Source organism: Sebastes umbrosus, chromosome 14 (assembly GCF_015220745.1).
Source record: "Sebastes umbrosus isolate fSebUmb1 chromosome 14, fSebUmb1.pri, whole genome shotgun sequence".
NCBI lineage: Eukaryota > Metazoa > Chordata > Actinopteri > Perciformes > Sebastidae > Sebastes > Sebastes umbrosus.
Genome location: NC_051282.1, coordinates 8187899 through 8332077, shown reverse-complemented (window position 1 = coordinate 8332077; position 144179 = coordinate 8187899). Strand labels below are relative to the sequence as shown.

Sequence of the window (144179 nt, the reverse complement as noted above, 5' to 3'; positions counted from 1 at the left end):
CTACGTATGTTTGAATAGTGGTCGTGGCTCCGCCCCTTCCGCTACGTAGCCAAGATGGCGACAGTTGAGTGTGCAAAGTGTCCAGCGTTCCACACTCAACGATCTGACCGTTCTGAGTACAACATCCGGGTACTTTGAGTGCACTGCATTTTGCCGTACTTCCCAGTGTGAACGCACTTATGCACTCAAAATAGTAAGTGTACGTACAGAAGTACTCGTATTGGAACACACTGGCATTGAGGCGTTCAGGGGCACTCGGAAGTCCTGGCGTCAAACGCAAAAAGCTTGGAAAATGTTCTTCTTCTTTTGTGTTTAAGGGCAGCTTGCATCTGTGATGTTGAATTACTGCCTCCCTTCAGATTTAGTTAACCCCTACATTATCCAGCTTTCATATTCTTTTCATCAGTCTTGTTTTTGGGAGGAAACTGACCAGACACTTTCTGCCTGGTCCACTTTCCCCACAGTCAATTATATCCTTTGCTTCACTTATGGTCACCCCTAAACTCTCCATTCCACCCATCGTGTTTTATTCTCTCTGATGTAGGCTATATTGAGGTTTACATCTCAAAACAAAAAGAAAATTATATAAAATATTGGAACGACACCACCAAATCACAAAGTAAATCAAAATTCTATTTGACCCTAAACAGAGAGCAAACTGTGGCAGAGTACCTGATTGATAGACAACTATTGAGTGGACACAGCCTGGCCATAGAAACAGGCCGTCACAGGCAGAACAGAACTGAACCTTTAAAAACTATAAGTCGTTACACAGAAAGTGGTATTTGGGTGTAAAGTAGCAGTAGTAGTAGTAGTAACATCAATAGTAGTAGCAGTAACAGTAGTAGCAGTAGTTGTAGCAGTAACATCACTAGTAATAGTAGCAGCAGTAGTATTAATAGCAGTAACAGTAGTAGCAGTAGTGGTAGCAGTAACATCGCAAGGAGTAGTAGTAGTAGCAGTAGTATTAGTAGCAAAAGCAGTAGTAGCAGGAGCAGTAGCAATAGTAGTAGTAATCGTACTAGTAGAAGTAGAAGGAGCAGCAGCTGTAGTAGTAGTAGTAGTAGTAGCAGAAGGAGCAGCAGCTGTAGTAGTAGTTTTAGTAGTAGTAGTAGTAGTAGTAGTAGTAGCAGAAGGAGCAGCAGCTGTAGTAGTAGTGTTAGTAGTATTAGTAGTAGTAGTAGTGTAAAAAATGTGACCTCGGCGGCAGTTTCGAAAAGTAGAAACGTTTTTCTCTGATCCCAAAAATTGTGTGAAATTTAATATGGGCCCCTATGGGAAGGTAGCCGGGAGTTGCTCTCACTTCCAGGCATGTATCGCCAAATGTGTAAGTCCGACTGATTCCAAAGCTACATGACTGCGAACCAGCACAAATATAACTACGTTTTGATGTATTAATTGTGTATGATGAATGGAAGTTGTGGGCTAGGGAGCAATTTGTTCGGATCATTTTCAAAAGATTTTTAAGCTGTGCTCCACTCTAGCGATGATGTCACGTGCTCTAGCCCTTAACGATCCACGCAATACACACCCATTATAAAATCGGAAACGGTCTGAAAATTTAATAAAACGTAAACTGCGATAAATGAAAAACTGTAAAAGTTATCAAAAAGCTGAATCATAGCTTATTAGTTCAAAGACTTGTAACCCGTTTAAAGTTTAAATGAAGTCTTTAGCTGAAAGTATGCAGAAGCAGTAGCATTTCAAAGTGGAGTAGGTTTATGAGGATTTGAAGTTACATTGTAACAAAAATGTGGAAAAAGCTTAATATTTTAAAAAGTATAAATAGTTGAAACAAGACAAGTCATAGCACTTATGTCCTTAAAGAGCTGAATATTTTGATAGTTGAACGGTTTCTGTAGCTGAAAGTATGCAGGACTAGTTAAACAGCAAAAAACGTACGGAAGAAATAGTTGAAGAAGTTGAAGAAGTTGAATAAACCTTAGAAGAACAAAACTGGGAATCCTGAATCAGCATTCCCACAATTACAGCAATAACCCTTTCAATTCACACAAACCCATATCAGTGCTGTATTGAGATACACTTGAAAAAATGGTTAACATATCTTTTAAAAGTAATTTCTAGGAGACAGGGTTGCACAGTGGTTCCAAAATCATATAAAAATCCAGTATTTCCATGCAGTCCTGCTCATTGATTTCTAATATTGTCCGCATTGGTCTAATACACCCACAGATAAAGCAATACGTAGATATCTTAGAATTAACATAATGGCAAAATCTCCTGTATATACTGTTTATCATCATGTTATCCAACACTTCCTTCAAATGGAACTTGTGAGTTTCATGTTTTCAACACTCGAAGTCAAGAACTGATTGGTGGAAAGTCCTGACATTTTTACTGTGTAAACTTTGTCTTGTAACAGACAGCTGCATTACACTACAGAACTGCATCTGCAGATTGTGCCAATCGGACCTCAATCTGAAACCAACATTTAACATGTGTTTGAAATGTCCATTAAAAGCTCAAACTGCTCTCATTTACATGCAAAATGACGATACACGTTCCATTTTAAGATTCACTTTTATCTGGAGCAAGTTATGCAAACACTGAGTATGGAACAGCAGAATAAACGGCATTTCTTAGATCCACGATATACACTGTACAGCCAACAGTAAACACAAAGAATGACGTTCAATATTTGAAATTGAAGTGCTCATTTCCAAAAAGAGATATCTCCCATTTGGAGAGGGACAAAAACACAGAGTCTTTAAGTCTGAGTGCTGGCACTGAAAGCAAGCACAGTTGCTGAGTTGTGACTCATCTTAAGACTTTTGCTTTCTAAAGGGATTTTGGAGGATCATCATCTGTGATTGTTGGATGAATTTCGTGTCACAAAGTTTTCCAAGATGCATTTAAAGGTATTAAATTATACGACTTCCTGAGTCATTTGATCTGGGAGTATGATGCTTCATAGAAAGAGCCAAGAAACCTACTTAACCATCTGCATCTCTCAGTGTAGAGGAATGAATATGGGATATGATGCAGGGGACAGGGGGGTCTGACTGTGGCAATGACTACATATCCTTCATATACATACAGCAAAAATTATAAACAAGACATAAACATTCGGATATAGTAGTAGTATTGATCTTCCACCTGTTTCAGGCCACAGAATTTCATTTCAGGACAGTGACACATAGTCCCGACTGGTCCATACTGAACACACACACACACACACACACACACACACACACACACACACACACATGGTGGCAGTCAGCTGGCAGTGAATGACCTAGATGAGATTGATTTAGCTGCACAGCGGATAACAGTGTGTGCAGTTCACCCCAAGTCTCATCAATACAAGGTTTAGGCTACTGTAGATTTAGCTCCCAGCTCATTTGCAGCAGGTATCAAGAGACACTGGTAGTGACGTAACCATATACCCTGTGAGTACCTGGCTTGGCCTGTGTGTATGTATAGACTGTGACACAGTGACCCATCATTTGGCACCATAAGCCGCTGATCTCTTTCAATTTCATCAATACACAGGGTGTGATGTAACTATTCCCCTGCTATTGAACTAGGGCGAACATCTATGCCGGCGAGCCAGCTTGAATGTCCGATAAGAAGTAGATGACAGCAGATATGTCGCTGATGTTATCATCACCAAAATCACATCAAATCACTCTAAATCACTCTTTTGACCATTGGAGAATTTTGCCTTCGGGGTATTTTTTCTGCCAGAAAGGGTTCATTTTAACTATTAGGGCTGTCAAAGTTAACGCGATAATAACGCGTTAATGCAAATTCGTTTTAACGCCACTAATTTCTTTAACGCATTAACGCAACTTGCGTCAATAACTTATAGGTTGTAGCAGGCTCAGTTTTAAAGCTAGAGTGAAGATACTGGCATCATATCAAACTACAAAACCTAAGGAATCCATTGGTACTGGCCATATCATGGCGAGGAAAAACTGGCATAGCCATTTCCAAAGGTGTCCCTTGACCTCTGACCTCCAGATATGTGAATGAAAATAGGTTCTATGGGTACCCCAGAGTCTCCCCTTTACAGACATGCCCACTTTATGATAATCTCATGCAGTTTGGGGCAAGTCAAAGTCGAGTGAGCACACTGACAGCTGTTGTTGCCTGTTGGGCTTCAGTTTGCCATGTTATGAGTTGAGCATATTTTTTATGCAAAATGCAGTACCTGTGAAGGTTTCTGGTCACTATTTGTCATTGTTTTGTGTTGTTGATTGATTTCAAATTATAAATACATACATTTGCATAAAGCAGCATATTTGTCCACTCCCATGTTGATAAGAGTATTAAATGCTTGACAAATCTCCCTTTAAGGTACATTTTGAACAGATAAAAAATGTGTGATTAATTTGCGATTTAATCACAATTAACTATGGACAATCATGTGATTAAAGCTGAAGTAGGCGAGATTGGAGCAAATATGATTAAAAAAAGTTATTTTTATTAAAACGGTTGCTATATCCTGACAGTAGTACATGACACAGGTAACCTGAAAAAAATCATGTGCCTCTGTGTCCTCCGGTGCTCCTAACAGCATCTGCAAGATTTCACATACCGGAGGAAAACAACCAGTCAGAACTGATCTGAGGTCTGCCGTTCAGCTGCCGTCTATGAGAGCCGGCTGTCAATCACTCGCAAACTCCGATCAAACGGTCAAACTAGGCCGCGCTGATCAAATATTAATCAATATTCTGTTACTGTAATGCCTATTTCTTGCCTCAAATGTTTTCAGAGTCATCTTTTAGTGCACTGTTTAGCTGTAAAATGAGAAAGTTTGTGACGCGATCTCATGTGTTGAGATCAGTTGAAGGAACGCCAAGTTCCGGTCACATGACTGGAGCACAGCCAATAGGAACGCTCTCTGTGATTGGTCAAAGTCTCCCGTCACAGGCTAGATTTTCTAAAGCCTGAATACAGAGCCATGTGGAGGAGCAGAAGTCTAGTTTCTCTCAGAACACTTGAATTACAATATGCTGAAAGGTTATTATGGAATTTTTGCACAATGATGCCAAAAATATACTGCCTACTGCCATTTTAACCATCCCATGCTAACATATTACTTTGTTACTGACTTACTCTTAACGTGCCATCACTCTCACCCTCTCTCTTTGTTTACACTATCACTCTGATATTTGAACTTCTCAGAGCTACAGAAATAACGTTACAGGTGTAAATAATGACCGAAGGCTCTGTTCCATTTTGTTATCCCTAGGTATCCCTATGCACCCTCATAACGTTATGAGTTACACCTGTGTGCAATGACTTTATGGCTCTATTCATATACGATTTTGAACACAACCTATGCCTGTTTTCTGGGGTTTGTTGAAAAGCATTCTGGGAAATGTACGAAACAGCTGACTGAAACACAAGTAGATGTAACTGCAGGAAAGCAGTTACAAAGAAGAAATTAAGAAGAGTTAATGCCAAAATAAGTGAGTTTTTTTTAATAAACTACAATCTGATAGGTGATAATTTAAGATTAATAGTACAATGCGGGTGTTTCTCTCCCTCATGTGTGTCTCTCCCCTGTGATCTACAACTGTTTTTCTTAATTTTCCATCTCTTTCCATTTCTCTCATGTGTCCAATCTTTCAAAAGATCACCCCTGTCTTCTCTGTCTCTCTCTCTGTGCAGATTTCTCATCATTTTCTGTCTCAATACTCCATCTTCCACCTTTCTATCTCTGAGCATATTTCTTCTGCAATCCCATGGTCCTTTTTTCCCTCATCTTTTTCTCCCACAAAGGGAGGGAGATGTTATATAAACCTGTTGTTTCCTTCGTCATCCAGTGACTTCAGCACAGAACGCACTCTGACGCACAAATAAAGCCACACGAGTGCATGCACATACTGTAACCTCACACACTAACTATGCTGCTAAAGGCTGTATTGAGTTTTGATCACTTGTCTTTCCTGAGTTCTTTGATTGATTTTACCTTCATATAAAACACAATACCTCCATTTCTGCATCTATTTCTGGCTAAAAACATAGAGGAAATGTACACACACTCTCCACCCTTCCACATACACTCACACATGCATCCGGCCATTAGCACAACTACACCACTTTGAAGCTGTAACCCTTACACACACACACACAAACACATTTTGTACCTCTAAGTCCATAGACTTGTACACACACACAGGTTTAACTAAAGGTATGCAGCAAACCCACACTTACAAGCACAATTACCTCACTTATGTAACTTTTGTATGTCTCTAATGACTCTATTCCTTTCTGCCTCTCTCTCTATCTCCCTCTCTAATCTCTCCTCTGTCTCATTCTGCACCCTTCTCTCTCTCTCTCTCTCTGTCATAATAAGAGTTGTTAAAATGCGGCTCAAAAATCATTGATCTTAAACCACACACAGAGCTCATTCTTCTGCTTTCATACGCCATTTGCATATCTGCACTTCTCTCTTTCTGACTGTGTGTACGAGTGCGTGAATGTGTGTGGTCGCAAAAATGTATTCATTGTGCAGAACATGTGTGAAGCTGTCTGTGTGATTGTGTCCGCATGTGTGCTGTGCTTCTGTTTGACACCTCGAGCAGCACAGGCAGCATACGGGTGGACGGTGTGTGTTCCAGTAAACAGAGATCTGTTTAAAATTGTTAAAAGGCTCAATTGTAATTGATTATTTTTGATTCTGTGTGTGTGTGTGTTGTGGGGCAACAAGAAGTTTACAACATTTACAACAAGACAATAGCTACATTGGAGACTGGCATTATGTCCTTGGATGCTGAAATGATCATATTTTTCACTGTAAATCTTGGAGACCGGTTAATAAACATGAGCATCAAATATTAGGGCTGTGACAATGTCAGATTTTCACAGCAAGATTATCGTGGCCAAAATAATTAACGATAGTAACAATATTATCACGATATCTATGGAAAATTTGGTAAATAAAATAATGCTATCAGTCAAATTCATCTTCAACTTTTTTTATTGTGCGTTTTGTCTCTTTTTTTGGCAAATTAATTACACTCAAAATAAGAGGAAGTGGAGAAAGAGAGTCTCTAACCCTAACTGTACAAAAGCGTGATTTAAGAGGACTATTTTCAGGATATTATCATATGTGTATTATTAACATTATATGAATATTTGATTTTTAAGATATCACGGTTATCATCAATATCGGTATATTGTGACACGCCTACTATGCATATTTTCACTCTGCTTATTTAAATGTATATCTAACCTCTAATTTAAATACTGAATAAGATAGCATACTGCCCAGTTGAGGCAATTCTTTGTATGTTTTGAATGAAAGATCACAACAAGGGTATAGAATTTCTATTATCATAGAATATCTCATGAATACACTGTAAATCAATATGCTAGCCCCTCCTGTCCCATCAACACATTTGGCATTACAGCTTAATTTCGAAGTAATATTTATTAAACTCATTTATGATTTCAGATTTAGCGGCTTACAGGATCTGCAGCTGTGGTTCTTTACAACAGCCCGCTTTAGATTCATTGGGAGAGGCTGACGGCTTCATTACTAACGAGGTCAAAGAAACCGCCAGAAATCTTGTTTACTCCCTCGGAGCAGCACAAACAGGTCAGCTCTGGATCCGTGCTCGAGACCAAAATCTCACTGTTTCTTCTTCAAACAAGGTTCTACATGAGGGCTGCTCTCTCACACACACACACACACACACACACACACACAAAGTGTTGATGCTGGACTGTTTGATGAAAATCTGCTGAATTCAGGCAACTTCATTGTTCATTTTGTTTTCATTGTAAAGTCAAACTAAATTAACTTCTGTAGCAAAATGGGGTTTTAAAAAATTAAATATATCTGCAGTATAGTCTATTACAAAATGACTGCTGGAAATTAAAGTTAAGAACATTTGGCTCGTTTTTTAAGTCATGAGTCATCACAAGACCTTTGCTTACATAACAGTTGTCTTTATGAGGGTAGAATCCATCTGTTTCAGATATTCACTACGTGTATTAAACCTTCAAATGTCGCTAAAGACAATCTACACGTGACAGACGCATGGGTACAGCTTTATTTTAGATTTCCCCATTTCAGGAAATTCCATGTAAGAAGACCATATTTTTAGAAGTCACCTTTTTCCATCCTTTATTCTTCCTCTTATTAAAAATATAAATAAAATTCTCCAAACATAACATATGTTCAACAAAAACATTACAAAATGGAAAAACATGACAGATCACATGCAGGCCTTGAAATCACGTTGTTTCCGTAAAGAACAACAAGGCAATAGAGGTTTGACAAACTATAGATGCCGAATAAAATAACAAAATGAAGTTCGTGAATGTGTGTGAATGTCTCAGCACACCTGCGTATAGGCAAACCCGCTAAGAATAGAAGCTCACAAGGCATTTTATTCTTGTATTTTTTCAACACATTTTCCCGTTTTCTCCCACATTGGAGCAGCCAGTTCCCCTCACGCTGTGGTTCTTGTTGCTGCTATAACTCCCACTGTTGGCCCGGGGAGGGTGTAAACAACATCTCTCCTCTGATGCGGGTGGACTTGTGCCAGCTGCTTTTGTTTCACCTGTCGGAGAGTGAGCTTCACCATGCATGGAGGTTGAGATTAACACCTTCACATCCAGCTACCACCATGTAGGAGTCACCTGCGCAGAGACGAGAACACAGTCCCTCACTGGCTTCCCACCGGGGATCACTTCATGCTGCGTCCGATGGCATGCATGCTGACCTTTTCGCAGCAGGAAAAGACAGGTATTTCATTGCACACAATCGCAATGTGACACTGTAGTTACGCATGAGCTGCTTATATGTGATAGAGAGCATATTTTCACCCAAGAACACACATGCTACACTTCCTTGATCTTTGTACATCATATGAGCAACAAGGAACCGAGAGAAACAAACAAACACTCATTACAATGTGTACAGTACGGCTATTTATATACTCTAGGGAAGACTGGATTTCATGGAAGAGAGAGAGAAGAGAGAGAGAGAGAGGGGGAGAAAATAGTGAGAGACTTTCTACCTTCAGCCTGGTGGCGATCTCCATCTCTCATCTAGCAAAACACGCCCACACAGCACCTTATTATGACCCTTCTCTCTCTCTCTCTCTTTCTCTCTGCTTTCTCTATCTTCTGAAACACAGAAATTGATCCAAAATGACAAAACGGTGCACTCTAGTGGCCACAAGTTGTAGTTTTGAGCTAATATACAGCAATCTTGCCTCATTATTTCTCATATACTGTATCTTTTAGTACTTTTCCACCTTCTGCCATGCACCAACTGTTGTCTTTTCCTATCTGGCTTGTTGTATTTCTACACAGTTTTCAGAAAAAACATGGCTCTAAAAGAAAACCTGTTTGATTTCTTGATATCGAATGTGCAAATCATTTCAGAAATTTCTCACATGTGGAGGTCTATTCATTTATTTTTATCTATTTCATCATGTATTTATTCACATAATAATGCATGAAACTAGAGCTGGCAAAGTTAATGCAACGATAACGCGTTAACGCAAATTTGCAAGTCATAGTGAAGTCAGCACAATGACACTCTGACAGCTGTTGTTGCCTGTCGGGCTGCAGTTTGTCATGTTATGATTTGAGCATATTTTTTATGCTAAATGCAGTATCTGTGAGGGTTTCTGGACAATATCTGTAATCGTTTTGTGTTGTTAATTGATTTACAATAATAAGTATACACATACATTTGCATAAAGCAAGCATATTTGTCCACTCCCATGTTGATAAGAGTATTAAACAGTGGACAAATCTCCCTTTAAGGTACATTTTGAACAGATAAAAAATGTACGATTAAATCGTGATTAATCATGGAAAATCATGCAATTAATCATGATTAAAATATTTTAATCGATTGACAGCCCTGGATAAAACATATAATATATAGATAGAGTCCTGGTACTATTGGTTTTGAGACCAGTGTCTAAACTCTCACCGACCACTAGAGGGAGACAGAGCTACATACTTGTTGCATTCATGATGCTGTACCATGAGCTGACACTGTCTGTGCTCACTGACCTCTCAGCCAAACTATGACATGTATAGAGTTGCATTTACCTACCTGTACCTGTACCTGTGAGGGTTTCTGAACAATATTTGTCGTCGTTTTGTGTTGTTAATTGATTTCCAATAATAAATATATACTTACATTTGCATGAAGCAGCATATTTGCCCACTCCCATGTTGATAAGAATATTAAATACTTAACAAATCTCCTTTAACATTTTAAACAGATAAAAAAAACGTGATTAATTTGTGTTTAATTGTGATTAATCATGGAAAATCATGCAATTAAATATTTTAACCGTCTAACGTCTGGATGTTAGTCCCAGTAGCCTTTTAGATTGGGCCTGTTCTTCAGCATGCTCGGCCCAGCAGGAGTGCTCTTTTTAAGCAGCAAAACCAGCAAAACCAGTCGGATACCAGATACTTTTCACAGTAGCTCCACCCAAACTGGTGGGAACTGGGCGCCTGGCTGTTTGACATGTACTTCCCCAGTAAATACTGTAGCTAATAGTTGCAATAATTTATTTTTCTCCACCCAGACTCCGCTGCTGTGACTGACGGGAGCAGGCGCCACTCCCACCGGACAAGTGTGCTTCGAGGAAACACCCAAACTCAAATACTTAATAAAATACTTAGATATCATTAGTCTGGGATGTTCAAAATATTCCACAACCCATTTTGTTGTGATGTACCATCTTTTCTGTTTGTCTGGGATTTCCTCTAGATTTCCTACAGTGCACAACTGAATGTACATCTCACTATATTTATTAATCTTATTTCAATGTGATTTTTATTCTCAAGCAAACAGGTAAGCTCTCGTGTTCCTTCTTGTACTGTGGAGTAAAGTTGATAGACGCACTCTCTAGGACCATAAAAAATACTGTGTAAACTGATAGCACACAAACCACACATGAATGAATTCCTATAATCAATCCTGGTGCATTCACAACAGCTCTTTAAACTTTATAGTCTTGGCCTATTTTAAATGCTGTCATACAATAAAGCATCTCATACTAGTAATCAACAGCAGCTGCTTGCCAAATTCATCAAAATGAAATTGAAACATGTACATTTGTTAGATGTCAAAAAAGATACACCTGCACATTTTAAAAATACATGTAGGCCTATCTGTTACATCATCCAATGATCCATAACTTCTTCTTGTTTCCTCTTTAGTGTCAACCATTATATTTAAAATCCCCCCCAAAAAAACCCTCTCTTCTCTGGCAAATTCATCAATTGACACACATGTACCTTTAATTACAAAGAATTACAAAAATAGCTTGAGGTCATTTCCCTGTCAGCAGATGTTTCAGTTATGGTTAGTTTCATTCTAACCAGACATACAGTGTAAGAATTAAAGGCATAGTTCAATAGTTTTTGCAAACATGCTTATTTACTTTCTTGCAGAGAGTTATGCATGATGACAACCGCTACACTTGTCTTAATCTTTGGTAAGGTGCTGGAAAAATCAATGAGTCCAAAACATGATAGAAAAGATAACCGCACACTTAGATCTATGCAGTATTCCACTTTATTCTAAGCTTTCGGAGCATACGTGATTCAAACAGAGGACAGGCTGGCAGAAATAAACAATCCCATTCCAATCATTGGCAGTATGCAATGCAGCTGTGCCCACCCTGGTGGTAGAAGCTCCACCTCTTGGGAATTGTAGTTCTAGTAGAGAACTGTGAGGCATACAAATAGATGCCATATTTGTTTTATAATACAAAATACACAAGAAAATACACAAAAAGGGTGGAACACAGTGAATATAGAAAAAACATATATAATCAGAGAGTTATGGAAATATGAAAAAACTAAATTATTAGTTATTTTACAGGGTTATCTGCAGGACTATGTCTTGGCTTTAAAGCTGCAGTGGGTAGAATTGGAGCAAATAGGATTAAAAAAAAAATAATTATAAAACGGTCAGTATATCCTGACAGTAGTGCATGAGACAGGTAATCTGAAAAAAATCCTGTGCCTCTGTGTCCTCCGGTGTCCTCTGGTGCTCCTAACGACATCTGCAAGATTTCCCAGAGCAGAGGAAAACAACCAATCAGAGCTGAGCTGGAGCCTTGCCGTCTCTGAGCAGCTGTCAATCACTCGTGAACTGCAATCAAACAGTCAAACTAGGTAGCGCTGATCACGTATGAATACATATTCTGTTACTGTAACGCCTATTTCTTGCCTCAAATGTTTTCAGAAACATCTTGTAGTGAACTGTTTGGCTGTAAAATGAGAAAGTTTGTGACCCGGCAGCCATGTATAGATCAGTTGAGGAAATACCAAGCACCGCCTACCAGCTGCCTACTGCCACTTTAAGTGTGATTTAGGTTTGCCGCATCCGCGAGGGTCGTGAGTGTCTGCATGGCCAAAGTGACGTCACACCATCAGACACTGCCCTTCGCTGTGGGTCCGTGCAGCAAGTCTTCGCCCATCTGCGTATATTCCATTTTTTTCTACCTCTATCTATCGAACCTTGAGGAACTTTGAGAATGTCGGTTAGCCGTGAGGAGAAATCCGCAGAGTAAAAAAACACGTCAGCTCATGTCCGTGCACCTGTCCTTGTGGAAAGTATAACCGAAGCTTTAACCATTAACTTCTTGGAGTCGGTGCTAGTTGCCTGGCAACTGGTCCTGGCCAAAATAGTCCGGCACATATCCCCAAAGTTGTAGGCTACACAGGCTACAGATTAAACAAACAAGATATATCGTGTTAATTGGTGAACTTTAGAGGTCTTGGCAGGTGGCTTTTGTCACCTTTAGACAGAAGGCTACCTGTTTCCCCCTGTTCCCAGTCTCTGTGCTAAGCTAAGCTGCCTGCTGGCTCCAACATCATATAACCCATACAAACCTCAGAGAAGTATCAATCTTCTCATCTAACTCTCAGTAAGAAAATTAAAGTGTTAAGTGTATTTCCCAAAATGTCGAACTATCCCTAAAAGTCGAATAATAGCACCATTATAATTACTTTATTTTTTTTTAATTCAGGACATGTTAGAAACCAATGGTATTCTCTGTGGTTTTCCACCTTTGACCTACAGTTTCAGACCTTTTTCCACAGCAGACATGTTAACTTGTAACAGCAGGCATAGCATAGATGTTACTAATAACACCAACAAGTGCACCAGTAAATCATGACAGCGAGCCAGCACAATCAATACCAGGACCCTGAAACTGGGGCAGCTAAATGGAATTCAGCCATCATTCATTTAATCACTTACACCTGTGTTTTTCCCCTCTGTGACAGAGACCAACGTGTGAATCTTCCACAGCCTAAAACAGGGCGTGAAGAGGTCTCATATCAACTTTTGAAACTGGTTTCGTTAATAAATAAAGGTCATTATTTTTAGCATTTTTGTTATTGTAGCTCTTCCACAACATCATATCTTTGTGTTGAGTAATACACCAGACTGTGCACTATTAGCCAATCCAGAATCCTGATCTCATACAGTACAAGTCGGGGCTTAATGATCCATGACTTTTCTGTCACCACACGCTCTTCACTTGTAAAGCCTCAACTGTCAAATGGGATTCCAAAACGCAAGTGAAACTCCAAAAGAGCCTTCTGAAGAGTAACATTTCAATATTAAATCAAAGTTTCTGTTTGTGCGCCTCTGTGTCTACTTACTGTAAATGCTTTACATAGATCCTCTTCTTCTGAAATGCTAAATTATCGTTAGAGAAGTGCCATTTCCCTCTTTTATTGGCTTCACGCACCCAAACAAAGTCAAACACGCACGCACACAGTATAAAGGCCAGACAAACACTGACAGCAAATATTTGACTACCATTAAAGAGTCATTGTTTAAGTACCAGTAACTATTCCCTTTTTTGTTTAATGACGCTGACATCACTTTCATTTCATCATTTCATTTCTTTGAAAGTCAAAATAGCAAAAAAATATATAGTTTACTGCAGTGGCGGCTGGTGGATTTTTTTTTGGGTAGGGCCAATCAATTTCAACAAACATCCTAGTACGATTCAATGCAAAAAAAGGTATCAAAAAGCGCTACTAGTGCTTGGCTGTTCCATTGTCATGCCGTTAAAATGGGCTGTGAGAGAAGAGAAGTGGAGAGAAGCGAGAGACGAGAAGACAAGATCACGCGAGAACTGACATGAGCCCTGACGAGAACAGAGAGAGACACACGTGAACGTGCGCGCGCACACCATGGGCCAAATCAGTTTGGCCCTCCCGGAAGTCTTTTTTACGGCGCTGATTGGATGAATTGTATGTCATTCATGCTTGTAATCATATATCTTTAATCAGTGATTGTCTGTATTGCTTATTAGACCCGCCTTCCTTGGGCCAAATCCATTTGGCCCCAGAAAGTGCACGTGCAGCAGAGCAGCTGAGAGGTGCACTAGCAGAGAGTTCAAGGAGGAAAGCAGATATTTGGCGCAGTTATCCTATTTTACAAATATTACGGGTATATTCCATAGGTCAAAAACACACATATTGACAATTTTTATAATTTTTATAATTTTTAGAATTAATAATTTTATAATTTTTTTTTTTTTTTTTGGTGGCTCAAGGTGGGTGGGGCCAGGCCCCGTGGCCCTCTATTGGCCGGCCGCCACTGGTTTACTGTGTAAAGCTGTTTTTAGCTCGACACTAAGTAGGCTAACATGTCAGGTCTGATGCAACATGATGCTTGGAAGAATGAGATGTGCAGCATCAAAAACCTCCAAACTCAAGTGTGTATTATGCAGATGTGTGTGTGTGTTTCCTTTAATAGGTCATGGCTTCAAGGTATACTGTAGATGCACACACATACTGACATGCTCTTCTGGGTTATTGGGTAAATAATACCCAGTACCAGATACTACTACGTTGACAGAAGGTCACATGACTCCATAAAACTGAGTCAGTGTGAAAATAGGGGACGACCACAGAGCTGTGGTATGTCGGTGTGTGTGTGTGTGTGTTTGAGTGTGTGTGTGCGTGTGGGGGTGTGTTTGTATGTGGGTTTGTGTGTGTGTTTATCGAAGGTTAACTTATGACTGAGAAAGTGTTTAGTGGAAAGATTAGAATTACGATTAGGATGATGTACGGTAAGCCTGCAACTGTGTGTGCTTGTGTCTTCCTGGAAGTCACTCGTTTTGATGGTCCCGAGCGGAAGCAGAGCCAAGATATCGATGCTGCAACACATACATCAGAGAGTTAACTCAAATGTATGAGATAACTCATTAAATGGCAGCACTAGTAGGATTAGTAGAAGTACTGTTATTATAGCAGTAGTAGTGCAGTAGTGTGAGAATAATGGGCATCTACTCTCGTGGTAGCAAAATATCAAGGAAGTAGTAATAGGAGTAATTATCTAATGTGTGAGAGTGTTTACATGCAATTAAGTAGCCCTGTTTCCTGGTTTTGATCTTATTCCCGGTATGGTGTTTCAAACTAATTTCATGGGAAGGCGTATCAATAACACATTACAAGGAAGTCCTGCGTGTCACGAGGGCACATTTTAAGGCCTTTTTTGAACGTCATTTGTACGCCACACAACAAAACTACTGTAACGTCCGCAGTTAGGTTTAGGCAACAAAACCACTTAATTAGGTTAAGGAGAAACATCACGGTTGGGCTTGAAATGAGTATGTAAACTAAGTAAAATCCGTACGGAAGCACCGTAACGTTAGTGCAACATCACTAACGTAAGTTACAAAACAAAACACTGGTCTCGAATACGTGTCTCCTGGTTAAAAGTCCTGTGTTTGTTGGACCCATCCATCTCCCATCCCGCCCTCCATAAGTGCTTTTTCTCACTTTTTATTCTACGTTCTTAGATCTAAGCGTAGCATATTGCATGTTACATTGGACACAGTACAGACAGACTACATGGCGTACAAATGAAATGCAAAATACTATACTATATTACTATACTATACTATACTATACATGATTCTGTGTCTTGTCTTCATCTTCAGCCACACATTTCTCCTCTACCAACAGAGAATGTTGAGAAACCTGGATAAGGTGTTAACATGGTTTCTATCGGAGTGCTCCAGGTAGCATATATCCACGTATGGGAGAGGAAGTGTTGGCTTCATTAGACATACAACCCCTCTTAGAAGTTATATAAAACAGGTACAAAACGACACAATGAAATAATAAAAATGTTCTATAGAAGTACATGAATAAAACCCTCTCTGCTGTCTTTAACTGTGCCCCACTAAAACACTGTGATGCCTGCAATCTGTCCACTTCCAGGCTAACATTTTTATTCACGTGTACTCAGAGAGTCAACAGATATCTTGGAATCACTCGACACAATTACCTGAAAACAAACCACTAGATATGAATCGTGGCAGCACAATGATAGTTTTCAAACGAAGAAGTAAGCTGCATGGAAGTTGCTTTTGCTTCCTTGAGAGAAGTCAAACGTTTAACAATGGTTTGGAATAGAGACAGCAGACTGTGGGCGTGATCACTCCCTCACACAGGAGAAGCGCATTTGCTCGGTTTAATGTACTTGCATGGCCTCATTACACTTGATAGTCCGGGAGGAATTCCAGTTAAATCCTGAGAGAGAGTGAATCACTAAGACTGAGATCAATAAGGGCTAGACTGTGTGCTTGTGTGGTTGCAGGACAGTGAACAATACTTTGTAAACAGACAGTTTATCATGTTATCATTCAACAGAAGGGATGCCTGCTCATTCAAATGAATGGAAAATGAGCCTTTTCCTACACAAGGGAGATAAGAGCAGAGCAGATAATGCCATTAAATAAACTGTTTATTGTTCAAGTTTTATAGCACTCAGCGCTCCAATAACCATCTTTACAGATCTGCCTCCTCTTGAGTGTTTCTTCTGAATAATATTTACAAGAGAACTTTTCCAAGGAACCTGAAGTGCTACCATTTCCTTTGGTCTCTCACTTTTTACGGACATAATAAATCTCCAAAGAACTACCTCAATGTCAACTCACTATTCCAGGGAAGTCCTTTCAAACAAAAAAATACTTGGTTTGTTTGTTAAGTTTGTGAAGGAAGAAGACATTGTAGAGATCAAGAAGCAATTACTGTATAGTAGCAAAATGACAGCGGCAGAAATGATTATAAGCTTACACCACACCTTTAAAAGTTGCTTTAAATAATTTATTATCAAGCCTTGTTATGCATGTTATGAAAAAATACAATTTACATGTTACGTTTGACGCCGGCAGGTTGACTCAAATACAGCAATAGGCAGGAGACAGGAACTAAATAACTATTTATTCTTCAACTAGGAATACAGAGTAAATACCAGCCCTTTCTCATTCCCACGGTGTCAAATATCGAGGCTTAGTCACGACCGTCGGCATGTGATGCCGCTGCATAAGGCACCCTTTAGTGCCACTTAAGGCAGATGGGTCCAACAAATGCAAGGCTTTCATCCAGGAGGCCGCAGTTTGTGTCCCAAGCATTAAGTTGCACTTTCATGTTACAATCAGCTGTTTGTCTGCCCCTCTTATCCACACACGTTCACACACACACACACACACACACACACACACACATAGCGCCACATGCTGCCCCTCTTATCCACACACGTTTGCACACACATAGGGCTACATACAGAGAATACACACACACACTCATTATTATTCTATTCACACACTTATATTTATATTCCATATTGTATATAGACCCCTCTCACTGTAAATAATGCCATTGTCCATACAATTTTTATTACATTTTAAAAACATTTGTATAGTTGATGTTGTTTTGCACAATCTTGTGAGCACTGCCACTTTGCATTTCACTGCACATCCTGCATGAGTATGTGACAAATAAAACTCTTGAATCTTGAAACATGACAAGAAACAAAGAAAACGACCGCCTGAAACAGCTAGACAACTTAAAGGCTACTGATTATTCACTTTTCCAATGACCCTTGAAGGCAGCATTAAGAAAAAAAGAGCCAATCAGGATTTGTAGAGGGCTCTGTTGCATCATCTGTTGCCATGTGGACAGAGATACAAGAAATAACTTTCACTTTCGGGTTCTTAGAAATTGGAGCATTTCTATCGCAGTGGAATGGACACAGACCACAATGTAATGATAAGCACATGCAAATAGATTCTTTACCATATATAGTTTCCGCATAAACACACACCACACACACTTTTTGGCATACAGTCACACAGTAACAAAAAGCATGGGTATGCACTTACACAATAAATACTTCTGAGGTAATTAGAAAAGTTCCTGTGCGTGCGTGTGCTTATAATAGTATTGTGTGTGTGAGTGAGTGTGCGTGCATCTATTTAGGTGTGTCATTGTGATAGCCATTTAGTCCTTCAATTGTCAAATTAGTATGTGTTTGTGTGTTTACGCAGTGTTTACACTGATTACAAGTCTGTGTTGTTGACAACAAGATGTTCTCTTCACTCCTCTTCTCACCATCAGTCCAGTCCTTGCTTCACTTCTTTAACTGCACACTATTCCTGTAGAAAGAGGAGGGTCAGCAGGAAACGACAGCTCATCAGGACTCAGACCCTTTTCTCAACAAACTGAAGACCTTTAATCCCTGATTCAGTCGGGCGGTTAGATTTCAGTTTCATTCTGACGGCTCCCTGGATTCCAGCCACTAGCATCTTCATTGTAATGTTTTGTGTTGATATTAGAGCAGATGGCTAGATTTCACACTGAATACACACCGGAGTCAACTTACCAACCGATCCACTTTGCAGCTACAGAGCTGTAGTTCAGCCTCACACTTGTGTTTTATGTCAAAGTGAGTTTTGGAAAGAGCATGTGGCAGCGAAAATCTCAAACCAAATGTGAGCAGACTTCATCTTAGCCGACATCTTGAACAGATTAACAGCAGTGTGCACAGTAGCATCCACATACAGCAATTCATCAAATATTTTTCTATTGAGTAGATTGCACACTATCTAATAATCGCCTCCTGCGATTGTTACGATGGCGGTAGCTTGTGTGTGCAGTTTTTAGAAGCAGCAGGGCAGGAGGCCAATGGCAACAGAGTCAACATAACCAACTCTTGGTAGGAGCTGATAGCACAGGTACAGGTTGTGACTTGGATTGTTGACAGTATAGCTCATGATTAATTGCTGCACTGCTGGCCATGGAGAGTTATTTCAAATGTGGTGGAGCTGACTACAGGCTTTTGCCTTTCACAAGAAGTGCAAACAGTGTGGCAGAAACATGATGGGGAGATCATGAACACTTTATTCACGCCTATAGAATCTAACAACGCTGCATTCTATCTTTCCTCACAAAACAAACATGACAAAATTGAGCAAAACGTTGTTGTGTAATGTCGGGGAAACTTTTGCGACATCCAGGACAAACCATCCATCCATTATCTGTAAACGCTTATCCTATTCAGAGTCGTGCAGGGGGGCTGGAGCCGATCCCAGCTGGATTGGTCGCCAGACTATCACAGGGCTTGACACATAGAGACAGACAACCATTCACGCTCACATTCACACCTACAGGACAATTTAGAGTCAACAATAAACCTGCATGTCTTTGGACTGTGGGAGGAAGCCGGAGAACCCGGAGAAAACCCACGCTAACACGGGAAACTCGACACAGAAGGGCCCCAAGCCGGGTTTGAACCTTACACCCTCTTGCTGTGAGGCGGGACAGTACCCACTGCAGGACACACCAGATCCACATAACACATAATAGCCTACTGCTTACTGACTGGGCTGAAATGAGTGACGAGATGATCAGCAGAGAAGGATGGACTGAAGAGTCCGGAGTGCACTGAGGTGACCTTTGGCTGGGTGAATACTCTGAATAGTGCAGTACAGTAGGAAACGGTGGCCAACTAACAGGGAGACTGTGCTTTAAATACACTGGGAGTCAAGTGGAATAGTGTTCAGACCAGTACCGAAAGCATAAAATGATTTCTGCTGTAATAACTTTCCAGAGTTGTAAACTGTCCTCGTAATATGATAACTCACTGTGGCATGTTCTGGCAACTGATAAGCCTTGAAATTAACAAATCTACTGTATGACTCAAACAGGCACTCCTGGGTCTCAGACAGACAGTCTGCAGTGATGGTGTCATACAATGTAAAATATGTGATTTGTCATTTTGAGTCTGAGGTGTAGTTTATGATCACAGAGCAGAGCCGACTGAACACGTATAATACACACATGAATATCTAGTTTGAGCTGATGTTCAGGTTTATCATCAATGTCACCTTGCGTGTCTTTGTGCTGTATGTTTGAAGGAGTGGTGGAAAATAACTTTGTATATTTACTCAAGTACTATACTTAAGTGCAATTTTACTCAATTGCACTTTACTTAAGTATCTCTCTGTTATTTTCACTTCTACACCACCACATTTCAAAGGGAAATATTGTTCTTTTTACTCCACTACTGTAAATGTATCAGACAGCTATAGTTAAAAGTTACTTTTACCCTACCTACAGCCTTTGGTTTGTGACCCCTTATTTAAAAAGCACTGTCTAAGGGTCTTTTTTCAGATGTCAATGAGTTGTTAGCAGTTCAACTAAGGAGAAGTTTTCCCTCTAAACTTCTCAGCTGGTTTCATTTAAAGAATAATTTGAGGCCCAAGGAGGTAAAATCGGCAAAGTTTCCTTTTAAGTAAGGGTTTGAAAGCAGGACTTTTACTTGAAGTATTTGTTTAGAGTGGCATTGGTGCTTTTACATACGCAAGTAAAGATCTGAATACTTATTCCACCACTGGTGTGAGAAGACAAAAGGCAAAAATGACCCATTGTTCCTGAAGCTTACACGATTAATGAATGAATCAGTTGTCAGTGCAGTTTTGAATATCCCCAAATTCTGCAACGAGATGCATAATTTAAGTAAGTGCCATTGACAATATTAAACATAGCTTTCCTCTAAAGGTGTTCTGTGTGATTCAAAATGCTGATGTCAGCCCATAGATTACCGTGACCTCACCCATTGGACTGCTGTTTTGAAGCCTCAAGTTCAGCATTTTGGCCGTCGCCATCTTGTTTTTTTGCAACCAGAAGTGACACGAGAGGGCGGACCTAAGTACAACCGAACGCTTTTCACGTTGTACTTAGATCCACGGTTTCAGATGACCAAAATGTTAAAATTAACTTGTAGCGACCTGTCAATCACAAGGTAGCCACGCCCTAAAGGATCCCCTGCTTTATGGTCTATTTGACTCTAAATGGGACCATAATTTACTAAATGAACATCATGCTGTATTGAAGAAGACTTGAAACTAGTGATTGAGACCACAAACTCATGTTTACAATGTTTACTGAGGTAATAAATCAAGTGAGAAGTAGGCTCATTTCCTCATAGACTTCTATACAAACAGACTCCTTTTGCAACCAGAGGAGTCGCCCCCTGCTGGCTATTAGAAAGAATGTAAGTTTAAGGCACTTCAGCATTGGCTTCACTTCACAGACCTAAAGGTTGCCGCCATATGAATAAAAACAATTACACCACATAACACACTCAACTTGGCTCCTCATCAAGCAACAAGTCCCGACTTCTTCACCGTGTTTCACTCGTCAATATTTACTTTTCTTTGCCAGTTGTAAAGGCTGATTCATGTGCCTGGCAGTACTTGAGTATAGTACTGAAAACACGGCCATATCAATCAAAAGATAATATTCGACCTTGGCAGCAAACCAGTAAATTTCTCTGACACAGTGTGGGCAGCACATTAGTGGGAAATTCACCCCTTCCTCAGAGTTCCCCAGAAGACAGAGGCTTCATGTCGTGATGCTCCTATTAGACTTTTACAGTACAGCTGACAGACTGGTTTCTCAGAGCCACTCCGGCTTTTCAAGTAAACCTGTTGATTCACTCACTGTAACTGTATTACTGTAAATTGTTTCCCTTCCTGAATGACCTTTGTATTTCAACAGAACGGCTGAGACAGACAACTCTGATTTTGTAGTTTAAAAACGCTAAGTTAAGTGAGTTGATAGTTGGAGATATGTCGTGATTTCAGCCCTGGGGATATGTCCATGACAATGAAACGATTCCAGAGTTTCTGCTGCCCATTTTTTTGGAAAGAGCAAGTGGAAAACAATGACATGCATTGTTCTGTCAGAGTACACAGGAAACAAAGACACTTCAGTTATTGTAATATCACTGGGGGACGACCAGTGGGATGAACGAATGAGGGCACGAGGACAAATTAAAGTTTTTCTGAGCGCTTTAGTTATTATTTTCCAGTTCTTTGACTAAATTTGGCCTCATGAATATCTTCTTTTTAAAAAAGCAGCTATTCTGGGTAGAGAAGAGTCACTGTCAACTCTGACATTGAAGAAAAAAATCACAGATTGAGAATATTTTAAGAGTAAATGATTTGAGCAGATGTTTTTCCCAATAACATTTCATATGCATTTCGGCAGCCGGATGACCTGAATTTGTTCAACATCAGGCAGCATTGGAAACTACTGAGGCCTAAGGGATTTTATTGGCTATAGCAGTAAAATGCAAAAATGCTGTGGTACTTCCCATAAGCAACAGAAATTCATGGAAGACATTGTATTTTCACATTTAATGGTAATACGTTTGGTGCTAAGGTCACTCATGCCTTCATTGAACCAGATTGCACAACAGATACTGTATGTGTTTATTTCTCTGTGTTTTCCACGTTGTGAATAAGAAAGTAATAAATGCCCCTGAAATTTTCTAGAACCTCCTTACTATAATCAGTAAGGATTCAGTGAAACACAGCTTCTCATTTCACTGTAGCTCTACTTCCACTTTCATCCCAACTCAATTGTGTTTTGACAGATGAAAACAGGAACAACTGGATCAAATTGACTGGTTCGGAACTTTGTCAGGCGCTGCTAATGTCTGTTGGCTCTTGTCTTCCCTCTGATCAACTCTTACATACAATAACATTCAGAAAAGGAGATAAAATAAACTGCTGTGATTACAATGCCCTCTGGCTGAGTTTTACATTAAGGTGTTTTGGCTGCAGGTCAGGTGGACGTTCTGGTCTGTTTGCCAAAGAGACTGAGAAATGCCAAAATGTATAATTATTAACTATTTTACGAGGTTTCATGGTGGTTGGCAACAACCAAAAGAAAAAGGTGGCTGCCAAATGAGATCACTCACAAGCAAAAGCAAAAACACTATCCACAGTACCTAACAATCATCTAAACCAGTGGGCAACCTCCGGGGTCTGAAAAGTAAAGCCAATGCTGAAGTGCCTTAAACTGTCATTCTTTCTAACAGCCAGCAGGGGGCGACTCCTCTGGTTGCAAAAAGAAGTCTGATTGTATAGAAGTCTATGAGAAAATGACCCTACTTCTCACTTGATTTATTACCTCAGTAAACATTGTAAACCTGAGTTTGTAGTCTCAATCGCTAGTTTCAAGTCTTCTTCAATACAACATGATGTTCATTTAGTGACAGAGTGCTACAGGGATGAGTCTTAAAACCCGGAAATGAGTTAGCATTTTAGCACTTCCGATTCCCTCATCTGGAAGTCAATGGGTTTTTTTGAATGGGGTTTTAATAAGATGCCTGAGGTCTGTGGTTAACACAAGCTCAAGAGATTTTAACGGTTTGTTCTAGGATATAAAATACATCAATAAATACCCCACTCGTGAATTTTGAAGCTTTTACGTGTCTTTAAAAAAAGGTGGTTGCTAACAAATGGCTAAATGAGACTGCTAAACGTCATCACGCCGAACACTCGTCCACCTTTACAGCCTTGTTGTGTATACTCACGCTCATGCGACCGTGGTGTATGTCGTTTATAGCCTAATGTTAGCTTTTTACTTCTGGTGATTGCATTCACACTTCAAAAATCATAAAAGTTGTGTTCATTTGTGGAGATTATCTTGCTGATCAAAACATGTAAGCATCATAAACGTTTGTTTGCCACAGAGCTTATTTTCTGCAATAATCCAAAACTCAATGGAAAAATCCCATTGGCTTTTTGTCGAGTGAACCAGGGTGATGCTAGCTTCCTGGTTGGCCTACAAAAATACATCATCCCTGGAGCACTCTATTGTGGTCCCATTTAGAGTCAAATAGACGATAAAGCAGGAGATGCTTTAGGACGTGGCTACCTTGTGATTGACAGGTCGCTACCATGGCGTTGTCTGGTCTGGGAGTTGTCTGTGTTTTTGTCTTACAACTTTAAACCTTTCACAGTGTGTTTTCAGTTCATGAAAGTAAACTTGAACAGTTTGGTTGCCTAAAAATGTGTTAAATCCAGCGTTTGGTTGTACTTAGCTCTACCACCTCTCCTGTCACTTCTGGTTGCAAAACAAAATGCCAAACTCGAGGTTTCAAAACGGCATTCCACAAACCAATGGGTGTCGTCATGGTGACTACGTCTACTTCTTATATACAGTCTTTTATATATACATGATAATTTCCCAGAATGCAAGATGTCATACTTTCTTCAACAAACTTTCCTAGTATTGTTTTTAACACATACATTTAAAAAAAATCTCATTATTGTGGTCAATTATTCAGCATTTATTTCCTTCCTCTAGCACCTTTGTTTCATGCCTTCTTGTAAAGCTCAAAATAAACTAATTACAGGTGTGCGATAAGAAGCCACTCAAAATGAAACTGTAGAACACACACACACACACACACACACACACACACACACACACACACACTCTCTAAAGGTGATAGTTGTTGGTTTAGCGCCAGCGCATATCAGGACACACTGCCATAACATATTTACTTTAACAGCCATTCATGCCTTATCATTGTGACTGGCTGTGCGGCAGAGTTACCAGCGAATCCTTATCACTGAATATGAACATAAAAATTAAAGTACAGCAAACTGAAAGTTAAGCCCAGGAGACAATAATTTATGGTACACTTCTCATCATTTTGAGATTGTCCTCATATTGAAAGTACATTCTGCTATGGAGCAAGACCTGATGACCACATGGGAGGAGGGGGCAATGACCCAGCATGGAAAACTTCCAAGATACAACAATACGCAATACGTCTGTGCAAATGTTAGCCACAGATAAACAACAAGAAGAAGAATAGACTTTAAGCTTTGAAGAAAGTTCCTGTTTTCCAGACAAGAATTTTTTTCTCTTTGTTGAAAGGTGGAGTGAGACAAAGAGGGAGTTGCTATGACCAGAACACCTCGGGTCTGCTAAGGTTTCAATTTACCCAAAACAAAGCCACGGATGAGGACACACCCACACAGGCCATGTTCATTATCTAACATTCATCTTTGGTGTTCCCAGGAAAAACTGTACAAAACACTATCTGATCCTTGTGACCTGAAGATTGCAGATCAACAAAACATTAGTGCATTGAATCTTTAATCGTTACCAGTATCTCTGCAGTGAAAAACAACAGCACCGAAGCATCAGCTCGCTCCTGCAGAAACTTCCAAAGTGCATGTCATCTGCTAATATTTAGCCAACACCAGTTATGTCTCTGGATCTTCTACCAAACATGCAACCTTTAAAAAGTTAAGACAGACTGTGACAAAGCTCATTTGGTTTAATACAAAGGGCTCCTGCAGGAATAGAAACAACAGATTTTCCCTACGCTGTATTTTTCATGCATCTGTCATCCATTGAGGAGCTCTCTTAAACCGCAGGCTCTCAAGCAAATGAAAAAAAACAAGAGTTACCATATGTCCAAATGTGGCTACAGTAACAAACTGATCCCAGATCATTTTAACTGCAATATAGTGTTATAGTGCTCTATTAATGCATGTATTTTCTGTTGAACTGCTGTATTCATTCATGCAGACACACACACACACACAGCCTGTAAAGATCTGTAATGAGACACAACAAGCTCTCTGTTAAGCTGGCTGTGTTTCAGTCTCTGGCTTCTCTCCCAGTTTCACAGAAATGAAACTCATGTAGTATGCCCACATGTGGAAATAAACACGGAGTGTGTAAGAATAAACACGCAAGACACATACACACTGTAACAAACTGCACTGTATGAAACGATAGGGATATAGAATATGTCTGCAATGCATGTAAGAAATCACACACTGTCATGCAGAGACAGCAGTGTTACTGTGTGTTAATGTGTGTGTGTTTCTGATCAAGCAGAGACCCGTATATATACCCAGTCCTCCTTCTCTCTGCCTGTCTCTCTCTCCTTACTTGAATCACATCTTGCTGCACAGATCTAAATGTATTCTGCATGCTCCAACATGGCCCTGTACACATAATGTTCAACACCCTCATTAAAAGTAAAAATAGATAAGATTCGGTATCAGCGATTATTCTCAAAGCCGCATACAAAATACACACTGATACAGTGTGTGAACCATTTTGTTCATAAAGTGGAGATACAAAATAGCAAAGTTGTTCCACAATGAGATATAAGACCTGTTCTTAAAGGTGACTGATAATAATTCATTTTTTAAAAGTTGTTTGTTTTGGTCAATGGGAACCTTTAAAGGTGCTCTATACGATATCCACAGCATTAATATAGCAGCAAACAACAATTTTCTATGTAAAGACATAAAGGAGTAATGTCAACCTGAGCAGAGAATGAAGTCACTTTCCCTCCGTGTATGTTGTAATCAGAGCTTCTCTGTGCTTTGTTGACGTAGCTGGGCCTGCTGAGTGTACTTTTAGCGCATGTGAGCATGCCCCATTGGCTAGCTCACAGCTGCCGCTCTGCGTTGCTCTCATATGGCAGTTACAGCTGATAACGTCGTCCTTGCGGAAACGTAGCACCCCAAGGTAAACACTGTTAGCTTTGTCAGCACTGTTACTGTTGTTTGCATTGTTAACACCGTTAGCTGTGAGCGGCCGTCTCTAGAAGGTCACCCGCAAATTGCGAAAACTTGCAAAAACTCTTGCGTGACTCGCTGCCTGACGACCTGTATTAATCTTAACCATTCGAGGTCAATGCCTAACCTTAACCATCTCTCGAGAATTTTCGCAATTTGTACGTTACGTTTCTAGACACGACCGCTGCGAGCCACCGCCATGTTGAGAGCCACCGCCATGTTGAGAGCCGTGCAGCGGCAACAGAAATGCTCCGAATCTCGCATTTAGCACCTTTAAAAGAGCACTCCACCAATATAGCACTATAGCACTCCTACAACACAATGCAGCAGAACCAGAAATAACATCTTTTGTATTCCACAAATTATTCTTCCTAGTCAAAACCTGCTGCCTACATTAACCATAATGCAACTCAACTACAGAGCTCTGGTAAGCTCACTACTTTCTAACGCCACACTCCCAGATTTCTTTTCATTTTCTAACTTGTAGTCTTCAGCCCCAAGTAGCATCACTTATTAGACTTTGCAGCTTCTTCTGGAGCCAAAAAAGCTTTATACAACTCCCCCAGGGCCTGCAAACAGACTGTGATGCATTTGAACAATCACCTTTAACCTTTAACAATCCAAGATGAGTGGGAAAAAGCCAAAGAGTTTGATCTCAAAGCTCCAGAGATGATTAACACCACCAGATGTACTACATCATGGAACCAGTAGGCTAATCTGAGTACTAGCTGAGTCAGACTAGTCCTGATAAAATGAAACTAACCATAACACAGGCATATAGTATGACCTCATACAGCATTTCTTAGCTATCATCTGCCTGCCGGCCTGCCTGCCTGTCTGCCTGCCTGTCTGTCTCTGCCTCCTTAAGCAATGCCAGCTGACCTTGAGTCTTTCCTTAACTTTCTGTTTGTCTACCTCGCTCTTTTGTAACCTGACCACCTGCTGGGGCAGCTTAGTTCATCTGGCTCTCACTGAAAACATGTTTATATTTACTCGAACTGCGTGCATTTGTGTGTGTGTGTGTGTGTGTGTGGTGTGCAGACATTTGACATGATTTCTAAGATGATGTTTTCATGTGCAGGTATATTTAGAATTAGCTTGTAATGACCTCACTGTACACTACACTATGTATTACTTACCAATATGCAAAATGCATGAATTATTTGGCATGAGACACTGATTAAGTAATGTATCGTCTGCCAAAACATAACACACAAACACACACACACACACACACACACACAAACTGGTACAAACTGGTACAAACTGGTTGTAGATAATTAGAAATCATCAAAATAAGCTGGAGTTCATGACTGCAGCCAGATTTGACTTCATGTGAAACAGTTGGCACTCAGAAACACACCTCATTGTCTCACTGGTCATGTATTAACCACCATATCTAACTACAGCTAAAGAGGAACATGAACTATATACTATGATGTGTCATCTGTGTCTCATTAATACCACACAGGATCATTACAGGAACACAGGATTCACAGAGGCCTGAGGTGGCTTTGTGTTGGAATGTCAAAACAGTGAAATGACCGTCAGGATGTCACAATATGAGCATTTCTGAGATGACACATCCAAGGTGAAGGCCTAAAGAGAGAGATATTTCTGCAGAAGAGCCTGCTATTAACAACTAATGAAGAAGTGCAGGGGAGGATTTGGTTTCCCTCGTGGCTCGAGTCAACTGATTTGTTCACTACTGCTTTTTTTTTTTTTTTTTTTTTTAAATAGAAAGGTCAAAATATTCCTTGTTATGTGACTTAATATTATACATGATTGCTTTCTGACTGCAGAGATAAAAAATAATAAAAATACACCAGATGTGCCGGATTTTTATCAGGAACTTCTCTATAACATTTTGAAATTTTAACACTATTTAGGTGAAGGTTTCAAATAAGCACAGTGGTTGGTTTTTTTACCTCTTTCTGCACTTTATATTATTATTATTTTTTCACATGTTTGTGTAGTCTTTATTTGTGCTAAATAAAAAAATAAAAAAATAAAAAATAAAGAGTAAATAAATACTTTATTTTTTTATTTTAAATTTCTTTTTTATTTAATTTTACTTTGTTTTCTGTTCTTTTTCCTTTTTGCATCATCAATTGGTGATGGTTGAAATTTTAACATTATTTAGGTGAAGGCTTTAAATAAGCCCAGTGGGTCTGTTGCCTCTTTCTGCACTATGTATTATTATTATTATTTCTTTTTTTTCATATGTTTGCATAGTCTTTATTTGTGCTAAATAAATAAATAAATACAAAATTAATAAATAAATCAACAAATAAATAAATAAAGAATAAATAAAGAATAAATAAATAGATAAATACTTTATTTTTTTATTCTAAATTTATTTTTTATTTAATTTAATTTTGTTTTCTGTTTTTTTTTTTTACCTTTTTTTGCATCATCAATAGGTGATGGTTGGATGGGAGGGGGCTTTGGGTGGGGTACCAATACCAAAATATGGAGGGACAATCATTTACATTTGTGCTCTATTTGTTTTTTTCTGTCCACCTGATGTTACTCCCAACAAATGATTACAGGAAAAACAAGAAAAACATGTAACCTGTAATATAAACTGCTTCAGGCCATCCCACACAGTAAAACATCCTGTGCTCTTTTGAAATTTAATTTAATTATACATATTTAAATTAGAAAAAAATGAATGAATGAATAGCATCATTCTTATGAAAAAAAAAAACATAGACAGAGAACAACATAACGCCAAAACATTAAAACAACGTTCATAAAACACCACTTCAACCCAGACGAACCATGTGTAGTAAAAACGCTGCCAGTAGGTACTCGGATCTGTCACCTGTTTCTGTAAACGTCCTTCTGTCATGTGGTTTTGTGGTTTTCTTGAAATTCTCAAAATACTGACTGCGACGAGTCGAATTGAAAGAGTTCAGTTTCACTTTCGGTTTGTGTTTCAGAGAAATGATTGACTTAGAGTAAGCAGGAGGAGGAGGAAGAGCTGAGATATAAAAAGGCAGACGCGCTTACCACACCAGTATGTACACGATCCACGATCAGACAGAGTCCTAATCACGACTAAAACTGCCTCAGCTGTCAAAGACAAGCTTTGCCCTCCATCCACTATCCACCCTGACGCGGATTATCTGCAGGACATTCACTGATCCCAACGCAGTGTTTTGTGGGATTACAGACACACGGATCTTTAACAGCCGCTGTTGTTTGAACAAAACGGTAAGACTTAACCCTGACTGGAGTTGTGCTTTACTGTTGGCTGTTTGGAAAGGGCAGATATGGTGCTTTTTGTCTGCGCCGTGCGCAATGGAAACAATACGGGATTAAAATGTTAAAATGTGCCTCTGAGTGCATGGACCTTTTTTGGGCAAAAATGCATGTTGGATTTCACTCCTGTTTGTCCAGATGTTAACAGCAGCTTGACTGAGACAACTTTGCAGTCAATGAAATCTACTCCAGCAAAGATAAAGATCAGAAATATAGGATTATAGTTTGACTTTTATCTCCATGGCTCCACTGCATGTGTTTTTGGCATTGAAGCCTTTGAAGCATTGAATCCCCCAAAATTACAACACCTGTTAATCATTACCTTTTCCTGGAATGTTTTTTTTTTTTCTTTCTTGTAATCCACATTGGACTACACAGGAAGAGGGTGAATCATTCATAAAGTAGGACAGTTGAGATGTGATGAGAGTTTTTTGTGTAAATTGTAACTCAGCTGATGAGTAGTTACAGATGTTCAGGCTCCAGCGTTTAGTGTTTCAAACCATTTATGTCCTGGAAAACTCATGTAGAACAAAAACTACTTTCAGTCCGCAAGGTAAACCCTTCAGTTTTTATTTTTTTTTATTTATCATTAGCTTGAAAACGTTGGATTTAAACCTGGTATTTCAGTCATTGAGGCAGAAGTGATAAAGAAAAAAAATATGGAGTGTAAGAAAAAATGGAATATCGCGATATGTTTTGTGATTTGACTGATTCTTAAAAACACTGTATTGATTTTTAATTAATAGTTTACATGCAAAGATTAACTCAGTCAATACTTTATTTCATTTGCAAAGAGGTGCGCCCTCTTGGTCTATGTGGCCTTTCGAAGTACTGCTATGATGTTGGATGTTACAGTAACTGATAAATGCAATTGCAGATCTGTTCTGATTGCTTAAAAAAGGTTTATTTTTTAAATCAGATTTTATAAATATGGTGGTGTGTTCTATAAAGTATTTTTAAATCTAATTTTAAGAAAACTGTCAGTATAAACTGACAGTTTAAAATTAGATTTAAAAATCGCGATATATCACCTTACTTACCGTATCGCAATATATTGAATTGTAACCCCTGTATCATGATACGTATCGTATTGCCAGATTCTTGCCAATACACAGCCCTATCTACTGTAAGCCCCATAAACTATGTGTGTGTGTGTACAGTAATGTCTGACATCAGAGCTTACTGTATTTTGGCCTAACCGCAGATTCCAGTCATATCAAACACAGTCCTGGCTCCATGGAAACTTGAATGTATTTCTAACCAACACTTAGAGACAGTCACTGACTTGTTCATAGCCCCCCTCCCCACACACACACATGGAAGTCTTTCTCCTTTTAAAGCATCAGGACCTTACATAGGCATTGTGTTGTTTTTGTGAATGATGATTTTCACTGCCCCTGTCTTTATATACGTTCTGTCAGGAAGATGTAAATAACTTTAGTTGCTGTAATAATTTGCTTTATATTGTTTGATAATAACGGTTTCTTTCTTGTCTCGTCTTTCAGGATGTCAGTGTGGTGGTCAGAGATGGGAGAGGGTCTGGGGCCGCTCTCCCCTGTAGGATGGTAGCCGACAGCACAGTGGAAGGCCATGACAAGACCCAGTCGTCAAGCTCATCTTCGTCATCCTCATCCTCATCCTCATCATCATCTTCCTTGTCCTCCTCATCATCACTCTCATCCCAGGAGGCCCCGCTCGCTCTCAGCCCTCACCGCACCGAGTCGGAGCAGCTCCAGCGTCGCGCGGCTCCGGATCCAAACCCGAGGTTGCTGGCCGTCCCCTCCGTGTACCTCACCCACTTCCCCACATTCACCTGCAAGGAGGACTGCAAGATCATCACCGACACCGCTGCCAAGCTCGAGCGCAGCGCCTTCTACTGGGGCCCCCTGGGAGTGGAGGACGCCCACCGCATGCTGCGGGACGCGCCGCTTGGCAGCTACCTCATCCGCGACAGTCGCCAGAAGGACGTCTTCTTCACGTTGTCCTACCACGGCAAGAGCGGGCCGGTGAGCGTTCGCATCGACTACAAGAAGCAGAAGTTCTCGCTGGCAGGCAACGAGCGCTGCTTCCTGACACTGTTCGCCCTCTTGGAACATTACAGCAATTCCCCCAAGAAAAGTCTGAGCATCCCGTACAGGAAATGGGAGCCGACGCTGCAGGAGCTGTGCAGAACGCGCATCATGGGGCTGTGCGGCGGGGCGAGCCGGGTGCCGGAGCTGCCACTCACTCATGTCGTCCAAGACTTCCTGTTGGAATTCCCTTACAAACTATAACCAGTTTGCCGTATACATTTTTCATAGTATTATTTTTAATTTCAAGAAGGCCGTTTTTACCAAGTAACAGCGAACAGGAGGAGTGTTCGGTGAGGCCTGCCCATCACGCATCGGAGGCTGCATCGCTATGGCAACACATTAAAGCAGCTACATGTTTTGAGCCTAAAAGCTGCAAAATGGTTCATAGGAGACAATATCACCACAGTGAAGCACAGGCGGTCTTCAATAGGACAGGGAGTGACATTTCAACGTACATTACCTCCAGAGACATGACTTGCACACGGACAGAGCGCCTTCTGGCATTGAGGAAGCGTGAAAAGTGGGAAAAAGCTGCATTAAGAGAAATCTGCAGGCACAGCGGAGCTATTGCAGAAATAAAAGAACTGCTTTGGTCAACTGCGACCGCTCTACTGGAAACGGTCGGGTCTGTTGTCGCCCGTTTGTGGCCACCGGAGGCGCACAAATATTTCACTGTGGATCGTGGAAGGACGTTAAGAGCATCAGCAGAGTGGACTTGTTGTTGGGTACCAGTAGGACTGACTTTTGTAGCAGTTTTTAATACTCTAATGTTGAATGTTTACATCACTCATGAATGTTTGCCGGCACCGACGGCTCCGATACCACTCGATGCCTTTTTAAAATCTGCCGTCACGGAGATAAAAACTCACAAAGGACATCGGGCGTTATCGGAGTCACGAGGTCTGGCGTTAAGTTGTACTGTAAGTGGAGGCATGTCGCCTCTCACTCAACCACCTATGCCAGACAGATAATAATAATAAGTTTGTCTTTACTGAATAAGAATATTTTTTTATATTTTTATATTTTATTTGAAAATAAAACTTATTTAAACTAACCTTGCTGGATTTTTAGTTACTTTTTCACTGTGTTTTTTCTCTTGACCAAATCATGTCATGTGCAGGGAAGGACACACACACACACTTTGTCCACGCTATGTCACAGACAATGGGACAGACACTCAGACAGGAAGTGTGACACGGTGGCGTACAGTATCGTCACCACAGTGATTCATCTGTGTAGGGTAAAGTGACAGGTGGGCGGGGTTACAAGGACTGTTACGCTTAGACACACACACACTTACCAGAAACAGGGGTAGAGGTGACACATAATGAAGCGTGTGATTGTGTGTGTAGTACTTTTAACCTAATGAGGGCCCAATGCAGATTAAAATTTCCTCACGAGGAAGTGGGAAATTTTTTGAGGGGGGTTTGTGGTTTGATAGAGACATGTTAGATCAAAGTCAGGGTTATAGTTACAGTTTGTGTTTCATTTTAGAGTTATGATAAATGGTTTGTATGTAGCACATATTTAAAGCAGCTGTAAATAAGCAGAATGAAAAGAAAGCAAATACAAGATGTCAAAAGACTTTATACTTTTGACGCCGTCTAGTCTACCGCAGAGGAGATTCACAAGCTTTTTAAACAAAGGACTTCCATTGTTAACTTTACACTCACTGAAATATCACCATTCTTTAGTAGGTGTGGCAACACTGATCCAGGTGGGTATACTTGGTTTGAGTGTGACTCATGTGTTTGACTAACATACTACTGTATGTACTTAGTGTCCAATTGGAGCAAAGCCCAGCTGAAGGCTAGAGCTATGCTCAAACAGGAGAGGCCGGCGTGTGAAACAGTGATTAAACAGGAACCTCACACACCTTTTACACATTCTTACACAGAGCCGTTGCATTCACCCAAAGTGTTGCAACAGAACATTGGTAAAACTTTCTTCTTGTCTGAACCACAAGTTGAAGAGTTCAACCGCTACATAAATCAAGGTAACATTGATTGTTGAATGTGGCCTACACTATCTAAAATGTGAACGTATCCAGTTTGTGAAAGCGTCATCAGACTGCCGAACATTACTGACGTGGCTTCTCATCAGCTTTTCAAGAATAACACAAGTTTTTTTTTTTGTTTTTTTTTCTGCCCTCCCCTCTCTGGTCTGCCTGCTGGTTTCTTCACACCGTGTGCATAGATTGCTGCATCCCTACAAATGAACACCATTTCTTCCTGACACTCACAGGATGAAATGGAAGTCTTTCTCAAGAAATAATAACCTAAAAATGTCCCCTTGCATACTTTACTGTCCCACTGCTTTATTATTTGCAGGATTTTAAAATAATATGACGGTATGGGGAATATTGTTATTCACTTTCTTGCTGACAGATGACTACCGACCTTTTTGTCTAACTCTTAGCAAGAAAGCGAATAAAATGTATTTCCTTAACCGTCAAACTATTCCTTTTAGGTAAATTGAAACCTACATTTGTATTAAAGAGGACCTATTATGCTCTTGTGCTTTTTCTTTAGTGCGTTACATAGTTTTTTGTGCATGTTAAAGGTCTGCAAAGTTATAGAGCCCAAATGGAGTTACTCTCCCCCACAGAAACACTGCCTGAAACGCCTTGCTTGAAGTCTTGCCTTTTCTTCCGTAACGTGGTGATGTCACTAAGTTACACATTTTTATAATACCTTACTTATGGCTAATTTTTTCATGCCCTCAAACAAAGCTAGTTAGAGCGGAGCTGGAGCGGAGTCCAAAGAGTTTGGTTCGGTTGACCAATCACAACAAAGTGGGCCAGCTGACCAATCAGAGTTCTAGTAGAAACCCAAAATAAAAGTACGCACCTGAAAATAAGCACAATAGATCCTCTTTAATAAAAATAAAAAACAAAAAAAGACACGTGAATGATGGTAAACTAGATGTAGGCAGAGAAAGATGAACTTTGGTGTTATCTTTAGAAAGCAGAATCATTTCCTCAAATTTTGCAGTTTCATGACAATTGTGAGAGTATGCGTCACTTTTTTCAGCCCGTGTAGCGTACTTGTCATTTCTAACTTGAGGTCATAACTTGAACTAACCTCCAACCTCTTCCTCATACCAAACCAGAACTCCAACGCTAAACACCAAACCTTACCATCAGGCTCTGTGATCTTTTTGGGGATTTTTTTTTGATTCTCTTGGGTCTAGACAAATGTAGCCACACACACACAAACACACACACACAATGTTGAGTCATACTGAATATAATAATTACAGCTTGATTCAAGTAAAGCCTGACATATGAGGATATAATTATCAGCTTGAGGAAGAGGTTGAGCAGGGGTGGAACACACACACACACACACACATACAAAGACACACCGCAGTGGAACATGAGTCAGTGATGTAAACACCATGATTGTAATATCTTAATTTTTAGAGGTGTGTATGCGTTATTAACCCTCACTTTTTGAAGCTTTACCTAGAGGATGAGATCATAGATTTAAGCACAAAGTGTGTGTGTGTTTGTGTGTGTTTGTGTGTGTGTGTTCTTGCGGGGTGGCGAATGAATCATACGTAGAAGTTTCATTCATACGTAGCTTCTCAGTTTTCAGTACATTCCCGACTATTTTAAGAAGCGAAAGGTGAAGTGAGGTGTTCTGTGATTGTGTTCTTATCAGCTGATTTCTGTCGAATCCTGTACTGGGAGTTTTCTGTCCTTTAAAAACACACACACACACACACACACACACACACACACACACTTCTACAGAAATCAATTGAAAACTGACACCTCAAGAGAAAGGTCCACATGAAAAAAGGGAGAGGACAAAGTGAGAAAGAGGAAAAAGGAACAAGGAGATGCTCTTCAAAAAATGAGCTGGACATGTGATGTGACCAAGAATAAAGACTAATAGCTTCCATATATGTATATAGAGTTCTTATCTCGCAGACTCATATTATTTTTTTAAGTCTTTCCTATGACCACCACCAATTCTTGAGTTCTACACTATCATTAGTCACCAGGTTCCTTTGTTTCTTCGGACGTTCTCCATTGAATTTCTTAACACAGCAATTCTTGTTAGGGGGATATCTCAGAATTCACAGTATGATGACGACTGATTTGCAGGAAACTTAGTGGAAACGTTGGTCATCATCAGATTAGAAGAATGAGTTTTGTCACTGATCTCTTCAACAGAAGACAGAACTTCCAAAGGATTTAATGTAGCAAAGTCAACAATGTGTCCCTTCCAGCAGAGAGCAGGAAGTCTTTTATGTTTTAAACACACAATATGGTGATGCGGGAAGTTGTTTCAGACAAGCTCCAACTAAATCCAGTGTGGATGTGTAATGTAGTAGTTCCGCTAACAGATGCATCATGGCTCCGAGAATTCCCAAACCTCTATCTTAAAACTTTCTTACAACAACAATGTCCATCACCTTCTGGTGGAGACTTAGATAAGAAGATTGATACCGTGTCTGTCCATTAAATATAAGGCTACAGCCGGTCGCAGGTTGGCCTGGTTCTGTCCAAAGGGGACAAAATGTGCCTACTGTACCTACCAGCAACCTCTAATTCTGTGCTCACACTACGAGCGACCCAGCATCAGGCTTAAAGTCATTTTTCAATGGAAGCCAGCGCTCCGGTGACGCGTAAACCAATCATATGTTTTTGTTTTTCACTGTTGTTCCATCTAAAAATGCCGTCACCCAGTTCCTAGTGCTATTAAACAACATAACTACATCAACAAACACTTGAGCATAACTTCAACGGCGACTCACGACGTTGTAGCTGGCCACGTTTGTTGCTTTTGCCGCTCGTAGTGTGAACATAGCTTAATGCTCACTAATGAACACGTTATGGCTCGTTTGTTTCATCCATATAAAGGACTAATTGTAAGAAGGACAGGCTGTAGTTTTACTTTGGGTTGTGCGCCCGACTATTTCTTGACTGGGTGCAGTAACTTCCTTTTTCCGCTGGTTACCTGGTAACGACAAGACTCCACAAAGATTTTGTTACCTTTACGCCTAATTCACACTGCGGCCTGCGGCGAGCTGCCATGCAATGTCCATGAAGAAGGTTAGGTGGTTGTTCCCAAGCTCCGCAAGCTGCAGCCATTTGATCTGCGGCCAAACAAAAGTTGGGAATAGTTTGACTTTTAGTGGCGAAGTGCGCCCTGAAAAGACCATGTAACTCCTGTGCCATGTTGACCTACGTTACAAAGAATTTCTTCCCACCTGAAACCCCCACAATACGCCTACCGGCCACAGAAATATGTAATTCTTGCAGCAAGCCACACTTCGCCGCTACCTGGTGTGAATTTGTCATTAGATGGAGCTAGCCGTTTCCCTCCCGTTTTCAGTCTTTGTGCTAAGCTAAGTTAATTTTCTGCCAGCTGGTATACACTTTGATATAGAGGCCCCTACTGTAAATATGAGGGTTGGATCACTCTTAATGAGAAGAAACAACAGGATGGAGCGCACTTTACCAAAGAGTACAGAAGACAACAGCCGCTGTTGCCATTTTGGACTGAAAACTCTTATTATATTTATAATATTTTATGTTCAACACAGGACATTTTGGTAGAATAACATAATATAATAGAATTAATTTTGTTTTACTTTTGTACAGCACTTTTTAGGCGGACGTTTTACGGGCATCTGGTAGTCGCTTTCAGTCCAAAATGGCGGTAGTGTAGCTCTGCTGCTGGGCGCTGATGTTGCAATGGCAAACAATTGACTTTTACTTCTTGGCAATATAAACTCTTTGACTTTACTGTTCTCCCCACTCATAACAACAACACTTCCTTGTTCTTAACTCACATGTGACTGAACTAACCAATCAGAAGCTAGGAGGACCGAGGTAAATAGGAGGAAAACTACAGAGGTAGACATCTAAAGTGTCTTGAGATAACTTCTGTTGTGATTTGACGCTATATAAAAATAAATTGAATTGAATTGAATTGAATGTACATGTTATTAATCTTTGGTCAACAGTAATACTGGCATAATGTGAAGTGCCATCTAGTATTAAACTCAGGGTCATGTCTCGAAGGGAGCCCGCAAATTGCGAAATCTGATCTGAGATCAAAAACTCTTGCGAGACTGGCTGCCCGATGACCTATCCTAACCTTAACTAATCAAGCTCAATGCCTCACCTTAACTATCTTGTGAGAGTTTCCCCAGTTTGCTGGCTCCCTTCTATAGCCACTACCTAAACTCAGGTAGTGTGCAAACTTGAACTGCACAAATCTGTCTTAGATCTCTACAGTCAAAACTTCAAGTTCATGCAGTGACTGTGGTTTAGTACAGAGAAAAACACACTCACACACACACCAGAGCCTTTTAGTATCGTTGCAGTACCAGGAACCCAGTGGCATGTTTACGCACACATAACCAGACTTCCTTGAAGAGAGGAACCGCGATAAAAGCGACACATACAGACCACAAGGTGACTGAGGGCTCCTGCAGCAGCCACAGCAACACGACGCAAAGGTAAAAAGTGTAAAGGCAACGTCATCATCACCATCACAAACACACAAATATCAATTCAGCTCAGAAGCAAATACATACGTTCATTTTACACTTCCAAACACAAGTTTACACCTGGTTGTGGAAGTGCAGTGTTGGACGAATCATGGACGGGCTTTACAGCTTTTGAAGCATGAAACAATCAGTGGAAGTCTTCACACACTCAGTAATATAGTACACAAGGGTGGGTGTGTGTGTGTGCGTGTGTTTCTGGGGATGACAGTTTTTTTCTAACATTTCCTGTGGTTTTCTTGCTCAAACACTGAGGAGAACCTCCTCTGCTGTTACTACCAGAGTGTGATTCTGTGAAGAAGAAGAAAGAAAAAAAATCACGAGCAACAGATCAGTGGAAAAAAAAACAAAAACAAGCTTCTTCTGTCTGCAGACTCAACAACAAGGACTCACTCGGCGGCCTCGCTGTCATTAAGTAGAATAATTTATTGCAGTTCTTTATTTATTCCTCTGTTTCAGTTCATTAACAATAATTACAGGTTTTAAAAGCATTTACAGAGCATATAAACATATTACATACACACACACTACAATCAGAGACTTAATAGTGGAAGCTTATCATGACATGTTTGGATAGAGGTTGCCAACGGTTACAGGCGACACGCCGCCGTGTTGTCTTCAAAACACGGCGGCGTGTTCCCTTTAAAAAAACCATTAGACGCCGCTCTACACATTGTGCCAAGCCTCTTCAGCACGCCAGTGATCATCACTATCATTCTTCTGCTATTTACAGTAGCGAGATGGAAGAAAAAAGAAAGAAAAAAAAAAAGTATTGCTCTGAATTTCTCCTTTATAAACTAGTCGATGACTGTACAGAGTTCAAAAATAAGAGTGATCGAGCATTAAGACTTTAGCTGTAAGATAATGGCACAGAAAAGACAAGCTGGGGAAAAGGAAGTTAATAAAAGGATTAAAACGGGAGGAGATAAGAGAGAAAATATGAGAGCTAATAGAATCTGTGACACTGCTTTTGTTCCTAAGATTTACAAATCAAGTCATGATTTAAGGGTAAAATACAGCGATCCCATTCAAAACGATCGAATAACACCACAGAGATACGTCGCGTGTTACATTCATCTCTCCTCTCGTTGTTAGCTCTTAAGATTATTGCAGTAGTAAAGCTTTATTGAGCTGATTAAAGGAGGAGGAAGAGGAGGAGGGGTTTGCCTCTCGACACTGACCTCAGAGCAGCATCTCAAGAAATGAATGTTGGTTTTACATGAGTGCTTTTGTTTCTTGGGGTTACTGTTTGCAATTTTCGCCAGGTTTTAACAGCTGAGTGCCCACTTTGAGATGACGATGCAATCTAAACACTATGCTAATGGTATGTCCTACTAGTCTTTCCTGGAGAATGGGTATTTTATGGTTCCCAGTAGTTGGAGAGGAGACACATATTTACATCTTTTTTGCCACATCCTGTTTTGACAGATTTTTTCAATTATAGACACGAATGTTCCCAACAGTCGTATTTAAACCCGTTCTGACAGTAGATACATGGGGAGTTAAACTGAGCTCAGGTCAGTGCCTGAGGGGCAACCAGCAGATACATTCACCCCAGTGTTGTTGTTGTTGTTGTAGCTGTGTGCAGACCTGAAGACACGGATGTTATTTCAAACTGTGTCACATGACTCTTTGAACTCGTCTAACGTCACTGATATCTAATACACTACAACGCTCTCTGAGGCTGTCAGTTTCATTTTATTAAGCAAATTATATATATATTCCTAAATATATCAAATAATACTTAACTTTTCAAAGAGTAAAACTGCAGTTCATACTGCTTTATGCAGAGAATGAATGGACTGACTGTGAATTATTTACTACTACTACTCAATGAACTGCTAATCCATTATGTATAACTACTGTACCACTTATTCAGCTCCATTCAGATCTTTCAAATCAATTATTCTGACAGTCAGGTTTGCTGATTGATTGTGAATATACACACATTATCTAATCCCTGCAGGCTGAATGGATATGGGAAGGGATTGGTGATCATCTAGAAAGGAAGTTTGAAAGGTCAAGATGTGTTGACTACTGTTGCATACCATTAGCCAGCACTCAAGCAACCCGTACTACACACTGTCAGCTCGAGAGATGAGAACTTGATGAAAAAAACTGGGTGGTGCTGCTGCGATGACAATCAAAAAAGCTGCTTTCACACACCTCCAAATGTTTACTAGCAGGGCACAACACTTTAAGAAAAGATCAGCTGTGAGCTACAAAGTCACGTTAACATCAAATTAATGTTTACTATATGAGATCTGCTCCTTCCTTGATCGAGATGCTGCAGATTACTTAATACATCTTCTCTAATAGACGCTATTTAGTAAATGGGAAATGAATGGATCGTTACTTTACACCTGGAACAATAAGAACTAAACAACTAAATGTAGAAAACACACACAACCATGGTGGCTGAATCATTCAAGCCCATACACAACTCTACACACACACACCAACCCAATGGCAGTTCTAGGTGGCAGTAACTGCTAGCGGGTCTGACATGCAGCGGTTTAAAGGCAAGTGCATCTGACTCTGTGGACTGACTGTATGTATACAGCATGTGTGTGTGTCTGTGTGTGTTAGCATAGACCACCACGAAACATTAGTGGTGAACATAAGACACAAAACCAGTCCGTGGATTGAACAGCTCACAGCAGCAGCGTGTGGCGCGTGTGTGTGTGTGTGTGTGTGTTTCTTTGAGCTGACAAACAATCGATCAGAATGAGTAAAAAACGTTGCTGGTTGCGCGCCTTTACACACGCTTGCTAAAAACACAATCGGACACACTCGCAAACCCAAATGTGCTTTAAGCCTTTACTCCAGTTCAACCAGTGTGTCTCGTCCTCTCCGAGTAAAAAGAGTCTTTCTTCATGTGCAAACACAAAATGTTGAGATGCCTCCAAAATCCTCTTACGACTATTCACATCACACACTACATACATGAAAATATACTGCGGTGATAGTTTTAACTATCACACTGTCCTCTTAAGTGTGTGAGAGATGTGTTTAAGTGCATGAACATGATAGTGTGTGTGTGTGTGTGTTGCTTAATCCAGTTCAGGTGAGTCTGGTGTTTCAGTGTATATCTCTGTGTCTTCTGTGTTCTCTGTAGCCGTTGACTCGTCTCTTTCTTGCAGCTCTGCAGCAGAGAGTTGGTCTTTGTTTACCTCTAGAGGTGTGTCATCTTCTCCCTCTGGTTCCTCTTCAGTGGGGGTGACCAACTCCGTTGTCGTGGTTTCCTCTTTTACCGTCACATCTGTCTCCGTATCATCCATCGGCGAACCCTCCTCCTCTTCCTCTGTGATGGAGGCGTCTGGTCTCTGGAGGGAGTGCGTCGAGGGTATGTGGCTGGCGCAGCGGTGCAGGTGCGTCGAGTCCGCGGGGGGCATCAGCGTGAGCGACTCCACGCTGAGCGCCTCTGCGCTATTGTCGGTGAGGAGGGAGATGTTGGGCTGGGACGCCGGGGTGAGGCTCGGGGCCAGGGTCGGAGCCGAGACTGGGGTCGAGGGGGTAGAGGAGACCGGCATTACTTCTCCACCTCCTCCTCCTCCTTCCCCTTCTCCGCCCGAGGAGGAGGAGGGCGGGGTGTGCTCCAAAAATGTACCATCATCTAGAAGAGAGAGTGAGGCAGGTGAGCTCAGAGGAAGACATGTTTTTAAGGATTCTCACTGTGGCTCTGGTGTGAAATTATGTTAACTTTTCTTTGTTAATGTTCATTTTCTGCACAGAGATGATCTAAAGGGGTAAACGTGTAGCTTAATTAAATGCACTGTAAGAAAACAGAGTAAATACAGTACTCCATCGTAAGAGTGAAATTCAAAAATATTCTCTAAATCCATCACAGAATTTAATTTCAGAAAATCCTTTGTCTAGAACAGATCTCTCAAAATATCATGATAAATTCTGTAACCAGTGGGAACCCTTACACCCTCAGGATTTTCACATGAACATAGATACTATAGAAATAGAATATAAGTAGAATGGAGATCCCCATTCAAATCAACATAGCAGGATGGTCATAGCGGGGGACATTTTTATGTGTACTGTTGCCATTGCGACTGTTGTAGCAAGCTAACGTCCATGTAAACTAAACTGACTTACGGCGAGTTGCTTTCTCACTGAGGTGAAGTTTTGCAGTAACGACTGAAATGAGCAGTGGAGTAGTAACGTTAGGAAGCATAGAGAGCCAGACTACATGAGTCAAATTTAACAACTTAATACTTCATCCACACGCTGATAGCACATTAGTGACAACTTTGTTCGTCTCATGTTCTGTAACCAGCGTAGCATTAATGCATGCTGGAATTAGCAAGCTAGTTAGATAACTAGCAGACTAGTTGGCTAGTTAGAAAGCTAGCTAATTCCGGCATGCTTTAATACTACATTGGACTGCAACAGCGGGCTGATGGCCAGAGGCAGCGGTCTCTTGATAACAACTAAGAACAATCGCCATTTTCTTTTGTACTAGTCAAAAAGACCACGGAAAACAGTTCAGTGTCAGTTCTACTCCTATTCTAGTTCTATGATCGACACACACAGGAGAACTTTAAGTAGTTACGACAGAGATCTATGCAGGTAAGAAACCAGACACAAGCAGACTGATGAGAGTAACTGCACAGTGTGTTCACCAAGTAGCGCCTTTTGTTTTCATTGTTTTTAGAGCAAAGAAAGAGCGGATCTCTTCTAACAAGGTTGGGATGGTTTCAAGGGTTCATTATTAAGTGCAGAAAAGCTTTGAAGCAGAAGGAAGAGGTACAGGGTGAACACAGTGTACAAGAATGTGATATAAGTAACAGCAGCGACAGCAGCAGTTGTACTGGTGGTTTAACAGGAACAGCATAGTTTGTGTGGGCAGAGCTACAAAATAAGCTATGCACTACAATGCAAACTACTGTGTGAGCATACTTACATTGTTAGAGTGTAAGGGTGCAGAATGAAAGATACAACAGAACTGGTTTACAAGTATCAATGTCAGCGCTACAAAATGAGAACAAACTACTGTAACCCCATCATACAGTTTTCTTCTGGTTTGTAACTCTGGAGAGTGAATGAAATGATCCAGAACGCTTAACTTGTGCGACAAGATTTGAAAAAAAGGGTTTCTTTACAAAAATGGTTCTTCTTAGTGGAAATGTTTCAGTTATAGAACTAGAATTACCGCCTCACGGTTGAATGCCTCCGCCAACCAGTTAAGTTGCATGTCTGTTAGGGGTGTAACGATTCGATTCGATTTAAACATGCCATTGTTAGACTATGAAGTCTTGATTCATAAAGATCAACAGATCATTGGTTTTATGTCCTGACAACTGTCATTTACACTTTCAAATTCTTCTTTAAAAAGATAAGTTAACTCCTTTTTTATTTAGAAAGTGTTTCAAAAATTTGACTACAACAGTCTACAATGCATCAAACTGCATCTTTTCAACAGTATCTGTGTGACCCACCTCAGAACATAATCATTACAAAAACAAAACACTTGAATAGAGCGGAGCTATGGTTAGTGTTATCAGTAACACCTGTGCTTTTCTTGCTATGACAAGTCAAAAATGTCTGCTGTCGGAAAGGCTGATCAAAGAGAGAATCAACCTTCCTACATTTTCTGTGAACTCGGTTTAACTTTCACCTGCTCTGATATTCAGTTCAGTTGAGTTTAGGTGAAAGTCACTGGTCTGGTATGGTACACCCATAAGGTGAACCTCTGTAAAGCCAGTTTAACAGATACTCTGAAGGGCAGATGTGGGACTATTTACATTCACAAAGAAACAACACACCTACAGAATATGACCCTGTGATAGAGGTAGCAGCACGGGGACGCTTATGTGTCCCCGTGCTGCTACCTCTTATATACCAACAGCTCAACTGACACTACTGCAATCTATTGTGGTTTTCGTGGCGTGTGTGTATATATGTAACCGTACCATATGTTTACCACAGTTACACCCAATACTCTGCGTGTGTGTATAGTGTAGATATACTGTGTTGACCACGCCTCAGCTCCATATAGAGTCTATCAACATATTATTCTGTTAAGTTCCTTTACGTCTGAATGACTGATTAACATTATAGTCCAGAATCTGTTCCTTATAATGCACCATATGTGTGTGTGAATGTGGATGTACTGTGTGTGTGAGCTACCTGTGGGGCTCTGAGCTGATATAGTGCTCGCAGTAACAGAGTCGCATCTTCCCGTGCTCCCACTCCCACTGGAGGGAGGCGAGGGCGAGGAGAGCGGCGAGGGACTGTGCTGCGACACACAGTGAGCCACTGCGAAACCTGGAGACAACGGCGCACATGGACATAGACACACACGAACACAGACACACAGTCATGTGTTACCATGGCTCGGGAATTATTTCGAAGGACCGCATCTGGCCCGAAAGAGTCTGAATTATTGTGTGGCACACAGTATATATACACACATATCATGTACCTACGGTAAGACACTTATGTGTGAGGTGCACGTGTTTGCTTATTTGTTTAATTCTGAGAGGGATGTAAACTTTTAAATATATATAAAGCTCCATAAAATTATTACTGCAATTCAACCAAAACATAAAGCACATTAATGCTAGTCAGAAAAACAGCCCTTTAGGTGAAAACATGTTGACTTTTGTTGACCTTTAAAGTAGCTATAAAAACATTTACAAACAGAAGCTTGCTATTATTTTCACAGTGATGAAGCCTGGAATTTTTCAGGACCTTTACATTTTGAATAGAGGTAGGTTTCCTTGCTGAGACAAACAAAGAGTCCTATTCAGGAGCTGCAGCAGGTAATAAAAACCTCTGAAAAAGGATTCAGCAGGAACAGACACGGCAACAAAAGTGATAAAACTATAGCAAATAGTATTTAAAATTAAAGGGAATACATGAAGTTTAGAAATGGAAACAAGATCAGGGGAGTTTTCAGCTGTATTCTCAGGAGTTGTATTTCTACACAAAGCCTCTCACCTAAGTCTCCTGATAGAAACAGGATTAACTCACTGTTAAACTTCTACACCAATGATCAAATCACTAACCCATTTCCACCTACAGTAAGATACTATCACCACTTTTTTTGAATGTCTGGGCTGTCTGAAAAAGTTTTCTCTAACACTCAAAAAGAAAGGTCTTAATTAGGGCGGTCGAAGTTAACGCAATAATAACGAGTTAATGCAAATTTTAAAGCTAGAGAGAAGATACTGGTATCATATGAAACTAGAAAAACTTAAGGAATCCATTGGTACCAACCATGTCATACTAGCTTGTTGCAAAGGAGGCTAAATAACACTACAAAAACTTACGCTACATTTTGACCAGGAAAAACTGGCATGACCATTTTCAAAGGGGTCCCTTGACCTCTGACCTCAAGATATGTGAATGAAAATGGGTTCTATGGGTACCCACGAGTTTCCCCTTTACAGACATGCCCACTTTATGATAATCACATGCAGTTTGGGGCAAGTCATAGTCAAGTCAGCACACTGGCAGCTGTTGTTGCCTGTTGGGCTGCAGTTTGCCATGTTATGATTTGAGCACATTTTTCATGCTAAATGCAGTACCTGTGAGGGTTTCTGGACAATAATTGTCATTGTTTTGTGTTTTTAATTGATTTCCAATAATAAATATATACATACATTTGCATAAAGCAGCATATTTGCCCACTCCCATGTTGATAAGAGTATTAAATACTTGAAAAATCTCCCTTTAAGGTACATTTTGAACAGGTAGAGAATGTGTGATTAATTAAGATCAATTATTTCAATCGATTGACAGCCCTAGTCTCAATACATTTTGAATTACCTGCTGTTGATTATTATAATATTTCTTATAAAGTATCCAGTGTGTGTCAAACAGGGCACGGAGTTTACTGCAATTGTTTTATGATGATCATTCAGATCTAGACTACAGGCGCTCTGCTATTTATCTTTTTTTAGTGTCTAGGTTTAAAACCCAGATTGAAGCATGAAAAGATGGATCTCTGAAGAAGTGTACAGGCTAAAGCAGTATGTGTAGACAGTGGACCCTAGTTATCGGTTTGTCACCTGGTACTTTATCGACGGATGCGAAGACTGATCTGCTTGCCGTTGGGTCGTTGGGCGCCCGTCTTGACTGCTCGTAGAATCGGAAAGGCAGGCCGCTGGGTGAAGCGTTGCCTGTCTGACCGAAACCCAACACCTCCGTCGCGCTGGGCTGCACAGGCAGGTCCAACAGAGCTGCATGCAGAGTAAGAGGGATATAAACACAGAATCTTTATAGTCTTAATGTGAAATTACAAAGTGTCTTCCTTCTTTACCAGAGAGGGACTAAATCCAAACTCTGGGAGGGCATGTGTATTTGTTTTTTATGATTAGGTTCAATGTAACTAAGTGATGTTTTTGTAAGTGTAACTGTTCTGACACACAGTGGCTATTTTGGCAGGGTTCACATCCTCCTTTACTTTGCTGCATTAGCAAGATTTCTGACATCTGTTATTAGTTTTGTGTGTAATTCTTAAGAACAAGACCAGCGGGAGGGGAAGTACAAGTGACTGATGGGTAAATCTATCAGTGTTTACAGTACAAAAGGACTGGAGGAGGAGGAAAAAATCATTTTTAAAAATATCTTAATTGATTAATTACAACACCTGATTCGGGGAAATGACTTATACTAGGAAGCTCTAAAAAAAAAGAGATTAGCTGTCACTTCTATTGAAGAGTAGTTTCACTTCTACTAAATTTAGCAAAGTGACTAAAAATGAATTGACACTTTGATTTAAAAATAAATACTTAATCCTTTTGTTGAGGATGTTGAGGCCTTGTAAAACGTTAGCTCAAAGCAGTGCTAGTTGTTAAGCTGTGGTTGTACAGCTACTTCATTGTTATATTGTCAGTGTTGTGTACTTCTGTTTTTAAGAGTTTTATTTTCACTCGTTGCTTTCATGTCAACATCTCATGTGATTTCTTGTAAAATCCACTGTACTCTTCTTTCAAAGAAGCACTTTCAGCCTCTGTGAAAACAGGTAGCCGCTCTGCTGTCCCTGTGCAAAGAGGAAAGGGTCGTTTTGGCTTTAAAAGGCTTCGTGTTGATTCACCTGCAATCCTCTGCATCTTCATGCGTCGGGCCTGGATGCGACCCTTGGCCAGCCTCTGCTTGGCGATGATGCAGCGGATGTGGTCGGCGAAGATGAAGTTGGCCTGCAGGATGGGCAGGGGCTTGGCGTGGGGGTTGGAGCTGGGCTTGTGGATGACGATGTTCAGCGCCCTGCTGTCGTCCTCAACGCCAGACACCTGCATGTCCTGTTGAAAGAGGGAGGGAGGGAGGGAGGGAGGGAGGGGAAATAAAGAGGGGGCGACAAAGTTAGAGAGATTAAACAGCAAGAGAAAGATGTAAAGAGGTAAAGAAAGGAAATGCAAAAAGTGGGAATGAAAAGGAAAAGACAATAAGAAACAGCGGACAAAAACAAGAAAGGACAAACGCAGAAAGAAATTGGAGATATAATTTGAGGAGAATAGAATGACATACAAATGGATGGAAAGTGAGTTGAGAGACAGATGAATGGGACACAAATGTTGTTATTCATAAAGCAGAAAAAGGAAGGAAATATTAGGTCATAGATTCAAAATATGCAGGAAACACATGGTAATATATCCGTTTTACACCAGCACGTACATATTTTGCAATTCATAGCCCACAGTTTCTTGAGAGAAATGAAATGCAATATCTCCTCAACTTATCTGCAGCATGACTAAACATGCTGATACTCATCAATATACCCAGAAGTGACAGTAAAGTATGTTACTGTATGCTCTCTCATGATATAGTTCTAGCAATTCTCCAGTGAAAAATGATATGAAGGGCTCAGGCAACAACAAATCAACATCTGATTAATGAAGAAGAGAAACGGGAAGGACTAATTGGTGGCAGTGTGAGGGGGGGAATGAAGAAAACAGGACTGAGACAAAGAATAAAAAAAGAAACAATAATAGGTGTAAATGAGCTGTAAATTGAATTGATACATTGAGTGAGTAACAGTGGAGACTGGATGAATTGGCGATGAAAACAGAAAGGACATTAAAACAAAAAAAATGTATATACAGTATGTATGAGGTAGAAGGGTAGTTTAAAAATAAAATAGAATAAAAAGGAGGAACACACAAATCAATGGTTTTAATGACTGAACATTTCAGTCACTCTTAAGCACAAAGACACATCCACACAGACATGGCCACTTTTCTCTTACCTGCAGAAGGCCGGCGAACTTGACTACACCCCATCCGAGGCGTTTGGTTTCTGGTTCGACCAGACTCATCTGGTACACATCGACAGCGAGGAACCTCTGGGCCTGGCCGCCATCTTTACTGACCACCATACAGGCTATTAGGTCACTGTTATCTGAAAAAGATGACAGACATGACGGTAAATTACTGCAATGTAACTCAAGGTATGGCTGAATAGGCGCCTCAGGTCTGTCTGTGATCTTTACCAAATACAACATCACCTGTTAGGACCAACGTTCTGCACTCAAAACATATGAAATATATTGTCTACACAAGAAAACAAGAAGAATCTACAGTTAGGACAGGAATGATCTGCTCACAGTTAAAATAATTACAGTCAGTAATGTAAGGAATGTAAAATAGTTTTCTGCAGGCCCAGGCCTATCCTGCCTTGAGCGGAAAGCTAACATTAGCATGCTAACATACTCACAATAACAACGTTAATATGCCAATGTGAAGCGGGTAGGATTTTTACCATGTTCACCATCTTTGTTTACTGTATTAGCATACTAACCAGTGGGCAACTCCGGGTCTGAGAAGTGAAGCCAATGCTGAAGCGCCTTAAACTGTCATTCTTTCTAACAGCCAGCAGGGGGCGACTCCTCTGGTTGCAAAAAGAAGTCTGATTGTATAGAAGTCTATGAGAAAATGAGCCTACTTCTCACTTGATTTATTACCTCAGTAAACATTGTAAACATGAGTTTATGGTCTCAATCATTAGTTTCAAGTCTTCTTCAATTCGGCATGATGTTCATTTAGTAAATTATGGTCCCATTTAGAGTCAAGTAGACCATAAAGCAGGGTATGCTCTAGGGCGGGGCTACCTTGTGATTGACAGGTCGTTACCACGGCGTTGTCCGGTCTGGGAGTTGTCTGTGTTTTACAACTTTAACTATTTCACAGTGTGCTTTCAGTAAGTTAATTATAACCTTTTTGGTCACCTAAAAACGTCTTATTCAGCGTTCAGTTGTACTTCGCTCCACCCTCTCGTGTCACTTCTGGTTGCAAATAATCAAGACGGCGACGGCCAAAATGCCAAACTCGAGGCTTCAAAACAGCAGTCAACAAACCAATGGGTGACGTCATGGTGACTACATCCACTTCTTATATTTAGTCTATGATGCCAACATTTGTCATTTAGCACTGTGGAAGAAATGTCATAGACATGAAGAAATGTATGGTTTATGCAATGTCATGGTTTGGTATTTTAAGAGTCCTTCACACTTGGCATACTTCATGTGAGGAATCTCTGAGTGTCTGGAGGTTGAGATAAGATGAGGACCTTGATGATGTTCCCAACTTCTATGATAAATAGTCTGGACTAATGGTTACACAACATTGTTTTGCCTCCTCTCTGGTGGAGTGATTATACATGATTCTGTATGAAGTGGGATATATTATATAAAGCTGAACGGATGTAATGTTACTTGAAGTTTTTGGTGTGTCTGTGTCCATGCATACATGCTGTACCAAGATCTCTGGCGTCAGATTTGCATTATGAACTTATATATTCAAGTCAGGACAACTGATGTTTATCGAGTTTGTTCTATTAGTCATCGTAGTGAAGTACAAGTTTTCCACATCAAGCACTAAACACAAAGTACAGTTGAGTCTGACCATCGCTTTCTTATTGTACAACAGAATTTAGATTAAAGATTTTTTTATGCCAAAGGTCGCTGATTAAAACAATGAAGCTTCAACAAACACAAGTTGTCAGATGATCACTTGCTAACACGTTACACTGAAGACACAAACACACAGTTAATGGTTATTTCACTGGAACATACTTGATCTCTAATGCCAAACCACATAAAAGGAGGACATAGTGGCTTTCACAGCTGACTTCTGTTTTATATTACCAATGTAATTAAGACCAAACAATGATTCATCTTCTTTAGAAATACGTTGCCACTTGCTTCCTGAAATGAGTCTTACTACTAAAACACTGATTATTCAGCTGTTTACCAACTAAAGTATAAACTGTGTTTTACAGTTCAGCTGTTGTGTCCACTCAGCTGTTCAGTACAGACATCTAAACAGACGCACACAGTTGGTCACAACAGATAGACTGCTACACACACTTAAAGGCCAGACAAGACTTTCTCCCACATGTCTAGCAGGACGATGAAGAAATGATGAGCCCACACCTTCAGTTTACCACAACACCTACTGACAAAGCGAACTGATGATGACCTGATTTGACACGACTAGTTTTGTTTTTAATATCACCCACCACCACTGTCACTGGCTCTAAATGTAACCTGGTAACACCACACTGACGTACAGCCCCCCCGATGAGCTCCTCCTCCTCCTCTTGCAGAGTCTCACTCATCATGTCCCTTCCACGTTATAGTATTCATGCTCTCTGCTTCCTCAATTTCTATTCTCAAGAATCCTGACCAAGTCATCCTTAAACCGATACGTGACTAATGTTATACATGTGAAATTGAGAACAACACAAGTTGTTCATTTAAGTACAGTAGTATGTTTGCTCTGGGCAGGGGTGGAACAAGTATTCAGATCTTTTACTTAAGTAAAAGTATCAATACTACAGTGTAAAAATATTCTACAAGTTAAAAGTCCTGCATTCAAAATCTTACTTAATTAAAAGTACAAAAGTATTAGGATCAAAATATACTTAAATTATCAAAAGTAAAAGTACTCATGCAGAATGGCCCATTTCAGTTTAATGTTGCAGTCAATTTTAATAACACTTTATACTGCTAGGTGGCTTAATCTACAATAATATAGTTTAACCTATTAGTTTAATTTTATTTTGTATAGACAATCTAAATTTGCAAAGAAACTAACATTTTTAAATTAATGTAGAGGAGAAAAAAAGTACAATATCTCCTTCTGAAATGCAGTGGAGTAGAAGTAGAAAGTACCATAAAATGGAAATACTCAAGTAAAGTACAAGTACCTCAAAATTGTACTTAAGTACAGTACTTAAATATACTTAGTTACATTCCATCACTGGCTCTAGAGGAACACAGCTGTTGATCAACTTGTGACTAGTCATTTAAAGCACACGTGGCCTTCTGGTTATACGACTTTCTCTCTTACCAATATTAAAAGATCAACGGGGGTTACCAGGAACTTGACTTTACCCACTGAAACAGTGACAAGGGAAAAGCACCTGCAGCTGGAGAGGTAGTCCCCGATTTACTTTAAACAGCAAAATGGTCAGAGACATTAGGGGAAGTTTGACAGCTTGAATCCCCTTACCAGCTGCAAAAAAAAAACCTCCCACCCCCAACATCTAGTAAGCTTCTGACTACGTAGGGTGGGGGTGGGTCAAATTTTTAATATTTCATAGACGACTAGTCGACTCTATCCAGTAACGTTATTGGGCTCATTGAAACAGTGACGGTTTCAACCACCGGATTTGTTTTGAAAGTACTTTCACACCAAACAGACAAATTGCAGGGAAGCACCTCACTATGAAACATTTGGTGTCAAGTATGTTTCCATGTATTAGTCAATGGAGATTCCTTCCCCCCTCACAGGAGACATTGGCAGAATTTTAGGCGTGTTTCTATGCAATTATCAGACAAATTTTAAGCGAATTTCTGAAATGTCGCAAAAAAAATTAGGTGCGTTTCCATCGAACTGGTTTGAAGCGAATGAACTCGGCTACTGGGTAGTTTGGTCTGAAGTTGGCGCTATAGGCTACGCATGACTGTAATCTGCCAATGAACAGAGTAGAAGAAGGAGAGGCTAAGATCCAGAAACTAAGCAAGTCGGCTTGGCCATCTAACCATCTACGACAGAAAAGTTTTAATTGTTCTTTCATGTCAGCTAATATTGGACATGTTTCATATTGTCCGGAGACAAAGACAAGCATTCGCACGTTATGGGAATATCCGAGAAGACGCCGTCAGCGTAAACAGCTGATCAGTTAAATGTTTGCTACGTCAGAATTGATTCGGCAAAGGCATTTCCATAACCTAGCGCATCAACTCTCTTTCGATAAAGGCAAAAAAACACTTCAAGCGAGCGTAAACGTTTTTTTTTTCCGCAATTGAGGAAGTTTTATCAAATTTTGCCGTTTCCATGCAGCTTTTCTAATGCAATACTTAAAATGTGCATTAAAATATGTGAATGGAAACACAGCTGGTGTTTCAGTGACTGAAGGCATATGGCTGTCATGGGTTCCATTTTTCAGGCCAGTTTTGCAAGGTTTACATCACTAATCATTCAGGAAATGTGTTGCAGATGCTCTTTATTGCATACGTTCTTCTGAGTTCATCATAAATTTGGTTAAGAAGAAAGACACCCTCTGTTCTCCCTTTTTTTTTTTTAAAAACTACAACCAAAGTACCATTGAGCAGGTTATGACTTAAGCTGATCAGTAAAAAGCACCAGACGTCAGTCAAGTGAGAACCGCTGCCAGCCTCACCTGTCTGTATGTGTTCAACACTTCCTGTCCCAGCAAGTATTCCCAACATAACCTAACTATAACCTGCCAGGTTGCACAAACATTGCTGAAGGTAGACAATGGAGGCACTGTATTCACTGGTATGAGAGAAAAAAACCCACCAAAAAAAACACATGACTGAGTTCTAAGCTTCATGTCTCTTCAGCATTTCATCTTCAAGAGAAACCTGGTCACACTTGGGCACGTTCATCAGAAATATATCACACATAATATCAGTATCGTCACATTCTTAAAAAGTGACTTCTCGAACAATTGTGCCAATCTGTGACTCATCGTCTTCGACTAATGTCTTTGCATGCTCCTGTGAGTAGGTACACTTCTTTAAGCACACTTTCAGGAAAGTTTCCGTTGATGGGAATGCAACACGACCTTCCACTTACAAGACCATCTCTGAAACCACCAAGGCTACTTCTCCAATGACACAATGTACAGGTAGAGACCTTAGCAAATGTTCTGTGATTCAACAGCTACCCGGGGATGTGGTGAAATGGAGGCGGTGGCAGCATAATGGTCAGAAAAAGGAAATTGTGGGTGGAAAGTTGCAGCTTTAAATCCCCCAACCCATGAGGAAAAAAAACCTCCCTCTCTTCACAATTACTCTGTAAGAGTGTGTTCTTAGTCAACCATCCTGCTTAAATAGAAGTGACAGTGACTTAGTGAAAAAGAAAAAGGAACAAAGGAGTGAACCCAATGTGGGTTTTTAAAAAAAACTATACATAGGTAGAGTTAAATGCCAGACATATAATCATAATTACTGAAAAAGATTATTTAAAATTATCTTATCAAGTGACTGGCAAGATTACTGGAAGTAATTTCTCACCTGATATGATAGATATGATATATGATCTTAAACTCTTTTACAGACATTGTGAATTATGAAAACAGTCACAGTTTCAACCACTGAATTAAGATTTGAAAGTAAAGCTGCAGGGAGACATCTGGTTTCAATAGGTATGTTTCCATCTATTAGTCAAGATGATTTTTTTGATACCCACCCCCCCTCCCAAAAGAGGGAACTTCAGAAATATTAGAATTAGGTTTGTTTCCATCACCAGGGCTTGGGGAGATAAAATAGGACTCATGAAAGTTGACCTTTCACCACAAAACAACTTTCAAGAATTAAAACTAGGTCAGTTATTGATCACAGCTATTTATGACTGTTTCATGTCGTCTGAAGACACATATGAATAAAAAATAATAAATGATATAATATTCTGATGTAGAAAACAAATGGCAACACAACCACGACACATCTACAGAAAGCATCTCAGTATCTGAAGCCATTCAGATACTGAGAAGCTTTCTGTCATTTGTTTGATCCATTTATCAGGCCACTTCTGTCAGGTTTAAATCTTTTATCGTTCAGCAAATGTCGTTTCCAAAAAGTACCGAAACTGCAGCTCAGTCATCAGAGATGATATGATAACCCTAAAAGGCCATGACTACCCAGATTTGCCACAGACGGTACAGTCATCGCTGCTAGGTAGACGCCCCAGTGGAATTTACAATGAAGTCTTCTCTTTGTGTACAATTCTAAGAAGTGATATTAACACTACTCCTACCACCATTTCAAATCACACATAAGATTACGTGTATATATTGTGGGTGAAAAGAAAACCAACTTGGTTACTTGTACAGTGGTGCAGGTGATATTATCTTTCACAGAAAGTGTGTAATTTTCTTAAATATTCACCTTTACAATCGTTGCTACTGATGAGTACAGAACAGAAGAGATGGTGCAAAGAAAGAAAGTGTGAAAGAGGAAAAGCAAACAGATAGAGGAAAAAGAGACTTTCTTTGCTTGCATCATAAGATAAACCTAATACAGATACTACAGTATATGACGTACTGGGGAATTTGTGCGGAACCTTACTTTCTTTCTGAGATGATCTGCTTATCAAAATAAACTTAAAATAAAAAAAGGGAATAGGCTCATTTCAAAGAAGAGAGATGGCCTTCCTGTCTGCTCTTCAACTCTCAGAGTGAGAGCCATGAGTCAGATAGTATATATAATCTATTCTGTCATTGTGATTCTTTTAGTGATATTGAAATGATTAAGTTGCACAGGGCACTAATAAACATACTATAAACAGTAATATAAATGTGTCAAACATGTCAACTACCCGTGGATATCCTTTATCTACAGTATATGCCCACTTATTCAGAGACTAACCTGAAAACAATGTGGCTGCTCTTGGTGGGTCCACAGTATTCGGCTGAATTGCACAATAACTAAGGGGAACAGTGTTATGACAGCGTTATTATGTGCAGCTGTTTGTACGTCCTTCATGTGTTCCTAGAAAATGTTATCTTAATATTTGATGGTGATTATTTTGAGATGGTTTGTAGCATAACACTCAGTTCCCAGTAAACAATCAAAGAGCAGTTCTGATTATATTCTCTCAAAGCCAGGAGATATCTTGTAGATACAAAACCTCAGTTTAGGTCTCCTGAAGATTAGAAGATGAAAAGTGCAAGACTGCAGGCTGCAAAACATTTTTGCTGCTGCTCTACATCATCCTGCTTAATGTCATTTTATTTTATCAGCATTCATACTATTTCAAGAGTTGGAAAACCAGGGCATCTGTACTGGATTGAATTTAATTGTACAGCTGTTCCTAATAAACTGGTAACTGTGTGTAAATAGAGCTTTTTTAAACTGATAAAAAGGCAAACATTAGCAGAGAAACAGTGTTCTGTCAGTTGGCTTTGCCTGACATTGACATTGTCCATGACTATGCCATGTTATTATTGAAGGAGCAGGGAGAGATGTTGGGAAATAACAGCTCCTGATGACAGTTACTCAGGAAATATGACTGTCCTGTTTGTTTTTGTCCTTTTTTTCTACTTTCATTTATATAGTTACACATCTTTAATCATACTGGTATTTGTTGTGGTTGTGTTTGTTGTTACCTCTAGCTTCCTTTCTCTCCCAACCTGTTTCCATACTGTCCCTCAAAGCAACAGTTTTGCAATTTTATAGACTGTATACCCAATATATACTTGGGCGAGCCACCCTAGTACAGCCATAGACTGTACATAAGAAGTGGACGTAGTCACCGTGACGTCACCCATTGGTTTGCGGACTGCTGTTTTGAAGTCTCAATTTTGGCATATTGGCCGTCGCCATCTTGGTTTTTGGCTGTCACTATCTTTGTCTTTTGCAACCAGAAGTGACACGAAAGGGTGGAGCTAAGTACCACAGAACGCTGAATAAGATATTATTAGTCGACCAAAAATGTTACAATTAACTTTCATGAACTGAAAACACACTGTGAAAGAGTTAAAGCTGTAAAACACAGACAACTCCCAGACCGGACAACGACGTGGTAGCGACCTGTCAATCACAAGGTAGCCACGCCCTAAAGCATACTCTGCTTTATGGTCTATTTGACTCTAAATGGGACCATAATTTACTAAATGAACATCATGCTGTATTGAAGAAGACTTGAAACTAGCGATTGAGACCATAAACTCATGTTTACTGAGGTAATAAATCAAGTGAGAAGTAGGCTCATTTACTAATAGATTTCTATACAATCAAACTTCTTTGTGCAACCAGAGGAGTCGCCCCCTGATGGCTGTTAGAAAGAATGCAAGTTTAAGGCACTTCAGCATTGGCTTCACTTTTCAGAACCAGAGGTTGCCGTCTACGTACGGCCTATATGTGAGAAACACTGATTCTAAAATTACCTTTTAAGCACACAAACTTCAACAACAACTCTTAGTAAGTAGCTGAGTTGCAGCCTACTTTTAGTTACGGAGAAGTGCTATAAGGTTGTGCTGGCCGAAATTCACATATTTATTTGTATTGTTAAATGTAGTCCCAACTTTGGTACTAAAAACGCATGCATGCAAATGTCAGCAAAAAAAAAAGATGTACAGATTTGCAGAGATTGTGCAGAGTGTGTGAGACATTGTCATCAGTCCTGTTCACATTACTGTGTAGTACTTGTGATATCCTGCAAGGCAGAGCTAACCGCATGCTAGTTTCCATAACATCATTTACACACCTGTGTACAGTAAGAGAAGACTGTTCAGGTTATCTCAGTGTGTGGGAAGCTGCGCGCATATATACTTGTTGTGAATGTGTCAGTATGCTCGTCTCTGACGTTGTGGTTGTGAATGTTTGCATATGCATGTGTCTGGGTATTGTGAAGACTGCACTCACACGTCTGTGTTGTAGAGCTAATGCCGTCTTTTGCAGAGAGAGAACTACTGATGTGTGTCAGACATTTATGCTGTAATTGTAGATTGATGGAGGTTTACGTTGGGAAATTGTAAATTGTTTTCTCCTGTTCTTGCAGTTAAAGAGGCAAATGTCTGTAATTTTCTTTCTTTGACCTTCTTCTGTTATACCTTTATTGCACTAATTAGACTTAATTTAGTCTTTTATGGTGTTCCACCCTGAAGTTTGACTCCCAAAAGTCTAAAAATGATAAATATAAGAACGTCAGCTGTCCTGTAGCATGTGGTCTGGGTTTTGTAAAGTACGCAGTATGCCTCTGTTTCTCTGTGTGTGTGTCTTACTGAGGTCTAAGACGTCGTCTGTCTTGATAAGGTCTTCAGGTCTGGTCAGAGGCAGCTGTGTCTCAGGTTCTCCCTGAAGCTGAAGCGATAAGGACCGCAACATGAAGAACACACGGATCGCCTGTGCGGAGAGCGGAGAGGACACAAACACAAACAGTTAAGAGGTGTCATGTTAAAATCGACCGCGACTGACAGTTACCACAAACCAATAAAAAGAACTTAAGAATGGCAGCGCTATGTTTTTATCGCTGTCAGAATCAGGCTAATCCATGTTATCTTTCATCTGAGCTTTGGAGTGCTGCCATTGTGGTGGCGTTTGCTTGCGGCATGGTTACGAAACACAAAATCAAAAGAATATAACATGAGGTACATACATGTGTTACAGTATAATTACACGGGTATTTAAAAGTGTCACCTATATTTACGTAAAGTGCCCCTAGGCCTCACGAGGAAACGCATATTTCAACTATGAGACCTGACTTCCCAGGAATCTAACAACTTGTTGTATTTGAGAGACATTCATTTCAAACTCAAGTGCGATGTGGACTGAGCTCAAGTACCCTGCGTGTCTTCTCCACGTCTCCACAGGGCAGTCTCTTGACAAAGTCGATGCCAGTCAGAGGGGTACCGGTGGGTGGCAGCAGCACTGAGGCGTCCATCATTAGATACTCCACATTCAGCGGTTTACTCTGCAACATACACACGTGCATGAGTACAGACAAGCCCACGTACAGCACCCACACACACAAAAACCCACAAAACAAATGTCTTATCAAATGAAGGCCGACTAACCGTCATGCTCCTGTATTCGTCCTCAAACATGTCCAGAAAGATCTCCTCGCCCTGTGATGACATGATAAAAATGGAAGCTAGTTAAAAACAAGGCAGATAATGTGTGGACTAAACTCAGTGAAAGGTCAGCTGTAAAAACGTCAAATGCATTCACACAATACAAATCTGTATATGCATAAAAGCAGAAATATGCCAATGCATCTTTTGTGTCTAATTATACAGCTCTATGTACACATTGTTCTGAATTATAAACACATCTTACTTATCATGCATGCATACCCACTCCTCTACTCATTTTCTTGTTTTGGCCTCATCCTGGAACAGTGTCAAAGCAGCCACTGCTAAAAACCCATTTACACACTGTTCTATATTATAAGCCAAACTGGAATGTTTTATGTTGGTGCATAGATTTTTGTTATTTGATAATGAGAGTAGAGATACAGAGACGAAACATGGAAATTGAGATATGGTCCCCTAGGCCACTATAGTCGGGTGTCCACCAAGAAGTTCCTGGTAATTTTAGTCCCGGGACTACTTTTCAAGGAGCTAAAAAGTTACTTAAGCCCACTGTTGTCTGGGTTTCCATAGCAGTCTAAAGACCTGCAAAGATCAGGCAAATTAGTCAGCTGACGTATGAAAAAGCAACATGACATGGGACAAGGGCTGCTGGTAGTCACTGCGGTAAACACACTCTGCAGCCTTCAGTTCAGTGTGTCCGTCTGTTTCATTTAAAAGACACGTTAAAAAATAAACATTTTTGTCTCACTGCAACAATATTTACTGCTGCAAAGTATTTACTGATGTAATGTTGGATGTAATGAATGAAATGCAGAGGGGGGGAATTAAACTAAGAGCATCTGTCTCCACAGTAAATGATCTGTTGAGTGATTGATGGTTATTTATTTGTGCTTCAGAACGTAACCACCATGACACACTCAGAAAATAACTTTTTTTTCTCTCCTTCTACCGCTCGCCCTCTCTGCTTGCTCATGTAATCTCTCTCTCTCTTTTTTTTAAAAAATAAGTTGGGAAACCGAGAGCAGAGCCTAACTTTACATTTAATGTCATCAAAAAAGGAGAAATGCTCTCCCCTCGTCCTAAATCGATACTAGAGTACTTCCTTGTTTTATGAATGAAGCAGCATGTGAGTTGAAGCAGCCCCTGTGTATGTTTCACCACTCAGCACCAGTCATCCATGCAAAACCCACCCAGAAAGTTCCTGTACTTTCAGAAAGTACCACGACCAGGGCCTTTTTTTGGGGAAAAATGTCCGCAGAACTTAATTTAGACCCTGGTCCCTGTGGTCAAAACACTAAGAGTTCCTCAAAAGGTTCCTAGTTCTGGGGAGAAGTTCTTGTAGTTGAAATCGGGGTAAGGATACCCTGTAATGTTTTACAATCGCAGGACTTATTTCCACTAAAATCAGATTTTTGCTTATAATCTGAATTATACTGTATATTGTAATTATTCACATTCATGCCCTATTACGGTCTTGAAATGTAAACCTATTTACTCACATTAATCTTGATGCCAGTAGAAAGAAGAAGAATGTTAAAGCACACATGTATAAATTCTTGGTTAAAACTGATTGGTTAGAACTTAACAAGCTACCGCTGTGTCCTGAAAAGATTATTATTTGCAAATGTTTTTTTTTTTAAAGATTATTTTTTGGGCATTTCAGGCTTTTATTGACAGGACAGTGGACAGTTTAGACAGGCGGGAAGAGAGAAGGGGCGAAATGCGGAAATGGCCACAGGTCGGATTAGAACCCGGGCCGCCGCGGTTAAGACTCAGCCTTGTTATATGGGCGCCTGCTCTACCAACTGAGCTATCGGGGCGCCCAACACTACTTGCCAATTCATGTTTTCGTTCTCTTTACCACTTGGTCATATGATGTGACTCATATTCCATGTCAATATCCTATCCCCAGCTGACTCAAGTCTGTGCGTGCAGAGTGTAGACACAGCATATAGAAGTGTACACACTCTCACGACACGTTCTGATCAGTATTTCCTGTGAGGATAAATAATGCTGTTTTACCACATTCTTCCACCGTTGCACGCAACAGACCAGTGACTTATTGACCAAGGACCGTTTGTTATCTGGGGATATGAAACTGTCGCAGGCCCTCCTCTTCCACACGTAACACTACCAGCGCTGTGCACAAATTCTTTTCATCTGCTGCGTGTTCCAGCATACCACCCAGATAAATGATTACGGGAGAGGGAGAGGAATTCGTACATGACGTCCCATCAACAAAATGATGTTGTGAACCAAAACAGGAAATGCTGGACAGATAAGATAAGTTGGACATGCACAGTTGAGCGTCCAAGCGTACAGGACAGTGATTGTTTATATGTTTATATGATACGCATATACTCATCATCAGCTTACTGTGTTCATCTAACCATACACTGATATGTCTCAGCTAAAATATTCCACTCATTCAAGTGAAAATTGAAACTACCACAGCTGGAAGTGTTGTTGATCAAGGCAAAATGAAACCAAATAACAAATGAATAAACCAGAAAATCAGATGTTTCACATTTAAAATGATATTTTTGCTGATTCCTTCTTTTCTTTTACAAATTTATAATCCACTATGTTTATCAATTCAAGAACGTTTTCATTGTTTGAGTGAGGCAACTCAACTGACACAGTACTTCAGTTATGAAAGTGTTCTTGTATTGGTGAATGCGGTGCAAAATGGAATCGTAATCATATGGTTTGATATAAAAAAAATATGAATTCTAATGAGTAAAGATCAACATTATGAAGCCTTTAAGATATTATTCTCCAATTTACACATTCAATGTGTTCACCTGTTTCATGTCAGATTAATCATAGTTTTATTATTTAACCCAAATATACTTTAATAAAAAACATTTCATTAAATAAGATTCATCATTCAAACTTGTTGTTTCCACTTCCTAAAGAAAGCAGCTATATTGTTTCACCGTGATGCGGATCAATATTTTTTGTATACTGCAGATGTTTGAGAGGAAATATGAGTTAAAGCAGGATTTTAAAATCATTTTTAAACTTTTATCTTAACCTGCTGAGAGTACCAGGTTTTAACAAAGAGTTTGCTAACAAAAGAGCAACCAGTATTTCTAAGAAATGACCATACTTCTTCATCAGGAAGCCACTTTCTGTTAGTGGTTATGTTTGGAGTATTTTCCTGAATGCTGAAATAGTTCATGTTTCCTCCTCTCTTTGTCCGTGATGATCTACGTGGTTGATCTTTACACCTGTGACTGATTCCTAAACTGATATCCAAAGACACTCAAAGAGAAACTGAAAGCATTTCGCCTATGACTATAAACATGATGTTATATAGTAGACATAGGGAACGCTTTCAGTTTTACCTAGTGCACCTTCAGGGAAATAGTTTCAGTTATAATAAGTGGATATACTCAAACACAAGCAACCAAAAGACACTTAACGGGTAGATTGTGATTCAGTTTCAGTTCTAACATGCATCTCACGAAGAACTGGTTGAACGTCTGTTTACTTGTCTGGCTCTTTTTAATCTTTTGTTTTTTGCTTTATTATTCTCCCTAAATTTTTGTTTTCTGTGTCCCAGCAACTGTCTCTGTCTGGGCAGCCAGAACAGAAAAAAAGATTTTCATGGTATGACTGTCAACTGAAATCCCATTGTGCTACAGTAATCAGCAGAATGCAAAATATTTTGCATTAATATCATTTGCTGGACAGTGTCAGTCTGCTTGTCTGAGTGGGTTTCAAGCTGTTGCCTAACTTGTCCTTTCTTCTTCTGTTTTTGTGTTTATATACAGTATATATGTGTGGGTAGATGGGAGAGAAGCACTTATTTATGTAGGTTAGTGGTGCATATGTGTGTGCAGTGGGTAGATAAATGTCTGGTTATCTTAAAGAGAGAGAGTGTGTGTGTGCGTGTGCGTGTGTTACTGTGCACACTCACTTTGTAGAATCTCCGCAGTAAATGCAGACTTTCTTCTCTAGCACCCTGCAAACACAAACATGAAGTATAAACAGTATGACACTGAACCATCATTCATGTGAAACACATGCAGAAGTAACACATCTTCAAACGATGAACACTTAAGAAACAAATTGCCAGAAATTTGAATTATAAAAATGCACAATCAACCAATCCCTGCATTATTTGAGGAGCTTTTCTTAAGGGAATTTCTAGTCCCTTAAGAAAATGGACAACACAGAAGAATGACATGACATGCATTTTACCAATCACTGCAATTATCCACATAAAATAATACAACCTACAATCACTTGTGACCCCATATCAAATAAAATCTTGACCTCGACAAACCAAATTACCTGCAAAAACCATTAAAACCTAACAGACTTTCTTACTTCCTAAATCACCTTCCCTGGTCATCACTCCTCAACAAGCTTCACGAATACAAATCTCTACAAAACTATTTTCAACCTGAGTTTTGGGACACAATAATCACAAAATAACTTATGAGATAGTGGTGTGATTGATAAAATGATGATGCATTTTATACTGCATTAGTTTAAATTATTCACAGAATGGTAAAAAGAGGAATAAAATACACTGAAATGCTCCAGTGCTCCATTCAAAACAAACAAACGGTACAACAGTCTGTTAAGTACGGTACTACTTAACATAATCACCTATTGCTGTGTATCTACCGTCTACCGGCTGTTTCTGAGAAAAGGTGACACTTAATTGGAATCGGATCTGATTTACTGCTGCCGTTTAATAAACAATGATGTCACTTCTGTGCTGTGTTGTGCAAGGCCATTTCCCTTAACAGCAATAAATGCTTCCCTTGTTTACCCGTTCACATCAAATGTCAGAGAGCCAGAGGAAAGATAGTTAAGTGCAGTCAGTGTTCTTCCTGCAGTGACACTAGATTCGGTAATCCTTTGTGTTGTTAACACTGAATAAACTAAACCTGGACAGTTGAGCCTGTTTTCTTGTCAGAGATTAGCAACATGACTAGTCAACTATTTTCCCAACAGCAGGAAGGAAATAGAATGAGCAGGGTCTGGGCCAACTTATCATAACATCAACAGAATTATTATTATTTTAAGGTCAGTAAAGTCAGTTCTCTGGCATTGTGACGCCACAACATAACAAATAATTAAGCAAAATAAACTTTGACTAAAAATAATGATCATAGTTCCTAGAAAAACCTGCCAACACTAACATTTCAGCAAAAGGAGCACTTTCGCAATTGAAAGGCTCTCTTCATTAAAGTTAAACTGCGTCAGTGGTGGGAAATTTTTCAAGCAGAAACCCCCAGTGATGTTAAACTGACTGATATCATGAGTAGGTGAAACCGGGTCTTGTAAAATGACCATGGTTTCAATTCACTTTTAAATTCAGTCAGATCAGACGGTGAATTTTTTTTTTTTTTTAAACTGAAATCCCGACAAAAAAAAAAAATCACAGAAGCACAACTACTTCCTGTAACTCCCGTGAATAAAGAGAAGAGGACTGCAGAGAAAGAGAGGGTGTGGAGGATTACCCTGAATTTAGTGAGGAGGAAATAAAAAAATTCTCAGAAGGACAAGGAAGAAAAATGGAGTTCTGTGCAAACAGGACGGGTAGCAGGAAATAGAGGGAGAGAGGAAGAGGAGGAGGATAAATGAGGAGGAGGAGAAGACAGTTAATGAGTCAGATGTGAGGTTTGGGAAGAGGGTTGGAGGAGAGGAAGAGGGTGGTCTGGCGTGTCCCTGCTGAAAAATGTCTTTGGTCATAACCACAAAACCCTGCAGCTTTCTGAGGAAGTGATACAGTTAAATGTAAAGAGGTTGTTTTACTGCTATGGAAGATCCAACTTCCCACCAGCCTGCCCTGACAGTCTTGTATATGTGTGTTTGTGGGAATATTGATTCTCTGTGTGTGTGTGTGTGTGTGTGTGTGTGTGTGTGAGATATGTTGACAGGGCAGTATGTATGAGTATAGCATGTACATGTTTGTGTGTGCTGTACCTCCAGGCAGGCCAGATGTACGTCTTTGATTAAACAGTGGTTTCCAGACAGCACAGACTGCTTTAATAACAGGCAGGTCAGCTCCAGTGTAGCTAGACGCACTCTACCATCTACACAAACACACAAGAGAAATATATGAGTAAGTTAACATACTGTAGTTCCATTTTGGCTCAACGAGGCACAGTTTAACATGGAATAATGTGTAGAATGTCTAATATACAATTGATGGACCAAAAAGTGTCCGGAACATGAAATGTACACATGGTTTTTGAGCTACATGTCTAACAACATATTCTACATTTCCATTCACTTGTGAAGAACTTCTCATAATAAATGTGTTTATACAGAAAGTGTTCATGCTCTTGTGTTCAGCTAGGAAAAATGCAAATAAAATAAATCACAAAAAAAAGAATGATATTTCTTTAGGCATGGAAGAGGACACGTTAAGTTGTTAATTTCATATTCATCTCACAGCTGTGCACAGTAATGGATATTCAAACTGGAATACAACTGAAGGCTCGTATTAGTAATTTAGAGAACTAAAGATATGAAAAATGTTATGATTTCAAAGACAGGTGATTGTGTTGATGTGTGTGTGTGTGTGTGTGTGTGTGTGTGTGTGTGTGTGTGTGTGTGTGTTACCTGGCTGTGCTGCCTGGCTCATAACTCTGATCAGTCTCTCTACCAGCACCAGGCTGTAGGAGCTCTTCTCCTGGTCAGGAACCGGCAGCTGCAGACGCTCCAGAAGATCTCGATTTATACCTACAGGCGGACCAGGTCAGGAAATAGTTGCATGCAGATTTAGTGGCGTAAACATGAACACTGTGAGGTCATAGGCTTGTTGAAAGATTGTGATAGTACACTGTCTTGTCTTCAGCGCTGTGTCTACTCAAAAATAACCTGAGGTGTGATGTCATTTCAATCAACCTGGATTTTGAAATTGCGGTATATTTCAATCTGGCATATTTCCCATTGAAGTGCCCATTGGGACTCTATGGATCATGCTAACTTTGCACACGCCGCTGCTGTCTGGGAAACGAGGACTCACACAAAACAAGGTATATTGCCGTTTTAGAGAGGTGCTTTATAGTCATAATTCTGTTTTGCATTATACAGGGAGGTTTTAGAATTATTTGGTCTACTCTCATTGATATAAATGTGGTAGACCAAATAATAGAAATACCTGTCACTATAACACAACTGAACAGTTGCTGAACACTTGCTGCGTGACAGACGTGACACGCCACAAAGCCCAGTTGGTATCAACTTTTTTTCAGTGCTCCAATGACACGGTGAAGTGTCTACCAAGCATGTGTTTTAGTTTCACCCTGTTACGTCACATCTAAAAAAAAGGCTGTTAGCCAGTTCTACATAAACGAGCGCTTGAGCAACACTTCAGCGGCGGCTCACCGACAATGTAGCTGGCCACGCTGGCTGTGAGTGAAAACAGCATTAGACTGCATTAGTTGTAGTTATGTGTACCTAATAAATTGGCAACTAAGTGTATATTGACACAAATTTGTTCAAATGTAAAATGAACAGTTCTCTGCCAAAAACACCCCAGACATAAACCGTATGTATTCAGTCCTGTTGAGTCAGTCAAGTCCTGTTATTAGAAATATATATATAAGCAGTTGTACGCCGTTTCCAATATGGATGCCAGTTTATTTCATTTACCAGGTATCTAGAATGAACCACTATAATCAACCAAATGAATGTTCATATGTATAAATACAAAAGAAAGGCCAACCTTTGCTGTGTGAGACCGCATAAAGCAGGCAGAGGACGAACAGGGCGTGGTAGTCATCGGTGGTGCAGTCCAGAGCGCTGTACACCATGTCTAAGAACGGTCTGCAGAGAAACAAGATATCATCAGTCCAGAAACACTTCTGTCTTTCCTTTTATTCATTCTTTCCACATCCAGATCAATCTAACAGCTCGGTGTGTCCAGATATGTGTGTGCATGTACCTGCTCCTCTGTGTGTGCGTGCGGGTGGCTGCAGCCGTCTTCTCTTCATCGGTGATGTTCTGCTCCGTCAGCTCCGACACCTTACACTTCTCCATCACCACCATCTCTATCTCTGTGTGCACACATACACACACACATACTTTGTACTTACTTGCATAAATATCCATAAATGTAATGTTTTTTTAAAATGTATTTTTCACATTCACATCCTCAACAAAAACACACATCAGAGCTATGAAGACAGAAAGTTTCAGCTATTGTCACCAGTGAATATGAATGTGAAGTCTGAAGTGTTTCCTTCTCACTTGTTACTAGTTGAAAAAATGATGAAATGTGTCAAGGCAGCAAAGATGAGCCAGTCATGCCATCAGTGTCTGCTTACAATTGATTAGGGAATAAAATATTGATTTTCAATGCATAAAATGCATCATTTGATAGCATTAAAATGTTATATTTCAGCCAATGACGTACAGCATGTCACCTAAGTTACCATCTGTCCTTCAAAATGTTTCCTATTTCATCTCTTTTCTTAGTTCTCAGTTAAAGAGAATGGCTGTCGTTTCCCCCCCAAAATGGTACATGTGTCATTTTGAAACTAGCTGCAGCCTACGATGTTATTCGGGTGCATTTGCACCTTCAGAAGCAAACACGACTGTGCAGCCCTGCAAAAAAACTCTGCAAAAAGAGTCTATTCAGTCAAAGTAAAGAAGGAATCATTTCAGATGAGTGATCACATTTTTACACACGCGCGCACACACACACGCACACAGAGCAGGAGTGAGAGACAGGCGGAGAGGTGAGGAGCACAGGATGGATGGTGTGTCACCGTGGAAATGGACAGTCGGCTGCCATGGAGATTGTGTTTGACATGGGGTCAGTGGTAGCCGTGGTGACCATGGGGAAAGTAAAAAAAACGCCAAACAGGGGGAGCAGCTGAAAGAGAGGCCTCATCTCAAAACTAGCCTAAGAGGAATTTGTTGGTTAAATTTACTTTCTTTCTGATGCGTTTCTTCTGCATTTTGTTTTAGCCTCAACGTTGATTACTCATGTTTTAACACTTCCTTTTTTCAGGAATCAAGCATATCCTCAATTTATGAACTTTTTCACTGCTGATCAAGAGGCTGCATAGTCTAATCTGAATTTGACAATAAACAGTAAATGTATGATGATGACAGTTAACAGTCATGTACACATTGAATTAAGCACCAAGATGGAAAAAAAAAGCAGGGCACATTTAGAGTTAGGTTGAGTTATTTTGAGTTAGTTTCTCTCTTTTCTGTTTGGAGAGGAGGGCTGCTGCTGTGGTGACTGTTGGGTAACCGGGGTGCATCATGGGAAACTGTGTCTGATTGATGGGAGTAAAGAAAAATGGACAAACACACTCCTGTACTGCTGTGTCCAATGAGACACACACTCACCTTCCGCCGTCTCCCCACTCGCTCTGCTTCCCTTAGAACTCCCACCTCCTCCTCCTCCTCCTACTCCCTCTGTACCTTTTCCCTTATCCCTCTCTCCTCCTCTGCTGTCGTCATCCCAGCCCTCCTCTACTCCTCCTCCTCCTCCTCCTCCTCCTCCTCCGCCACCACCTCCTCCTCCTCCCCCTCCCCCAGCCCTTTCGTCATCCTCCTCCTCGCCATGGTTCTTGTAGTTTGGCCTCTTCTGTGTTCTCTTGCGGCCGCGGTGGCGGGACAGCTCCAGGGAGCGCTCCAGAGACTCTAAGGGCTTGGTGAAGCGACGCACGCCTCCTGCACTGGCCTGGGGAGGGATAGAGAAGGACAGCGAGGCAAGGGTGTGAGATGGGAAGACATCACAAGCCTGGAAGTGACAGAAGTATTATTTTATCAAGTCTACATTTTGTCCAAATCCTTTCTGGTGATCATGAAATCCTGAAAGTATTTTTCTTTTGATGTGCTTTTTAAAAGGTGTGTTTGGTTAAAATGCAGCAGTGGCCGTTTTGTGATTTTGCTTCTTGGTTTTTCACATCTATAGTGGTGTTACAGTGCTAACACAGCATAACACCTTCCAGTATGTGCTGGATAAAAAAGGCAGATAACGGTTCAAAACAAGTGAGAAAAAAAAAATGGGAGGGGTTTATTTAGTCAGGTACTGATGTTCTGGAGTAAACACACCCAGAGGCGGGATATTTAGAAGAAACTAACTGTCCTGTTTCCAGGAAGCAGTTTCACTACCACCTTTTACTGGCAGAAGTGCATGAAAAAGAATCAAGACACACATGAAAACGCATAACACCACATGCATACACAATAATAAACTTCTATAACTGATGTGCCTAAATCTTCTCACACATGCACATAAACGGCGAGCCTTACAGTAAATCCGTCTTGCACTATCTTGTTGATCTAAGTCTGTTTGTACACGAGACTCTTCCTCCCTGATATACTTTATCAGGGAAAATGACCACTTGACAGACACACACAAGCACACACATACAAAGTTGAGGTCACGTCGGTGAGGCCGTACTGGAACTAGAAATAACCCACTTCTCGCACATAGCCCTCAAACTTACACCAAAACGCAGATATGCACACAGGAAACAGCTGGTAAATGATAAGAGGCTGAGCAGAGATGTCAACACGGACTTACAGTAAACTGAGCAATCATAATGACATGAATTATTACTGCTAATTATAATGACACAACTGCTTTACTGCTTCAGATTAAACTAATTAGAATGAATATAAGAGTAATACAATTCTTTTTTAAAAAAGGTAAATAAAACTTAAAAAAAGAAAAGAAAGTCTGCAGAATAAACATGGTATGATTTGTTCTTTAGGTCAGTGGAGAGCACAAAGACAGGTTAGCATTTGAGTCAATTATTTTCAGCCAGATGTGTCCAGACAGACTCAGACTCTTTCACACAGACTGCAAGCAGTCTAGCAGTATTCAGTCATTTCAAAACTTGACTACTCTACAATTTAAATTTCCACTTTTAGACAAATTGGACCAAGGAAAACATCTGCTTATATCAAGGTCAATCAAAGAACTGACCTTTACATGCACAGCTCAGTTGAGGATGGACCACAAAAACACACAGGTCATCATGATTAACCCCGGGTGTGAGGCAAGAGTAGAAATATATTTGATCAAATGGCTCAACACAGGGCGGCTACTGTACACAATAACGGACTAGTGCCGAGAGGGGCATCAAGATATGAGCCATCATCAGTGCAATTTCACTACTTATTCAGGCTAACCTGAAAAAATGCACTTCTAGCACTATAAACTGTTAAGGCATGTGCTACTTAGGCAAAACAAAAACATGCCTGAATATTGTGATGTCATGCAAAATCTTGCAAACTTGTGGTTGATAGATTTTACTTTGTTTTATTTTAATTGCTAATTTGAGTATGTACCGTATGTGTATGTACGCATTTGTGTGTGTGTGTGTGTGTGTGTGTGTTTAATGCATATTAATATACCTGTAATACTATATTCACTGTTGTTAAGACTGTTTTTATTCCCTAGAAGTCTCGAGGACCCAAAAATAAACAAATAGATCAATCCTGTAGAGAGTCCAATGGTGCAGCAAGACAAAGAGCCACTGAATACCAAGATGATCCAGCTTCTTAGGTTTCATTTGTACAAAAAAAAAGGTTCAACTTTGTTGAAGAAGACAAAGAGGAAGAGGATCAGGTATCGCAAGGTGAAACTAGGTGGCCCTATTTCACTTCGCTTCTTACAATAACACAAACCACCGAGCACACACACACACACACACACACGTGAGGACGTAGGTACATCGACACACAGACATGGAAACATGGCGTGCAGTGTCAGAAGATGTAGGCCCATCCTCCTCATGTGTCAAACACAGCTGCAGTTTCTCAACATCCACAATTACTGGAAGGAGCCGTTTGCCACAGGAATCAAAACCAAAAGCTATACATTAGTTTGTCTATTCCTCCCTCCTGCCTGGGCCTTCTCTTGTCTTCCCTTTTGCCTTTTCTCCATATTCTCATGAGAGGAAAGTTTTTGTTTTTCTTAGGAATAAACACTAGAGAACTACTTCATTTAGGCTCAGTCTGTAGAGACGTATTCACGGAAGTATTCTTTAATAGGACTGCGAATAACAAGATAATACAGAAAAGTGGTTGTTAGAGACTAAAATGTGTTTTTAATTTGTTTGTGTTTCAGATTAAGTCAACCCTTTTTTTTGGACTATAATGAAGCATAATGAAGCTAAAAGCCTTAGCTACTCATTTCCACAGAATAATTACACAAGTCTTTGTAATCCTTCCTGTAGCCAGCCAAACAAAAACATTGATATCTAGCTCCATCTGAGCACTTAGGATTGTACTGAAGTCGCTGCTAAAAACACGGTGTGTGTATGCTGTCAGACAAAAACCACAGACTAGCATTAGTGTGTGTGTGTGTGTGTGTTGCACCTGTTAGCTGACTAGGTTCTGGTAAACCGCTCACACTCGGAGCCTATGCTGAGAAATTAATGGAGGTCAGGGAGCATGTAAGGCAAACCTACACACCGCACAATCACACCTAGCAGCACATCAAAATAGGGCACCATTTGAAGCTCAAAGATATACTTATAAATGCACACAACTAAAACAGCTGCATGTGCTTTAGCGGGGAAAAATGATACAGTAGATACACATACAGTACAGAGATGCAGATGTTGACATCATGTAACTGGTGCACTTGCAAGAAAACACGTGTACAAAAGAGAAAGAGAGAGAGAAAAAAATACTTCCAGGAAAGAGATTTGGGTTAGGTGAGCCAGCTCTGTCGGGGTGTTCCATCATGTGACCTAATTTCCTGCCACATCACAGACAAACAGGAAGTACCATTTGACCACCTGCACAGAAACAGAGCCCAGGCCTCATCTGTCGGTGTTTCATCTACAATAAATCAAACAATAACACAATAGCAGTTCTATCTGATGTGGTGGAAACAATTCATATCCACAGTCCAACTTGCATGTAAAACAAAGAGAATACATTGGTTTCATTATGTCTTCAGACGTTATCAAGTATGATCAGGGGCTTTTTCCACAATAAATCATTGTGCAAAATGCAGGTGTCCTATGTGCCTGCAAACATGCAGAATGAACAAATGCATGCATTTGAACCAGTGGGGAACTCTGGGTCTGAAAAGTGAAGCCAATGCTGAAGTGCATTAAACTTGCATTCTTTCTAATAGCCAGCAGGGGGCAACTCCTCAGGTTGCAAAAAGAAGTCTGATTGTATGGAGTCTATGAGAAATTGAGCCTACTTCTCACTTGATTTATTACCTCAGTAAACATTGTAAACATGAGTTTATGGCCTCAATCACTAGTTTCAAGTCTTCTTCAATACAGTATGATGTTCATTTAGTAAATTATGGTCCCATTTAGAGTCAAATAGACCAATAAAGCAGGGGATGCTTTAGGGCGGGGCTAACTTGTGATTGACAGTTCGCTACCACGGCGTTGTCCAGTCTGGGAGTTGTTGTTGTTCCGTGTTTTCGTCTTACAACTTTAACCCTTTCACAGTGTGTTATCAGTTTATTAAAGTTAATTATAACCTTTTTGGCGGCCTTGAAATGTCTTATTCAGTATACTTAGCTCCTCCCTCTCGTGTCACTTCTGGTTGCAAAAAAACAAGATGGCGACAGCCAAAATGCCAAACTCGAGGCATCAAAACGGCAGTCCACAAACCAATGGGTGATGTCACGTGACTACGTCTACTTCCTATATATAGTCTATGATTTGAACACAGATATGAGCACATTCAAGCAATAAACAAGGACACAAAGACACGCACATCACTGCAGGTTAAAAGCAAGTAAATGATTTGAATTGGTAACCTTAGTGACTTAGTCTTCTGTTAAGAATAATACAACCGTATTTGACTCCTGAATGGAGAAATGGATCACTTGAAGTCATGGGCCATTTTGGACTCTGTTGTGCATCTGAGGAAGGCAAGCCATCAAAGCTCCTTTTGCAAGTTTATCAGTGGCAAAACAGTAGAGAACTAATAAAGTGAACACAGGAACTAACACAGAAAATGAGCAGTATTACCATCTCAAGTCTGTTTCTTTAGTTCATTTTATTTGATAGAAAATCCTAAAATTCTGACCATTTCAATTCTACAGTATACAGTATATACTATATACACTTTACTTCTCTAATCTTTGGAGAACTGCTACACTGATGTTTAAAAATGCAACACGTGGCACCTTTTAAAGTCCGCAAAGTGCGGAGAAAGAGAAAAGCATGGCTGAATGAATAGCTGGCAGGTACTAGTTGGGGTCTGGCTGCCTCCTGTTGTGGTAGACCACCGTTGCTAAAGACATCACGCCTCAACTCACATTCACTGAAAAGGTAGGCTGCTTCTTACAACAGCCACAGGTCTAGCACACACACACACACACACACACACACACACACACACAATCACACTTAAACAGCGCAGCACAGAGAATAACCACAAGGGTTCTCAGAAACGCTCACTAGCTCAGCACACCCACCTGGCTTTACAAACAGATGGTCAAAAAACTAAGAAGAGGGAGAGGTGGGGGGGATTCGGTTTCAGAGAGAAACTGAAGCATGGGAGAAGAAGAAGAAGAAAATGAGAGGAAGAGAGTGAGAAAATGAGAGATGAGGGAATTAGATGGGGAAAATGAGGGGGAGACAAGGGGGAGGTAGAAAGAAAGACACAAAGAGAGAAGGGAAATAACATACGGATGTAAATACAAACAGACGTTCGGAGAAAGACGATATAAAGACAGCAGACAGAACGTTTCAATTCGAGGCGGAGATGGGAGAAAAGATGGAGATTAAAGGAGAGTGTGTTTGAAAAATGTAAATAAGAAAAATCTATGTAGCTAATTAGCATAACGTTGCCTTGATGTGGGTGAATCATGGAGAAACCATGACCCCGTGATCTCATAACCACCTACACACATTTCTGGAACTCCAGTCTATGTGTGTATGTGTGAAAGTGTGTGTGTGTATATATTTCTGTGCGCATGTATCCATGCGGTTGCCTGCGTAGGTGTGTGTGCATTTATTGTTTGTGCGCTGTACTCCGTTGTGTTTATGGGTATGTACTAGTGTGACTCTGTATCACAATGTACAGTCTGCTGTGTGTGTGTGTGTGCTGCAAATTAGTGTTTTTTATTGATGGTTATGAGAGTGCTGTTGTATATGTAAAATATTACTGTGTGTGCGTGTGTGTGTGTGTGTGTGTGTGTGTGTGTGTGTGTGCGTGTGCGTGTGCACCTTACCGTGTTCTTGTGTGTGCTGTGTATATCCATCTGCGGGGTGAAGACAGACAGGTCTCCATTGAGAATAACTTCGGCCAGGGAGTTGACCATTGGCTGATAGTGGATGATCAGAAACACCTGGAAATCACACACACACACAATTAAGAAAATTATCAAAAACATCTTTAAAAACAAGAGCCGTTCATTGAAAATGAAAATAAAATGTATGGTAAAGTTCTTAACTCTACCAGAAAATGTATTTTGAACTTGTCTTCCTCTGTACGAACCGGTGACCCTCAGAAAATATTGGGCAGGTTTAGCTTACATGGAAAAGTAAAGCAAAGCATCTGATGTGTGTGTTGCTTACTTGAGACAGCAGGTAGAGGGACACCTGTGGGTTGATCTTTCGCTCTTCAGACTAAAGGAACAAAAAAAAAATAAAGACCAGTCAAAGTCACACATATAGCAGCTCCATAGCTAGTACCCATAACAACTTGAAAGGAATAGTGAAGGCAAAACTGTGAGGAGAGACAAGGCATAGAGCTGGAATGATTTAATAGCTGATAATCATCGAATAGTTTAAAGGGACCATACCAGTGGTTTTGTAAGTTAAGCCAAATACCTTTTATGTGCTTACACCTTCCATTAGCGCTGTTAGTTATATTCTAAAGCAGACTGTCAAACTTATGACAATTGATAATTATTCATAATCACTATTGAGTTTCCAAACATCACATCTTATGAATGCAATACTATGTGGTAGATGAATGGTGATGGTTTGTCATCAGACCTTCACTTCAGCATGTGAATGCACTACCGGAAACCAGAGAACCACCACTCCGTCATTATTAACTCAAATATTATATTATATGTATAATATAATAATATGAATATTATATAATATTAAAACTCAAATACATCAAATTTATGAAAACCAGAGCGGATGTGTGTTTCATTATGATGCATTAGCTATGTTGCGGAACATTCAAGTCTCTGAAAGATGATAGCGTAGTGTAGTATAGTTTTGGTAGTGTATTAAAACTAACGTGAACCGATAGGCCCCTGGAAGGAAAAACACATTTAAAAATTACAGCGCCACTTGCACGAATTTGGAAATGTCTGTCAGTAATGTATGTTTAAGCAGATAGGATTTACTGGGATGGTTGTGCAAAACCACTGGCATGGTCTGTTAAGTCACTTATCATGTTAATGTAAATGTAAAATCTAAGTCATCATGATCATACCAATGATTTACTGGTTACACCTTCTCAAATGTAATTCACAGCTTTTGTATGTTTTATATCCTTGTAAATTGAATATATTGAGGTTTTGGATTGTTGGTTGGACAAAAGAAGCAATTTAAAGAGGTCAACTTGGACTGTGATGGACGTTTTTACTATTTTGTGACATTTAATAGACTAAACAATTATTTGATTAATCACAAAAATAATCAAGTTTAATCAATATTGTTACGTTAATAAAAGTTACTTTTTTCTTAATGTGATTTTGATTGTGACGTTTTTGCCTATTTATAGCTGCAAGAAGGATGACACCGTACAGTTTCTCTGACGTGTTCTTTAACACATTAGCTTACGGAAAAACACATACGTGCGGAGGTGTTACAACACGTTAAGTGCTAACAATTTGGGGAAATTCTAGAAAAGAATGGAGGAAGCAGTTTTTATATGACACAAGCTCTCTCCACTTTGAACCTGCAAACATCAGCGTAACTTAATTCATTTAGACATGCAGGTGAAGGTAACACACCGTCTCGGGGATGACCAGAGAGTAGACGTAGAGGGGCAGGAACAGACGGTTGAGGAGGTGGTCGGTCAAAACGTCATTGAGGAATTCGCAGTTGATGATGAGGATGTCGTTCAGGTAGTGCAGGTGGTCTAGGTGCTCCGCTACCAGGTCACTTAACTTCCCTCTGTTCTTATGTCTGGGACACGACAAAGAGAGAGACTCAGATGTTATTTGGGAAGTGGTCAGGCTGCTCTACTGCCAAAATCATCAAGAATAAAAAAAACATCTTCAGGCATGAAAATGGTTTGACCGCCATGCTTTATTGTACATTATTTACACAAATGGCATCTTAATGTATGTGCAGATTCACAATGTATAATATGACACTTGTGTACTGTCTTTTAACTTGAAAGCTATTTAAAAGGACATGGTGTATCCAGTGTTTTAAAAAAACCCCAAGTTAAAGCATTTTATAATGCAATGACGTATACAATACATCATGCCTTTGTACAGCAATGTCATCAAATAAGCACCAGGATAACAGAGACATGCCTGACCCTTAGAGGCCGCAGTGAGAATTACACTGAGAAACAGAAAAAAGATACAATAGATGGCACTTACTCTTCATCTGTCTGCACACACTTGTCCAGTTCGATGACATGGCTGCCAATAAACCAGACCAGGTTGCTGAAATATGGGACCGCTGTCTTATCTCGGATGTAGTGCAGCATGTGCTGGTTGTCCACTGGAGAAATTAGAGTCAGGATTAAGATCTTTGTTACCAAGGCTGCCCACAGGTATCAAACACCCACACACACACACACACTCACATGTACACACACACACTTTGTGATACCGGAGAATTACCAGAATGTGACAATTAAATATGATTAAAAAAACAACCCAAACCATTCAAATTAAGAGACAAATTAAGAAAATTAACCAACCATGCTTAGTCAAATTAAGTACATGAACTGGTCCATTGTTAATTCAATATAAAAGGAGAATACTACTGGAGTGGGATCAAGAGGAAAGCCAGTTCAGTTTCACATTGAAACAACATTGTGACTGGGGCTACTCTCGCTGTAATTATGCAAGAAAAAACCTGCTTTTCCAACCAATTCTCTGTCGGTTTAATCCAAGCCTGTGATCTGAAACTGCACTCATCAGTTTGCCCCTCTCTCTGATGCTTTCTGAAGAGGAGTTATCTTTAGACAAGAGCAAGATCTGAGCAAGATTTGGTCCAACTTTGTATTAGTAGTAATTGAAGTCACAAGTTTAGTCATAGTACAATGTTTTAAAAAAAAAAAACCCAACTCATTCACGTTCAAAGGTTAAAGGGGAACCAATTTTACAAATCAAATGAAATATAAAAGACAATATTTCTGCTGCACCAATTTTTTCTTGTTTTTTAACTGTCCGTCATGAGTCTGTCAATGTTTTATAGGAGTGTAATGTTAAATCTGTGGAGTACTCTTTTAATACTGGGCAAAGGTCTACAGTATAGAAAGCCTTGATATCTGATTGGACAGCACACTGAATTTGTTATTTTTATAAAAAGGGGTCAAAAGTGACAGTCAGACTAATCCATGTGTCTCAAATTCCCACTGCAAGAACAGCAATAGAGAAACTATAGAGCAGAAAAATCTGACACCTGTTTTACATAGTATTTCCATGCATCTGTTTTAATGTGTCTGGAATAAGAGCCCACTGTAGTCTGGGAGAACCAGACATTTTAGACAATTACTTTAGGATACTTCTGTGTGAACTGTCCTGGTGTAGTAACACATTTACATCTAGTCGTCCGAATGCAAATAAAAGTGGTAATTCCACACAATGCCAATCCAACTGAGACAGGTACTGTAATGAATAAGCAGCCAAATCAAATGAATGACTTACATAATAGCAGAAAACAAAAAAGACAAATCACAAGCTGACACTACTCAGAGTCACACAGTGCCATTCCAGCTTAGTCCATTAGTGGATGAACTGAGAATTAAAGCAGAGGATACGGACTAAAAAAAAAACCGCAGTGACCAAAACTGTCAAACCCATCACCAAAATAACAACCAACATGTGGGGCTCAGCTGAAATTAAGTCTGTGGAACAATTAATCCAAGAAAATTAAATTAAAAAAAGGCATGCAGGTTGTTCTGCATGTATGTAGGTGAGTGACACCGATTGATTTACAAGAACAAGAATATTCATACCGGTACATTTATAACAAATACACCATTAGGAACAAATAGGGCTGGGTATCAACAAACACTGACATGTAAGGAGTAATAATAACTCATTCTAAGCAAATTTGAGGAATTACAATTAATATAAAGTCTCACATTAACAGCAACTATAGTGATAAATAAAAATCAACCACTGACTGGCTTATAGACTAATTTAACACTTGTTTAAATAGAACTGTATCTGCATCCAGGTACTGTAGGAACAACTGGGAACACTATAAGGAAAGAAAATAACAAAACATGTTTCTAGGATACCCAGCCCTACAAAAAAAAAAAAGACTGAATGAATGGAACCAACTTACATGAAACTGGAGTTAGGCAGATGGGGAGCGCAGAGGGAGGAGGGAGAGGAGGAGAGAGACAAGGAGAGGAAGAGTAGGAGTGGTTGTTGAAGAGGAGGAGGAGGAGGGAGAGGGGGAAACAGACACAGGGTTAATGTGTGTAAAGGGGGCGGCTGTGGAGGGGTGGAGGCTGGGAAGGACCCCGCAGGTATCTTAAAACAAACTGCAAACAATGGCACATCTGGCAAAGGAGTTTATGTGTTACCTAAACATTTCTTTTCACTGTATAACAAGTTACCAGAGAAAAAAAAGCTAGCATTGTAACATCATTTGCCTAAACATTCTTCACGCTAGCTTAATTCATCTTAATGCTGGATAAAATCCTTTTCCAGGTTGTCATTTGTTGCAGTGCATGACCCAAGGAATCAGTAGGAAGCATCAAACTGTGATACATGTTCAACATTATGATGTTTTCATTGCAACAACCTGACCCATTTTCAGTGTTGACACACAAATAATTAAGTTAGGGGTTAATTTAGGAAAGTGATTACATTAGCAAGGGTTGTGAACTTTTTTGCCACAATAAGACACAGATTTGACTGCATAAAATCACAATGCAATGAATAGTTTGCATTACAGCAGTGTCTCATCAGGATACAGACGCTGTCCCCTGATAATTCTCAGATGCTGGGAAAAAAGTCAGCGTCAGAGACGTCTGCATTGAGTTGATGCTTCCTTCTTTGACAGATTCCTTACCATAGCCAAGCCCACGCCCAGCCCAGCAATGACACATTCCTCACACCACTAGGTTACTTCATAAATGACTTGTATTTCTACAGTGGTTAAAAGTCAATTGTGCTAACTGGGGTTACAGAATCAAGACTTTATGGACAACGGAAGACCCAGAGTTGTACGGTGCAAAGTGCTACATGCAAGGTTAGACAAACAGGTACGGAGACAGACAGGACGCCATAGTTGATGTGTTGCAGCGACTGTACAGTATGTTGAGGGGAATGTTATGTATAGTGAAGATAAGCATGATAAGGTGTGGAGGAAAGCCAAACCCGCTTAATGCACCACCCGCATCCCTTGGAGTGACAGCGACTGACTCAGAGCCCCCGAGGAGCCAAGAGAGACGGCAGGAAGAAGAAGCAGAGCTGACGCAGCACAGTGCAGAAAGCAACACTCTTGTTGTTTACAGACTCACAGCATCACTCATAGGATATTTACTTTTGAAAAACTTGCAGTTTGCAATCAATTTTTGGATAGAGGGATTTCAACAATGACTCTGCATGCTGAGTAGAGTGGACTTGCTGAAGAGTTAGTTCTCTTATAATTAGTAAATAAGCGCATGTGAGATCAGTGAGGCGGTGATACTGAACCTTGTGGTTTAATCTAATTTTGTCATTTTCTGTATTAGTTGGCAACTTCAGGATTTATTTCATTGTGTCATTATTATACAGTGAATCCTTTAAGTGTGAGCATGACAGTGACTTAGCAGGAGAGATGGATTATTGAGAGAAATTAAAAACAACCTGAATCGTGGGTAAAGATTTATATTAAGTAGAGTATTTCTTTACATCCAGTTATCTTCTATACAAGTGCAAAAGTATAGAATTATTCATGGATATTTGATGCTGGCTGATAATCCTTATGACTGCATACGGTTCACATCACAATTGGCTTGTTGCAAACTTGCAATAGAAACAAAACCAACCAAATGTTTGAATTAAGTAAAAACAGATGTTACTGAGATAACGACAGATGTGTAGAATAAGACAATAGGGAATAAAACTCTTCATTTGTCCTCAAAATAGCCAATCATCCCCCAAAGTGGCTTGTTCGCACAACAAAAAAAGACCCACACAGCTGCTGGCTGACTGCAGAGTTTCAAGGGTACCAGCCAAATATTGCTGTATATAGATTCTGAACTGTATGTATTTCTACATATTTTCTGTAATTTCAGCTGAGTTCCAGGGGAAGAGCTTTCATCTGTCAGGTTCTTAGCAAATATTTACTGAATTTCTTGTCTGTGTTGCAGACCTGCTGTCTGAGACATCATTAGAGAAGATGTGTGCCTAATGGCAGATGGCATTACTGTAAAATAACAGACATTCAAATCCGGTGTAGCCATACTGACACCTGTTTAGAGATACTTGACATTCTCCGACTAGTACCAGGTTGCTGTGAATAATGACCAGATTTTCATGTACTACTTTAGTTGCAGGACCTTTTGAAAAACTTAAAATAAAGGACAATGTTAAATGACAGCTTAAAAAGGTGTTATTTGTACTACCTCACACTCTTTTACACTAGAATGATGATAAATCACATACATTAGAAGGCGACGAAACATTAAAAGGCCAAGAATTAAGCGGATTGTGTATTTGTTTGTCACAGTGTTACCTGTTAGTCATGCTCATGCACCAGAAGCAGCAGCAGCAAGAAGAGGGCAGGAGTACAAAGAAAGGCGGTAGGTAGGCAGTCCCAGCATCTCGGGAGTGTTTGTGTATGCACACACATGTCTGTGTATGGGTTAGCATGTGCGCATGCGTGTTCCCAGCACTCACCTTTGTAGACGTTGAGTGTGATGGTTCGGACTGCGATGCGGACCATGCTTTCAGGGTGGTTGAAAAACTTAATGGCCTCGGTGTACAGGGCAAAGTCATTAGTGTGCTGTGTGTGGGAGACAGAGAGGGGGCGCCGGTGAGCAAGGCGCGGTAATGCACCGCCACGCTCAGGCCTCATATGACCACAGAGCGAGCGAGAGAGAGAGAGAGAGAGAGAGAAAGCAGCTAGTGGAGACAGAAATTCTGGGTAGTATTGCATTTTGATAAGAAAGGCCTAATAACATTAAAATATTGTTATTTAGTTCTTTAATTAACTGAGAAAATGTTTTACGAATGTTAAAGCCTGGGCATTGCTTTTTTTTACAGAAAATACAGGCTGGGCAAATACACAAAAGTCAAAGATATTTTTGAGGTGTTAAAGAATTACTGTAAGACAACATGCCACTAAAAAATTAGAATTTCTCCATCTTCAGTAAACAACTAGCCTACGCGTTACCTTGCGAACCCACTCAAATCCCACAGAATTCATGATAAATGTCTCATGACTCTTAAAATCCAGTCAATAGGGATGCTATATCGGATGGATAAGTGTGCCTATTTTGTTTCTGACTTGTAGACGTTGCACTTCAAATCAAAATATTAGTATCAAGCAAAAGAACACATTGTAAGCTTTTGATTTGGGTGTTTTTGGCCCATTCTGAAACGTGACAACCAATAGTACAAAAATTGCATACTATTTCTGGTGAAATATTACAGTATGCAAACAGTGGACACTACGCTGTCATAAATATTCCACAATGCAACGTGGTAGTGACGACACCATTTAAAGCAGACAATGGCGGACAGCACTGTAACATCAATAACGTTTCAATTTAAGTGCAAGTATAAGGTGTAATATATTTTTTTAATTAGTTCAGACTTTGATTGTCCAAAGTTAGTTACACTTTTCCAAACAGCAAGGAGGCTATCAGGAAGTAATGTAAAAATTACAGTTCAATGCATCCAAAAAGATACAAAGTTACTACTGTTTATTCACACAAAAATATGTTGAACGATACTACACATACTGAGTATGTAGTATGCGATTTTGGACGCAGCCACTCAAAAGACCAAGCTGAGCAAAAGGGACATTTGCTTCTAACAGTACTTTAGACGGGCGACATGTATTAACATACCAGCATGCTGCACGTAGTAAATTTGTGTGAGACAATCCGGCTGTTCTGAATCTTACAGTCCTCTCTCTCTGTGCCAGTGCCTGACCCTCTACCCAACAGTTCCTCAGTCACTGCGACCTCCAGCCAACCACAGTTGAGGGCCAGAAACAAACAGAGGTCACAGCGAATGAAGAATCTTGACCCCGACACCAAAACCAGACCAAAGAGTGTGTCCTCTGATCTTAAAAATATAACTGTGTAGATCTGACAGGAACAGAAGTGGCCAAAGTAATGAGCTATCCAATAGCGCCCTCTAGAGGAGAATAAACGGCAAATCAATAAATTATAAATTAATTATAATAAATTAAGTGATAGATGAATTATAAACAAATGTCAGCTAAGTTACTTAAAACTCCACATCCAGAGAGGAGAAATGTCTCAGGGAGGCAAGTTTTAGTTTTATTGTTAATTGATAAATAAAATAAAGTAAAATTAAACACAAATAAAATACATTAGTTATAGGTAATTTGACCACATACATATATCCTCTCACATCTACACATTAGGGTCTGGTTTTGGCTTCAGGGGCAAAGCTACCATCAACAGTACACCAATAACTTTCCCCAGCACACACAGGCCAATGGAAGGACTACAGATACTGCTGAAACATTGAAGGGTAACAACGATGACATCAGCGATTATTCAGGGCGTCAGTTTGCTTTGGTGCAACAATCTATTACCATACACACACGCACGCACACGCACACACACGCACACACACACACACACACAGCAAAAGACCTGAATTATAATACTACTACTACTAGTTTTAAATAAAGAATAAGGACAGTTTTGGACAAAAAACAAGATCTTGTTGCGAAAACGGTGGTCTATAACTACTACAATAAAGTATGTGTTTGTTTCAGTTGTTGATGAGAATGATAACATGCGGTCAAGATTGGCTAAATCTACACAGGAAGCTGATGTTTTCACAGGGGAAGTGTGCTGCTGAAGACGTGGTGGATAGAAGTAGCCTGATAGAAGTAGCCTGATAAATACAAACACAGGTCGACTTGCACAAAATGCAAGTGACAAATGAGCTTCTGGATTTTTAACAAATTAACTGTATAATATCTATATACTTAGAGTGGTTTTGTGTACCACTGTAAAATATCATGAGTAGTAAGGATGCTAAATTTAAAGAACAGACTGCCATTTTTTTCCTTTCAGTCTGCCTATCTGGTTTTAATAATCTGTTCCATCACTCACTCCTTCCTCTTTGTGATAGAGAGTGCAGAGTGATAAAAGTTGTGGACACTGAATAAAAGATATTCTATGTCTCTCCTTTCTTTAAGTCCCCTTCTTTAAGTCCCTGTGATCCCCCACCCGTCTACGGCCTCACCTCGTTGTAGAAGAAGTGCACGGTGTGGGTGTTGAGTTTGAGCGACAGGGTCTTGAGGAAGGAGATGTAGTAGGCCATGATCTCCTCGTCCGAGAAGTCAAACTTGTGGACGATGATGGAGTTCACGTGGTTGTTCGATAAGAGGTAATCTGAGAGGAGAAGAGACTTGATCGGGCTTGTTCACACAGCACAGGGTTTTAGAAACTGCTGACAATCTTGCTATTAACCATTTAAGAGCCCAGTGATTGTAGAAGAGCACACTGAAGGCCTAAAGAGGAGAGTTGATTTTCTATCATGAGATCAACGGTGAGGTTGTTGGACTACTGCAGTAACTGTTTATGTACAGTGAACATGAGAAAGGACTATTAATTCCTGTTGAGATGACAAAATTGTGATTTTTAATACCTCTACAATTGACCTAAATGCAAACATGTTTTACTTTATATAAGATAACAGCTCACTGTATACATGCCAGTATATTATCTATCAGTCTTTGGTTGCCTAACAACAATAAAAAACGCAGTAGGCTGCTCTGCATTGTATATTTCAACAGAGAAAGGCAGTGCAACATGCCTTGCATAGTTTAGCCTACAAAACATGAACACATCTACATGCTGCTGATTTTAGGGCAAGCCTATACAACACTCCTGAAATAACTACTATGGGTTCCTTTGACTGCTCATATTTAATCTAAACTAAAAAAAAATGTCACCACAAATCCAATCTAATACCACAAACTACAAAAAAAAAAAAAACTAAGAAATAATAAAAATAATCATTAGTTGCAGCCTTTGATTGTATTAGTAACATTTTTCTAATATTCTTATATATAATAGAAACACCTTTCAATACAAAGGAAGTGCATTATATTATGTTCACAACGCCACCACAGCCTCAAAGCATACCATATGAGTCACCACACAAATTCATAAAGCAGCATTCAAATTACAACATTTTAAGAAATGTATATGACTTGTTACAGGGCTATTTAATTGCAATGCATTACATAATATATGTCTTTATATTTTCAACCAGTGCCGATTCAAATACTTACATAGGGAAGTCTCATGGCTGATGTTCTCAAACAGTATGTTGAGGGTCTGGAGGAGTTGGACGCACACGTAGCGCCCCGACTTCTGACGCAGGATGTTCAGGAAGAAGGCAAACATGTTCTTCTCCAGGAAGAAGCTGAACATATATACAAGAGAGAACACACAGACACATACAGGAGTCAGCTCATGATGACTTGATGTTGAAATATAATTATCAGACAGAAGAACATTTCTCTTTTGCAGCATCCTGTTGGACTAGTGGTTAAGACCCATACCGTATAACCACAATGCCCCTGATTTGATTACAGCAATGGACCTGTCGTGCATTTATACCTCCTCTCTCCCTATGTTTCCTGTCTATATCGATACTGTCACCATCTAATAAAAACAATGTGTCAAAAACTAAGCTTAAAAAAAAAGACTGGAACTCATAATTTGTGTGCTGTACTATGTCAATATTCTGTACCCGCATACCGCTCATTTCAACCTTAAAAAAATTGCAGTTTATCACTTCAAGTTAATGTTCATTGGACCAGATCTCAAACTGGCTAACTCTAGCTACCCCACAGTAAATACTGAATTTAGAAAGACAGGAGCACTCCGGTACTTTGCACCATTGATATTTCATATTTTGTTTAGTTATTCTATATAAAAATCATTATCGTAATGTCACAATAAGACTGCAGCTCAGTTCAACTCTTACTGAAATGAAAAAAAACAACAAAAAAAAACAGCCAATGACAGACAAAATTCAAAGTGACTGTTCATGTCCATGTTTATTCTAAGGGTTTCCTGATAACACAAAGTACTCTTTCAACATCCTCTGTGGCTTTTCTGCTCTTCGAAGCCATTTCCTGTTTCATATAATAGAGTCAGAGGTGGCGAAGTGGATAAATAGAAGTGATGACATGCGGCACTAATTGCAGAGCTGCATCTGATTAAAAGCAAAACACTACGGTTTCATGAGCTTGAGTCCCCGGAAACGACTGAAATGCTTCAGTGGTTTGGAGTGGGGGCGGGGGGTTAATGCTGTCGCCTTACAAAATACACTATACAAACATTTACTTCCCCAGAATATTTTTTTTTGAATAAAATAATATTTACTTTTTCTTTTTTAATACCAATATGTATTTTTCCCACACAATCTGGAGTCAAAACGTTACTATTTTGTGCAGAGTCAGCATAACTGGAAGAAAAACAGGAATGTCTTTGATGCAGAGACACAGTTTTGCTTAGTTTTGAATGGTTCACAGTCAAGAGCAGAGCAGCAGCATGGTGGCTCAGTTGCTAGCAATGTTGCTCTATAGAAAGAAGGTGGGGGTAGGACACTTATCCATCTATCTATTAGTTATAATGTTGAAGAAGAGTTTCCAAGTTGAAGTTTGCCTGTTCAAAGATCTCCCTTGTGCATCTGTTCAAATCCATGAGTCAGTGTGCACAAATAGCAAACCTTGCCTATATGAATAGAGATTCAAATACAAGTAAATAAAATGCTGTCACTTTGATCCCCATGCAGGAGTAAGGCTGGGCAATATGGAGAAAATCAAATAACACAATATTTTTGACCAAATACCTCAATACCGATATTGTGACGATGTTGTAGGGTTGACTATTGGTGCTTTTACAAAATATTTACACAATGAGATTTTTGATAAATAATCATTAGTAATGTGGATATAATAACTAAGTGGGTAAAGGCAAATAATATAACAGCTAGAACAGTTTGGTAAATTCTGAAATTTAAAAAAAATATATATATAATATATATATATATAAATACACACTATAATGCAGCCTTTAAAACCAGAAAAAAACACTTATGCCATATCATGATATTTTAATATCCAAAATCGAAGATGGTATCTAGTCTCACATCAGGATATTGATATACTATTGATATATTGCCCAGCAGGAGTCACATCTACATATTTGTAGCTACAGGTGAGGGGTGAGGGATTTGGCATAAAGACGTCGTCGACTGGTACTTACTCAAACACAGAGCTGTCATTTTGGTCCCCCCAGATGAGGATCTCTGTAATGGAGCGGATGGTCTCCACTAGAAGGTTTCGGTTGTGATCTGTCACTGTGGTGTTTTTAGTCAGGACATGGTACATATACCTGATGGAAAGACACAATTGAAGGGAAGATGTGTGGAAGAAAAGTGGTAAAGAACAGAGCCAGTAATCATTTGTACAAATATCTCGCTAAACGTAACAGCAAAAAGAAAGACTGTAGTGATATTGAGACATCTGGAAGCTGCTCCACAGACCAGAATAATAATGTTCAAATAAAATCTATATGAAAAAAAAAATTCAGGTGTCAAAGCAGCAACATCAGCAAACAGAGTGAAACACAGGAGAGGTAAAGGTATACAAAAATGATAAAAACAATAATAGAGATATAAAAGATACAGAGTGAATGGGTGAACATAGTGTGTGCAGTCTGTCAATAAATAAATGTAGTATGTGCAATAAATAAATGTAATATGTACATATGTGCAGTCTATAAAGTGGTATATAGGATGTATAGTGTAAAGTAAGTTTAAAGTTTATATTATGTATGCTATAGATATTATCTCTAGTGTTGATATGTATATTTATTGTATATTTGCTGTTCCTGTGTCTTACCTGGATAACCTACTGCTGTAACGCAATAATTTCCCAATTTAGGATCAATAAAGTACATCTATCTATCTAATAAAAATACAACATTATAGTTATTTTTCATAGTTGCTACTGTATTGCCGCTTTGTATTGTGCCGAGGGGGGATGAGTCTGTGGCTGAAGGTGCTCCTCATCTTGACGAGCTCATCGTGGAGGGGGTGGGAGGGGTTCTCCAGGATAACGTCCAGCTTCCTCCTCATCCTCCACCTCTGCCACCACCTCCAGATCGTCCAGTTCAGATCCAACCACAGACCCAGCCTTCCTCCCCAGCCTGTTCAGTTTGTTGGCATCCCTTGTGTTGGTGTTACATTGCTTCTGTGAGTGTGTGTGTGCAGACTGAGCTTGATTATCTCCTTCAATCTCTGGTAGTGATATAGAGACATCTGGAAGCTGCTCCACAGACCAGAATAATAATGTTCAAATCAAATATGTAAAATAAAAATGAAAAGAGTTATTACTATGAGCCCACAAAGGTAGCTTCTAATTTATAGTCAATGGATCATCTCCAATTAGTGTCATCCAATTAAAGCCCCTACACTGTACACAAGTCATAGTTGACTGCTGTACTTGCTGACCAGGCCTCACTTCTCTCTCTCTCTCTCTCTCTCTCTCTCTCTCTCTCTTCCATTACAATTTTACAAAGAACTTTCAGTAATCCACCTTTTTTTGTACATAATGTTTATTAATTTCTGACCTATTAATTTACCTATGCTGTTTTTAGCCATTTTCTCATGTCTTGTCATGGCATACTGTAGGTTTGTCATACTGTACTGCATCTGTGCTGTTTGTGTCGCTTGTGTGGACTGTGTTTTTATACTCTTGCTGCTGCCTCTTGGCCAGGTCATCATGCAGTAAATGAGAATTGGTTCTCAATTGATTTTACCTGGTTAAACAAAGGTCAGATAAAAATAAATACATAAAAACCTACACAGGTGTTTTCACTTATTTGGCCTGATTAGATTGCTTCTGTGGGTGTGTGTGCAGGCTGAGCTTGATTATCCTCCTTCAATCTCTGGTTAATTTATTGCACCTGTTGTGGTCAGACAAGTTTAACTTCTGCCTCTCTGATTGGTACATAGACTTTGGGTGCGCTCAGTAATTGGCAGCATAGCTCAACTTCTACTAAAACACAGGTAATCAGCCAGGAACTGAAAACACCTGTGCAAAAGCCCTTTAACAGCTTCAATTCTCAGCTCGTCAAATATTCAGAACCGACTTTATTGTCCAAAACTATTAAAGTAACTAGTCTCAGTTCTGTTTTAGGGTTTCAATTAAAGGCTAACAGCTAACGTTAGCTCGCATGTCTGTCTACTTTACCAAACAGAATAGAAACCACACAGCAACCATATGTTAGATTAGTTAGTTAGTTATCTAACTACTGTTATTGTAGCTGTTAACAACAAGGCTAACAATACCGCTGACAGTCGTTCTCAGCTGGTTGTCATGGAGGCTAACGTTAGCATGTGTCTGATGCTAAAGCTACTCACTTCAGATGGTCCAGAGAGTGGATGTTTTTAGTCTTCCCTTGTCCTCCAACCCAGCTCCGTGACCGGCCGAACATAGTGGTGGTTTTAACGGGGGTGTAATGTTTTCACAGGCGCGTTATTTCTGCTAACGTTAGTGTCCGCATCTATCCATTACACCCACTTTCACCCGTACAGCTATAGCTACTTAGCAAACAGAAGGTGATAGGCGGCGACAGCAGCGCTGAGGGGTCATTACGTAACAGAGTTGGTGGATAGGTTGTCTGGGAGTTGTAGTTCTCTCTAGTGATGTGCTGGTCACGAACGAGCCGGTTCATTTAGCAGGCTCTTTTAAGTGAACTATAAGAGCCGGCTCCCGTCCGAGAGCCGTTTTTTTATTTCTTTAATTAATTCAAGGCAGAATGATAGGACGATCTTCTCCGCGCCACGGGCACTCCATGCACTAGTGATGTTACTTGCTGTGCCGAGGCTTCGGAGCGAGTGTTTCCCAGGAATTTTCCGCGATGCGCGTATTGAGGCTTGTATCGTTTTAGACCAATTACGTCATTGATGACGTCCGAAGCCTCGCTGCACGGCCATACCGTGTGACTGGTTCAGGAAGTAGTTCAGATCTTCACTGGTTAAACCAATGCCACTTTCCAGAAGTGACACAGAACACTAATATTACCCCTCCTGCCATTATTATATTATATTACACTACACTACATTACAATTATTGACCAAAGGATTGGTTTACACACATAAGATGCATTACTCATACTCATATGTATACATATTACTAAGATGAGCGGCAGTCAGAAAACGAAGCAGCATGTAAAATTATGGTATTCTGGAAATGATATTGAATAATATAATTATATTGAATAATTTAAGTGATATATGTGCACACATACTAATCATAGGTCAAAACAGTGCTAAATTTGGCTGAATTATAAAAAGGCAGAAGTGGTAAAAACGAAGAGCCGTTTGGGAGCTGAAAGAGCCGGCTCTTCTTTGGTTGCACACCGGCAATATTTGCACTATCTGTTTATATCATGTTTATTTTTGTTTATAGCTTATTTTGTAAATTGTACATTTTTATTCTTATTTTATTCTAACGTTTTATCTATTTCTTTGTTATTATACTGTCTGACTTGCACCAACAAAAAACAAAGAAAATTCCTAGTGTATACCTCTTACACCTGGCAATAAACACCTTTCTGATTCTTCTGATTCTGATTCTTCTCTGTGAGCTGAGGCCAAATGATCTGGCTCACTAAAAAGAGCCTGAATTCCCATCACTAATTCTCTCCCAACGGTAGACGCTCGATAGTCGAGTGGATGAAAACTACAACATGCACTTCCGGTGTTTAGCAGTGACGATTAAAGCACGCGACACGTCCTTGCGGAGCTGATCGACACCTCAAAGAGCCAATCACAGCCCGAGCCTGCAAAGCGGGTAGCCAATCAGCTCCCGAGGCTCCAGGTGTCGCTTTGTGGTCGGGGACTGTTTTGATGCAGTTGGCTAAAACATGTTAGTAGACGGGACGTCGTTTTAGCTGTAAAAACATCGACAGAAGAGTGTATTTTGTGAATGTTTCGTATTTTTCCGGTACGGCTGTGTGTGTACAAAACAAACTCCAAATAACTTTGCTTACAGTAAATGTTCCTGTTAGGTTAGTTGTCATTAGCAACTGTTGTTAGCCTTATAGCAGGCTGGCATGGCGTGAATATCAAAGAATATGCGTGGAGCTAGCTAAACTAACGGGATGTTTTGGGTTATTACTACCTATGAATGTCTACCTGTGTTGCTGTCGTTTTCTTTTGGACCATACAGATAAATTAGCTCTTAAAATCTGCCTCTCAATCACTGTTTTGCAGGTTGGGACGAGCCGAAATGGACGCCCAAAGATCACCATCACCATCACCATCACCCCAGGGAGACTTCTAGCGGTGACACCAGCTGACTCCAGTCCGCCACATCCTGGCTCTCTTTCTTTTCTATGACACAGCCAATTTATGCCCAGATAGATTCGGTGGAATCGCTGTTGGACGAACTCCCATATATGTTTTATCTGGGCCTGTTCTTTGTGAACGTCCTGATCCTCTACTATGCATTCCTGATGGAGTACATCGTGCTGAATGTGGGGATAGTGTTTCTGCCTGAGGACATGGACCAGGCGCTGGTGGACCTCGGGGTGCTGTCCGACCCGGCCTCTGTCCCCTACGACACGGACACCGAGCTGGATATGTTTGAGGGGTACCTTGAGTGACAGACAGGCTGGTGCTGGAGGAAGAAGAAGAAGAAACATAAGTGGTGGTGGTGATGCAGAGGTTCATTGCAGATTGGACCAGTGTGAACACATCCTGTTCAGTGATGTGGGGAAAAGATGCCTCAAAGCCAATGCTGTTTCTGCCTTTTTCTCGCACAGACATATCAGTGAAAAAGTAAGCAGAGCACACAAGACATGCTGTGTTTTTAGGTCTTTTCTGTTTCATGATCAGAATGAGATACTAAGAATATAATATTATGCACTACAGCAAACAACTTTGTCTTTTGAGGGAGCAACTGATACAAACAGGATACTAAACCTACTTTTTTTTTTACCCACAAAGCTCACCCTTTTTTTATGTTATATTGTAAGATAAGCTATGCAAAATGTTTCGGTGATGATCTTCTGAAGTCTTTTGTTTTTTTTGGTCACGTCTCTAGGTTGTCTCGGCTCAAAAGAAGGTAGCCCGAGGAAGAGATTCAGCACCGCCGGCCACATGATCAGTGTGACTGTCCCATGGGAAGAGGAAGAGCACTCTGCAAAGGATCAGCTGTCGGCCAGTCTGTTGCCATTCTAATGGCAATCGACTCTGGGCAGTCGCACACTATGGGGGTTAGCACTGGCATCTGTGTCCTTCACTTGGGACACAATGACAGATGAAAAGGAAGCACAATGTGCTCTAAGTGGAAAGAGACAGCTGTTCCTCCCGTTTGGATGTAAAGTGAATGTTACCAGAGATGTGGAGCATGACTCGGGTCGTCTGCATAGCGGCCACTTTCAGATACGGTAGCCCGACGTGACACCGAACAATTACCGTGCAAGATCTGGAGGATGATTAAGGAAGTGAACTGAAATTTGCCACGTCAGTCACAGTGTGATGTCCTTCTACACAGTGTGACATCTCACAAGAACTGGCAAAGAGCGGGAAACATACTTAATCACTCACAGAACCACTAGTTTTAACTATTTGTCCCTTTTTAAGTTTTCAGAATGCATTGCAACTTTGCAGCCTCACGCATCCTCTTGAGGCGTCTTTTGAGGTCATCCATACTGTATGTCTGCTTCAGGGATGTACACACTCTCAGGAGCACAGTTAGGAACTCTGGGTGCACCGGCAAAGACACCGACACTGGACACAGGCTGTGAAACTGTAGGATACAGCTCTCTTACAACATACCACACTTGCCACACTCATCACTGAAATGCGGAAAGTATTAAAGTATGTAGGGAGAGCCATTTGTTTAATACAGTGTGTGTTCTGATGAACTATATCACATTAGTAATTACATCACATGCACATGTAATTTTCCACTTAAAAGTTAGCAGCAATAGTTGTGACAGCTGTGATCACAGCTGGCCACATGTGTCAAACCGTTATCAGTACGAGTCGTGTCAAAGGCTGAAACCTCATTTGAAAAAGAAACTCAGAGAAGAAGTGCTTCAGATATTTTCATCCTCTATTTGTTGCCGTTTGTTTTAATGTTACAAATGTGTGTTATAGACACATAGAAAAGACTCAGCGCATGATATTGGTTGTGTTTAAAAATACTGGTTTAGTTGTCAAAATTCTGTTTTATTGCACTTTTTTTCTGTTCAGTTTGTTATGAATTTAGAGTTCAGTTAATGAAATGTATATTCTTGGCAGCAATAATAAACTGGATCCAAGCAGTGAGGCAGTTCAATACTAGTAAGCCTTGAGAGTACTGTACATACTGTAGGTCTGTGAAGAGCACTTATAGCCCAGCTAAGGAACTAAACATTGATTTTGGAGGCAATACAGAGGAACTAGTATTTTCTCACCGCATACAGTACCCCGTCTATAAGCATATTGTGCATAATAATAGCAATGTGGTTGTTGTCCACCAAATAACTGAAGTCATAGAGACAAAAAACATTTTGAAATATTTGCATATGCACGTATCATACTCTAAACAAGCTTTAGTCCAGAGTTTCATTGCCTGACTGTCAGTGTTTTGAACATTACATTCTGCTAGACAACCTTTCACCAACACTTTGTCTACTCAGCTTAAATGGCACACTAAACAGGACCAGATATTTGTCCACAGCCACATTTGTGTAATGGACAGAAAAAAAGCAGTGCTGGAACTCAAAAACAGGGATGTTAAAAAAAAAAAAGTTGTGTCAAAAACGATGACAGCGCAGTTTAATATGAACAGACCATGAGATGTACCACTTCAAAACTGATTTGGTATGCAATGCAAGACTTTTTCAGAGTTCATACGGTTCAACCAGTATTGATTAATGGCTGATAACCAAATTATTTCTTCTTTTTGGATTTAGGTTGCCTGAAAGCAATATTTTGTGGTGACCTTTATAATCTGTTTTTGGCGGGATAAAAAAATCATCTGAAACAGCATTTAGATCACATGACACTAAAGCTCAGGATACTCATATATATATAATAATCATTAAATATTGTGAAACACGTTTGTATGGAATTTGATCAAAAAAAATCATAGGATCAAAAACCAGCAAAGGGCTTACTGTAGTTGAACGGTGAATGGTGTGTAATAAACCTGCCATGCTGGAGGTTGAGGGCAGCTGACGTCAGTACAATGAGTTGAGTAAATCAAACATTAAAGTGGCTCCCCATATTCTAAAAAAATCAATTGTGAGTGAAGCTGTTAGATGGGGAGGACCCTAGTTTTGTCTGAAAACTGTTTATAAATCCCTGGTGTTATAGTTGCAGGTATCAGACTTTTTTGTGCCATTTCCCAGACATGATACCACACTGTGCTGGTACGGTTAGTGGAAACCCACGAGACTTCCCATGAGGACTGTGACGGATCATCAACATACAGCCGTCACCCAGTGCTTGTGTCATCCCTCCACATCTGCTTCTTTGCAGGCAGACATGCACACATGCTATGATAAGCTATGGATCGTAACAGAGTTTTATTTTCCAATGTGTATTTAATAAACTTTGAGAGAATGCCAGCTTTTTTGCCTCTTACTTCGACGCTCCCTTTTTTGGATGTGTGTTCATTGGTTATCTTGTTGTAGACGGAAAAGTTGTTCTTTTAAAGTGGACTTGTTGATCTGTTTACTTGTTACCATGTGTTCTTTTGGTGTCACTTTTACATTTTGTCCACAAGAGAGCATCAGTGCACCAGACAACAACAGGAGGTTGGTGGAACGCTTTGATGCTGCTGGTGTTTGATAAAGAAAATCCTCAACCGATGAGATGGCGATCCTCATCCTCGGTTTACTTTGCAAGTCAAACATTGCCCAAATGAGCCAGATTAGCATTTTGGTTCAGTTCATTCATTCATTTGAACTGATGAACAAATCTGAGAAGTGGGTGGAGGTTTCAGAGGTCTGGTGGAACCAGGTCCAAATGTCCAAACTTGTTGGAAATACCTGTGATTCTCTTATATTTGAGCTTATTTTTGTTTAATCTCACTTTTAAAGGATTGCCGTAGCGATTTAGTAGTCCTCTTCCATAATGTTGGGGGACTTACAAGAGACAGATCAGAAAAGTAATTGTCAAAATAAAAATGTCAGTGTCAGTTATCCTAATTTATAGTCTCAAATATGGGTCAAGCCACCAAAGCACTGGATCCTTCATTTCCCATAATGCAACTCAACAGCCTCCCTGTCTGGTAGATGTCTATGTGTCTCAAACTCCACACCCCCATTGCGTAACACAAGCTTTCTGCTAAAAATGTAATATAAATCTCAAGAGACATCTGAGCTCACTTAAAGGAACATGACAAGTGTTAAGTGATTAGTATTTATGTCGTCAGTAAAGTTGAGTTTTTCCCCTTATTTTACCATGATGTCACAATTGGGGAAAGCCTGCCCTCACTTTGTACAGTCAGTAACACATGGCTTAATGCAAATAGATTAATATGATCAACTACGCAGAGTTTCAGACACTTTAACACTTTAAAGGTCAGTTTGCATCAAAATAGAGAACAGAAACCTATTGGGAAGGAAGCGAAAAGAAGTTGTTCATAACCAGATGAATTCAGTAAACACGTCAAATGATTAGTGGAAAAAAAAAAAGAGGAAAGAAAATAATGCATCAGGTGACAACATAAAACATTTTATTTATATTAAAGTGCCAAGTGATTGTTAAGCAATCCATCATTTACAGCCACAGAGTCAGTGCAAACAAAAATACTGTTAAAGTCGCAATAAAAGAACACACATCAAATACAGGACAGCAGGCCTCTAGGGCGATGACATCAGACAGGAAACACATCTATAATAAAGACAAGTATCATAGTGCAAATAGGCTTTTTGAGTTTGTACCACAAACTCATACAGTACACACATGCAGCACTGTGTAATGCTGAATCATTCCCTGTTGTAGCGCCAAGTGGTAACTGTTGAATAAAGCAGCGAAGAATTTTCCATTTTTGGTTTGTTTTCATGTGCTTTCTCTCTCTCTCTCTCTCTCTCTATTTAACTCTCTCTTTGTTCCTGTTCCTGTTCTTAAACAAACATGCTTTGGAAAATGTATTGTGTAGTGTAAACATGTACGCGTGAGATGCACGATTAAAAGTCCATAGCCCTGTTGTAGAGGTTTCATATCGTTCTACTGCGAACGGATCCGGTTGTCCTGCTGTTGAAGTCTCTCAAACACTCCGTAGGGAATGCACTGGTTCCACATCCTGTGATAGGATGAGATGGAAAGAGATACAATGATGTAATATGCTGGGAAAGGAAACTAGATAACAGTACTTTAGTTTTGGTTGTGGAACTATTAAAGGGTAACTATTTTTCAACCTGGACACTATTGTCCCATGTTTTTGTTTCTAACTGACGAATATGAACAATCATTTCTGAAATTGGGCCAGTATTGAGGGAGAGCGCCGTAGACGGCAGCCGTTCACGGGCTGCAATGTAAACCCAATGGGGCAAGCGTACACCGTCATTTACGTCCACTGCTTGTTTTTGCCACGACAGGCTCTGATTGTTATTATAAGTGTCTGACATTATGGAAAGAGTCTCGCTCAAGGTGAAGTCTCATTCTGCGAGGTGACTTGCTGCTGGAAGACAACGGTGGAATAGTGGAATACATCCATGGTTGAAACACTGCGAGTGCCAGGCGGGCAGAGTTTGTTGGGTTGGAGTACAGAAAGTGTAGCTTAGTGTTATCTAAAAGATTTTCAATGTCATGGCTGAATATTTAGATGATTTCCACAATGTTGATGAGGTCATTGAATTTGATGGCCGCCCGTATTTATTTGAGCTAGAGTATACAGATATTTAGATTTCACAACACTTTTCATTGAGCGGGACTTGGACATGATAACAAACAAAACGGATTAAGCAAAAGGTAAGAAATGTGTTTATTTCTCTGTAGGGTTCTTTCCATAATGCCATCAGACACTTATAATAACAATCTGAGCCTGTCAGTGGCAAAAACAAGCACTTTTAGTGGATGTAACGTTACATTGACGCTGCTCACTTGCCCTCAGAGCTCGTTTCGCGACTGCTGGTTACAGCGTTCTCCCTCAATACTGGACCACTTTCAGAAATTGTTGTCCCCATTTGACACAAAAACATGGGAATATAGGGTCCAGGTTTAAAAACACCAAAGTTAAACATCTTGCCTAAAAAAGGGGCACGGGACAACATGACTTTGATCACACAACCAGGTTTTCTCACCTCAAAGTCTTCATTTGACTACAGTTTCTCAGACTGGCTCCCAGGCTGTGTGCACCAACATCTGTCAGCTTGTTATACTTCACGCTGTCAAACACAAAACAGTGTAAATATCAATATCCTCAATGTGTACTACCATATCTACTGGATAGTGACAATAAATCCATGTAAACACATCATTTTGTCTAAAGACCAACAGATCAGCTGATCAACATTCACTTGTGTCTAATCATAGTTCACTGGTTCCTCTTTTGATCTGTGTGTGTGTGTGTGTGTGTGTGTGTGTGTGTTTGTGTGTGTGTGAGTTTCAATTTCTGTCTGTTGAAGGTCTGATGAAACTTATATTCAGTACAAAATACATATATAGTACATTTTCTCATTACTTAAATAAATGGTGAGGTATTACTCCGTATTTCTACTAGATATTTGTTGCTGGGATACACATCAAAGCAGACACATACACACAGAAATCATACACAGTATGTATATGCTTATATATGACATTATATAGTCTTACTCCAGGTCAGTGAGCGAAGCCATGTGTGGGAGGACAGCTGCTAAAGTTTCTGCCCCTTCGTCAGAAATCACGTTACTGTAGAGACTGGAAAAAAATAAAGGGAGGAGAGAGGGAAGTGAGATTCTGTGGGTCTACACCGTATGTGCCACTGTGGGTGTTGTTGTTTAGGTATATGTGTGTGTATTATATACCTTAAACAGTGCAGTTTGGGCAGATCCCTCAGCATGGTTGCCAGATTCTTCACCCCCTGGTCTCCTATACAGTTCTGTGACAGACTAGAAACCAGAAGGAGAGGGTAAACACACACACAATGTACATCAATATTGTATTATGTTGTACAGGATGAGAAAGGAACACTCACTTGAGTATCTCAAGGGAACCAAGCGAGACTAAAACATCGGCCAGTTTCTCTGCTCCTTTGTCGCCTATCTTACTGTTCTCTAGACTGAAGGAGGAGAGAGAGAGAGTGAGACACTAGAAACAAACACATAAACACAGAGAGATAGATGCACTGAGGGAGAACTAGAAGTAAAGGTATGTATATTTACTCTAAGTGCTGTAGGTCATGTAGACCTGGCAGGAGCTCCCACAGCTTGGGGAGAACCAGGGGACCTTTCTCTGGACCAAGCCTAGAGAGAAAGATAATATCATCATCATTAGAGCTGCACACTTAATTAAAATTATAACAAAATTGCAATATGGCCTACAGAAATGTTCAAATCGTAGGAGGCACAATATTTGTTAAAGGCAAAATTTGATTCGAAATACCAATTTATATTAAATATTGTTGTGCTGCACAGATATCCTGGCCTACCTCGAATAACCTTCCAATGAGACAAACTACCTCTTTTAATCTGTCCTCTTTTAAAACTAGTTTAAAAACTTTTTTTTATATATATATATATATCAGCTTTTAATTGGAGTTTCTCTTTTTGTTTTATGCTTTTATTCATTTATTCATTCTTATTTATTGTCTCCTATCTAATAATTTGTAATTGCACTGTGTATTTTCTATTTGTCTGGGATGTCTGGAAGCACTTTTTAAATTTGTTTTTAAAAAGCGCAATATAAATAAAGCTTATTATTATTATTATTACACATCATATTCATCATGTTTTTCAATGAAAATTAGAATAATTATGTAAAAATGATCATTCCCTCTGATATAACAAATCATATCGCAATTGCGATATCAGTCAAAATTATCTCAATTGCATATTTTTCAAAATTGTTCAGCCCTAGTCATCATCATCATCATCATCATCATCATCAGTTGAAATGTCAGAGTTACTCACCCCAACTCCAGCTTGTGTAGCTCTCTGACTGCTGGTACTCCCTCCGCCAGGATGGAATCTGATTGGCTGGAACTACGAGTAAACACAACGCACACTTCAACTGTCAGACACATATAGTTTGTATGTTGTAAAGTGTAACTGTGTGTGTGTGTGTGTGTTTGTGTGTGTGTGTGTGTGGCGTGTTACCTGTCCGACAGCCTCTTGTGCGTATGGATGTTCACCAGCTTTGCCAAGTGCTCTATGTGACACACCTGTGTCGCTTTCAGAGGGTGGATCTTGAATTTGGACACGGACCCTTGTAGGAGCCCTTCTTCGCCACTCTGCTCTAGCTGCTCCCATAAGGTGATGACATCAGCAATGCATGCCCTATAAGACAACCAAGGGGTTGATGTTGTTATTAAGGGAACATCATCTGACACTGATGAAGGAATACATTCTCAAAAAATACAGGGCTCTATTTGAATTATATTATTATTATAATGTATGTTTATGCTATAGTATAATGCTCATTAGCCTTGGAAGTAACATGTTTACTACCGTAGGCAGTGCAGTAGTTAGCCAGACATAAAAATGACACATTGCTACCACAGTTTAAACAATTTAAATGCTAAGTATCGCTCTTACTACAGTCCCATGAAAACTGCTTCAGATTGTGGATCAATCCAAAGCTTGACAGACCTATCCTTATTATGGGTTGCTTAGCTATGATTGGACAATCACTGTTTGGGGAAGATGTTTAAAGAGGACCTATAATGTTTTTGTGCTTTTTCTCTTTCCTTTAGTGTGCTATATTGTGTTTTGTTTAAGAGGTTTGCAAAGTTACAAAGCCCAAAGTCCACACCAAAGGGAGTTGTTACTCTCCTCCACAGAAACACTGCTCCTGAACTGCCTGAAACGCCTCGCTTGAAGTCCTGCCTTTTGCGTAACGTGGTGATGTCACCAAGGAATGCATTTGCATAATATCGGCCTAGCGGCTAGTTTGGCACATCCTCAAACAAAGCTAGTTAGGGTGGAGCTGGAGAGGAGTCTGAAGAATTTGGTTTGGTTGACCAATCACAACAGAGTGGGCCAGCTGACCAATCAGAGCAGACTGGGCTTTTCGGGAGGAGGGGGGCAGGGACACAAACAGAGCATTACAGACACAGGGTGAAAAGAGGTACTGCAGCACAGCCGGTATGAGAAAAATAAAGTGTTTTTTGCAGCATTAAAGCATGTAAACATGCTCTAATAGAAACCCCAAATACTCCAAAAGTGTGCACTTGAAAATAAGCATAATAGGTCTTCTTTAACAAACTCAATTGATATCAAGCAGCTTTTTGAGAAGTGAATTGTAACCAGTACCTGTATGTGTTGATGTTGTTGAGCCCCACCAGAGTTCTGAGTCCCAAAATCTGTATCCCAGAATCCTCCAGATCCAAACAGAACCTTCTACCTTCAGCTCCGCCCCTTTCCAGAACGTTCTGCACGGCGAACACGTCCGACGGCTTGAGCGGAACTCCGTTAAATGTCAAGACTTCTGGAAGATTCGCCGCCAGGTGAGCGACTAATCGTGCGCTGCCACAGTCTCTGTTACCATCACCACGCGTGGAACTCGCCTCATAAACATAGTGACAAGCCTCCAGAACCTGGGCAGGGCTTAGGTCACCGTGGGAAAGACCCTCGAGGTGTTTTGTTACTAAAGCCTGCTTGGCGGCCACCATATCTCTGAATGCTGTTTCTGTGCAGGAGTGAAGCCTTGGCAGCTCTGTCCTGTTGTGGAACAGGAGACCAGCTGCAAATTGCTGAGTGAGTTCGAGCTCCTCCCTTTGAGGCCGCCGACGACCCTTCTGGCTCGACTGGAAAGGGAGGGTCTGGAGGAAGGCACGGTCTGTTACGGTCCTGGGGAAACAGAAAGTGGGAAAGAGTCATGCAAATTCAGAGAGGGTGCAGCAATGAAAGTAAAAGAGAAAAGAGGCTGGGAGTGGAAAGGGATATGCTCTTTCATTTTCAATCAAGGGACAGATTAAAAGCTTAGAATGGTCTTACAACATAGAAGAAGACTATTTTCTTCACATGAAACTTACTTTGACAAAGACAAATGGACGCCTGCCAGGTAACTCTGAAGGAAAGGGTTGGCCCACAACAGGATGTGGTCGTCACCGGTCTGAGCCTTTTTATTGTCGGTCCTCCCCTTGTTTCCCCTCTTTTGTCCTTTCTCTCCTGTTCCCGTCTCTTCTATGTCCTCTCTTCCTCCTCCCTCTCTCTCACCACTTGAGACAACCGACCTCGTCTTCAGGTGGTAAGAGAAGAAGAGCCCCGTCCTGTGGCCGAATGCCCTGAGTTTGGCAGATATGGTCCGTCCTGTGGGGAGGATGGAGGAGTTTGCTTTCACCCCCTCCCAGGCCAAAGAACTCAGCTGGGACAGCAACTCTCTCTCCTTTGTTCTGTCTACATCCCCATCAACGTCATCTTCCTCTAGCTCCTGTCTTTTTGACCCCCTTGCTCTTCGGGTGCGAGAGCCAGTGTGAACCGGTGCTCTGGACGTTTTGCGACGCCTACTCACTTGAGAACTATTCGAGATTTGCGTCTGGGTTTCTTCTTCTGATTGCACAGATACTTCTGATTGAGTTTCATCCTGCGAGGGCGAGCTCTTACTGTCCTTTTCCATTGTCAGACGAAGTACTTGATGGCAGAGCCCAGTTAAAGTTCTCGGTAGGGCTTCCGAACTTTTGCACTGCTCTAAAACCAAGCAGACCAACCGACACAGTCCAGGGTTCCAGCAGAGGAGACGTAGATAGCTGCAGTTTTTTAAGCAGTCCAAAGCAGGTGCTCTGAGGTCAGGATCGGTGAAGTACTGGGACAAATATGTCTCTACGTTTGCAGGGTTGAAGCCACACACCTCCAAAAGGCTGTCCGTCCGCCGGAGTAGCTGGCTCGCGGTGCCTCTTGGTCGAGTAGAGAGCAGAAGAGTGCAGCCTGGAAGGAGGAGCCTCTGAAGGATGCCAGAATATAACTGTTTTACTGTGTAGCTCTGTGCTTTACTGTCTTTCAGCAATGACGTTACCAAGTCTTTTTCTTGAGTCTGGAGAAGAATTTCAAGGTCCCGCAACTCACCGAACCCATCAAAAATGACGAGCACGCGCTTAGGAGCTGCGAGGATTTGAGCGTACACTGCTCCAGGGTCCATGCAGGGAGGGGCAAAGGAGGAGAGATTTAACAGGAGGGTCTGGAGGCTAAAGGTCGCCTCCGTTGAAGAGAGCGCGTTGCCGTCTAAAAAGAAGACAAAGTCAAACTGTGGGAAGCAGTCTTTAGACCAGTCAAGGCACAGTTTCCTGATCAGGGTGGATTTTCCCATGCCAGCATTGCCGAGTAGCAAAATGTAGCTTTTGGGTTTGTCTCCATTTGAGCCTTCGAAGATCTGAGTGGAAAAAGACAAACATATAGGGTACCAGTGAGTAGAAGCCAGTGATTTCACTAGTCATATAAACAAATCAAAATACTTTATAGTATTAAATTTGGCTGTGTTCAAAAAGCACAAGATGATAACTGTTTTTCTATCGAACTAAAGTGAAACTCTTACTTGACTCTGCTCCAACAAGCTTTTTTGCCGATCTGTATCTCCCATGATGACTAACTCTTTGTCCAGGACTTTATTTGTGTTTTTTCCAGAGCGAAGAACTTCTCTCCGGCTCACTTGCACATCTACGTAATGAGAAGTCAGGCTAAGGCCTGACCCCATATCCTGGCAGGTTTGACTCATATGGGCTTTGGCTTCCTGAATGTAGTCCTTTACAACCTCTGAAAAAGAAATACAACTGAATTTGAATCTGCTTCTACAAAAAGAGCATGATTTGTAGTAGTACTTTCATTGTAGTAGCACCTTCAAGAACTGTTACATCAAAGCAGGGGAGAGGAATAAAAGCTTGTGGTAACTCACGTGGAGTATCCAGGACAGTGGGAGACTGAGGGAGAGGGGATTCCTTAGACGTAGATATCTCTGAAAAGCAACATGTCAGGATATTTGTAACATGGCAATAACTCTACAAGGTGATTTACACACAAGGAGAAAGAAATCAGGCAGATGCTGGTACTCACCATTGCTGGGGGAGAGGGGTGAGGCCCAAGGGGGCACACCGGCTTTGCTAGCGGTGTCTGACAGAGTACCTGTTGGGGATGAGCTCATTTGGACTGGCGCTACCGCACCGTTCGCTACAAACACAAGAAAAGAACTGCATTCACACATACAGCAGTTGGTGGAGAGTGGTTTCCATGTTGCAGAGCTAAAACTGCACATGTGGAACCAAAACCTACATAACACTACCAGAATGAGATCTCTGTATGCATGCACAAAAGTAGAGAACGGCAGACACACACACATATTACATCCCAGGTTAAAGAGTTTTATACTCACTCGGGGAGAGTGGTGGCACTTGTTGTTTGAAGGGTGGTGAGGCAGCAGGAACTGTATTAGAAATAAGGGTTAGAGTATGTACTGTTGTTACAGTATATGTGCAATACACAGAAATACATGACGGGGCAAAGCAAGTTAATATGTTTAACATGTTTCATACAGAAAGTGCTTTACATAGTGCACAGCATACATTTAAAAGTAAAAGAGTAATTTATATTTAACACAATAAAACGCAAATTAAATGGACAGAAACAAAATGTAAAAGAAAAATTTAAAGGGGACATATCATTAAAAACTATTTATTGCTTTTTTCAGTGCAGTACACATGTACAGTATACATTTGGGTATCTGGAGTGCCTACCATCCCACAAAATGTGAAATAAGACAAACCAGTCTGTTTTTGTGGGCTGCCTGGATCAGAAAACATGTGATTCAACAAGCCATTCAGATTTGGCTCCCCTTCCTATGTCACATGCAGGTTCATTAGAATATAGCACCCACAGCTTGAGAACTACTTTTGCAAAGGTGCACCATATTTTTCTTACAAGCCAATCAGAGTGGACTGGGCTTTTTCAGGAGGGGGTCTTAAAGAGACAGGCGCTAAAACAGAGCGTTTCAGACAGAGGGTGAATACAGGTATATTCAGACAGACGGTATGAGTATAATAATGTGTTTTTTGAACATTAAAGTATGTAAACATATTCTAGTAGAAACCCAAAATACAAGTATGAACCTGAAAATTAGCATGATATGTCCCCTTTAAAATGAAAACAGACATAGATAGGGAGGAGATCAGGATGTGGAATTAGATTTACAAAACATCTCAAATCTTCAGAGAAGCTTATCCCAGCAAGTGTTGCATGATAACATGGCGTGCATTGCTGTCAGTGGCAGTGTTCTTTTTTAATACAACCGCTAGCAGTCGCCAAAGTCCGAAATTTTCGAATCCTTTCGGGGACAAAGGACTGAGCCATGGGAGACTCTGCATGCCTTTAGATACATACAGTAATCTTGACAGAGACAAAATAGTCCCAGTCTATCTGGCTACATGCTTAATTGACTCAAAAACAGATATTGAATGTGATTATGACGGAAAAATTTAGAAGAAAAAGTATCTAGATGAATATGAAAAAACTGCATATCAACTGAGTCTTTATTTCCTCTACACAATCAACATTGTATGTATATATGTGAATACCGTACTCACCTAATATGTAGGTAGGTGTAGCAGCTGTATTGGGGAGTGGAAGTCTAATGACCTGATATCCTGGGGTGTCTGGGATGGTGATGAACTGAATGGAGGGATGGAGATGAAGGATTCTGGGTGGAGTGGTTGAGGGGTCTGCCGGGGTCTCTGCTGGACTTGGCTCTGACCCTATAAAGGAAGCAGAGACAACATTTGTATCTTTCTCTGCCAGCAGAGTTTGTTAATCTTGAGCATACCAAAACAACGGAGGTTGAACAAGGAAAACAAGCTGATAGTTCATCTTCCAAGGCATTTAGATCCAAAGATTTTGTCTCATGATTGAGACTTTCTTTTTTAGCAGACTTAAAAGACAACTCAACAATAGAAGACTGATTGTCTTGGCAGATTACAACTGTGTACGGCGAGTAACTTTAAACTGGAATGAGAGGAGTTTTCATCATAGTGAGAACTAAATTGGATATCTAACAAGCACCAAACCGATCTGGAGGAAGTCGAGTGAGAGTTCTTCTTTTGGTTTGTCAGCCTGATCTCATCTGGCAACTTCACAATTTAACTTCCTGTTTCTCGATCTGCATTCCTATGCCATGAAGGAACCGAGTCAAACATAGCCAACAAACAACATCAACATTCAGATGTTTTGGTCTGTTTAAAACATAATCTTAAACATTACAGCGGCACGCAACGTATTACATTAGCATTTTACCGTGCAGTGTGGTAACTGATATTTCGTATGTCATTAATTGATGTATTTGCAGCAATGATCAAATGTTTCTCATCCCTTTAAAGGAGCAGTGTGTAGGATTTAGTGGCATATAGAGGTGAGGTTGCAGATTGCAACCAACTGAATACCACTTTGCTCACTCCTTCCTTTCCAAGTGTGTCGGAGAACTACGGTGGCCTTCAGGTAACGTAAAAACGCGAAAAGCTTTATCTAGAGCCACTGTTTTGTTTGTCCGTTCTGGCCTGCTGTAGAAACATGGCGAACTCCTTGAAGAGGACCCGCTCCCTATGTAGATGGAAAGGGCTCATTCTAAGCTAACGAAAACACAACACAAATTTTTAGTTTCAGGTGATTATACACTAATGAAAACAGTTATGATTATTATATTCCATTTTCACCATCGAGGCATTATCGGCCCTTTAAATGTTTTTTTTAAAAAAACATTCAGTGTCTATGTGTTCCCCTAAGAATTGCAGCAGCAGAAACATTATAAATGTACCTTGAGTGACAGTTGGCTTAGCCTGTGCCTCTTTGGTTTTTTGTCGACCTGCAAGAGATGAAAAACGACCAACGTTACAACATGACTCTTATCTAACCTCACATGCAGGCAGCCACAAAAGCAACAAGTTTTAGTTGCAGTTGGTAACTTTGAGCAAATATGATACAAAATTTATTTTTATAAAACTGTTACTACTCCTGAGAGTGGTGCAATCTTCTGTACTCCTAATGGCAAAAACAATCAATCCGAACTGAGCAGTCTCTAAGCAAACTCTGATCAAACGGTCAAACTAGGCAGCGCTGATCAAATATGAATCAATATTCTGTTACTGTTATACCTATTTCTCAAATGTTTTCAGAAACATCTTGTAGTGTACTGTTTAGCTGTAAAATGAGATCATGCCCTACTGTCAGGATATAGAGACCGTTTTATAAAAATAACATTTCATCATATTTGCTCAAAGTTACCAACTGCAGCTTTAATGCATGCTGTACATTTTTTTATGCATTTTTTCCTACCATTCCATGCAGCCATTGGTTTCCATTCATTTCTGTGCAATGTGATTTCATTGTTACATTATTGCTGCATGGTAATGAACTTTAAGCAAAGATTAATTTAAAAAAAAAAAAAAAATTGCGCTGCATCATCACATAACAATAACGTACATTTGGTTCAGTGTGATGTTTCAAAACTCTGCTGAATGATTTTCCTATAACACACTGATATGACTGACTAATGGCTGCCTGGAACAGTCTAACAAACACATAGACTTCTAAAACACACCAGCACAATTTGCATAATGACAAAACATTAGCCACGAGATGGGCTGGTGGCTCCCATGACACCGTGAGGGTTATATATTTCACAGTACCCCACATTATAAGCCAGGTCAAAAATAGTTAACAGACAGGAACCAAACAGACAATGTGGTTAGGTCACCTGCTGCTCTTTGCCTTTTTGGCCTAGATGGTGTGCTCTCATCAGTGCACTGTTGTGACCGGGGAACTGGAAAAGAGACATATAAAGAGAACATGTAAACTTGCCAAGCAAGAAAAACTGATACATTGGTTCAGACTTGCAGAATATTTTGGCTGCATTCCTAAAATTAAGTTTTATATGAAAAAGGGATGATCACACAACTGAGCAGATGTTGAGCTGCTGTTAGTAGGTTGTAGTTAGCTGTTGGTTATTTACCTCTGGCTCTTTTTCTCCTGGTATTTGTATTGCCTGTTACTTTATCCTCCTGTCCCAGCTGGTGGCTGTCTGGGCTGGGCAGCTCTGGTGCCCTGGGAAGATCACCTGAAAGTGCATGAAAGAGGAAGTAAAAGAGTCAGTGATGCAGTTAACAGACACAGTAACCAAAAAATATTGTTTTTCTCAGTAGTGAACTGAAAATCCGGCCAGTGAAGCATGTTTCTTGAAGATTAGAAAAAGGAAATGGTAGACGGTAAATCTTAAGGAAACATAGCCCTTGTAGTTCTTTTTGGCATTGGCTTTACTTCCTTACTGTTTGGGGTCATACAGACACCACTGCTAAATGTCTCCAATTTTTCACATCAAATTCATTTTTTTTTATTTTCTACTGATATGTAGAAATGTGTTGAATTTATAACCCTTCTCTTCTCAAACTGGGCTTGCACATTTACCTAAAGGTGACAAACATGCAAAAATGTCCATACAGCATTGTTATTATACCAAATAAGGAAGTATGTTACATGGACTTTGTATGTCTGTCTATCTGTTATCCATCCTCTGTCTACTATGTATGAATATGTTTGTTTTAAAGTTTAAATTAGACCTTTTCTTTTTCTCCTTTACTCTCATTTATTGTTTGTTATTCCACGGCTTTGTTGAATACTCGATTCTGATTGGTCAATCACGGCGTTCTACAGTCTGTTATTTCTTTATAGCATACCGTTACTATGTATAACAGACCGTTGCTATGGGCGCAGTTCTGATGTCGAACTCTGGCGGACCGTTTTTGTGTCAAATTATTGATTTCTTAAGTAAGTAGCCGTGTAATAAGCGGGATAATGTACAGCTAGCGTGTCATTGTTGTGAAATAAACTCCTTCAGGGCGATGCTGCACCCTGAAGTTGAGCAAAGGGGTGCGGCATCGCCCCTGAAGGAGTTTATTTCACAACAATGACCGTCTCGCTGTACATTATCCCTTACTTGTATGTCAGCAGTTGCAAAATGAAAAGAAGATCTCCTTACAGCAGGTGCTGAGTCCATTCTCACAATTCCAAAACGACTCGTCAAAGAGCATATCTTCATGATCTGCAAAGAGGGAATTAGACAATAGATCACCTTTGCGTTCATACTTGAATATACTGTACGTGTAAGTCGTTAAGTGTGTTATTACATACTGCATACGCTGTAAATGAATGAATATGTATGAGGACGTTTGGTTGCAACTTACCCAAACACTTCCCCAGGGATTCATCCAAAAACTTCCACAGTTCATCATCATCATTCAAGATTTCAGTTAAACATTCATCTAAAACACAAATAATGAGTATTATCAAAACATTCACAACAGTTTGCTTTCCTTTCTTTCATTCAGTATTTGCTAATGAATCATTTAAATCTCACAGTTCATTGGGCCTGCATGTCTGTTTCTGGGGCTGCTTTCCTAAATGTGGCACGTCTCAATTATAATGTGTGAGTTGCAGTACCAACATGTTATCATCAAGACAAGAGGCTGCAACAGTTCTCTTCCTACAGGAGAACCACGTCAGAATGACCTGGAGGAGCACAACAAGCTCGAGGTCTAGCTGCTATGCCCCCAGTTGGAGTCCTACAGGATATATGGGCTACTTTGTCAACCTGAACCTAACTCAGATATGCAGCTAAAACCGTTGGTATCAATAAATGTAATAAAAAGGCCATTATTGTATATGTGGTGATCAGGGGGATAGATGTGGTTGCAGAGGAAGAGATCAAATTTTCTGAATAACAAATGTCTTCTTCATCTCCTCTTTTTGTGTAGACTAATCAAACCAGTATATACAATACCAGTAATGTTGAAATACCAGCCCAAATACTGGACCAAATTTTCAGTGTCTTTGTTGCTTTCCTTGGTCTGGTCAGCCGATTAGACTGTTATGAGGTCATTAATTGGGCATTATCAGTGGTAAGCCCCATAGATGTGGGTCAGTAGGGCCCTGCTACACCTAATAGTAGGTTTTGCCATCTATTCACATGGTTGATTGCCGAAAGAAGGACTAAAAGAAGACGATATCAATGGTTATGACAGTAGCAACGCTATTATACTATAGTATAGATAGCGTAAAACACAGGGCTTTCACCAAAGACACCAATGTTCGCATCCCCTGTGAAACCAACAACGTATAGTTGTCTTTGTGTTCCCAATGTTATGTTTCACTTTTGAAACATAGGTAAGCCAAAACCCGATGTTTTTCCCTAAATTTGACTAAGTGGTTTTGTTGCCTAAACATAAAGAAGCCTTTTTCTTTGAGTTCAAAACATAACGTTTCATTCAATTTTACAACATGTGAGAACGTGTTGCTTTTAAGTTTCGCTTTCACTTTTACAACATAGTAGGCGTAATAATAGGTCCCTACTGACCCACATCTATAGTGCTTATAGTCAGTTATACGCACATGTAATGGCCTGATAACAGCTGAATCGTCTGGTTATAGACATGTCCGTTAGATCACTGATTATTTCATCAATTACTATCTCCATTGCTGCATTTAATGCAAAAATAGCTTGGTGGGGATCCAGGTGTATTGAGTAATGATAAACTTACTATATGTCCTTTAATGCTCCATCAGTATATCTTGCACTTGCAGTGTATTTTTTTATTAGGCTATTGGTATTAACATGGTCTGCTTCATATTTTGGATAAAATGGGGTAAAAGCAGTAGCTTTTCATGTAAACAGTGTGTTGATCCATGTTGAACCATTCAACCGTACAGTCTAGACGGGTTATTCAAACTCAAACAATACACACCTGGTAGATCTCCCCAGAAAGAACTGATCAACGGGTCCTGATCCACTTCCTGCATCTTGGCACCTGATAACACACATAAAAAAATTAAATTAAGAAAAGAAGATATTGATGCTTGAGGACTGAAAGCTAACATGGTCTGTTAAAGTTGCCTGTATTCAACTGATGGAAACCTCTTGGACCTGTGTGCACTGATTAGCAGCAGTGGCTCCTAATGTGTGTCACAGACAGCATCAGATGAGGATTAGGTACAGTATGTCAATGCAGCCACAACCGGTTTCTGTTTTTCACACTTTGCACACGTCCTCAGGTTAAGTTTCAGCATTTCCTCATTGCTAAATCGCTTTGTAAATACAACGCTATTGTCATCTTAAAATACAAGAAAGATGAGAAGTAATGTAATCCTCTGAATCACAAACCATTTGACCACTTTCATGTGCTACCTGTACCGTGCAGCTGATGAAAGGGCTACAGATTACAGAAGAAGGGTTTCCATTAATGCAGGACTTCCTGCATCTTTGTGCTCTAAGTACAAAATCAAAACAGTCTCAGAGCCTTGTACAGTCTGTCCTTACACAAAGATATAAAGGACACAGGGAATGACAACAGTATACCTGGCAGCTATACCAAACAAGTTAAGGTGATATGGATCATTTAAGAAAATAATGCCATTAGCCAGCCTTGGTCTCGAGATCGGTCTCAAGACCACTTGTCTCAGTCTCAGATAGAGGACTTTGGATTTTATTTCAAGACTGGTCAAGACCATAACTGCAGTGATATCACTAAATTGTTCTTGTACTTGCTTCCATTTGTTTTATGTGGGTGTTGTTCAGGGAATATGGATCTTTTAGATCAATTTGAGGAGTGCCTATGACGTGCATGTTCCACATTTTATTGTAAGTGTGTCATTCAGTGTGGGACTCGCACTGGTCTGGTCTTGGTCTGGTCTCAACCCCTCAAAGTCTTGGTCTTGTCTCGGTCTCGATACACTCTGTTCTTGGTCATGACTTGGTCTCGGTTTAGGTGGTCTTGACTACAACACTGCTATTAGTAAACAGTCCTATATTGAGCAACGCATGTACAAAGATCCCAACTTACATAATGTTATGTATCAGACTCAATAAATGATGATGATGATGGTGTGTGCATCTTAATGTTTCAGTTTGAAGGACCTACTTTAGGGGTCAAAAGCCTTCACAATAGATCACCGGACATACATCAACAACCAGGGGCCGTGTTCATCAGCGCTCTGAAAAATTACATCGAGCGACTCACACTCGCTTGCAAAACGAAAACAGTTTAATTTTTTCTTTGTTTATGTTTATGTTTAGTTACTGTGTGTGTGTGGTTTATGTCTATGAGAAGGATGTGGTGTTCTTCACTAGATGTCAGAGTGTGCTTGTTTCTTGTGTTTGTTTTTTTTCGTTTCATTTTCTTTATCATATTTTTCTGTATGTAAATTGTTGAAGTATGGATTTTTATGTACAGCATAATGAGTTTGTATGTATTAAAACATGCTATACATATAAATTGCCTTGACTGACAGAGAAGAGCAGCAGTGTTTCCCACTCCTCTTGTCCCTTCCATGTCCCCGGTTTTCCTCTCTGTTACCAGAACACCTGCCTGCAATCGATTCATCACCTCACCCAACTCCTGTTCACTACACGCCTGGCTACATTCAGCTCATCACCTCTTCTGCATATAAACCAGATTGTTATCTCAACTACTGTGGCAGCCATATGCTCAGGTCAAGCTTTAGTGTCCGTGAGAAGAGTTTTCCTTGTGTTCTTGTTTCCCAAGTTTAATGCTCGTTTGATCCCTGTGCTCCAGGATTCCAGTTCCTGCCACCCCTCTCTTCAATCCATCTGCATCAGCAGTAACATTACAATAAACCTGTTAAACTTCACCTTCCTCCATGCCAGTGTCCTGCGATTTGGTCCTTGTTACTACATCACATCAACGAGCAGCTCTGCATATAATAAAACAAATGCACAGTGTGCTGTATAAACCAAAAATCAAAGTTTGCTTACAAGAAAGCAACTTCTTCAACTGTTTAGCTAAAACTGTCCTATTCTGAAGATTGACTGAGATCATCATCATCATCATCATCATGACCAATGCTACAGTAGTCTCCGGTGCGTGCTTGCTTCCGTCTCTGTAAGGCCCCTTACCAAAAAAGAAGTTTATTCAAGTGTGCTATTACTATACTTCTTTTTAACTTAAAATAATAGAGTATACTTTCAGTTTACTTGGCTCATACAGAAAAGTCTAAGTATACTTTGCTCATACTGACAAGTATACAGAAATGTCTAAGTATACTTTGCTTATACTGACAAGTACAGAAAAGCCTAAGTATACTTGGCTCATACTGACAAGTATACAGAAACGTCTAAGTATACTTGGCTCATACTGACAAGTATACAGAAAAGCCTAAGTATACTTGGTTTGTACTGACAAGTATGCAGAAAAGTCTAAGTATACTTGGCTCATACTGACAAGTATACAGAAATGTCTAAGTATACTTGGTTTGTACTGACAAGTATACAGAAAAGTCTAAGTATACTTGGCTCATACTGACAAGTATACAGAAAAGCCTAAGTATACTTGGTTTGTACTGACAGGTGTACAGAAAAGTCTAAGTATACTTGGCTTATACTGACAAGTATACAGAAAAGTCTACGTATTGCTTGTACTTAATCTTTTGATCGAGATATACTTAAGAAAAGTATAATTAAGTATTCTTGCCTTATAGGCCTACAGAAACGTATACTTGGCTTGTGGTTGTGCTTACTTTTTTATAGAGTAGCCTTAAGGATGCTAAAGGGCTTCTCCTACCCAGCTAGAGAAACCTCCAGAGGACTCTTAAGTCAAAAGAAATACCCTAACTAGCTTATATTCTTACATTGGCAAGTAGAAGTAAAAGAAAAGAAGTATTTTTACTAAAACTTATATCAAAAATTCACTTTAAGCACTTTTGATAAACACAGACCCAGAATTCTGGATTTGTTTGTTTGTTTCTCAGAGGTGCAGAACTACAGTACATGGTTTAAAAGTAGCGATTGACGGGGTGACCTCGCACCTGAGAGATCAAGATGCCTACCACGAACTGCAACATCCCCGGTTTGAGCCTTTAATGCATCTCTCTCTCTCTCTCTCCCCCTCATTTCCTGTCATCTCTCTAGTGGTAATAGTGTTTACTTGTTGAAATTACAAACGATACAGTGTGTGACTCTGTATGGTGGGTGGTGAACGCGTGCTGTCACTTTTGCCTCGATGTAGGATTGTTTCAGAGACAGGCCCTGACTCGCCACACAGACTTGGATCACCTCACGCCATCATGTCTGTGTTCATCCTGGACTAATCCTGCTATCCTCACAAAACAAACGTGCATTGCGTCATAAATGAAAGATAGGGGATGCATTGTGACTCAGTAGTTAGACTTTCTGTTTGAAGTTGTCTTGGGGTTGTGTCGTGACTTTGTGGGTTCAGTTAGAGACAAAAATCCCTGCTTGCACGAACCAGCCGCTGAAATGCTTATGTCTTGATGACTCATTACATCAAAACTCACAATTTTCTGAAGATCCAATCGAGCTGGGTTGTAGGTAGGCAAAACCAAAGTGACTGCTGCCTGAAAGACCACAGAGGTTGTTCTGAATGCAGAATCTGTTTATAAAGATTATCGGCAGACAGACAGTTCCTGTGTATTTGGAGCTACAGTAAGGGATCGCAAAAAAAAGTTGACCCAGAAAAAAGTGCATCTGATCTGGTCAGGGTCAAGTGGCGTTTCAGTGGTTAAACCAGCACTATATGGGGAGCATAGGATTTTACCGCCATTTCTCTCCGTTTGGGGATCATTTTATTTCTGTGTGACTGTCAGTGGCACGATTATCACCCTCTATCACTATCCACCTTTTCACCTCTCTGTTCGGACAACTCTAGAGGCTCCACTTGAGCAAACGTTTAAAGAAAATTAACCACAGGTATCTTGGCTGTAAACATTTGGTACGAGTTCAAGGTACAGCTTGTGGTTCAGCTGGCAGAGGCAGACTTCCTCTCCTGCCAAATACAATGGCAAGTGTGCTAATGTGTTGTTGAGGTGTGGTGATGTCATCTCCTAAAAGATAAGATAAGTCCAAAATTCCCACCAGACACACACAAACACCCTTACCAAACAAAACTCATCACAACTTTGACTGACAACCAGCCAATCTGCACTTGCTGTACACTGTAGGGCAGAGCTGGACCGGCCATCTGGCATACCGGGCATTTTCCCGGTGGGCCGACGTCCTTTTGGGCCGACGTATGTCTTTTTTTCTTTTTTTTGGGCCATAAAACAGGTAAATCGGCCCATGTCTTTTCCTTAATTGACACTGGGCTGGCCCAATTGCTCTGTGCCGGGCAGCCACAGTGAGGAGGAGAGGGAGAGAGATGAGGGAGGGAGCTCTGTACAGCATGTATAATCCTAAAAAAGGGACAGCAGGGGCAAAAAAATTTATTATAACTGATGATTAGTTTATGCTAGATATTCACACGCAACGTTTATGCCAGAGGGGCAAATTATTCAGTTTTCTTTCCTGAGATTTAAAGGTAAAATTAAAAGTTCAACATAAAAATGGTGTTGCAGTGTACTTATTATTTTGTTATTTTCAATGTTTTAAAGTCACCAGAAGTCAGGAAACAAAGTCTCTGAAACTCAAGGTCTCAAGGTTGACGAAACAACCACATTTGAAGGGATTTCCTCGAACAGAGCCTTCAACAAAACATGGTACACACAGAACAAATGGCCGGTGATGGGGTCGGTCTGGGCCAAAATGCCAGGGCCGATTTGGATGAAGATAATACAAAAGTTGCTCATGGCATTTATAGCCCATTATTAAAGCAGTAGCATTGGGGTGGACTTGTCACCTGACAACACGCAGATATGAGCAGCTATGAGGAACTTGTCAGCTTTAAAAGGCAGCACAATGTTGCATGCTCAGTCGCTTCATCGATAAAAACAAACACATGCAGCACAACACATAGCAACAAGGTGAGAGATCGCTGCAATAAAGCAAAGAAACGCCTTAAATGCTCTTGAATCTTGTTCATGAATGAGTGGAAGTCATTGTTCATTGCTACAAGTGCTACTCCTACACACTCCCACACAGGCCCAGGCTGGCCACTGGTCTACTATGCATGCTTGTTTGTTTGGTGGGGGCAAAACAATGATTCTCAGAAATGAAAACACTTTCTTTTCATTCCCTTGGAAGTCCCCCAAAAAACCTTGCTTTCACTAACTTCCCCTGGCAACAACCTCTCATCTCATTTATGTGCCTTGGGGGGATACAGCAGGAGTCAGTTTACACACATGCGTAATGGAGTTCACTTCATTTATAATGGCTGAAAGTTTGGAGCGTCAATTCGTGCGTAAATCACCGTTAAAAGAAGCCCGGAAACCTATCAAACTCATTTTCATTATGGTTCATTATTAATCATTTAAAGGCAGAAAATATCAGACGGTAAAATGCACTTTTTTTTTTTTTTTCATGCTGATCCTGATTTCCTAATGTTGCAAAATACAACTTTTATCACTGTGCATCATTCAGGAAAACAACTTGAAATCATAAAGATACATAAAAAAGCTCACATAAGTCACATATATATATAAATAAATAAGAGAGGAAACCACCCCGACATCTTTTCCTGCATAGGCATAGTTGCGCACTTTGGATAAAAGCGCGCACAAGTCTCCCCATAACATTTACTCACTGGATGATGATCAGGTCCGCTGGACTCCTGCTGCTGTGCAATAAACTCCCAGCTTCTGTGTGTACATCCAACGCAGCATATAACCTCAGATACAGTATACCTCCAGTGAGTGTGTACCACACAACCTGCTGCGTCTTACAATAAACTCTGCTTTTACTTTCACTTGGCTGCGCATCGGAGGCGCCAATTACACCAATCCAAACCGTGGTGGTTTGGTTTGGTTGCATCTGGGTGTGGCATACTGTAGTTTTCGTTTAGGGGTTCATTTCACTGCTTTCATGAAGAAAGTTTTTAAAAACACACTCCTTAAATGATCAGTTGAACACAGAGGTTGTGTGGTACTGATGAGAGGGAGCACAGTCATAACTAAAAACCTAAATAACTATACATTACCACATTAACCACGTGCTCAAAAAAAAAGGTGTTGCTGACTAAGACTGTAGATCAAAATCAGACAGGTCAGATCAGACTAAATCAATCAGTAAAATGTACAGACTTCTGCTGCTCACACCTCTCCTGTTTCTTCAGTCCCTGGATGCTCTGGCTGCTACACTGTTAAGAATTTCACAGTAAAATAACAGTAAAGAACTGGCAGCAGGGTTGCCTTTATGTCACTGTAAAATTAACATTATTATACTGTCGCTGAAATTTACAGCTTTGTACTGTGACTGAAAAATACAGTTTGAACTGTTATTTTTTTTATTAATTTCACAGTATTTTACAGTTAATTTACAGTTTAAAGATACATTATATATCTGTTTTTCACCTTTCTTTTACATTATCTTACTGATTTGTTTTAACGCACTATTTAGGTTGTATTTTTTACATACATTTTAATAAACATTATTTTTTGCCTAGATGAATAGACTTAGCAGGTTACAGACATAGGAATAGTCACACTAAATACAATTAAAGGCACTTGTTAGGAAAAAGGCTATAATAGACTTGTTGACACTTTTCCCAAAATGTCTGTCTATATCTGGCTACAAGCACAGAATGCAAACCAGAACAACATGTGAGTGAAGAACAATAAAGCTAATTCACTGATTTTACAATCATGTACAATGTACAAGCCTCACATGTGCAGATCAGGTCCCAGAATTAAGAAAGTACTGCAAGAAACTGTTACTGATGATACTTTAGACAGTTGATCAGCAGTAAAGTGCTGTTTTTTAAGAATGCATTATAGTTCAGTTAAAAAACGGCCTATGAGCGTAATTTAACAGGCTTTCTTTTGTATTAACAGTAAAGCACTGTTTTTAGCCATAACAGGTTAATACTGTTGAAATCCTGCTGTAAATTAATAACAATTAAAACAGTATAGTAATTTAATTTGACTTCATTATAAATCCATTCATTGACTTGTCCAGGATTGTCTTGCAGATGAATGTCTCTCCATTAGACCTCCTGATTCCATTATGCCAGCTCAGCTCACCTCCCTTTTGATGTGAAGACAGCCAGCACCTGACAAGGATCAGTTATTATACTCTATTAATACTTTGATTTTATTTGAAATGAAGTCTCTGTAATCTAAGGATATTATTATTATTATATTTCATTTTATTTCATGTTTACTTGATAGGGACTAGGGTGACCAGGTGTCCCACTTTACGAGGGACTGCACAGCATTTTTTATCCCTTGTCCCACGTCCCACATATTGAGACGATGTCCCACATTTTCCTTGGCTCTAGTTTTCAATAGTCAAACCACTGCAGGACAGTCGCTTTTTTTAAAATCTGGCTTTCATCCAGTGGCTGTGAAGGCTGTCATCACGGGGCTGTGTTTAATGTCATACTGCACACACGTGGGTCGAGTGCAGGTTAACATTTCACCGTCTTTGCTACGCTACGCCCGACGGAGACGATTGCGAGTCAGCGCAAAGTCACAAGCTATGCAGATTTAAGCGGAATATGATGGAAACTACCACAAAGGAAAGGAAGAGCAGCTACAACAAAGACTGTGAAACTACTTATAAGTATTTATAAGCCGGTGGAAGGCAATTCTCAGAGTTTTTTGTGAAATTTTGCCCGTCAATTTCACACATACGACATGAAGCGTCACAATTCATGTGAGTCTCACAAGAAACGTGCAGCTCAAAAAGAGATGTAATCTATGGATGCATTCGGGCAAAGCACAGAGATGTTACAAGATAAGGGGCAGAATAGAAATGTTTATTATTTAAGTTAGATAGATATTATATCAAAATTGTAGACTTCCTCTCAGCCTTGGTAACATGTCCCACATTGTCCCGCACAAACATGCGCTTTCTCCCACATTTGGTTTGTTGGGATCTGGTAACTCTTATAGGGACAAATACAGTATATGTAGAAAATTGCACAACAATTTCCCAGTGCAATGAATCACAGCAATTGTGGATACCTCTCATTTACAATGCCCATCTCTAGAAGAGCCTTTAAAGGTGCTCTTCTGCCACTAGATGTTGCATTCTCCCTCCCTTGTTCCATTGCATTTACTTCACAACAAGACGTTGCCAGGCCCTTACCGTCAATCTCAGTCATTTATCTGTTTTTTCCAAACTAGCTGACGACCCAGAGATACCACATGATATCAATACCTTGTTAGAAGTGGGAACCAAATGTCAGATATCTTCCACCAAGATAAACAAAACATTCATTTTGGACCCGCCAAAAAATTAAAAATGATAAATTCACTATCGTAGTAATTTTTTTCAGGAAAAGCCATAGGCCACTTTTATTCAGCACCTTTCTGAAGGCTCTGTGGATGTATTATTTAAAAAAATTTTAATCTACCTACATAAAAATGTTATCAATTAGACCTTTAAAATAACAAATATAAAACATGTTCACAGAACAGAGTTAAACTATGTGGTACACACGTGTTCACCTCATAGGAACAGCACTTGCCAGCATACAGTATATACCCATACACATATCCCACTTCCCCTTTTTTCCATCATTTCCCTCGATGTCTAAGGTCCTCTTTCTTTTCTGGCAAAGTGAGCCCTAACTAGATATCAGACAGTTATGTTCAGGTTTTGCTTTTTGAGCACGTTTTTTCCCCAGCAAGGTGCTTTCAGCTGTCCTTGCATTGTTTCTCTTCCAAATAAACTCGGAAAAAAAGTTTGGAAATTTGTGTTTGGTCGATTATTTCTCTGTTGTTACAATGCTAATTGGCATTGTATTTTACATCGTTGGAAAGCCTGTTTATTTACCTTCACAATGATGTCCAACTTGTAAGGATCATGCATTTGTGGGATGAGCAGCACAGCTTATTATGCATTGATTGATATGCAGCTTGGGTGTGCTGTACTTGTTAGAGTGACCAACACACAACCACGCTTGCTGACCTGCAACGAATCCTGGTTGAGGAATGGAACGCCATCCCACAGCAACGTGTGACCAGGTTGGTGACCAGCATGTGGAGGAGGTGCCAGGCTGTTATGGCTGCGTATGGATCTTCCACCGCTACTGAGGCTCCTGATGGTGTATTAAATGAATAAAGTGTAAAATTGCCAATATGTGTTGTTTGTTTCTTGTTACTGATAGACATTTTAATCATCCAATCCACTAAACAACTCAAAACAAGAGTCAGTACCAACAGGAGAATACACTGTTTACCATTGACGGAGCATTTTGGCAGATTTTACTTGGGCGCTACCCACATAATCAGCTGTGCTGCTCATCCAACAAATGCATGATCCTTATAAGTTGGACATCATTGCGAAGGTAAATAAACAGGCTTTCCAACAATGTAAAATACAATGCCAAATGCCATCAAACACAAATTTCCCCCCCAAAAATTCTAAGTTTATTACAATATTAAATACATGCTCATACTGTATCTCTCGAAATCTACTATCGAGCCCTCGATTGTGCCCTATAAAACACACACTCTCACCTCTAGCTATGTACAAGGAAACACGGGGAGTTTTGACAACAAAGTGGAAAGTACCTGCTCTACCTGTTTCTCAGCGCCAATCAGATAAACCACCGATTATGTTGCCACACACGTGTCATCATACCATTAGTACCAGTTTGTCAACCACTAGCATGATTTTTTTCTTCAGAAACAAAGGGTGTGTGTGTGTGGACAGCATGTACAAGCAAACACAAGCACACTCAGTAATGGGAAATATGGCAGTCTCCTGACGGAGTATTGGAAGGGAAGAGTCTATGAACGAGATGACTGAAGGTGGGAGGAAGCAAAGACAAAAAGAGGGGAAGTAGAATGGGTGTCCATTCTTATGAAGTTGACTCAGAGATGATAGCAGTGTTTTGTTATTTGCTTTCAAACAAAAACACAAAGTCTGCACTAATGTTATTCTGAAACCTTTGACTGAGTGGGGAGAGGTCACAGTGGGTAACACCCACTTACAGTATGTACTGTATGAAAGTCAAGCTCCGCCCTGTAACTGGGTCATATTACCTTAATCTCCACAGGGCAGAACATTATTAGGGCCAAACATTTTTTATCTCTCTCTGACACAACTTTGTGGTATGTACACCGACAGCAGGTTTCCCACGGCAAAGCCTATCATGGCTGTTGAGTGTCTCAATTTGCATGACAAATATCAGCTGTTTAACCCTTAAAACCACCTGTCCACCAGTGGCGGAAGAAGAATTCAGATCCTTTACTTCAGTAAAAAGTATTAATACCACACTGTGAAAATACTCCACTACAAGTAAAAGTCCCACATTTAAAACCTTACTTAAGTAAAAGTATGTAAGTATTTTATCAGCAAAATGTACTTAAACCTGCAGTAGGTAGAATGTTTTTGGCATCATTGGACAAAAATTCCATAATAACCTTTCAGCATATTGTAATTCAAGTGTTCTGAGAGAAAACTAGACTTCTGCACCTCCTCATGGCTCTGTTTTCAGGCTTTAGAAAATGTAGCCCGTGACGGGAGACTTTGGCCAATCACAGGTCATTTCAGAGAGAGCATTCCTATTGACTGCGCTCCGGCTGGTGGGCGGTGCTTGGTATTTCCTTGACTGATCTCAACATAGCTGCGGGTCACAAACTTTATCATTTTACAGCTAAACAGTACACTACAAGATGTTTCTGAAAACATTTGAGGAGAGAAATAAGCATTACAGTAACAGAATATTGATTCATATTTGATCAGCGCTGCCTAGTTTGACCATTTGATCGGAGTTTGCGAGTGATTGACAGCTGCTCAGAGACGGCCGGCTCCAGCTCGGCTATGATTGGTTGTTTTCCTCTGGTCTGTGAAATCTTGCAGATTTTGCCGTTATAGGAGCACCGGAGGACACAGACGCACATGATTTTTTTTCAGATTACCTGTCTCATGTCAGGATATAGTGACCGTTATATAAAAATACCTTTTTTTTAATCATATTTGCTCCATTTCTACCCACTGCAGCTTTAAAGTGGTAAAAGTATTGATAGATTAGAAATGTTCCTTGTCGTTGTTACCTTAATGTTGTTTTTGGATTAATATTACTGCTGCATTAATGTGTATGCTGCATTTGACTGCTGTAGATAGTTTATACTGTTGGCTATACCTACAGCAATGCATCATATTCCTTAAGATCATGTTTGTAGTGTCGCTGTCCTGTGAGAACCGCGTATCTGGAGATACATTGTTTTCTCTGGACAGGAAGTGGATGAAAAACTGTAATCTGTTAAGTAACTAAAGCTGTCAGACAAATGTAGTGGAGTAAAAAGTAAAATTTTTGTCTCTGAAATGTAGCAGAGTAGAAGTAGAAAGTAGAATAAAATGGAAATACTCAGGTAGAGTACAAGTACCTTGAATATATACTTGAGTACAGTACTTGAGTAAATGTAGTTAGTTACTTTCAACCACTGGTGTCCAATTTAAAGCTGCAGTGGGTAGAAATGGAGCAAATATGTATGTCACTATATCCTGACAGTAGTGCATGAGACAGGTAATCTGAAAAAAAATCATGTGCCTCTGTGTCTTCCGGTGCTCCTAATGGCATCTGCAAGATTTCACAGACTAGAGGAAAACAACCAATCAGAGCCGAGCTGGAGCCTTGCCGTCTCTGATCAGCTGTCAATCACTCACGAACTCCGCAGCGCTGATCAAATATGAATCAATATTCTGTTACTGTAATGCCTTTTTCTCACCTCAAATGTTTTCAGAAACATCTTGTAGTGTACTGTTTAGCTGTAAAATGAGAAAGTTTGTGACTCGGTAGCCATGTTGAGATTAGTTGAGGAAATACAAAGCACCGCCCACCAGCCGGAGCACAGCCAATGGCCTTTGGCCTTGGCGGAGGTCATGTTTTCATCAGTGTTTTTTTGTTTGTTTGTTTATTTGTCTTTCTGTTGGCAGGATTACTCCAAAAGTTTACTATGGATTTGAATGATTTTTTTGGAGGGGTGGATTGTAGCACAATGAATAATCCATTACATTTTTTTAAGGATTTTGATCAGCCTGAGCATTAAGACCACAATGTATAACACATGCGCAGTGTAACTGATGATGCGTTGATGACGCGTGACCCTGCCTCCTTCTTTGAGCAGAGAGATACGTGTGGATGTGAATACGGGAGCTGCTGGCCGTCCACGGTGAGAAAGAAAAAAGCGGTAGGTGACGGGATGACAAGGTAGTGTAACGTTATACAGACATAACAAGACTGCTGAATGACAGAGGCCTCCGCCGATACTTTACACGGAAAAACACTGTGTTAATAATATGCCCACCACCTCAGGGTACCGCCAGCTGTGAGCTGTGATCTGTTTTAGAAAAGTCGGGCACCTTGGCGGACGTATGCGCTCTCCGAGTGCCAACTCGGAATTACAACATGCTGAAATGTTGTTATGGAATTTTTGTCCCCTTGATGCCAAAAACACTCTGCCTACTGAAGATTTAATTTCTCTACCGTATTCTTCCAATCGATAACTGCTCAAGGTCAAACATAGTGTAATATGGGATGTGAGATTGACACATTTTTAGACTATTTAACAAAAATCACTAATTCTATTATCTAAAGCTACAGTATCAATATGAAATGCTCTGTATTTTATGCCCATCTAACACTCTGTCCTTTTAACAGAAACACAAACAAGCTATTCTTGTGTGCCAGTGTGGAAAAATCCACCCCACTCTCTCCCCCCCTCTTGCTATTTTTGCAGCCTGGGAATAACTCAAATTGAAACTGAAAGTGAGACACTCCTTAACCACCAAATCATGCCAAGACAGCAGTTAACAGACTCTGTCTGCCATCCCCTGCAGGTGGCAGAGGCGACTTTTATTTAGGGATTTTTAATGGAAAGTACCTGGAGATTTTGGACAGAAAAGAAGTTTCTTTCAGCACCCATACAACCATGAAATCAAGGCTTTGACAGTATTCCCCCAGGCCCACCATGTACCCTTACAAAAAAGAAGTGTACTTCAAGTTAATTTCATGAAGTAAACTTAAGTACACTTTTAGTATATTCCCAAGTATACTTTATGTAATATACAAATATCAATGAACTAGTTCAACTTCTTCAATACTTCTCGGGACTGAAATGGCCCACTTTTTAGTTTATAAAAGTATACTTTTAAGTATACTTTAAATGTAAGAGTAGTAAACTTTGAGTACACAATTAGTTTACATCCAAGTTGTATTTTGTACTGCAACTATAATGTGAACTATACTACAAGTGAATTTATATGTATACTGTAGTTATACTATACTTGTAGCCCATTTTTTAGTTTATGAAAGTACACTTTAAAGTATACTCTCTGTAAACTACTAGTTTAGTAGTTTTTACTGCAAGTATACTTGTAAGTTTTCTTAAGTGAACTTATAGTACTTAGCCAAATATACTTTTCAGTATAAGCCAAGTATACTTAAGTATAATTTTATAAAGTATATCTCTGATAAGTACATAAAAACTAATCTGAAAACATACACTCTTATTTTAAGTTTAAAAGAAATATACTAATAGCACACTTGAATAAACTTATTTTTGTAAGGGTAAACAAGAACAGACAGATGACAGGTGATGATTGAGTGCAAACTTACCCCAGAGTGAATCCATCCTCTCTTCATCCTCTTTGTTCTTGTGGAAGTCTGCTTTTCCGTCAGCGCTGCACGTTCTTGTACCATAAGCAGCCCTGAAAACATTTTCTACACTGTCCATGACGCCTAATGTCATGCTGTGATCTGTGTCGGAGTAAAATGAGTAGTCTTGTGCGTCAGTATGAGTGTCTGTAGGTGTGCAGGGAGAAAACAAATGTGCAATGTCTTCTGCAAATCCTGCGCCACTTTGTACGTCCCCCATCAGACAGAGCAGGTCCTCTGTTGTGTCTGTTGTGCTGTCGGCCATCCAGAAGGCATCTAGATCTCCCCCCAGCCTGTCTGTGATGCTGTCATTAGCTGCTGCACACGCTTGAACAGGTGAGGCATTTCTTCGTGCTTCACAGGTGTACCAGTTATCCGTGTTCAATCCGATTGTCGCCGCCCTGTCGCCCGTAGAGAAATGGAGGCCTCTTGGCGCTCCTTCTGAATCCAGTGTGAAGTTTGGGTCCGTGACCTCCAGCTCTGTAAAGACGTCAGCGTACAAATCTAATGTCCTGCAAGCGATTGCAAGCTCTGCTTCCTCTTCCATATTCAACAAAGGGCAATGTGCTTCACTCTCTGTCCCTGTCTTTTCACTTGTTGCACGGCCAGCGGTCATACAAGGAACCAGGGGCAGCAACATCCTCCGTCCTCGGTCCCAGTGCTGCCACAGAGGGAGAGCTATCCTTCTCGCCGCCTGCTCTACCTGCTCTAACCACTCCTTCTCATCCTCTGAATTCCCCTCATCTACACTTTCATTATCACTTACTGGCTTCTGCATTAATTCTGCACTTCTCAGCAGTTCTGCAATTTCATTGTCTAATGTGAGACCGCATTGGTAGTCGCATATCTGTGTAGAAGAGAGCTTGTGGTTGAGGTAGTGTTCGTCCATCACTGGTCCCCCCCTTAATTCCTCAATTACACTATTTTCGTGAACAACTTCATATAGTGGCCTGGACACTATGTTGTCATGTTCATCCATTGACCATACAGACTCTGATCTTGTCTGGTTGTGGTCTCTAGACATTGATGGCCCACATTTGCTCACCTGGCTGCCTTGGTTGAGGTGCCACTGGGTGGTAGATCCTTGAGAACCCATCAGATAATCAGACCCTGGTTTACATGCTGCAGGTGCGATCCCCTCAGCGAGTCGGTGCAGACTCAAGCTCTTCCCGTAGGCCTCCGAGATGATCCGCTCCTCCACCAAACCCTCCAGTAGAGCCTGGATCTCGGCAGCAGAGGCCCAGGTCAGAGCCAGCTGCACTCCCTTCAGAACCTCCTCGAACTGGGCCATGGCGACGACGACGTCTGCTCCCCGGACATCGATGTCCTAAAAAAGACAACTGCTAGTAGAGATGGTCGAGTTTTAGATTGTTTTTTTTAAAGGGACACAAGGATTTTGTTCAGGAGGTGTTGTCATTAAAAGGGGGAGGTGTTTGTGTGGTTGGAGGGGAGGTGAGTTCGAAGAATTACTTCAGTTTTCTGTGTGGGAATGTGTGTGAGAGAGACTGGACAGAGATGGCATTATTATTAGGAAGTGAGGTTAGATTGCACAAGGAGAGCATTAAGTTCAGCTTCAGACTTAAAATTTTCATCAATCTTCTTATAAAATCACCCCTGTTGTTTATTACGCATTCTTAATTTGCATTAATGTTGTCTAATGGTACCTAATATTTTGCTATTTTTCATTCAAAGTAAAAACAAATCAGTTTTTGTTTGCTTTAGACATATAATTTTGACTTCTATAACTTCTATAACCAATAAAACATTATTTTAAACACAATTACATATAGTACATATAGCAATTTGTATATAAATACTTAATTATTGCATTGCTTATAATACCTTTCACTGAATGTTTCATATCTCTGAGCAATGTCTACAATATGTCGCACAGGATCACCAGATTTTCTGAAAGAAATCAGGTTCGACGAGTCACTGTTTTACTAATTTAGGGACTTTTTCTTTGTGTAACAGAAACTGAAACAATGGACGAACTACCTGATCTATCATGATTTAACGCTTTCACACGTTTACTGTTTTTTGCAATCAGAGACAAATAACAACAGTTCACACATAACCGAGCATTGATATACACAGTATGCTCGCTACATGACCTCAAGTTTGTCAAACCGTGTCACCGTAAGTATTAAATGTGTCCACTCTATTGTTTGTTTTAGGAATTGGAACTGGTTTGGCTAAACAATGCACGCCCAACTGCCATGCCTGGTATTCACCATGTGTCATTTCCTTAGTATCACCACAGCAGCCACACCTCCGGCAACACGGTAGAGATTGTCTGCAAAATGTATGATGGAAAGGCAACTTGTTGAAGTGATTGAGAGTCAAGACTAAAAATACTGGTGCTCATTGGTGTTGAGAATAGTTAATTTAAAGGAACAGTGTGTCACATTTTTTAAAGACGTGAAAGGTCCTCTCTAGAGCCAGTGTTTGGTTTGTCCGTTCTGGGCTACTGTAGAAACATGGTGGAGCAACATGGCAGGCCTCATGGAAGAGGACACACACTCTATGTTGATCTGAAGAGCACAATCTAAAGGTCTTTACACACTGGGGTCTATTTTTTCATGCGATTAATTCACGTCAATAAATTTTTTCGAACTGTTGTTTTTGTCATGAATACTTTCACACAGAACCTGAATATCATGTTCAGTTTTTTTTTTTTTAACAAGGTAAATTTTTTACCTTTTGCCCTGCAAATAAAGGCATCAATCAATCACGTTGTCCGGAACGGGTTGAGTTGCGCCTATATTTATGAAAAAAACAACATGGAGGCTCCGTGGTCCGAACCAAGACGGCAAACTTTATTACTCCTTTTAACCTAGACATATAATATTTGCAAAGTATTTAGCATTTTAGTGTGGTTAATTCGTCTACCCCCGGTGTGTAAAGGTCTTAAGCTATCCTACACACTGGTCCTTTAAGGCATCTGAAATAATGTTAATAATCTTCCATATTAAAAACAGTTCAGTGCACTTCTTTAATATAGTGAGAACCCTATTTTGTACCCTCTGTATAAAGTTTCCTGTGTATTGAATCCTTTATGCGTCACAATGTACAGTGTTAATCATGGACACTATAATCTTTAGTTCTTCACTCCTTAAATGTGTTGTCTTGTATCATAGGAAATAAAACTGACTGTATTTTTCTACATAGACTGAATTTCCTAACATGGAGGAATACATTTCAGTGCTTGAAGTCATACTTTTATAACTCATCAGACTGCAGCCAACACAATCACAAAGTAAAAGTAGACCAAAGTGTGAGAAACACATCGTCTGTGTTGCTGTGGCTGCTGTTGTTTTGTCTGTTAGCAGGATGCAGATGCAGTTTCACATGTGTTTTTTAATGAACCCTTGAGGAACTACCACCATGTATGGCAAAAGTACACACGAGGACACACCGCACAAATAAAACATGGTGGCAAGACTTGGCAGTACAGACCTGGTGAAACTGCATTCACACCACTTTTACTAAAACTGTCCACATAGCTGATATCATTATCATTGAAATATGTTGGCAAAAGGCTCTAAGTGAGGGTTTTAATATTAAAGACAAGGTTATCTCAATTAATCTTTGATTTATAAACAGATAAAACAAAAAAGGATCATTAATACTTTGGTAACTTTGATAGAAAAATCATTGATTGTGGTTTCATGTTTGGTCATTTATTTTGTAAAGCAGTTATGGCAAGTACAATATGTGTCTAAAACAATTGTTTATAACAGATTATTAATATAATCAAAAATCATATTTACTGTAAATCAGGAACAACCAAGTTACTCCAGTCACAACTACATCTAAACTTCATATCTGGTCAGTGAAGAAAATTAAATGTTCGTACATTTTGTCGCAGTTTTTATGTCTGCAAAATGTTCTGAAATCATGTGTTTTATGTTTTGAACCATTAGTTCAGTGGCTCCGACCTGTAAATGAGAAAGTTAAGTGTCCTCATATGCACAGTTTGCATATTTTAGACAAAAATAAGCTCTCCCAAATTCATACATTCACATTTTTAGATTAGCTAGATGTGCTGAGAACAAAGTCTACATCTATATGGCTTGCGAGTTGACATCTCCATACAGTCACCGAGAAAACAAACTCAAATCAGAAGTTCAGATTTTATACTATGCTGATGATACTGTGCTTTGTAAATAGAGGACTTGAGCAACCGTGGTTTTAATCCCACTGATGGTACCCACATTTAACTTTCAATCCCTACTTTCTATTGATTCCTGTAACCAGGGACAGTGAGGGACGGTCCTTCTAGGAAATGGTTAAATGTTTGACACTACTGCTTGATTTACTACATGACGATCAGAGATTTAACTTCCCCAAATAACATCTCCTTACTGCAGCACAATGAGAAGAGTTCCCACCTATACTTTAACATGAAAGAAAAAGTCTGGTAATAATCTACATTTTCTTATTGTCAACAATTTCCATGTAAGGACCAAAAACAACATTAAATTGAATAGTTGCCTGTGTATACAAAGCATATAGCATACATATAGCTTCCTCTGTGCTGTAGAACTCCATTAAAACACGTAATTGAGCCACTGTTGCACTGAAAGACATCATCCCTTTGTTATTATGAACAGTTTATTTTGAGTCAATCCCGTTATCCTGTTATGAATTCACTTGAACACCAAATGTGTATTAATCCACAGCCAAACATAGTCCCCATTAATGCACTATTTACTCCCGTTTGAGTTAAGTTTAGTAAAAACTACAATGCCCAGCTGTTGTATTTATGAATATATATCTTCAGTATGAACCAATGGACTCGTTGCTTAGAGGTTGTGTAATGCTGACAGCATTGAGAGACAGCACAACGCATTGTTGGTTTTGGTCCTTTCATGGGATTTGTAAGACAATAACACAAATAGAATATCGGCAGCTTCATCCTTTAAGACGAATATTCCAAATTGCCTCATATCAATTACTGTATTTTAATTATACTTATTCAATCTTGTGAAGGGTTCATTGCATGAGTGGAATATCGTCTCAAAAAAAGTAAATTTTGCCCACTTAAAATAAAGGTATTTTAATTTTGCACAAACCCACAGTGTGCCTTGGATTATTTTTGAAGGAGACTTGTATTTTATACTTTTGTGAGACCATATTCCACCGATGCAATGAGCCCTTCACAAGACTGAATAAGCACAGCACAGCTGAAGGATCCAAAGAGCACCTGCTGTATGTGATTAACACAAAGACCCAGCAGCGCCACTACTCCTTTGTCTTCATATTAATCATACCTCAGGGATTTAAGTGTATTCATCTCAGCTCAAGTATAGACATGTTATATACAGAGTATACCCAGAGTGGTGGTTTGAAGTTATGTTTTTTTTTTTAATGCATGTTCAAAATTAGGCCCAAGTGCTTATTTGGATAAGACCAAAGCTGGAATTATTTCTGAATATTCAATTTATCACAAACAGGAACTAATCCCTAATATATTACAATTAATCCCCATTATTATATATATCTTTCATCCTCAGTGCTTTTTCTGGAAAAGTTGTATTGGCGAGCCACAGCAGAATAATCCACTGCACTGCGACGTCTGACCAGCTCACCTTGTGGTACAAAAGCTGCTGCCTGTCATGACTTATAATCATGTTGAGATAATTCTGGCAGGCTTTGTTGAATGTTGCATTATAAACAATATTAGCTTTCCTATGTGTGTTTCTTACTCAGTAGTTAATCATTTCTACCACGCTCTCATCATGTGATCTGTTCTGGTCCAATAGGTCTGCCGTCAGAGTGGTGGTTCAGGTGGTGCTCTGCTCCTCTGTCTCACGGTTGGAACAGTAGTCCTGAATACCTGGAGGAGGAGAGGAGTGTGACGATGATGATGTAGTTTTGATGAAGATTGCCGAGGACACAAATAAATATACCTCTGTTATTAAAGATCTTTGTGTGCGTTTGCTTTTTAATAACTGCCTGTAAAATCATTGTGAATCATCTATCACACAAACCACATTTGATTCTTCAACTTTAATCTAATGCTGTCACTACAGTTATTGAATTTCGATCTCTCCTTCTTCCCCTTTAGTCGACTGCTTCCCATTTATAAAGTGATCGCTTCTTCTTTCAGTACATTTAATCGGGAATTGGACCATCAAGTAAACCATCTAGTCATCAAAAAATTACGAGGGACTTCGCTGGAAGCCGTACGTGCACCCAACTTCCTTTCTCTGTAATGTAACGAAATACAACATGATGCCGGAGGTGGCATAATGGACGTCGGAGATGCGTGGGTGTGTTCGTGTTGGGTTTGAATTCCTGTAAACACTCACTCTGCACAATACTCTGGTAGACTTTAGCAGCAGGAGAGTCGGGTACTTCAGTGAGGAAAGACTTGCCCTCGTCGCAGCTTCGTGCTATCCTCGGGTCTAGAGGTACCTTTCCTAACAGGGGTAGATTTAGATCCGCACACATTCGCTCTGCGCCCCCGCTGGTGGGAGGGAAGATCTGAGACGTGTTCTGCAAGAGAGAAAAGAAAAATCTAAAGTTATGTACGCATTTTCAGATTCTATGGACCTCAAATTACATAGAATCTGTGCTACTCTTTACATGCTGAGCCCAGGGGTGGAAAAGTGGAAAACTGGCCAGTTGGAATCCATCAATGTCATTTAAATATGTCAGTAATGAATGAAATCATTATGTATAGGCCTCCATGGTTTCATTGAGAAAACAGTAACACCAACATTGCTGTTTAGAAGTCTCACTTTTCAATATCTGGTTTATACCTGGGAAACACAGGACACAATGTATTGTGTTTTCAACTACTTTTTAGTTCACAAACTGAAGCTGTGTGATGCTTTGCGAGGCCCTTTTCCAGCTTTTTTTCAAGATGCACAACTTTGTTTTCACACAGAAAATTAGACTATAACTAAATAAAAAGTTGATGATTGAGAATGATGACGAAATGAAAAGTCAGAGTTTGGAAATAATAACTAGATTTACTGAGGAGAGTAAGTACGTTGTATCACTGCAGAGCAGAGGGACATGGACAGCCTGTGTGTGTGAACAAGTAAACACTGCCTTTTCCACTGACCTTGCGAGAGACGAGAACAACACCTGTAACCATGGTAACTGTACACAACAGAAACTGTGACGGCTGTAGCCTCAAAATGCTTAGAAGACATCTAAAACTAATATACACAGTATTTTCATCAGACTAAATCAAAATCAGGTGCCAAAATGAACACTGATGCACACACGCTTAAAGAGGCGCTTTAGCATTGCACTTTCATGAAGTTGGGTTACTCATGAGTAGGGCTGACCCGAATGCTTCGAAGCTTTGACCGTTGCCGTGGTAACCGACCTCCAAATCACGATTCAAATGCTTTGTTTTTTAATTTATATAAAGGTATGTAATAATAATGTATAACTCCCAAAATAGCCCATGAAATAAGGAATAATCCCACAACATTATTCATATTCAACATTAATAACTATTAGTTATTCAGATATCGCTGTTTGTTGTGTGTTCAGTGCATGTGTGTACAGTAGTGCGGCAGCGGCACTGAAACGGAGGAGATGGAGACAGACAGACAGAAGAACATGCCAGCCTGCACCGCCGCACTGCTCCGCAAAGTTTGAATACCTTCAAATAGTTCTCACCGAAGCTTCGAGGTCCAAAAATGCTATTCGGTACAGCCATACTCACGAGAGATTATCAAAATCGAAACAGCGATATATCCTGATTTTTAGTCCCTAGTAGCCTAACACTGCATTTCCCATAATGCAACTCAATAGCATCTTTCGGTAGACCTTTCCTGTCTGGTTCAAACACCCTGTCCCAAATTTTTAACGCTGGCTTTCTGTTCTGAATTTGCAGTCTCCGAGCTAAATCGGAGATAACCCTGATGACATCACTATGACGTCATCAGGGTTATTTAATTGGATTTGACAAAACTCCCTGCAGAGCAACAGAAGATTTAATACAACTGTTTTCACGGGCTGAGTGGTACTCCTCGCTACAAATAAATTGATTAAACAATTGGAGACGTGTCCCCTTAAGAGTTGAGTAACTACATTAAAAAGATCTGTAAATGCGACATGCGTCTCTTCCTGTGGGACGGGGAAAATCAGTCCTGTCCCGTCCCGTCCACCACACTTCAACTACTATAATTTAATAATATTTTCAAAACTCCAGTCACTAGCAAAGCATCAAATATATTAAGTGTTCTGTAGGAATGAGGTTTCTCCAGAGTCCTCCCACCAAAAATACCATCTTAGTGGAGAAAAGTATTGAGAACGAAACCAAATCAGACATAAAGAATCAAAGAAATATCAGATCTCAGTTGATGTTTGCAACGTGAGCTCTCTCACAGTCTGTGTGTCAACAGAGAACTGCTTTGCAGTGCTAGCTTGTGTTTTGACCTAATTAAAACTGCAAAAGGAAACATCTTGACTGCAGAGATTAAAGAAGACGAGCAACTGACATTCCTAACTTGTTTTGCTGTAACAGATGAAGTGACAGCTCTGTGGTGACGTTGGTTCTACCATGTCCGTTAACCATTGTTCCTCTTTGCTTTGTGCGTCCTATGGTTGTTTGGCAAAACTGTCCAGACGTCTGCTCGTATTGCGTATATGATTTTTTTTTTGTGTGTACGTGTGTGTGTGACCGTCCGTTTGCAAAACTGTGCATGTGTGTCTTTCAGTGACCTTGCATGAAGGGCAGACAAAGCCACTCATGTTCTCCACCACTCCGATGATCGGCAGCTTGACCTTCTGACAGAACCTGATCTCCTTTCGCACATCCTGCAATGATACCTCCTAAAGAGAGAGAGAGACAAACAGAAAGTGAAAGACAGTTATAGAAAAGCAAAACAGGATAGGAGGGAGACAGAGACGATACCGCAGAAGACAAGAGAGACGGGGAGGAAACAAAGACACCGGTGTAAACAGTGAATTGTTTTCCCTTCCCTCACAGCTGCTATCATGGTTCCCTTGATAAAATCAGACGAACTGAGCAGCTGTCACATGTACAGTAAATGTGTTGAAAAGTTTGGGTGTGAAAAAAAACTAAAATGTCTTAGCTTTGATATCAAGAGCTCGTCTCTTAATATCAAACAGACTGGTTCCTTTGTTTGGCTGATTCCCACCTCGTCGTGTGTGGTTAGTTTTGGTTAAGTGAGAACTGAAGGAATGAGGAAGTGATTCTACTGCTGTCTGACCTCATGAGTCCAGGCCTAATTTAAGCACCAGGAAGTGTTTGCCCAGTTAATCTTTCACCAAGTACAGTAAAACCTGATCAATTTAGGGCTCAGCAACACAACAAACAAAACAAGAACACAAGTTCTTTCACAACTCTTTCTCCTTAGTCCAGACTCTACTGCCAACATCTGCTTCCACTTTGTACTGTACAGAAACAGTGAGGAACGGCACAGGAATGAAATGTGTTTACTGACTTCTGTTAACATGACCAAGCGGTACATTTGTGAGCTGCAGTTTACAAACAGAGTACCTCCAATATGGCTGCCACTGGGTGCAAGTCAGATGAAATGTGCACATTCAAAATCTTTATTAACATTAGGTCTGAGTGAGATAGCATGGACACTGGAGCATTGTCGCTATACTGTCTGCATGTAAGATTATATGGGTTCATTTACAGTATGTCTGTATTATGATGGCATTGTGTATGTGTGTATGTCTCGTTTCCACACAGTTTTGTTTTGTGTCCGTAAATCTGTATTGTATACGGATTACACCTCCTAGTGTTCATCACGAGGAAATGCATCTCTTTACGGATGGATAGAAACAACAACGCAGATATTGGAGAGAAAATAATTTTGTCAGTTTTTTGCCGTCCATATTTTTTTTTAAGTGAAAAGTTTGATGGCATATTTAGCTGACAATGGTAGCATGCTAGCTGTGCAACATATAGAGTGCATGCAAAGGGGTTCATACGTCTTGAATGAATGACTCGTATACGTACACAGAGCTATGTGTAAACAACGTGTAAAGGTTCGAGTCTGTACCGTTGCTACGGCATCAGACTTTTTGGTGCCCGTTTAGTGCACCTATCCACCTAATGCTTAAGGTGTGTTCTTGTTATGCAAACAAGACAGAAGTCCTTATCAAAACTGGTGTGAAAGAATGTGCAGTCAGCAACTAAAGCCTGATGGTATCGTGTTGTGTGTCTGTAAAATCAATACATGGGTTTTATATTGATTTGATAGAATGCGTACTTTAGAAGAGGACTCCTAGACATGTGCAGGGTTTATTGTCTTGCTAGCATTGTACTGCTTTTATTGTGTTTTGTATCAACAAATAACTACTAAAGGTTTATAACTTTATATGGTGCATTTTTTATAGGTTTATGATAAGACAGCAGCCTCTGTTAGTTGCCATATGGTAGTTGCATTTTGCCAATAGTTTTTGTTGAATAACGCTGTAAAATAAATTGAGAGGGAAACAACAGCAGCAGTTTGTAAATGATATACTTTACAGGATTACTTTACTGACAATAGTATGACTGTGAATATACGACTATTTCGAAATAACAAAATACATTTAGTGGCTGGGAACATAATGCCGACTGTGCAACACGTTACTTCAATGTCTCAGACAAAACTTTCATATCATGTGTACTGTATCTGCAACATGTTCACTGCTCCCTACAATACTGACATGTAGTAAATACAGTGTGGTGAAGTTTAGGCTGATGAAAAGATACTGATAACGTGTACTCATTTTATGGTCTTTCACACGGTCTCTCAACCTGCCTCAATGCATTTACCAGCATTACTTTCCATAACCCCCCACAGCGGGTGATAACTTACTGTATTTAGCTGTGGGTTAAACACGTAGGTGTAGAGAGGACTGGTGACAGTCACAGCAGTAATGGAAGTGAGGGGTTTTCCAGTTGAGATAAATTGGGATTCCCACCCTTTACTTTAATTTTCAATTTTGTAAATTATTTTATTTGCTTTTAAAGCAATACATGGGCTAGCACCACAGTACATTTCATTTATTTGTCCCTACACCACCCCCAGGCCTCTTAGACCCGCAGAACAATTGTTTTTGACTGTTCCACAATCAAGGCTGGTGGGAAGGGGAGATCGTGCCTTTGCAGTGGCAGCACCAAAGCTGTGGAACGGCCTCCCACTGTCAATCACGTTCCCCCACTAGTGACACTTCTGAGAAAAATCTCAAGACATTTATCTTTTCATTGGCCTTAGGTTGCTCTTATTGGTTTTTGTGTTTTAGAACTTTATTCTTTTTACCTCATCCATGTTTTTAGTGTTTTTTAGTCATAACATTGCATCTATTATTACCATTTATTTTATCATTACTATTTATTGTTATTAATGTGGTTTGTATTTTACTGTTCATTTTTAACACCGTCTCTTTGTTGATTACGGTTGTTTTTAAATGTGTCATATTAATCTAATTTATTTGATTTGATTTACTAAAACACTGCAAAATTCTAGATGTTTTTTTCTAGACATGTTAACTGCACATCGTCTAGAAAAATAGCATTGTAACTTTACTGGAGATATCTCAATAGGTTGTTGTGTCACAAAAAGGCAGAGATACCAGTTTCCCCATTAACAGTTGCACTAAGATGATTATATAATGCAAGGCAACCGATGTTGCGTTTTGAGTAAAGCGTGTGTGATTATCTCACTTCTCTCTCTGTTAATATCGTTTGTGGCTATTAGTGCTACTGTCGGTATAATTATTACTCACTAGAGTTACAAAAAAAAACACCGGCTCAACGAACAACTCAAGGCGGCTGAAAGTCATTCTGGGAAATATAGGAAACCACCAACTGAAGTACTGAAGTAGTCAAATCAGGTGGCGTGACAGTTTACAGTTGCTGTAATTGCTGTTAATGTTAGGTTTTATATGTGTGAGCATGTGTGAGCATGTGCTACCTGTGGCGTGGTGATGATGACGGCTCCGTCGACGTGGGTGGAGCTCAGGTACTGGATGATCGACAAGTGTTCGTCGGACGTGCCGGGGGGCGTGTCCACGATGAGGTAATCAAGTTCCCCCCAGTCAACGTCCCTCAAAAACTGCTTGATCATCCCTGATTTTAGACAAACACCACACAGATTATACTGGTGTGACATTTAGGAAAAAGTCTGATACATTTCACACACACACGCACACAATACCATTCTTCTTGGGTCCTCTCCAGATCACAGCATCATCAGGGCTACTGAGCAGGAAGCCAATGGACATGACTGCCAGGTTTTCTTCCACATACTGCAACATACAGTACGCACATATACATTTATGAAATATGCTCATTTCTTCAAAGAATTAAACATTAAAGCAGCATTGTATAAACTGACTCACCACAGGAGACCAGCCTGAGCCGCTCTGGTGAACCTGTGCACAAGAGAACAGATTATTACTCTTAAGTAAAAGCTTTGATGTCAAAGCAAAAATGACTTTTCCTTCACAGTAAGGTTGGGCGATATGACGGTATATACCGTATGGCGGTAGAAATGTGTCCACCGGTAGAGATTTGGCAACACCGTGTCCACAGTGGTAGCTATTCTCACTTTATTTTGTGATTCTCACACGATCTTGCGATATCACAAATCTTGCCGCCTCGCAAGGTAACATGATTCAGGCAGACACGGAGGAGGAGAGTGAAGTTGTAAATTCAGAGCAGGAAGAGGCATCCCAACCAACCCGAGATGAGGAAGAACTCTGGTTACATGATTACCAGACATTTGCACACTGTAGTTTATTTAAATATGTACATTTGGTCTTTTTTTTTTTTTGGTATACGCTTGAATACAAATTACTGACTGAAGTCAGGTTGGTATTTATTTGCACCCGTCTCATGTGAGCCAGTTGTTTTTGTTTTGTATGGAATTTCCCAAAAAAAGCAGAAAATAATCAAATGTGATGAAGTACAGTAGGGTTATTTTAAACCATTTCTTAATTGAACTTACAGAACAATTACTGTATTATGATATATACCATTACTGTGATATAAAATGACATATAACGTGATAGAAGAGTTTGACCATATCGCCCTCCCCTACTTCACAGCGTATTTGTGTATTGCTGTTAATATTTCTGCCCATAACTCACCTGCTCTCCCTCTAAGCCCATGATCCTAGGAATGGACGGACCACAGATATCTACATCCAGGAGAGCGACCTAAAAACACAGAGAGCAGAAATATAAAGACTCTTTAGTCTCCAGTGTAGTGGAGCCAGCGAAAGGCTGAGGCTCAGTTTTGTAATTCTTTACAAAAGTCCACAGAAAGCATTGATGGTGAGGAAGCTGACCTCTTGAGGTAAATATTAGGATAGCAGAAGGTGAAACTTTGAATACATACAGAAGTAACACAGGTATGTTACATCCACACTAAGCCAAATCTAAAACTAAAGCTATCCAAAACTAAGTTAAATCTGAAAACTGATTTTTTTTTCACCAGTTTTGGTCTTCCATTCCACATCATGTCTTTTATGCCCAAAAACAGCCAATACCGGAGAGGTCTGTGGTTTACAGTAAGCTGTTTACATGTGTCTTTAACACACTGCAACTAAGTTATTATAAATACAACAATGACTGCTGTGTCACTGAGCTTAGCTGCGGCTTAGAACAGGTCTAGCTAAACTAGGACTTGCAGGGGTTTAAAATGCAGCTCGATGCTAAGTTGGACCTGATCTGTGTCAGAAACGAACCAGACCACAGCTGAACAGCAGCTATACTGGGTATATGATGAAGTTACCTTATAAAGTCCATGTCACTCAATTGATTCAGAGAAATGCCGCACAAATAGCACCATACACTAATTTGAAAAAATGGTAATTATAGAAATTGGTTTTAGCTTTCTAATTTAGCAACCAAAATCACTAAAAGCTAAAGAAAGAATTTATTTTTATTACAATAATAACTGTGTCTCCTTACAATCTACTGCAGCAGCAATAGCCTGTCAAAGATCTAATTTTACATTAAAACTGCAAAGGTAATAGTTCTTATATTACACCTATATTTATTTTTTTCCTCAGGAGAGTGAACAATTCATGTGTCTCACCTGCCTGCATTGCTGACCTTGTGTCCTCCTTGTAGGTACTGGACAGAATGCAGGTGCAATGATTAATCCATTGTTTATTTAGGGCTGTGCTATTATCAAATTTCAATTACAATTTTGGCTTCCAAAGATTATGAAAACAAGATAATCGACATAAAGCGATTATCGTGAAACACGCTCTTGTGTACTTTTGCAGATTAGATTGTTCACTAGAGAACAAAGTTCTTCATAGATCGAGCCTCTTAATTTTGCTCTCAAAATGCACCAGATTGATGCATTTCATTTTAAAATGTAGACTAGAAAATGTCCTCAGTAAATGCATGATGTTTCCAAAGTAAATGAGTAATCATGTTAAATAATCCTGATCTCAGTATTGAACAAAATAATCGCGAGTATGATTTTTGCCATAATCGAGCAGCCCTAGTTTCTATGGAATGACCTCTTTTAAATGTAATTACACATTTTTATTAGATTGTTAATTGTAATAGTGTTGCCTTCGAAAGATGACACATGGTGAACGGCTGGAACTTAGCTACTTAGAAATTAGTAAAATGATTTGAGCTGTAGAAGTCTGCTCTTATACTGGACTTTATGACCACTGTTAACTCATGTCTGCAGTGACCTCTAGTGGCGTTTAGTTGATTTCAACAAGAAACAACAACTGGGTTTAGACTTAATCTCAGATACAGTGTAAACCACAGCTTCAAAAGGACACAGCAAATGGGTTTATTTTGTTTCACACATCACAGGTTTAACCGCATTTTGAACCTTAAAAAGGGGAAACTGAAGAAAAATGTTATACCAGCTGGTGGCTCTGTGGTTTGTGCTGTGAAAACCAAAATCTTAAATATTACCTCCTTAGTGTAGTCACTTGCCAGGGCATGAGCCAGGTGAGCGCTGAAGGTACTCTTCCCCACTCCTCCTTTCCCAGACAACACGAGGATCTTATGTTTGACCGTCGACAGCTTCTCTCCGATCTCTGCGATGGCTGGAGATGAGACAAAGGGAGGAGATGATGAAGGATGGAGAGGACTCTCAAAACAAGGGTTCACTGAAATATTAAAAGTCTCATATTATGCTCATTTCCAGGTTCATAGATGTATTTTGATGTTGCACTAGAACATGTTTACATGCTGCAATGTTCAAAAAACCCTTTATTCTTCTCATAGTGTCTCTCTCACTCAGCCTGCATTTAGCCTCTGTCTGAGAGATCCTGATTTACAGCCTGTCTCCTCCCACTCTGCTCTGATTGGTCAGCGTTTCTGTCAATCAAACGTCCTCAACAACACAGCATCACGGATAGAGAGAGAGAGCTGCCTGTAGCTCTGAGTGCAGCTCTGACAGTAAGGAGAGGGAGAAGCAGCTAGAATAGCATTTATAAACCACTTTAAAGTTTATAAACCAGAAACTTCACACAGCGCACGTTACCGGAGGAATCTGATCAGAAATCGGCGACAAATGAACAACACCTGCGGTCCAGATTCCAGGTTTTCCTGACGGTTTCTCTCAGGTAAATAATGCTATTTATAGCTCTGTTAGTTAGCTCAGTGTTTACCTTATGCATCAACTCTGTAAACCGTAAACACACACTCTGTTTTACGTCTGTCTTTACAGGTCCATCTGTGAGAAATGACCGACAGAATCATCCCAGACGAGAAGAAAACATTAGCAGTGAGCAAATAGTTGTTTACATGGAGATACAGAGCTAATCCGTTAGCGAACATCAGGGTGGAAAATAGAAGATGTGAAACAGTAGTCAGTATTTCTGGTAAAAGACACATGATAAATGTATGGAAGATCAGAGTAATGGTATATTATTTACTGTAGTAGCTGTCTCTGTGTTACCATGACTACAGACCACCGGAGCTTAGTTTACCGTAGTTTACCGGAGCTGAAAGACTTTCTCCTGTACCATGTCAACATAACTGCAGGTAGGATGATTAATAATGCTGTGAATAATTAATATTGTCATGTGTCTACTCAAATAAAGTTTGACTGTGAAACAGAAATGTGTTGTGTTGCTTACAAGTCACTATTTACTACCTGCACTCTTCTACATGCATGACATCAAATATATATAATATATAAATATCACCTGTTTAAACAGTGTAATTACATAAAGCCTTTGTGAAAGAACATATTATATTTAGATGATGGGAGTACATGAAGACTGTTCTGCTGGTTCTTGCAGACTAACACTGAGCTACTTTGCTCATAGTTCGGTTGAGAGTGTGGGGCGGGGTCAGCTACTGAAGGTTCTGCTCTGGTTCGACCAGGAAACCCTTACATGGCTTGCAATTCTCTAATGACGTCAGAAGAGAAGGAAAATCTGCTTAGTGATTTTCTACACCCATTTCCGGTCAAACGGAGCAGGAGAAAAAGAGAGAGGATGGTCTTTTATGATACTATGGTGACCTGTAGACACACTGGGGACAGATATTGATGTTTAAAAGACATGGAAAAGTGCATTTTGCATAATAGGTGACCTTTAAGCTACTAACTTTTCCTGTTCAATTTAAATGATTCTAATGATACCACATGTATATGTTGAACTGTCTATAAATGATCATAATATCAAGATGTGGTAACAGTCTTACCAGGGTCGGGGGCCTTGGAGGCTCCAGAAGCACAGGTTTTCTGGTTGGGACAGCCCTGACATGACGAAGTCTTTCCTGCTTGCTCACTTTGTGTACCCGGGCAGTCTGAAAGAATAAAACACAAACCAGGTATCAGTGTGTTGCCTTTATCAGATCACCATAAACTAATCAGAACCCAATACCTGTTCTGGTTCTGGTTGCTGAAGTTGAACTCAAGTCAATGGTTGAACTATATATATATATATACATATATACATACATATATATACATATATATATATATGTATATATATTTATTTATTTATTTTTTAACCTCTTAAAACCCACTGCCTGCTGGTGGGACCTTCATCTCAAGCTTGGATGAAACCTGCAGGACTAAATGAGGACTTTCTTTTAGATTCTAGTAGAGATGCTAGAGTTTCCAAACATACCAAATATGTCAAGGTGAATTTGGGGGAAATGTGCATAAAATGTCACGCAAGGTGTCTAGAATCTGAACTTCTGTTATCTTATGTTCCATCCAGGCACATAACATTGGTCTCTATGTGCAGCCGGCGGTGAGACGAGTGGTCAGGGACAGTCTACAAAATGCAATGCTGAAAAGATGAAAATATTCAATAACTTCAGTATTATATAGTGTAGTACCACCAAAATTACTTCACAGATCAATGATCTCCTCGTAGTTTTACTACAACACTTAATTTAGAAAAAAATATGCTTTTGCATAATTTTGGTGAATTTTTAATGGGAAACACATTCAATAACTTCAGTAATGTACAGTGTAGTACCACCAAAATTACATCACACATCAATTATCTCCTCATGGTTGCACTACAACATTTAGTTTGGAAAAAATATTATTTTGCATAATTCTTTTGAATTTGTAATGGGACAAATATTCAATAACTTCAGTATTATGCAGTGCAGTACTGTTAAAAGTGGTATGTTATCAGTAAATAACAGATAGTAACTGTTGTCCATTTCCACACTGATTCTGGAGGCTGAGAAGAACCGTGTCACAATGACTCAGCAACCTCTCATGGAGTAATGTGGCACATTCAGTGTATTTATTAGCCTATATTATATCTTATTCAGGCAAAAATGACCAAATTCTGTAACGACATTAATTTGCTGACGTTTATCTATAATGGTTGTCACGTTAGGAGAGAAACACTTTAGTAAGTGCGTCATTAAACTTCACAACCCAACAAGCCATTTCTGTTTTATTGTATCTAAAAGAAGCAGTCGCAGAGAGATCATGGTCCATGCGCATGTTTTGATAACATTCTGGAATATTGGCAGTACAGTGTTGTCAACAGCAACAGAGACGTGATTAACTGTGACACGTTTGTTTAAAACCCACCACTAGTTACCTTAACGTTACAGCAACGGTAATATTACAAATTACGAATCAACTTTATTGTCTAAAAGTCCCAAATAATGTAAAAACTCACGCTCCGGTGCATTATCTGGTACGTCTGACATCTTTAGACGAGTGTGCTCCGGTTGAAGTCTTCCCCCCTTTTCGAAGGTTCCGGATACGCACTCAGTAAGTACCGGCCGCGTCTATCGCGAGGAAACTATGAATGTAATATGTATTCCTGGCTCTGTAGTTGTCCAACCTACTTCTGGTGAAACCAAACCCTTTCATATGACACAAGCCTCGACGGATGTTGCTGTTTTTCCGGGCTTTTCCTGAAAAAAAGAAAAGAAAACCTTTTTTTCAAGTGTGTGTGTTTGTGTGTGTGTGTACCGTCCATAGACTGTGTGGTAACGTTATAGTGACGCACTTTTTGGCACCTGGCATTTGACCTCCCATTGGAGAGAAAAGAGGAAGGGAAAAAAAACAATAACAAACAAAACAAAAAATAAATCATTTGCAAATACAGATATCTAAATTTATTTTGATTATTATTATTATTATTTTTTGATGTGCAGTGCATTCCAAGTAATAGCAGTCAAACTGCTGTTGAGTTGCTTTGATGATACCTCAACAGAATACAGCTAAAATTAAAATTTGAGTTTCTTTCTTTCTTTTTTTTTTTTTTTTTTACAAAAGCAGATGCAAAAAACAGATGAACAAATAACAATGGTATACAATGGTTATTAGATTCTTCTTATGTAGTATTACACTTTATTTAACACGAAACAAGTTGGTGAAGAAGAAAAACAGCGCATTAATTGGCATTATTATACATTTACAAGGTCATACCTTGAAAGTTCCCAGCCAAAACATCTAAAGATTAATCTGCAAATGTTTGAAACTTCAGAGCTTTATATATATATAAAAAAAAATCATCAAACCTTAATTGTCTTATTTAAAGAGCTGCTACAGTGGTGTACCAAACAAGATCATTGTAAGACTGACTTATATTGAGCCAAAATGATGCTAGAATTTAACACTTCCCTACTTTTTGGGGCACTGCCATAAGCTGGAAAAGTAATCCATTTAGTATTTAGTGTTACTCAGTATTTAACAGTATTGTGTTCAACAAAATTATGATTATTAATGTGAATTAGCAGCAGGAACTAACTATGTCCACTAGGTGGTGCTGTTGTTTGACTTAAGCCAGCAAAAGTTACAGTCATATAGACACAAACACAAGTACTAAAAGACAGAAACAGAGAGGCAGGGATTGGGGGCTTATGTTCAAGTTTAATACAACTTTGAATTAAAGCTGGTGAAATGAATAGATGTGAACTGATTTCTGACAATTTACAGTATAGTTTCATGCAATGCACATTCTTTTAACGTCATGCTTTTCTGACACAAAGTATGCTGTGATGCATACAGTCTACGGTTGTAATCAAGTGCATTTTGAAGCTGCTCTATCTGGAATTTTAATAACATAATATCTATGTCACACATAATTAAGGTGAGTAGTTCAGCGGCTCATGAGGGCCTTGAACTGTAATGGGTAATAATATCCCCGGGAAGCATCAACAATGCAGTTGACATGAGTAACACCATGTTGTTGTGTAAACAGTTTGTATACTGTATATAGTAACTAGACCACGGTAACAGTTACTTTTATTATGTTTTTATTTATTTTTTTGAAAATGAAAATTGTATTATTTTTTCACATTTAATATAACATCCTTTTGTTACATGCCTGAGCTTGATGAAACAGTAAACAGATGAACAGGTAAATTATTGAAATTGATATAATAACAAAAATAAATAATAAAAAATAGAATCAAATAAAGGACAAATAGATAAATAAATAAGGGGGTGGGGGGTCGTAATGCTGCCCTTAGAGTCATAAACACCCACATTAATCATAGAATGATACATTTTACGAACATGTACACACTGTTCCTAACACACCACTATTTACATGCAAATCATTCATGAAGTGAATTGTAGAAGAGCCTCTGGAGCTTTCCAGTCCATTGTGCCACTTCCTCTTTGAATTACAGTAAGTCACTTAGATTATAGGGATTTATCAATGGTTGCCATACATTTATGAAGCTGCTCTCATATCCATTTATTTTCTTTCCATGGGACTTTCTCTAAAGATCCAATTGAATAGTTTACATTTGAGAGTCTAAGACTCCTGCTTTGGATGGCAGTCCCAATAAAAACTGCCCAACAGCTTTTTAAAAATGCTGCATACAGCATCTTTAGACTGTCGCCCTTGTGAAATCTATCTCCAACTGTCCACCCTCACGCTTTCTCTCTCTGGGAACTCATACGACAGGTGTGTGTGTGTGTGTGCGTGTGTGTCTGTGTGTGTGTTGCATATGTCGGTATGTGGGTCTTTGTGGCCAACTGTTGTTTCCGTTCAAACACATTTAAACTTTGTTTCCAAGCTGTTTTATTGGCTCACTGGCATCACAGGAAAAGGTGATTGGTCCACAGAGTATCATTTGTCTGGCTTTGTGATCGAAGAACAAGGAAAAGTGTTAGGTGTGTTACGTGTGTGTGCGTGTGTGTGTATGTGTGTGAGAGTTATCCCTTTATATTACTATGTTCAAGAATCTTATGTATCCTTGTTATCAGTATAAGATCTCTGTGTTTTTACATGGGTAAATTTGGGTATCTTTGTGCCTGTGTGAGTGTGTGTCTGAGTATATGTGTGTGTTTATGTGTGTGTGTGCCTATCCCTCCCCCAACTGTTTGCCCTGTCGAGAGTGTGTAATATGATATTTTCTTTGTGTCGGTCCATCCGTCATTAACTGACAAACGTATTCACACAAACCTTTAACAAGCTTTATTCACTGCTCACCACTGCTTTCCCGTGCATGGTAGGTAGTCAACCAACAGTTGGCCAGACCACAGTGTATTAAAGAGGAACACCACCTAAATGAAGAATTACAGTATGTTATTTCTATGGCCGAGGAAAGTTCAATCAATATCAGTGAACATGAGCTACTCTCTCCCAAAGCCAGAAATCAGAGAAGTAAGTCTCAAACTTGTGATGTCATAGGTTATAAAGTCTGTAGCTGCTCCATAGACGGTGAATGGAGGCTGATTTTATGGACCCACAGAATGTTTGCTTGCTTTTTTATACCCAAATGAGCTTTATTCTATTGTAATGTTCTCAGTTGTGAAATAGAAAATGTTCCCATATATTCACAACATTCCCCTGGATGCTCTCAGTGTCATCTAGAACATCTCTCCCTATTCATTGTCTATGGAGCAGTTCCACACTTTATACCCGATGATATCACAAATTTGAGTTTTAGCACTCTAGTTTTTGGATTTAAGAGAGTGTTGTTCATCTTTACTAGTGTTTTTGGACTGTTTTAGACCATAGGAATAACATGAACATGAATTTTGAAAATGGGCCTAGCTCCCCTTTAAGACTAGATTGTCCTACTGTGTTGTCTTGGCACTGACTTCTGCGTAGTGTAGGACGCATATCGTCAATGAAGAAAGAAAAAAACAAAACACACATCAAGTGGGATTTCAATGATAGTAAATTACATTAAGAATTTACATATTAGGTAACATATGTTTC

General features: G+C 39.9%; 5 protein-coding genes and 1 long non-coding RNA gene across 13 annotated transcripts; 2 read left to right on the top strand and 4 right to left on the bottom strand.

The window, feature by feature from the left end:
- Positions 1-8087: 8087 nt before the first annotated feature.
- Positions 8088-11673, bottom strand: LOC119501975. The gene is made up of 2 exons (XR_005209981.1): positions 11403-11673; positions 8088-8705 (listed from the first exon to the last, which is right to left on the bottom strand). It is a non-coding gene; the product is annotated as an uncharacterized LOC119501975 (long non-coding RNA).
- Positions 11674-29639: 17966 nt separating this feature from the next.
- socs1a (suppressor of cytokine signaling 1a) lies at positions 29640-32409 on the top strand. The gene is made up of 2 exons (XM_037793438.1): positions 29640-29909; positions 31463-32409. Exon 2 carries the CDS (start codon positions 31520-31522, stop codon positions 32228-32230), a length of 711 nt encoding a protein of 236 aa, XP_037649366.1. The 5' UTR covers positions 29640-29909; positions 31463-31519; the 3' UTR covers positions 32231-32409.
- A 6512-nt stretch (positions 32410-38921) lies between these two features.
- clec16a (C-type lectin domain containing 16A) lies at positions 38922-88698 on the bottom strand. Of its 5 annotated transcripts, none has more exons than XM_037791491.1 (24): positions 88317-88695; positions 86156-86284; positions 84169-84302; positions 83115-83263; positions 80559-80664; positions 78010-78015; positions 76086-76209; positions 75486-75660; positions 74086-74136; positions 73740-73856; positions 67916-68252; positions 66498-66609; positions 66279-66379; positions 65171-65290; positions 64529-64638; positions 62505-62549; positions 58562-58612; positions 58330-58458; positions 57770-57890; positions 48762-48913; positions 47613-47817; positions 46585-46755; positions 44699-44836; positions 38922-42173 (listed from the first exon to the last, which is right to left on the bottom strand). In XM_037791491.1, the coding sequence occupies exons 1-24, from the start codon at positions 88388-88390 to the stop codon at positions 41611-41613; spliced, it is 3420 nt and encodes a 1139-aa protein (XP_037647419.1). In that variant the 5' UTR covers positions 88391-88695; the 3' UTR covers positions 38922-41610. The 5 variants fall into 5 exon arrangements, with proteins under 5 accessions (XP_037647419.1, XP_037647421.1, XP_037647423.1 ...); XM_037791493.1 differs by having other exon boundaries at positions 67991-68252; positions 88317-88694; XM_037791495.1 differs by lacking the exon at positions 44699-44836 and having other exon boundaries at positions 88317-88698.
- Positions 88699-89673: 975 nt separating this feature from the next.
- Positions 89674-93523, top strand: dexi (Dexi homolog (mouse)). 3 transcript variants are annotated; one of them, XM_037792075.1, is made up of 3 exons: positions 89674-89826; positions 90174-90740; positions 91006-93523. In XM_037792075.1, exon 2 carries the CDS (start codon positions 90296-90298, stop codon positions 90563-90565), a length of 270 nt encoding a protein of 89 aa, XP_037648003.1. In that variant the 5' UTR covers positions 89674-89826; positions 90174-90295; the 3' UTR covers positions 90566-90740; positions 91006-93523. The 3 variants fall into 3 exon arrangements, with proteins under 3 accessions (XP_037648003.1, XP_037648002.1, XP_037648001.1); XM_037792074.1 differs by having other exon boundaries at positions 89738-89871; XM_037792073.1 differs by having other exon boundaries at positions 89748-89904.
- Positions 93524-94606: 1083 nt separating this feature from the next.
- ciita (class II, major histocompatibility complex, transactivator) lies at positions 94607-123946 on the bottom strand. Of its 2 annotated transcripts, none has more exons than XM_037792071.1 (22): positions 122542-123946; positions 108811-108873; positions 107254-107331; positions 107049-107111; positions 106026-106130; positions 105771-105836; positions 104832-104879; positions 103612-103779; positions 102405-102455; positions 102089-102202; positions 101931-101990; positions 101574-101791; positions 100078-101411; positions 99356-99892; positions 98201-98380; positions 98015-98086; positions 97268-97348; positions 97081-97164; positions 96911-96994; positions 96720-96803; positions 96206-96289; positions 94607-95205 (listed from the first exon to the last, which is right to left on the bottom strand). In XM_037792071.1, the coding sequence occupies exons 1-22, from the start codon at positions 123869-123871 to the stop codon at positions 95130-95132; spliced, it is 4980 nt and encodes a 1659-aa protein (XP_037647999.1). In that variant the 5' UTR covers positions 123872-123946; the 3' UTR covers positions 94607-95129. The 2 variants fall into 2 exon arrangements, with proteins under 2 accessions (XP_037647999.1, XP_037648000.1); XM_037792072.1 differs by lacking the exon at positions 122542-123946 and adding an exon at positions 114556-114711.
- Positions 123947-126247: 2301 nt separating this feature from the next.
- On the bottom strand, positions 126248-140851 carry nubp1 (nucleotide binding protein 1 (MinD homolog, E. coli)). Its single transcript, XM_037792329.1, has 10 exons — positions 140670-140851; positions 139216-139320; positions 137473-137606; positions 135670-135738; positions 134920-134952; positions 134736-134826; positions 134493-134647; positions 131275-131385; positions 128898-129084; positions 126248-128422 (listed from the first exon to the last, which is right to left on the bottom strand). The coding sequence occupies exons 1-10, from the start codon at positions 140698-140700 to the stop codon at positions 128370-128372; spliced, it is 969 nt and encodes a 322-aa protein (XP_037648257.1). The 5' UTR covers positions 140701-140851; the 3' UTR covers positions 126248-128369.
- Positions 140852-144179: the final 3328 nt, after the last annotated feature.

Coding starts and splice junctions, on each gene's coding strand:
- clec16a (XM_037791491.1), bottom strand. CDS start 88,390: ATGTTCGGCCGGTCACGGAGCTGGGTTGGAGGACAAGGGAAGACTAAA. Junction 68,253..73,739: donor ACAGCACACACAAGAACACG/GTAAGGTGCACA, acceptor ATCCCTCCCCAG/GCCAGTGCAGGAGGCGTGCG. Junction 57,891..58,329: donor ACGTGGAGAAGACACGCAGG/GTACTTGAGCTC, acceptor CTCTCCGCACAG/GCGATCCGTGTGTTCTTCAT.
- dexi (XM_037792075.1), top strand. CDS start 90,296: ATGACACAGCCAATTTATGCCCAGATAGATTCGGTGGAATCGCTGTTG.
- socs1a (XM_037793438.1), top strand. CDS start 31,520: ATGGTAGCCGACAGCACAGTGGAAGGCCATGACAAGACCCAGTCGTCA.
- nubp1 (XM_037792329.1), bottom strand. CDS start 140,700: ATGTCAGACGTACCAGATAATGCACCGGAGC. Junction 134,953..135,669: donor TGGGCTTAGAGGGAGAGCAG/GTGAGTTATGGG, acceptor TCTTGTGCACAG/GTTCACCAGAGCGGCTCAGG. Junction 129,085..131,274: donor TTGTCTGCCCTTCATGCAAG/GTCACTGAAAGA, acceptor TCTCTCTTGCAG/AACACGTCTCAGATCTTCCC.
- ciita (XM_037792071.1), bottom strand. CDS start 123,871: ATGGCCCAGTTCGAGGAGGTTCTGAAGGGAGTGCAGCTGGCTCTGACC. Junction 108,874..122,541: donor GAGGATGGATTCACTCTGGG/GTAAGTTTGCAC, acceptor GTGTGTTATCAG/GTGCCAAGATGCAGGAAGTG. Junction 99,893..100,077: donor GTCCATTTGTCTTTGTCAAA/GTAAGTTTCATG, acceptor CTGTTTCCCCAG/GACCGTAACAGACCGTGCCT.